This window comes from Arvicola amphibius, chromosome 6, assembly GCF_903992535.2.
Source record: "Arvicola amphibius chromosome 6, mArvAmp1.2, whole genome shotgun sequence".
Taxonomy (NCBI): Eukaryota; Metazoa; Chordata; class Mammalia; order Rodentia; family Cricetidae; genus Arvicola; species Arvicola amphibius.
The window spans coordinates 16,714,847-16,854,416 of record NC_052052.2 but is presented as its reverse complement, the minus strand read 5'-3'; the positions used below and the strand labels follow the sequence as shown (position 1 = coordinate 16,854,416).

At 47.4% G+C, this 139,570-nt stretch overlaps 7 protein-coding genes across 20 annotated transcripts; 5 read left to right on the top strand and 2 right to left on the bottom strand.

The window, feature by feature from the left end:
* Window positions 1–25,592: 25,592 nt before the first annotated feature.
* Srsf10 (serine and arginine rich splicing factor 10) lies at window positions 25,593–38,421 on the top strand. Of its 5 annotated transcripts, XM_038332800.1 has the most exons (7): window positions 25,593–25,762; window positions 28,264–28,368; window positions 31,725–31,828; window positions 32,781–32,943; window positions 33,238–33,291; window positions 33,423–33,524; window positions 36,793–38,421. In XM_038332800.1, exons 1-7 carry the CDS (start codon window positions 25,698–25,700, stop codon window positions 36,851–36,853), a joined length of 654 nt encoding a protein of 217 aa, XP_038188728.1. In that variant the 5' UTR covers window positions 25,593–25,697; the 3' UTR covers window positions 36,854–38,421. The 5 variants fall into 5 exon arrangements, with proteins under 5 accessions (XP_038188728.1, XP_038188727.1, XP_038188726.1 ...); XM_038332799.1 differs by lacking the exon at window positions 33,423–33,524 and having other exon boundaries at window positions 33,241–33,291; XM_038332798.1 differs by lacking the exon at window positions 33,423–33,524.
* A 1,721-nt stretch (window positions 38,422–40,142) lies between these two features.
* Window positions 40,143–43,288, bottom strand: Pnrc2 (proline rich nuclear receptor coactivator 2). 2 transcript variants are annotated; one of them, XM_038332802.1, is made up of 3 exons: window positions 43,100–43,288; window positions 42,282–42,482; window positions 40,143–41,870 (listed from the first exon to the last, which is right to left on the bottom strand). In XM_038332802.1, the coding sequence occupies exon 3, from the start codon at window positions 41,850–41,852 to the stop codon at window positions 41,433–41,435; it is 420 nt and encodes a 139-aa protein (XP_038188730.1). In that variant the 5' UTR covers window positions 41,853–41,870; window positions 42,282–42,482; window positions 43,100–43,288; the 3' UTR covers window positions 40,143–41,432. The 2 variants fall into 2 exon arrangements, with proteins under 2 accessions (XP_038188730.1, XP_038188729.1); XM_038332801.1 differs by having other exon boundaries at window positions 42,282–42,486; window positions 43,100–43,287.
* A 21,430-nt stretch (window positions 43,289–64,718) lies between these two features.
* Cnr2 (cannabinoid receptor 2) lies at window positions 64,719–85,168 on the top strand. 3 transcript variants are annotated; one of them, XM_038333732.2, is made up of 3 exons: window positions 77,185–77,417; window positions 77,503–77,627; window positions 82,743–85,168. In XM_038333732.2, exon 3 carries the CDS (start codon window positions 82,786–82,788, stop codon window positions 83,866–83,868), a length of 1,083 nt encoding a protein of 360 aa, XP_038189660.1. In that variant the 5' UTR covers window positions 77,185–77,417; window positions 77,503–77,627; window positions 82,743–82,785; the 3' UTR covers window positions 83,869–85,168. The 3 variants fall into 3 exon arrangements, with proteins under 3 accessions (XP_038189661.1, XP_038189660.1, XP_038189659.1); XM_038333733.2 differs by lacking the exons at window positions 77,185–77,417; window positions 77,503–77,627 and adding an exon at window positions 64,719–64,856; XM_038333731.2 differs by lacking the exon at window positions 77,503–77,627 and having other exon boundaries at window positions 77,186–77,417.
* A 3,495-nt stretch (window positions 85,169–88,663) lies between these two features.
* On the top strand, window positions 88,664–104,223 carry Fuca1 (alpha-L-fucosidase 1). Its single transcript, XM_038334474.2, has 8 exons — window positions 88,664–89,074; window positions 90,901–91,035; window positions 94,168–94,305; window positions 96,631–96,736; window positions 99,121–99,321; window positions 100,970–101,160; window positions 102,932–103,031; window positions 103,571–104,223. Exons 1-8 carry the CDS (start codon window positions 88,698–88,700, stop codon window positions 103,709–103,711), a joined length of 1,389 nt encoding a protein of 462 aa, XP_038190402.1. The 5' UTR covers window positions 88,664–88,697; the 3' UTR covers window positions 103,712–104,223.
* Window positions 104,224–111,439: 7,216 nt separating this feature from the next.
* Hmgcl (3-hydroxy-3-methylglutaryl-CoA lyase) lies at window positions 111,440–126,612 on the top strand. The gene is made up of 9 exons (XM_038334245.1): window positions 111,440–111,563; window positions 115,259–115,342; window positions 116,791–116,898; window positions 117,494–117,589; window positions 119,387–119,535; window positions 122,235–122,298; window positions 123,589–123,777; window positions 124,734–124,859; window positions 126,033–126,612. Exons 1-9 carry the CDS (start codon window positions 111,504–111,506, stop codon window positions 126,132–126,134), a joined length of 978 nt encoding a protein of 325 aa, XP_038190173.1. The 5' UTR covers window positions 111,440–111,503; the 3' UTR covers window positions 126,135–126,612.
* A 1,439-nt stretch (window positions 126,613–128,051) lies between these two features.
* Window positions 128,052–132,626, top strand: Gale (UDP-galactose-4-epimerase). Of its 7 annotated transcripts, none has more exons than XM_038334690.1 (12): window positions 128,052–128,178; window positions 128,894–129,071; window positions 129,911–130,033; window positions 130,127–130,242; window positions 130,480–130,593; window positions 130,842–131,018; window positions 131,272–131,385; window positions 131,467–131,533; window positions 131,606–131,691; window positions 131,783–131,860; window positions 132,013–132,127; window positions 132,228–132,626. In XM_038334690.1, exons 3-12 carry the CDS (start codon window positions 129,913–129,915, stop codon window positions 132,284–132,286), a joined length of 1,047 nt encoding a protein of 348 aa, XP_038190618.1. In that variant the 5' UTR covers window positions 128,052–128,178; window positions 128,894–129,071; window positions 129,911–129,912; the 3' UTR covers window positions 132,287–132,626. The 7 variants fall into 7 exon arrangements, with proteins under 7 accessions (XP_038190618.1, XP_038190620.1, XP_038190619.1 ...); XM_038334692.1 differs by having other exon boundaries at window positions 129,908–130,033; XM_038334691.1 differs by having other exon boundaries at window positions 128,894–129,128.
* A 44-nt stretch (window positions 132,627–132,670) lies between these two features.
* Window positions 132,671–136,973, bottom strand: Lypla2 (lysophospholipase 2). Its single transcript, XM_038334694.1, has 10 exons — window positions 136,852–136,973; window positions 135,284–135,389; window positions 135,035–135,066; window positions 134,869–134,934; window positions 134,377–134,424; window positions 134,218–134,288; window positions 134,015–134,088; window positions 133,839–133,940; window positions 133,560–133,733; window positions 132,671–133,483 (listed from the first exon to the last, which is right to left on the bottom strand). Exons 2-10 carry the CDS (start codon window positions 135,359–135,361, stop codon window positions 133,433–133,435), a joined length of 696 nt encoding a protein of 231 aa, XP_038190622.1. The 5' UTR covers window positions 135,362–135,389; window positions 136,852–136,973; the 3' UTR covers window positions 132,671–133,432.
* Between the last annotated feature and the right edge of the window lie 2,597 nt (window positions 136,974–139,570).

Sequence of the window (139,570 nt, the reverse complement as noted above, 5' to 3'; positions counted from 1 at the left end):
CTGCCAGTTTTCCGTGAAAGCCACCATGAGAGGCCGCGGCCTCAGCAAGGTGTCAGTAGAGAGATCTGGGTTTTCTCTGAGACTTGCAGATACACGCAGGCATGCGCACAAACGCCCTCATTGGGCTTGCCTTTGGGGCAGAGCTGCTTGAAAACGGCGGGACTCTCGTGTTTATAGCGCCCTTGTCTAGCGTGCACAAGGATCTGGGTGCGATCCGCGCGCACGCGCGCACACACACACACACACACACACACACACACGGATCCCCGATAAGAAGAAAGGGAAGAAAAAGAACCCCAGTGCCTGCCTGCCAGTCCTCCTTCCTCCAGGAAACATCCACAAGGCCCACTGCCCCACCCCCCAAGTCTGCTCCAAGGTCGTCTTTTTTCTGAGACCTTCTCCTTATGCTATATCGCAGCCTCCCCTTCACCCCAACTTCCGTATGCTGTTTTGTTACTTTTGATACATGCTAGCATCATTTGGGGAGAGGGAGTGAGAAAAATTCAATTGAGAAAAAAATGCCTTGTCAGATTAGTTTGTAGGTAAGTCGGCTGGATGGTTTCTTGACTGATGATTGACATGGGAGGACCCAGCCCACTGTGGGCGGTGCCAGCCCCTGAGCAGGCTGACAGGATTGTGTAAGAAAGGTAACTCAGAATGCCAGGAAGCAGCATTTACAGCCTCTGCTTCAATTCCTCCCTCCGGGCTCCTGCCCTGACTTTCCTCAATGATCGACTGTGACCTTGCTCTGTAAGTCAAATAGACCCTTTACTCTCCAAGCTGGGTAAAGGTCTGGGTGTTCAACATAGCAAAAGAAAGCAAACCGAGACACTTGGTCTCTGCTTCGTTCTTCTCCCTACACGCAGCAGCCTCTGGAGCCTCTGTGTTTGCTGCTTTCTGTGCACTACCAAGCTGCCCTCAGCTCCAGGCTGAGATTCTGGTCCCATTTCATCCAGGTTGCCTCTCTACCACTAGAACAGCATCCGACCCATAGTAGGTCCACAGGGAGCATCACTGAGTGAACACTCGGGCTTCTCTTGATGATCAGTTTCCTGAATAATTCTACCTACATGGTTAATGTGAATTAACCCAGCCTGGCTTCAGACCTAGCACCGTTTCTCAAAAGAGCCAGCCTATGGGGACAGCTGGCCTTAATCAGACCCCTTGTTGTCATTCTTTAACACTTTGGTCACATTCAAGAAGGATTTCCAAAGCCGGGCGGTGGTGGCGCACGCCTTTAATCCCAGCACTCGGGAGGCAGAGGCAGGCAGATCTCTGTGAGTTTGAGGCCAGCCTGGTCTACAAGAGCTAGTTCCAGGGCAAGCTCCAAAACTACAGAGGAACCCCATCACAAAAAAAAAAAAAAAAATACAAAGAACGATTTCCATAGGGACTGACAATGCAGATGATAGAGCACTACTTGCCCAGTATACACAAGGCCCTGGGTTCCATGCCCACAAATGAATGCCTTTTTTCTCTTTCTTTCTTTCTTTCTTTCTTTCTTTCTTTCTTTCTTTCTTTCTTTCTTTTTGTTTTTTGTTTGTTTGTTTTTTAGAGACAAGGTTTTTCCCTGACTGTCCTGGAACTAGCTCTTGTAGACCAAGCTGGCCTCGAACTCACAGACATCTGCCTGCCTCTGCCTCCCGAGTGCTGGGATTAAAGGCGTGCACTACCACTGCCTGGGGACGAATGACTTTTATGACATCCCACTGCTTCCTGGGTGCAGAATGGCAGTGAAATAAATAAGAGATTCCATGCACAGAGAGATTTCCTGTCTCTTGATATTTGTTAAGACACTGAGAATTTTTATTTTATTTTATTTTTTTTTGCCACAAATTGGCACAAGGTCTCCTGAAGAAGGAAGGAAAAACAAGGTATATACCTTGGGGCATCTCCCTGTAATCCCAGAGCAGGGAGGAGGTGGAGACACTCCTGATTCACAAGCCTGAGGGAAGCCTGAGTAGTATAGTGAGACCTCTCAAGAGCTGGGAGATTGCTCAGATGGCAAATGCTTACTGCAGAAGCCTGAGGACCTGAGTCTAATCCCAGAATCCACATTCAAAAAGTCACATGTTAGCTGGTTGTCATGGCGCCCCTTCAGTCATGCACTCCGGTGGCAGAGGCAAACAGATCCCTGAATCTGAGGCCAGCCTGCTCTACAGAATGAGTTCCAAGACAACAAGGACTACACAGAGAAATCCCGTCTCAAAAAACAAACAAACCGTGAGTTGAGGTTACACCTTGGTTTCCCTGCCACCCAGACCTGAATAATCACACAGAAACTATATTAGCTGCAACATTGTTTGGCCAATGGCTCAGGCATATTTCTGGCTAGTTTTTATAGCTTAAATTAACCCATTTCTACTAATCTGTGTATCATCACGGGACTGTGGTTCCAGCATCTTTCTCCTTTGGCAGCTATACGGCGTCTGCCTGACTCTGCCTTCTTTCTCCCTGCATTCAGTTTAGCTTTCCTGTCTACCTATATTCTGCCCTGCCATAGACCAAAACAGCTTCTTTATTAACCAATGGTAATAAACATATTCACAGCATACAGAGGGAAATCCTCTGTCATTTCCCTTTTTTGTCTAAATAAAATGGAAAGTTTTAACATTAACATAGTAACATTACATATAACAAAACAGTTATCAAGCAAGAATTAGTTACAATAATTAATCTATTTGTATTAGGCAAAGCTAAAGAAAATATTCTATCATCTATCTTAAATTTGTGAGTCTAAAGTTTATACCTAATTTATCTTTTATCATAACTAAGGAAAACTATAACTATCTAGTCTTCAACTCCCTCAGAGACCCAAGAAGGAAATAATATTAACTGAGTAAGTAGGAAGTGCAAGCAAGTGACTTCCAAATAATGTGAGAAATGACAGAAGCAGCTGGCTGCCTAGATAGTCACCCAAAGTTCCTCTGCAACAATGGGTCATCCATCCTCAGTCTACAGGCCTAGCATATCCAACAGACTTTACTGTGAAGCAGGGTATTTTGTGACTGCTTGTCTAATTAGGACAGCACACTGTCAACAGTCGAGGCAGGGGCATTTTCTTGCCCAGTGACTTACTTTTACCACAAAGAAAGTAAACTCCATGTGGAGTTTCTTCAATGCCCATTTTCTTCTCTGAAGTAGATTGATGCTGCCAGGAGCAGACATGTCTCATTGTCATAAAAAAGATGAACCTAGGTTATTAAAACATCTTAAATATCATATTCTGTAGATCTCTGAAATGTTTGATAATGACCTATCTAAAATATATTTGTTTGACCTTGAAAACATACCTAATGTGACTACAAGCTCAATTGTAATAGGTGACTAATTACTAACACTGTATTTCCTTATTACCCTAAACAATTGGTAATAATTTTCAAGGACCAGAAACCTGCATTACATTGTTAAATGAACTTTATAGGTACAATACCTTGAACAAGATTAGAGATGTATGTACAGCATGTTTTAACAAAATTTGTCTGAAATTTGTAATAATATACAAAATTTGTATCAACATACAAAATTTGTATACAATATACAAAAGTCCAATCCAATGTAAAACATTTAAAACCAAGAGTTGCTTTTTTAAAGTAGATTCAATAACCTACCTTTTTATCTTACCATGTTTACATCCTTTTCTTTTCAGAGTAGATTCAATATCTGTGCTTTTATACTAATATATCTGTATCCCCCGTTTTACTTTTCAAAACAGATCATATCTATATCCTCCCCTTTTCTTTTCAGAGTGAGTGTGGCAGCACACACTTGTAATCCCAGTGCAGGAGGTGAAGACAGGTGAATGCCTGGGGCTCAATAGCCAGGCAACCTTGCCTAATTTGTAAGCCCTGGATCCCAGTGAGAGAACCTGTCTCCAAAAACAAGATGGATTGCTACTGAGAAACAGCACCCAAGGTCGACCACATGCACAGGCACACACAGACATACATGTACATACACACCCTGTGGTTAGCTTTTATTGTTGACACAATTAGAACCACGTGGGAATGGATCTCAATGAGGGATTGTTTAGGTTGGCTTTGTGAGTACGTCTGGGGGGGGGGATTATCTTTGCTTTGTTAATTGAGCTGGGAGGATCCGCCCTCTGTGGGTGGCACATTCCCTAGGCAGGAGATTCTGAACTGGGTGAATGGAGAAAGCAAGCTGAGCCCTGGCAAGCATGCACTAATCCATTGTTTTCTGCTCTGACTGTGAATGCAATAATGACCAGTTCCTTCTTGTCCCTGCTACCTTCATTTCCCTACAATGATAGACTGTAACCGGATACTGTAACTGGATACTGTTACCAGATATTGTAACCAAAAACTGTAAGCCAAATAAACCCTTTTCCTTTCAATTGCTTCTTCTTCTTCTTCTTCTTCTTCTTCTTCTTCTTCTTCTTCTTCTTCTTCTTCTTCTTCTTCTTCTTCTTATCACAGCAACAGGAAACTAAAAGGACAAAAAGCATGGGGAAACTGAGGCAGAGAAGTTTGGAAACTGGCCTTCAATCTCACCACAATAAGTAGTCAGCAGAAGTGGAGCCCGAGGTGGACGAAGCCCCAGTGCTTGTCTTTTTCCTGCCATCCCACCTATGTTCTTTGAATACTCATTTGGTAAAAGGCTCGCACGCTCAGCTAGCAAGTCCAGAGTGTTCTACAAGTTACACTAAAAATAAAAACTCAACTGAGATAAGAATGGGGGCTCTCTCCCAAGGAAAGAGGAATTATTTTTGCTTGATACAAATGCAGAAATCTGTAGGCAGGAGGCAACTCTTCCCCGGGGCCTGGAGAAGGCTTTGAGAACTTATGTTTCCATTTCATTTGCTCGTCTCTGTAGACGTCTTCGCTGATTCCGAGTTGCACATATGATAATCAACAGCGCCTTCTCTCTAGATGAAGGTTCTGTCTTGTATTTTCAACAAGCCATTCCTTTGGGATGCTTTGGTTTTATTTATAACCTATTGCTTCATTGCCCTGCCAGAGGCTGACACATCCTGGCAGCGGCTATGAGATGCAGGAGCCTCCAACACCACCACCCTTCCAGAAAGAGAGCAGAGAACTTTCAGCCAGAACACGCTGACCTGCGGCTAGGACATTCCGTGCCAAATGGAGTGGTATGTTGGATTGGGCATGCGCATATGCTCTGCACAGTGATTGCACACAGGGGGCTTGAGATTAGCCCAAGGAGTATATGGAAAGAACAACACTGAAAACAGTTTTGCAACCCCCACCCCCGCCATGTCCGATGTTAAACACATGCAAGCAGGCACTCAACCAGATAGCTTGAAGCCTCGCCTATTACAAACATGAAAAAAGGATTTTGTATCCTCAATTCAAAATCAGAACAAAGCTATTTAAGGAAAAGTGATGTAGCTCACTAGTAGAGTGTTTGCTTTGTGTGCATGAGGCCCAGGGTCATCCCCAGTACCATATAAACCAGACAGAAGCTGGAGTAAGCCTGTGGTCACAGCATTTGGGAGGTGGAGTCAGAAGGGACTCCACCTCCACAGTGCAAGGTCATTCTCAGCTCTAAGAAGAATTTGAGGCCAGTGTGGGTTACATGAACCCCTACCTCAAGACTGAAAATTGAAGAAGAGGGGGAAAGGAGCTGGAGTCGACTCAGCATTTAAGAGCATTGGCTGCTCTTCCAGAGGACCTGGATTCAAGTCCCAGCACTTATATGTTGGATAACAATGATCTGTAACTCATTCCAGGAGATCTGATGCCCTCTTCTGGTCTCTGAAGGGCACTGCATGCACAGAGTGACCAGACGTTCATGCAGGCAAAAACACCCATACACATAAAATTAAAAAATAAAATAAATTTTATTTTTTTAAAAAATTAGGAAACCTGAATTTCTAGGCTGATTATTCCAGCTCTGGCCCTCCATCTTCTTGTCTGTTAATATCACAGGAGGCTAGACTCCAAAGCCAGGACCCCCAGTTTTTAGTTATCCCCTAAGAAAAGAACAGCTTGGACACTCTCCAAAGAGAAGATGCTCTGACTTCCGGAATCTTCCCCAAAGCAGGAGGAAAGTGAAATCCTCCCAAATACCCACTTTTGTTCAACCCAGGGTATAAGGACTCAGGCCTTGGCATTTCTTTGGGTCACCTTTTTCTAGGGTGCTTCCCCTGTGAAAATCTGTAGTCTCTCCTTAGATCATATTAATAGTTTAACCAACTCCTCTCATATCTTGTATTTTCCATTTGCTCCAAGAAGACTTGATATGTAGGGTATATGGGCCAAGAAGAGCCCTGCAAAGCAAGTTGGCATCATCATGATTAATTCGAGCCTGTTGAAAAGGCTGAAGGCAATGTCTACAGCCCATGAACCCACTAGCTCCTCAGCGAGGGGTGGGCCTTGAGAAGCCCCTCCCCATTCCGTGCTAGAATTTTTGACTAGCTTGATCTTGTCCAGGTCTTCTGTTCATAACCAGAGCTGCCTTGAGTTCATGTCTGCAACAGCCCCGTCAAGTCCAGAGGACAGCATTTCATGGCAACCAGAAGACACAACCCAGCAAAATGCCGAGGACCTGCAGGAAGACAAAGAACAGTAAGGCTTGTGCTCTGGGTGTTAAACCGAGATGGAAGCATTGTGAGGAGCAGCAGGTTCCGTTACCACAAGGTCTCCAAGGCACCTCCTCTAGCAGTGTGCCCATAGGCAGTAAACATTGAGACCATTTTGGAAGAAGTTCATCCTGTCCTAAGCCGGTTGTGGAAGATGCTCCCTTTGAGGCGAACTGACCAGTGAGAGTTGTTTGGTACCCAGAACTCCACTGGCTGCAGAACACAGCAGAGGGAGGGAGGAAAACAGATGGGAATGACTCGGGCCACCAGGAACAGCAATGGCCTAGGAAGATCAGTTTCTAACAGAAGTGTATCCTCCCTGGGTGATGGAGGATTCTCATTGGCTAATAAACAAACTGCCTTGGCCAGCCCTTAGGTGGGTGGAGTAGGCAGAACAGGAAGAAGGAAGTGAGGTAGATGGCTCAGTCAGATGCCATGCCTCTCCTAAGTTAGTCAGACTGCTTTGCCTCTCCTCAGGGAGAGAGATGCAATGAAGCCAGCCGCCAGGTCAGACGTGCTGAATCTTTTCCGGTAAGACACCACTCGTGGTGTTACACAGATTATTAGATATGGATTAGTCAAGATGTGAGTAAGAGGCTGAAACTAATGAGCCAGGCAGTGTTTAAAAGAATACAATTTGTGTGTTGTTATTTCGTGTGTAAAGCTAGCCGTGCGGAAGCCAGGGCAGGACGAAAAGCAGGCCTGCCCGCAGCTCCACACTACACCTGGGGGTCAGAATGGAAGTATCTAGACAAGAAAAGCCATGTTTGCCCTGCTCTGAAACTCCAGCATATTAACAGGTCCCTCACTAAATGCTTGTCAACTGGATGAATTAATAAATGCATGTACTGCCGGGCAGTGGTGGCACGCACCTTTAAACCGAGCACTCAGGAGGCAGAGTCAGGCAGATCTCTGTGAGTTCAGGGATAGCCTGGTCTACAGAGTAAGTTCTAGGACAGTCAGGTACTATACAGAGAAACCCTGTCGTCCCAGAAAAGCAAAAAAATAAATAAATAAGTAAATTCCTATACTGCTTCATAGTATCTGTGGTTATGGAATCCAGCACAGCCTCAGAGGAACATGGACCGCTACACGGCATTCATCTTCCAGGTTCAATTCGTCTTAAGTCTGCATCATGTCCCCCTCCTCACCCCACCCACATCATTAAACTATAGCTGTTTCCTGCACAGACCAATGCTGTCTGAGCCTGCACCTACATCAAATCCTGCTGACTGCTTGAACTTGGCCGAGCAGAACATCGCAGTGAGTGTGGAGAGATGGACCACAACTGTTAACAACCAAGTGATCTTGGGCTATCTTCAGGTTCTTTAAATAGCCGTTTACTCTCTAGCTCTGGTTGTGACCTAAGGCCTCCTTTTTTTTCTTTTTCTTCTTCTTTTTTTTTTTTTTTGGCATCATAGCCAACTTTGACACAACCAGCCTCCACCCACCCCAAAGCTAAGAATGTGAAAGGAAAAACCCCACGAGTTTCCCCACCTTGCTGTAGCCCCCAACCTGATGACCCCAGCTATATAGTCTGTAACTGTGTTGATTTGTGACTTTCTTTTCTGTGACATAAGAGGTCACACTGGTGGCCAGCACTCTAGTTACTGTCCAGTCCGCTGCCTTCTCTCAGCGTATATTCCTGAACCACTTTTCCTAAATTGGAATCCTAGCACGCAGGAGACTGAGACAGGAGGTTCAGGCATCAAGGCCAGCCTGGGCTACGTCAATGAGAGACCCTGTTTCAAAAAATAAAAAATTGCCGGGCGGCGGTGGCGCACGCCTTTAATCCCAGCACTTGGGAGGCAGAGGCAGGCGGATCTCTGTGAGTTCGAGGCCAGCCTGGTCTACAAGAGCTAGTTCCAGGACAGGCTCTAGAAACTACAGAGAAACCCTGTCTCGAAAAACCAAAATAAATAAATAAATACATAAATAAATAATTATCTTAACTGGGTAGGCGCACACCTTTAATCCCAGCACTCGGGAAGCAGAGGCAGGCAGATCTCTGTGAGGTCAAAGACAGCCTGGGATACGTGGAGAATCCGTCTGGGGTTGGGGGTTGGGTACTGAGTCTTCCCCATGGTGAAATGTGTTATTTAGAATAACTTCAATCCATGTTTTCCCTAGGACACACTCATTCATATTTGACTCGGGGAGAGAGACCTTTTTTTGAGGTAGGAGATGTTCGAGACAAGGTTTTTCTGTGTAACCTTAGTTGTCTTGGGACTCACTTTGTAGACCAGGCTGGCCTCGAACTCACAGAGATCCACCTGCTTCTGCCTCCCGAGTGCTGGGATTGAAGGTGTGCACCACCACCTCCCAGTTTCTATTTTATTCTCTTAATGAAGAGTTCAAGTCTTATGTGTTTTGGGGTTTTTTTCTGGGTTTATGTGGCTATTTTGTTTTGGTAAGAAATTCAAGTAACCCGTGAATTCCCTCTGTAGGCAAGCCTTTGAAGCTTGCAAGCCCCTGCCTCAGCTCCCCAAGTAGCTAGGTTGAGCCAGATGTGCTAATTCTGGGTCAAAGATTTGACACATTTTCAGAGGTTGCCTGGGTTGCTTGCAGGTACCTGCACCGGCCCTTCCTTGCCTCACAGGCAGATGCTGGTTAGTTCTTCCTAGTGCGCTGGCCTACCTTTGCATGCCAGTCCCAGGTCTACTCTGTGCTGCTTAATGTGGATATTTGTTTGTCTGTTTTCAAAAACTTTTTTCAAAGCGTCTGCTTCCTAACTGGTGTTTGCTGCCCCATCCAGGCTTGTTCCTGCTCATTGCCTCCATCACTTACTTTGAAAATGGAGGACAGAAGTTCACGGAAGGAGGAAGTGTTTGGAGAAGCGCCCCATCTGGCTCTTCAAAGAGATCTGTGCTGGAGAATTATGGTGTCTCAACTTGCAAGTGCTTAGGGAAAACAGGGCCTAAATTTGATCTCTTTCAGGCTAGAGTAGAAAGCTTGAGCATCAGAATTTATTTTTATTTTATTTTGAGATAATGCCTGGAATCAGTAGAAAATTTGGCTGAAAATGGGCCTGGGAGATAGAATTAGCAGAATTTAATTCAAAGCCTCCAGGGGCAGCTGTCCTGGAATTCCAGGATTCTCTGGAATGGGGGTGCCATTGAGCCCCTCCATACTTGTTTGGGAGGGCTTCTCCTGCACCGTGTAACACGCTCAAACCCACAGGAACATCAGTAGAACTTTCCTGGTGAATTCCCTTTTGGTTCTCAACACCTAGTTTAATATTTTATTTGATACACATGCCTAATATAAATGTTCTTAGACTAGCAAGATGGCTAAAATAGGATTTGTGTAGCACAGTGTGGCCTCGAACTTACCATGTAACCAGCAAGGACCTTGAATGTCTGATCTTCCTGCCTCCACCTCCCAAGTGCTGAGATCACAGGCATGTACAACCATGCAAACTTTATGAGGTGCAGAGAGTCAAACCCAGGGCTTCACAATGCTAGACAAGCACTAACTCCATCACGTGGGCTGCCTCTCCAGCCCTTTAATAGCGGTTTGCTATCAACTTCAGTGTCTCACCTAGCGCCCTCCTAACTTTTGGAATATATAGACAAATTTAGACAGCCAGCCTCCAGCTGGCTTAGCCCTGTAGCTACACTGTGTTAAGAACAGCAGCTAAGTCCTAGTGATTTCTCCATCTTTCTGCAGCCTCCTACCTGATGACCCCACCTATGTATTTTGCAACTGATGCCTGGCTTTCTTTCCTGCAGCTGCAGAAGTGTAATTCTCTCTATGGGAGAAGGTCTTTCAGGGCAACTTAAATCCATGTTTGCTCTTTGTTTTTCCTGAGCGTCAGTACAACCTTGACACTTGCTACAATGAAAGAACAAAGAAGTTACAAAAGAACACCCTTATTGTGGGGCAGAAAATGGACTGTTCCCACCATCAGGGGAAAACTCAAGGCAAACTGACATTTTCCCTTAAAAGCTTTCTTTCTTTGCAGCACTGGCTTTGGAAGGCAGCCCGCTGTTACTTTAGCCTGCATCCCCTAGGAGCGCAGCATAACACGTGTGCTTCTATTTGACACAAAGCCAAGGCTGTGGAAGAGTGTGGCCCTCCCTTGTCATTAAGGGGCAATGTTAAGCAAAACCAGGGGGGATCTGCTTGCCTCTGCCTTTAGTTCCAGCATGTGGGAGGCAGAGGCAGGCGGACCCCCGAGTTTGAGGCCAGAGATCTAGTCTGGTCTACATAGCAAGTTCCAGGACAGCCAGGCGTACACAGTGAGACCATGTCTCAAAAATAATAATATAAATAAAAGTACCACCTGACTGAAACAACTATTACTAATGTTGCTAAGACCCTTTAAAGATATTTCTAAATACTCTAGAAATAATGTGAAGTCAGACAGTAGTGGCACATGCCTTTAATCCTAGCGCTCAGGACGCAGAGGGAAGTGGGCAGATCTCTGAGGGAGAGGCCAGCCTAGTCTGCAGAGTGAGTTCCAGGATAGCCAGGGCTACACAAAGAAACCCTGCCTCAAAAAAAACCAATAGAGAGAGAGAGAGAGAGAGAGAGAGAGAGAGAGAGAGAATAATGAACTGTCTGTGTCAGAATATTAAGTGTTACAGGTTGAATAATGAAGTTGGGGGCTTAACTAAAAGAAATGAGATACTGAGAGGCAGGCCTTCAGGTTTATGTAAACAGAGGCAGAGTTTTTCTGTTGCTACTACCCAGTTCCAAATAATCACACAAAAATTACAGGGCTGGAGAAATGGTTCAGTGGTTAAGAGCATTGCCTGCTCTTCCAAAGGTCCTGAGTTCAATTCCCGGCAACCACATGGTGGCTCATAACCATCTGTAATGAGGTCTGGTGCCCTCTTCTGGCCTTCAGGCATACATGCAGACAGAATATCGTATACATAATAAATAAATAAATAAATAACTTAAATTACAAAATATTTGGCCTATAGCTCAGACTTATTACTTATTTAGCTCTTACAACTTAAATTAACCCATTTCTATCAATCTATATTTTACCACATGGTTAATGGCTTTTCTCGTCCTAGAGGACAAGAGTATCTTGCTTCCCTGGTGGCTGACTTGTCTCTCCCTCTGAGACTCTGTCCTTCTCATCCCTGTATTTTCAGTTTGGTTTTCCCACCTAGCCTTATTTTGCCTTGCTATTGGCCAAATCAACTTTATTATCAGCCAATGAGAGTAATGCATGTTCACAGTATACAGGATTATCCCACAGCATTTCCCCCTTTCTGTCTAATCAAAAAGGAAGGTTTTATTTTAACATAGTAAAGTTACATACAACAAAACAGTTATCAAGTAAGAATTAGAGTTACAATTTGTAGTCTATTTGTATTTGACAAAATTAGAGAAAATAATTACCTATCCTATCTTGGTGTGCTTAAAGTTTTTTACATCTTTTTTATCTTTTATCATAACTAAGCAAAACTATAACTATAATTATCTAGTCTTTAACTCCATTAAAGACCTGAGAGATAAATAATATTATCTGAGTAAGCAGGAAGTACAGGCAAGTGAGTTCCAAAAAAAATGTGAGAAATGACAGAAACAGCTGACTGCCTGGACAGTCACCCAAGTTTTCTCTGTAATGTTGGGACATCATTCTTTGACTTGCAAGCCTAACATATCTGACAGACTTTCCCGAGAAGCAGAGAATTTTGATGGTCTGCTCTACCTTGTCTTGGCAAAGCTCAGCAGTCACCTTTCTTGTGTTCTGCTGGTTCAGTTTGAACAGTAACTGTCAACAACTGAGGCAAGGGCAGTTTCTTTGCCCACATGGTTAGCTTTTTTTTTCTTTTTCTTTTTCTTTTTATTAAAAATTTCCACCTCCTCCCCGCCTCCCATTTACCCCCCCCCATGGTTAGCTTTTTCCATAAAAAACTAATACTATATGGAGTTTCTTTTTTTTGTTTGCTTGGTTTTTTATTTTTTATTTTTTTATTTAAATTTATTTATTTTTAATTAAAAATTTCCACCTCCTCCCCTCCTCCCATTTCCCTCCCCCTCCTCTTTGATGCTGACTACCTTTTCTGGAGTACATGGATGTTGTCAGGAGCAGACATGTCTCACTATCATGAAAAGTCTAAGTTATTAAAACATTTTAAATGTCATATTTTGTAGTTTTTTGAAGTGTTAGAAGATCACCCATCTATTTGAAACATGTCTTTTTATGCCTAGAAAAACCTAACTAACATGAATATAAGTTTGATAATTGTGGATGACTATTAACCTGTATTTCTTTATTATCCTATATAACTTTTAAGGACTAAAACTTCACATTGCAAAAATAAACAAGTTGTAATAGGTACAAGCTGTATAGATATAATACCTTAAGCAAAAATGGAAACAGATATACAATATAAAGACAATAGCCTCAAATTTATAACAATATACAAAAATATCTTTTTATATATTTGCTTGCAATACTGTTTGGCCAATAGCTTAATCATATTTCTAGCTAGCTCTTATACCCTAAACTAAAACATCTCCATTAATGTGTGCATCACCACAAGGTCGTGGCCTACCAGCCAAGTTTCAGCAGGCTCCAGCCAAGGTGTCTGTCTCTGGTGGTGGCTAAATGGCTTCTCATTTATTCTATTTTGTAGGTAGGACCCTACCTACAAAAATATCTTAAATGGAAGTAGAAACATTATACAATATAACAAAAACTAACCTTAAATTTGTGTCAATATACAAAAGTCCTTACCAATAATAAACTATTTAAAACTAATAGCTGCTTTTATAGTTAGAAAGTAGACTTAATAATCTACCTTTTTATCCTATCATATCTATCCCCCTTTTCTTTTCCAAACGAGATTCCTGAATCTAATCTCTTTCATTCAGTCCCATACCTTACAACAGGTTTATATACCAGTCAAGGCCAAGCTTCTAGGCTTCTCACTGCTTCCAGACTCATCTAGATGGAAGCAGGCTTCTGCCACCAGAGTGAAGAACTACTTCCTCTATGATTCCCTCTGCCACTGTGGTGCTTTGAATAAGAATGATTCCCATGTGCTCATCTATTTGAATGCTTAGTCATCCAGGAGTTGCACTACTTGAGAAGGATTAGGAAGTGTGGCCTTGTTGGAGGAAGTGTGTCATTGAGGGTGGGCTTTGAGGTTTCAAAAGCCCAAGTGAGGCCCAGTGTCATTCTCTCTGTACCTGTGGATCTGGATGTAGAACTCTCAGCTACTTCTCCAGCACCACATCTGTCGACGTGCCACCATGCTTCCTGACTTGATAACAGACTAAACCTCTGAGACTGTGAGCAAGCTCCAATCAAATGCTTTCTTTTTCAAAGAGTTGGCATGATAATGGTGTCTCCTCACAGCAATGGAACACTACTAAGACAACCATCCTGCCATGGTGGACTGTATCTCTTCAAACAGTGAGTCACGGTGATGCCTTCCTCCCTTCTGTTGCTTTCTTCTTTCAGGATCACTCAAAGTTTAGTACTTACCAAACCTCAATGGCCCTGGGTTGGAGAAGGAAGACAAACTCAAAGGTACATGGTCCCTAAGACTTGTGTTGGCAGGAGCTACCAATTTCTATGCATTCAAGCCACCACCCAGATCCATTGCTGCCATTTGTCACTAGAGACAACACTGCTACTGCCGTTCACCTCTGCAAAGATGCCACTAGGAATCCAGAAGCAGGAAGGGAAACAACTTCCTTTAAAACAAAAATCATACCTCTGCTTCTTGTCAGTAGAGCCTAAGTGGAAGGCAGCGAGACAAGAGCTAGGAAAATACAGTTTGTCTTTCACAGAAGCGCAGCAGAGTGAGGAGGGAGAAGGTAGGGCTGAGAGCAACAGATAAATGACCAGCGTCATCTGTCCCTGTGCTTGCCCCAGTGTCCACCTCATTTATCTACGGATACTCATTATTACAGCTGTAATAGCCCTATGCTTTCTCCATAAAATTAGGCAACAATCCCTCTCCCAAATACCCATTCTCTCCCTGCCCAAAATGAGAAATGAAATTTATCTTTGCAGCTAGGGTTGTAGCCCAGGGATCAAGCATATGCTTAACACAAAGAAAGTCCTGGGTCTAATCCAGCACTGAAAAAGGGTGTGGGTTTTGTTGTTGTTTAAATACTTATCTATTTTTATTTTATATGTTTGAGTGCTTTACCTGCATATATGTATGTACACCACATTTGTGCCTACAGAGATACAATAAAGGCATCAGATCTCTGGGAACTGGAGTTACAGATGGTTGTGAGCCGTCTTATGGGTGCTGGAATTGAGCCTGGGTCTTCCGCAGGAATAACAAGTGTTATTAATCACTGAGCCATCTTTACAGCTCCCCAATTTTTAAAAAATATTTTTATGGTTTATTTAACTTTATTTTATGTGCATTGGTGTGAAGGTGTCAGATCCCCTGCAACTGGATCTTCTGACATTTGTGAGCTGCCATGTAGGTGCTGGGAATTGAACCCGGGTTCTCTGGAAGAGCAGTCAGTGCTCTTAACCACTGAGCCATCTCTCCAGCCCCTCGCCAAACTTTTTTAAGGAAGAAAGTAGACTCTATCTCTTATTTATCATTGAGTGATAAGTCCTTATGGCGTTCATCTTTCTTGTCGGCTTAACTGAATATATAGAATCACCATGGAAACACACATCTGGGTGTGGCTGTGGAGGTACTTCCAGAAAGGTTCAACTGACAGCAAAACCCTACTCTAAACATGATGGCACCTTTCTATGGGCTGGGGTTGTGGACTGAATACCAGCAATTATCTCTCTCTGCTTCCTGACAGTGAATACAATGTCACCAAAAACCTCATGTTCCTGCTGACATGTCTTCCCCACCATGATGGACTATATCCCTTAGAACTATGAGCCAAATATGGGCTGGAAAGATGATTCAGTGAGCAAGAGCACTGACTGTTCTTCTAGAGGACTGAGTTCAATTCCCAGAACCCACATGGTGGCTCACAAATCACCTATAACTCCAGTCCCAGGGGATCAGACTTCCTTTTCTGGCCTCTGAGAGTACCAGGCATTCATATGGTGCACAGATATACATATAGACAAACTAACTGTACAGATTAAATAAATTTGAAAAAGAAAAATAGCTATTAGCTGCCAGGTGGTGGTGGTGCATGCCTTTAATCCCAGCACTCAGGGGGCAGAGGCAGGTGGATCTCTGTGAGTTCGAGGCCATCCTGGTCTACAAGAGCTAGTTCCAGGCCAGGCTCTAATACTACAACGAATACTACAGGTCTTGAAAAACCAAAAAAAAAAAAAAAAAAACTATTAGCCAAAATGAGCCCTTCCTTCTGTGACTTGCTTTTGTCGGAAAAGTAGCTCCAGTCCTCTCAGGTCAACTCCCCACTCCCATCTGGGTGGTCTGTAGTTCAAGGACTAACTGGAGTGGGTTCTCCACCGTCTTCACTTCATAGCATCCTTGTCTTTTCTCAAGCTACACTCAAAGGCCTTATTTGCCCGGGAGCAGGAATTTCATCAAATGCCTTGTCCTCTTCTGACTCCTCTTCCTCCTTGCCCTTCTTCACCTCTACTTGCAGCAAGGGCAGAGACAGCAGCAGACAGCCACGGCCCCCGCCAGCAGACACGCTGGCGAGCTTCCCAACCTCCTGGGCATGACCAGTGTTTCTTTCGTTCAGCTCACTGACGGCCTTGTTGAGTGGATCTATGCCCACGCTGTCTAGAATCTTCTTGATGTCCTGGGCACAGAGGGAGGAGGTGGCCCCAAGGGTGATTAGCAGGTAGGAGGCAATGTTCAAGCCTCATTGTGCGACCTCAGGCAAGTGTAAGAAGACGCTGATGCCAGGGGGATGAGGGTTTGAAGCCATGCTTCAACATTCTTTCTCAGAAGTCTTTCTTGAATCCCTTTTATCTTCAGAGACAAATGCCGCCAAGGTGAGTATCTGTCTCCCCCACCCCACAAAGGTCTGTTGAAGGCGTGGCTGAAGGCTTGGTCTTCAGCCTGTTAAGAAAGGGGTAGAACTATTTCTTTCTCTTTTCCTTTCTTTCTTTCTTTCTTTCTTTTGTTTATTTATTTTTTTATTTTTAAGACAGAGTCTCACTGTATAGCCATGGCTAAGTCTAGAACTCACTCTATAGACTGCCAGGCCTCAAATTCACAGAGATCCGCCCGCCTCTGCCTAGGGATTTACGTGCCACCATACCCAGTATGGTGGAATTCTTAAGAGGTAGAGTTTGACTGGAAATGAAGTCATGGAGGGCATGCCCTTGAAGGGACTAGTGGGACCAGGTACCCACCCCTTCTCTCTTTGCTCCGTGGCCCCCAGGAAGTGAGCAGCTTCCTCTGGCACATGCCACACACGACATACTGCCCACCACAGATCCAGAGCAGAAGAGCTAAGCAGCCCTGGATGGAAACCTGGGGCCAAAAGCAAGCATTTGCCAGGTGGAGGTGGCACACACTTGTTATCCCAGCACCTAGGGCAATGGTTCTCAACCCTCCTAACACTGCGGCCCTTCACTGCAGTTCCTTATGCTGTGGTGACCCCCGACCATAAAATTATTTCATTGCTACCCATCACTGCCGTTTTGCTACTGTTATGAATTGTAATGTAAATATCTGTGTCTTCCGATGGTCATAGGTGACATTCAGAAGATGAAGGCGGGAGATCAGAAGTTCAAAGTTATCCTTGGCCAGCAAGTGAGTTAGAGGCCAGCCTGAACTACGTGAGACCCTAATCTCAAAACAACAACAAAACATCAGGACTGGAGAGATGACTGTTCCATATGAACACGCACCACGAAACCGTACAGACCAGAACTCAGACTCCAGAACACCTGTGACAAATTGGGCACATTGCCCACTCATATTAATTCCAGCTGTAGGGGATCTGATAGCTTTGCCAGCCTCCATACATGCTCACACATGTGCACTGGTACACATATATGTGCATATGCTTGCGCCAATACAGACGTACATAAATAAATAGAATAAATATTTTTAATTCCTTTTCTTGATGGGTGTATTGGCGCATGCTTTTAATCCTAGCACTCAGGAGGCAGACACAGGCATGTCTGTGTGAGTTCGAGACCAGCCAGGGCTGCATAGTGAGAGCCCGTCTCAAAGTTTTTTTCTTTTCTCCTCATAAATTAGTTATCTCGGGCATTTTAACCATGATGGAAATCTGACTGATGTGGCTTGAAATTTAAGGTCTTACTAAAGTAGACCAAATGTCCTTCCACTATCTCTGTTAGCTTCAGCTGAAGCCAGAGTCGATCTGAGAGAGTATCAATTGAGGAACTGTGGGTATGGCGGGGGGGCATTTTCTTGATTGGTAATTGACTTACAAGGGCCAGGACCACTGTGGTAGGTGTCACCTCTGGAGTGAGGGAGGGTTCTGGGCTGTTTAGAAAGTTGGCTGAGCTCCAGCAGAGGAGATAAGCCAGTAGGCACTGTTCCTCCAAGGTCTTCGCTTCACTTCCTCCCTCCAGGGAGCCTTGGCTTTCCTCCATAATGGACTGTAACCTGTAAACTGAAATAAACCCTTTCCCCTTCAAGCCGTTCTTAGCCCTGATGCTTAGCACAGCAACAGGGAGGCCTGCTGGAAACCGCACTGATTTATAGTTCCTTTCCGACACACCTCGTCTGCCCCTCCCTAAGCCTTTCGCTTTCATGTTCTCCGCACCAAATCCCCCATCACTTCTGAGCCCCACAGCTACTCATTATCCAAGGCTTGGCTCCAGTTCAGTTCTTCCACACGGCCCTATCCTAAAGGCACAAGCCTTCCAGAACCATCCCGGCTGCCCTGGGTTTGCTTTCTCCTGGCTACCCCACAGCACCCTGGGGATAACATCGCCTACATCTCCATTTATTGATGACTCTCTGGCTGTGGAAGCTGGAGAAATGAATTGGCAGTACATAGCAGGCTATTCATTTGAAGTCCGAGATACTAACTGCCCGACCTCAGCTTCCGGTAGTCTCCCTTAGTGCCCATGCAGGCTGTCCGATTCTGAAGGATCTAATTCTGTATCTCGCTTCACCATCAGAACTTCAAAGGCATTCAGCTGGACCCAGAGACACTGTGCTCAGATTATGACCAAGCTAGCCGGCTGGCTGAGGTAGTTAGTGACCAGTGGGGCTTGCCAGCCGGTATCAAGACAGCAGCGAACAAAATGATTCCCAGGGGTGCTGCTGGACGACAGTTGTTCACCCTAAGAAAAAAACTAGCACAGTTGGCCAAAAACTCCAAAGACCCCAAACCATAATTTTCTGGTTAGATGTCCTGGGATTGTTCGTGGCAAAGGTTAGAGGAAGTGAAATAGCCATAAGCATTCCTTTTCTGTGGCAGTATCGGTTTGGATTTGGTTTGGTGTTCTAAGGTATAGTCTCATGTAGCCCAGGCTAGACACACATTCTCTTTGTAGCAGAGGATGGCCTTGAACTCCTGATCTTCCTATCTCTACCTCCCAAATGCTGGAATTACAGGTACGAGTCACTGTGCCTGGCTTTATGGAGTTTTTAAGAGATGATTTATATATCAGTCTTTCAGTTGGATCCCCAATTCTCCAAAGCCAGCTTTGGAGGTACACACCGGTAGTGTCAAAATTTGGGGGTCAGAGGCAGGACTGCCTAAAATTCAAGCCCAACCTAGTTTATATGGCAAAATCCTACCTTTTAAAAAGTAGAAATATGAGCTGAGCATGGTGGTGCATGCCTCTGATCTCAGTACTTGGGAGGCAGAGGAAGGCAGATCTCCTTGAGTTTGAGACCAGTCAGGTGGTCTACATAGCGAGTATATAATGAGTCTCTCTCTCTCTCTCTCTCTCTCTCTCTCTCTCTCTCTCTCTCTCTCTCTCACACACACACACACACACACACACACACACAGAGAGAGAGAGAGAGAGAGAGAGAGAGAGAGAGAGAGAGAGAGAGAAACAAAGTGGGGCACACTGATGCACACCTGTAAATCCCAGTACTCAGCAGCAGAGGCAGAGGATCAGAGTTCAAAGTTATCCTCATCTTCCCGGAGAGTTCCATGCCAGCCTTGGCTACACAAGACCCTATCTCATAAAAAGAAAGGCAGGGGACTAGGCATATGGCTCCAGTCAGCAAACTGCTTGCTGCTCAAGCATGAGGACCTGAGTCTGGATCCCCAGCACCCACATAAAAAGTCAAGCCCAGTGGAGCATCCCTGTAATCCCAGCCAGAGATCACAGGAGACCTTCTGGGGTCTGCTGATCTTGCAGAACCTTGCAGAATTTGTGTGCTACGGGTCCCATGAGAGACCTTGTCTTATAAGGCGGAAGTCTCATTCTTATTGAGTGAGAATGGCTTTGCCACCAAACCTAGGACCCACACAGAAGAGGGAACTGCCCCCTCACAGATGGTCTCTGACATGTATGTGTGTGTCTGCACAATCACACAGACACATAAACTTGTATGCACAGGAGGGAGGAAGTAGAGATGAAGTGAGGGCAGAAGGTGCTCATACACAAAAAGAGACTGTTGGCATGGCTCTTTTGCCAGAGTCTACCAAGACTGAACCGGGTTTCTCTCCCTGACTGGAACTCAGTTTTCCCCATCAGGAAAGTGAGGGAACTGAACTAGGTAACTTCTCAGGGCCCTTCTAATCATAAACTCCAAACTTATCACTCAGTGCTTTCTTGTCTCTTTGTTATAAAGTATCCAGTTACTCACTGAAGACCATGGGCTGTCTGCCCTGTCTGAGGCTCTGACTGTTAGAGTTGTGCCCCGGGCCAATCCAGCGAGCACAGTGCACACTGCAGCCTGTAAACTACACCCTGGTGCTGTCTCGCTCACTCTCCCATTGCTGGGATAAGACACCCTGGCAGAAGCAATCTGACGGAAAGAGGGTTTCTTCTGGCTCACGGTTTGAAGGTGCAGTCCATCATGGTGGGAAGTCATGGCGGCAGGAGCCTGAAGCAGCTGCTCCCGTCACATTCCCTGGAAAGAAGCAAAGAGCAATGAGTGCTTCTGCTTGGCTTGCTTTTTCCTTTTAATTCCATCCAGGATCCCAGACCAGGAGATGGTTCCACTCCCAGTGGGAGGTTCTTCCTACACAAGTACACCCAGTGGCCTGTCTCCTGGGTGATTCCAGATGCTGTGAAGTTGACAACCAGTATTGACACACGCAGGTGGTACACAACCCGATTATGCTCTTTGATTTTGTAAATAAGAGTACACACACACACACACACACACACACACACACTCCTTTTTTCATGTTTGTTGAGGGATACATGTGTATGTGTATTTACATGTATGTGGGTACAAGTGTGTATGTGCAGGTGCACATACATGTCCCGGAACTTGCTCTGTAGACCAGGTTGGCCTCAAATTTAGAGATTCATTTGCCTCTGGATTACTGGGATTAAAGGCATGACACACCACACCCAGCTCAATTCCTCACAAAGCTTTTTAAAGTGTCAAGGGGATTCTTCAGGTTTAGGTTGGGGCTTTGGTTGTTGTTGCTACTGTCTATTTGTTTTGGGGATGTTGTTCAGGACTTTTGTGGATTTTAAAAATTTTTTTATTTTATTTTTAACTACAGGTATGCATGCCTCTATGGGGTACAGGCACTTGAGTGCAGGTGCCTGTGGAGGACAGAAGGAACTGTCAGATCCACGGAGCTGTAGTTTCAGGCCCTTGTCAGCTCCTCAGTATGGGTGGTGGGAACTGAACTTGGGTCCTCTGCAAGAACAGCACGTGCTCCTACAGCTGAGCCATCTCTCTAAGGCCCTGTTTTGAGGTTTTGGAAATAAAGTCTCAAACTCCTGCTCCTCCTGCCTCCCTGACAGTTGAAGTAAATCTTGGGTTGAGGTGGCCAGGCTGGGAACAGCAGAGATAGGGCGTAAAAGGGCTTGCAGTGGGGGATGAGACAGCCACGCTGACTAGATAAGAGGACAGAGAGGACTCTGTGAGAAACAGCAAAGCCAGTCTTGGCAGGCTCCAGGTGGCTCCCAGGAAGCAGCCCTGTAGAACATTCCAGAGACACTGTTGTTCTTTCATAAGTTTTTGCACCCAGTATAGCTAATTGCAGCAAACAAAATGGCTTCTCAGAAACCGTCACTGTCCTGGGAAGGAGACCACCCTAGACCTTCCACAGACAAGGCGTCAGACACTCCGAGATAGAGGCATGGCCAAGAACTCTTTGAATAAAATAGTGCAGGAAACAGCACTGAGAATTGATGAGTGGGACTATATGAAGCTAATAAGCCTCTGAGAAGCAAAGAAACAGCAGACAGGATAGAGACACTACAGAAGAAAATGATTGTCAGCTATGCTTCAGATAGGGGCTTAATATCTAGACAATGTAAGGTTTTAAACACCTAAAAAAGCCCAAGCAGTGGGGGCACACACTTTAATCACAGTACTTGGGAGGCAGAGGAAGGTGGATCTCTGAGTTTGAGGCCAGCCTGGTCTACAGAGCAAGTTCCAGGACAGCCAGAGCTGTTACACAGAGAAACCTGTCTTAACAAACCAACAAAAAACCAGGTTGGCGATGTGGCTCCACCCATAAAGGTGCTTACCACAAGCCTGGCTTCCTCAGTTTGAGGCTCAGAACCTACATAAAGATGGAAGGACAGAATGGACTCCATGAAGCGGTCCTCTGACCTCCACACATGCACAGAGGCACACTCACCTCACCCTACCCGGCACACCATGCTCAGACTTACTAATCAAAAATGTATGTTTAAAAGCTTCAAATGGAAACACACACACAACACCTGACAATCAAGGAATGAACCAATGAGCTGAACAGAACGTTCTGGAGAAATATAAACAGTCAATAAGTATTTTAAACAGTGTTCGTCATCCTTGGCCACCAGGAAGATGTAAATTAAAACTACTTAGTAGCCGGGCATAGTGGTGCAAGCCTTTAATCCCAGCACTAAGGGAGCAGAGGCAGGCAGATCGCTGAGTAAGAACCAAGCCTGGCCTACAGAGTGAGATCCAGGACCGCTATGGGCTATACAGAGAAACCCTGTCTGAGGGCAGGTGGGAGATTACTTAGAGATTCATCTCCTGCTAGTCAGAATGGCTATCAATCATCAAGAATACAAATGAATCTGGGTGGTAGTGGTACACTTGGGAGTCGAGACAGGCAGGTCAGAGTGAGTTCAAAGTCATCCTGGTCTACAAAGGGAGTTCCAGGTCAGCCAGGAAAGTTACACAGAGAAACCCAGTCTTGAAAAACCAAAACAAACAAAGAAAAACCACCACCAACAACAAAAAGAATACAAATGAAGGACCAGGAGTGGTAGCACAAGCATTTGATTTCAGTACCTGTGAGACTGAGGCACAGATCTCTGTAAATTCTAAGCAAGCCTGTTCTACATAGAAAGTTCCAGATCATTCAGGACTAGGGTATTAAAAAAAAAAAGAAAAAGAATGGGGTGGGGTGTAGTTACTTTTAATCCCAGCATTCAGGAGGCAAAGGGAAACTGTGAGCTTGAGGCCAGTCTGCTCTACAGAAACCCTGTCCTTGAAAATCCCCCCAAAAAGTTCAAGGTCATCTTCAGAAACATCTGAGTTCAAGGCCAGCCTAGGTGTCATGGAAAACCGTGGAAAACCTTTTCAAAACAAACAAATGGACAAGGGCTGGGGTATAGCTCAGCTGAGGGCATGAACCAAGCCTTGGGTGTAATCTCCAGCACTGCAAATAAACAAATAAATGAAACTAAAATCATGTGAAAATAGGCTTTCCCACCGCCTTAAGAAAGCACTTTTAAAAAAAGAGGTTTTTTTTTTCTCATTGTGTGCATGTGTGGTGCTGGAGAATTGTCTGTATTCTGTCAATCATGTTTTAAATGAACGCTGATTGGCCAGGCAGGAGGTAAAGGTGGGAAAACCAGACAGGAAGTAGAAATGATGTAATGAGAACAGGAGAACTCTGGGAAGGAGGAAGTTGATTCCTCCCACTCCTGCCCAGATCACTGAAGCAGCAGGATGTGATCTGCCCCACTGAAAAAAGAGTAATATCTATGAGGACTCTGTGCCCTTTTCCCCAGAGAGCGATGAGTGATCAGACCAAGCAAGAGAATTGTTTTTATAATGATTCTTTACGAGCAACTTCAATATCCAATGCATCAATGGGGTTTACAATCTTAATAGGCATGGGGGATTGATCATGGGCAACACACAGGCAATTCAATATCACAATTATTAATCCTATTAATCCTAAAACATAAAACCAATTCATAACCTTAATCTAACTTATCACTTATCTATAAAATACTTTTTAACCTTAATAAAACTTATCCATTACTTATCTATAAAACACTCCTTAACCTTAACTTATCCATTAATATTTCCTAATCTTATCAATTATCCATAAGATATCTCTTAACATTTCACACACTAAACATATGTATTAACATGTCTATGCTCTTCTCTTAACACCTCATACACACATGAAATAGCATCATACGACCTGGTGTTCCCTGTCTTAAAAAGGGCTTTTTGAATTTCTTCAGGCTGGGCTCTTGTCTGCACTGGGGGCTGGGTAGCATAGATCGACTCTTAACCCCGTAGTCTGCGCTCGGGAGATAAGGTTCCGATGTCTCGTTCCAGGCTGGCATTGGGTACTGGATCAGTCCTTGACCACGTCGTCTATGGCGTGGAGCTAGTCTATCTCAGAATGTAGGGCCTTTGGACTCGGTTTTTCCGGTGACCGAGTCTCGGGAGACAAGGCTTTTAGTTCTCTACTCTGAAGACGAAGCTTTGCTCTCGGGATGGCAAAGCGTTCTGTCTGCTCGGAAGATGAAGCTTTGCTCTCGGGATGGCAAAGCGTTCTGTCTGCTCGGAAGATGAAGCTTTGCTCTCGGGATGGTAAAGCATCCTGAAAGGCAGAGTATCTTGTCTGTTCTTGGGAGACAGACCTTCAATGTCCACTCTCAGGGAATGAGGCTTTGCATTCGGGATGCAAGGCGTTAAATGTCTGTTTTCGGGAGATGAAGCTCTGTACTCGGGAGACAGAGCATTAAATGTTTAGGCAAGGTGTTTAATATTTCTGCTTTTCGGGAGGCAGGCTAGGAGGATCTCTCTTTCCACGGAGGCCTGATGCCAGAGCCATTGTGAGAAGTGAGGTGACTGTCCTGCTTCAGCCCTCTCTTTTATTCCAATTTGACACTGCCCCTCGATTGATCCTTCCGATAACCAGATGTCCTGGGTTATCAGGCCACAGAAGGGTGGGGGGTCCCTCTTGTGTGGCAAGATTACTTTGTTACCACAGTTGCTGGATGCAGACCCCCCATCTGGCAGGGCCAGCTGGGTATGGCAGCCTTCAGGTGGGCAAATGTTAATATTTCACCTTAGTAATTTTCCACACCACACACAAGAAGAAATGCTTTTATATTACACCAAGTTACATTCATTCTTATTCTATAAATTTCCTGCTCTATCTACACTACAAATTCCCCTTTACTTATTCATTCAGAGGAATCTGTTTCCATGCTCATTACAACTTGGCAGTCAGGGTGACTTGAGAACAAAGACAAGGACAGCAGGGATTTGGGCCGGCTCTCATAGGAAGGGAAATGCGTGCATGGGAGACCAGGTGTGGGGCAGGAGCAAAGAGTGCGTGCACTCCGTGCAGAAAGCTCTGGAACCACAGGCCCCGCTTTCTGCACATCTCCAGCCACCCCAAGCCGAGCCCTGCAAAGAAACTGTAAGTGCCTGTCAGGGATCTAACGAAACACCCAGGCACAACCCCGACCAGAAGATTCCAGAGTGGTCTCCCCGGGTTCTGAGGCTTAAAAGCCAAGCCATGGCAGTTGAAAACATTCGCTGGCCGAGGTTGGGGGGAGCCGGAGCTGCAAGGCAGAAAAGGGCGGGAAAATGAAGCGCTAAAGAAAGAAAGAACGGGTGGCGGGGAGGGCTGCGCCTGGAGCCAATGACTAGGGCAGTGGCTCCGGCGCGTGCGTCAGGCGGTGCGAGATCTCGCGGGAAGAAGCCGTTTGTCCGCGCCGGTGCTGCCGAGGCAGCCAGGCTGCTACCGCTGAGAGGTGGTAGGTGGGGCGGGGGAGGGGGAGTGGAGGCGGGAGCGAAGTCTCGCGAGAAGAAGCAGTTGCCGTAGCGGAGCCCTCTGGCTCTGGGCGAGAGTGTGAGTGGCTGGTAGCCGCTGGCGGAGCCGCGGACGGTTTGCTGAGCCCGTTAGTGCTGCCGCCATGTCCCGCTACCTGCGCCCCCCCAACACGTCTCTGTTCGTCAGGAATGTGGCGGACGACACCAGGTGAGAGCACCGGAGCAGCGACTGCACGGGGGAGGCCGCGGGCGCACGGCGAGCGAGCGAGCGGCGGCCGGCGCGGCGCGGGGGAGGGGCGGGGCGAAGATGGCGGGGCCCGCGCGGGGCCTAGGCCGCGCCACCGGCCTCTGCTGGCCTGCGGGAGCGAGGGCGGGCGCCTGGCCGGGCCGAACCGCAGCGCTCCCGGCGTGCGGGACCGTACGCTCGGGACCCTTCCTCCCCGCGTGCTCCTGGCTTGTCCAGTCTGGCGAGCCGGACGTCTGTTTCTCATTGATCCGACGTCCACGTTCCACGGGGTGCACGCCCCCTCGCCTTGGAAGGAATTTTTTGTTGTTGAAAGAGAAAAGGTTGCCAGGCGGGGCGGCCCTGGCCGGTGATCCCAAGGCTCGGGAAGACCGAGGCGGGAGCATCGGCGCGAGTTCGAGGTCAGCTCGGGCTACGGAGAGGGAGTCCCTGTCCACCAAGTCGGAAAACAGAAAAAGATGCTAGTGAGAAATAACGGGATGGCGGGGGGAGGGTGTTGGTAGCCTTTATCTTCCCCAGCTGGATGGAGGGTGGTTAATGGGTTAGAGATAATCGGGGAGAGACGGATTGTCGAGATTTGAGAAATTAACAATTTTCCGGTTAAATGGAGTATCCCTCATGTTTCGCGGAAATCGCTTTGAAAACGGAATGCTGAAGAAGTCTCTCCTACCAGAGCTTCATAGTTAACTTAGATAAACTGACGCGGTACTTAAGTAGACCTTGTCACTCAGAAGGTTCTAGGAGTTCAAGGCCAGCCTGGTTTTCAAAAAAAAAAAAAAGGCTTTGTTTTCAGCAATTCCCTTGCTTTGAATTTCCCCGGAACTTTTTGGGAGAGATTTTTATCACACGATCATACTTATGTATGTAAATATTTTCTTTAGGAAAACTGAGGGTTTTTTTGTTACTGTTGTTAGTTTTGTGGGGTTTTATTGACTCATAAAACAAACGTGGTTAATTAACGACTAGAAAAATCTCCCTTTTGTCTTTTTACATATTTGCCTTACCTTTTACATAAGGTTTTAGATATTTAAGTTTTTGTTGGCTGAACTGTTGAACAGTTTTAGGATAAGCTGGGGATGATGGCCCAAGCCTGTAATTTCAGGACTTTGGAGACTGAGTTCCAAGGTAACTTGGACTAGGATGAGATCCTGCCTTAAAATAGGGAAATTTAGCGGGGCGCACGCCTTTAATCCCAGCATTTAGGAGGCAGGGGCAGGCTGATCTCTGTAAATTGGTCTACAAGAGCCAGTTCCAGCGCAGGCTCCAAAAAAACCCTGTCTCGAAAAACCGAGAGAGAAAATTTTTATTTTTCGGGACAGAGTTTCTCTGTAGACCAGGCTTCCCCGGGATTCAGAGATCTGCCTGCTTCTGCCTCCTGAGTGCTGGGATTAAATGCGTGCGCCGCCACCACCCGTCATGGTGATTGTGTTTAAAAACATAGACCTGCCTTTTATGAACGGTGAAGACTGGATTTTTTTAAATTGTGATTATTTACTGTTAAGTAAAATAGTAATAGGCTTATAAGCACCTCCTCCCTTCTTCCTCAAGACAGGGTCTCAGATACAAGCTATGATCTGTCTTGGGCTGTTTTTTTCTTTTGTTGTTGTTGTTGTTGTTTTTGGTTTTTCGAGACAGGGTTTCCCTGTAGATTCTAGAGCCTGTCCTGGAGCTAGCTCTTGTAGACCAGGCTGGCCTCGAACTCAAGAGATCCGCCTGCCTCTGCCTCCCGAGTGCTGGGATTAAAGGTGTGCACCACCACCGCCGGGCTTGGGCTGGTTTTGAATCTACTCTTTATCCTGCCTTATCCATCTTCATCCTGGTTACCGGCACCAGAGTGCTTTCTCCCACACCCCCTTTTCCAGCTCAGACTGTAGCCCAGGCTGCAGTCCTCCTTCCTCAGCTTTTCCAGTGCTTGGGTTACAGGTGAGCTGCCACACTTGGGTTTTATTTTTTTGTCAGTTGTTTGGTATTTGTTGTTGTTATTGGGGGTTTGGGTTTTTTTTTTTTTTTTTTTTTTTTTTTTTGCGGGGTGGGTGGTTTGTTTGGTTTTGGTTTTTTTGTTTGGTTGGTTTTGTGACAGGGTCTCACTATGTAGCCCTGTTTTGCCTGGGACTCACAGATCTCCTTGCCTCCGCCTTCACAGTACTGGAGTTAAAGAAAGGTGGGCTACCTGTTGTATGGTGTGGGGTTGTTTGTCTTTAAATTTTTGAGACAGTTTCTTCATGTATCCTGGCATTCACTCTACAGACCAGATTGGCCTGTCAACTCAGATCCACCAACCTCTGCCTCCTGAGCCCCACCTTTGAGTTTCAGGAGGCTTGTTTGTTTCACTTTGGCCAGGACAGGGATATAGGTACCCATGAGTTATGCTATTATCAACCACAATCCATACTTTCCTTAAGACGATAGTGAAATGTAATTGCAGGAACATGAACATAAAAAATTTGAGTTTTTTCGTGTTTTAGGTCTGAAGATTTACGTCGGGAATTTGGTCGTTATGGTCCAATAGTAGATGTTTATGTTCCGCTTGATTTCTACACTCGACGGCCAAGAGGATTTGCATATGTTCAATATCCTTTCTTCAGATGGATGATTAGTGAGGGGTGTTGAAGTTTGAAATTCAAGTTTTTATGTAAGTGGTGACATCTAAAAAAATAATCTTTTTTTGTCCTCTAATGTCTTATGTCTTCAAATCTTTTAAAATTCTGATTCATTGCTCTATTTCTTAAAGTTAATCCAAAAATAAACGTTTAAATTCCCATCCATGCTGCTGAAACTCAAATCAGTGATTTTAATGTGATTAAAATTTGAATACGTTGGTTGCTACCACCTTTGATATAAGTCAAATTATTAAAAGTTAATGTATTCTTGTGCTTAGCAATTAAAGTTTAGTAATCTTGTTTATTATTTTGAATCACTTGATCAAAAACAAATTGTATAACAATGAGGTAAACTTCTTTAATATTGTCCCTAATTTGCTGTCCTCTGTTGTTACCTCAGAATGTAAAGCTGTACAGTTATGGCGACCCCAAAGAGAAAGCATGAAAGAACATTTAGAGTAGAATTCAACACTTAAGGCAAGTAGACAAGCCAAAGACCTCTTAAGGATCAGGCTTGAAGAGAAGGGAGAGTTTGGGAAAAGAAAAGATAAAGAAAAGCTGGAAGAAGGACAAGCCTAATGGGAGACAAAGCCTCGCTTTATCCACAGAGGGGGAAAAGGTTGTTTTTCAAAGTTAAAGATAAAGCCATCTGTCATATTTGACCAAGCATCTCATGACAAGTCCTTCTGACAAGCACTAAAAGAGTTAAAGGTCAAGATGAAGTTGAATGATGGCCAAGATTAAAGGAGTCATACCTGATGTATCCTACAGAATAACTACTTTCCTTTTTTTTTCTATGTTTTTGCAAGCAGTTAATTTGCATAATTATGCCGGTTTGGTCTAGTGACAAAACCTGTAACATGAATTTGTGTGGGCCTTTGATATTGTGATTGTGGTCTTGTGTGAGTGTATTTTCTCCTACCTTATCAAGCTAAAGTACAGCAAAATATAACATTGTTAAGTTTAAATCCAGAGTAATTGGGTTTTGGACCAGATCATCAGAGGCTCTTTGGAATAGCATGAGGTATTTAGACCCATTCACAGAGCCCTACCTAAAGGGGAGAGACAGGTGCATGCTCTGGGGACTACTTAGGAAAACAGCTGGGGTGTTCTAGGGTATGGCCCTAGAATTGTGGAGATAGTTTCCTTGTGGTTTGTTTTTGTTTTTCTAAGTAGCTGCTGGTTCTTAGAATCCTGCTGGTCCTGCATAACTTAGCACATGCAGAAGATCAGTTGGCCCTGAATGCATTGCAAAGGGCCTTCCTGGTATGGGTCACAATCAGGATGTATGTCCAATGATCCTTGACCCAGAGTTTCAGGTGATCTTATTTCTGACCTTCTGTAAGGTTATTTCCCTGCCCAAAAGGGAGAGCGAGTGGAGGGTGGGGTTGTGAATTTGGAGCCAGGAAACTTTCTTTTTGCTTAAATTCAGCTTCTCGAGACTCTGACCTTGTAAGTTTCTGGTGAAACTCAGGGAAAAGTCGAAGGCTGCTTATATGGAGCCATTGGTCAGGAGAACCTTGTGGATTCATTGTAAAACTTAAGAGGATCATGCCTGTATCTGGCTTTATTAATTGCATGGATCCAGTCTGGTTCATAATGTTGATCGGGGTTTATGTGGTTTGAGGTAGCCTGGGAACAATGCCAGCATTAGTTTACCTCAAGAGTATGTTGTACTTGACAGTAATGGGTAGTTAGTATTCCAGGGAATCCAGAGTAGGGAACATAAAGCTTTCTTGATGGCCAATATAGTGAGACCTGCCTGTCCCTACTGCTGCTGCTTTGACTTCCATGTACTTATTTACCCAGTTAGCCTTCTCTTCCTATCCTTGGTTTAAGAAAAGGGTAAATTTAAAAACCTTACCCTCTAGACCAATATTCTGTTTTTAAGGCTAGCACCCCAAGAATACTTTGCCCATATTCAATCTTTGTAGCTCTTGATGTAAGTCATTTTAAATTATACTCTCTCTTGGGGTAACAAAGTAGTATGCCTGTTAAGTGAACTAACTCACATCAGTTTAGCACCTAAGTACAGTTTAACCTTGAGGCATGTTTATTTAAAGCTTTCAAGGTTCTAAACTCAGCCTTTTTATAAAGTTGAAAGCACAGTTATTTGAGACTTTCAAAAACCTCTCCTTTTTAACCTACTTGTCATGGGCTCAGGAAGAGAGCTTGAGGCCTATGACCCTTAATTACTTTCAAACAAAAAGTGGAAATAGTGATAGGCTGAAGTAGACTGTATTTTATCTGTGGAGTAAATATGTCAGTCTTGAAATAAATGTGTCATTTTGAAGATATTTTCTTGATTGGTGCTCCAAACTTGCACTTCTAATGTTTCAAGAAATTGAACTGGATGTGTTTAGAGTGACATTTAGGGTATGGTGACAATCCATTCCAACCTTTTCTCTCTGATGGGGCCCTTTGTGTACTTACTTCCCATTAGAATGGTGCTTTTTTTTTTTTAGAAAGGATGTCAAAATAACCAAGAGGTTCTCAGAGTACTGTTGGCTGACATGAGAGAGGCAGTTTCATTTCCCAAATGAAAATTGGGTGTTTTTCTACTTAGTGCTGGTAATACTGCTATGACTCTCCAGTGGGAACCAGTCTGAAATGCTTTCTGCAGAAAGCTGTGGGTTTAGGATCATAGTTAGGATTTTTTCAGTCCAGGAGTCCTTGTGCCACTTGTTAAGTGTGCTTTTGCAGTCTGCATGGATGGAATATGCACTTGGCATAGTGATTGAGTGTATTGCTTGATGCTGACTTAATATGCCTATCAATAACTAGCATGCCTAACTTTCCTGTGTAGTTCAAGGAAGACAACTACATGAAATAATAGTATTTATTGCCTGTATCTGAAAAAGCTCTTTTTTTCTGGTAACGCATACTCTGCTTGCTTGCCTGAGAACTGAAATCTTTTTTATTTGAAATAAGTATGAAAACAGTATTTTGGTTTTATTGTAAGAAACTTTGGTATCCTCCAAAATTTACTGGTTTGTTTTTAATATCTTATTTTATAAAGTTAATTCTTAGAACATGGGGAATTTTTTTATAGTGTAATCTTGGTAGTTCAGTTATAGCAGATCTTATTGCAACATGTATCTACACATGTTTCTTGAGAAGTGTATACTTATTAGACATTTTCTTGTATTATAAGGTATAATTGCAACTGCTTTTATGCTGTATTAATGACTGAGTCGACCAAATAGTTAAATAGGGTCTGGATGAACCTATTATGTTATATTGGGCGATTGTGAATTGTTTCAGACTTTGCAAAGCATTCATTATCATAGTTTACAAAACTTCTCAAGCCCCTTAACATTTAGCACATTTGAGGATGTTCGTGATGCTGAAGATGCTTTACATAATTTGGACAGAAAATGGATTTGTGGGCGTCAGATTGAAATACAGTTCGCACAGGGGGATCGGAAGAGTAAGTATCCTAAGCCTAATATGTACAATGTGTTGCTTTTTAGACTTAAGGTTTTTTTTCTCAAGTCATTTCTCATAAAGAACTTAAAATTGAGCAGTTGTGTGGGTGCATGACTGGAAATGAATTCATAGACTTAGACTCAGAAAGGCTATCTAGATTAAATGAGTTTTAGTTCCTTTCAACTTTTGTATGTATTAATTCTTGGAACTGCATGATTGTATGTCACTGCATTTTGGTGCTACATGTTCTTTGTAGGCCAACTCTTGAATTTCAGATACTCTTATGTATCGGTTCCTCTGCTCAAGTAGTTAACGTATTGATTAGCAAACTAATTGTAAGAAAACATTGAAAAAAACAATAATTTTAACATTGAGCAGTCTTTTGATAAACATTTTGAAGATGAAAAATTGTTGCTATTTGCCTTCTAGTTATGCCCCTCACACCAAAACAAAGATGTACTTTGAGTAACAAAATAACATTGTTTACTTGTTTAGTGTAAGAGAAAGAATTCAGGAATGAGCCTGGTAGAGTGATGTACACCTTTAATCCCAGCACTCAAAAGACAGACAGGCAAAGGCAGACATCTCCTGTTTGAGACCAGCCTGTCTACAGAGTTCCAGGCCAGCCAGACCTATGTGAGACTTTGTCTCAAAAACAGAGGGCTAGAGAGATGGTTCTGTTAAGAGCGCTGATTGCTCTTCTAGAGGATTTGGGTTTGATTTACAGCATCCACATACATAGTGCTAGCAACCTTCTGTAACTCCAGTTCCAGAGGAATCAAACCCTCTTCTGGACTCTGGGCAGTTCATGTGCAGACATACATGCAGGTACATCACCTCTATATGTAAAACGTTTAAGAGAAAGGAAAGAATTCAGGACTGTTACCCTACAATATGAAGGTTTAGATGCTAAGATTTTAATGTTTCTAAGTATTTCTATTCTGTTGCCCTAGCACCAAATCAAATGAAAGCCAAGGAAGGGAGAAATGTATACAGCTCTTCACGATATGACGATTATGATCGATATAGACGTTCTCGGAGCCGAAGTTATGAAAGGAGGAGATCAAGGAGTCGCTCTTTTGATTACAACTATAGGAGATCTTACAGTCCTAGAAAGTAAGTGGGGGACACAATGATCTGTTACTGTTTTAATGTTTGTAGCCAACTACAGTGGCATTTGCCTATAATCCCGAGACTGAGATGAGAGGGCACATGAGCCCAGGAGTTCTAGGCTCACAATAAAATATTGTAAGGCCTGTCTTAAAAGTAAAGAGATGTTTATTAACATGTAAAAGTGTGTGTGTGTGTGTGTGTGTGTGTGTGTGTGTTGCCTTTTGTGTATGTTCAATGCTTCATTAAGACTCTAAGTAGACATTTGTCACTGTTTGCTTTTTCTCATATGCTTTTTAGCAGTAGACCGACTGGAAGACCACGGCGTAGCCGAAGCCATTCCGACAATGATAGGTAAATAATTTTGCTTTGAGAAAGACTCGTGTTTTTCTATTTCAGAGTGAACTTTTGCTCTAAAAGTAACAAATTTGATTAATATAGAATCTAATTTTTACTCTAATTGTATCTCTCCTCTGTTTTGAAAGATTCAAACACCGAAATCGATCTTTTTCAAGATCTAAATCCAATTCAAGATCACGGTCCAAGTCCCAGCCCAAGAAAGAAATGAAGGCTAAATCACGTTCTAGGTCTGCATCTCACACCAAAACTAGAGGCACCTCTAAAACAGATTCCAAAACACATTATAAGTCTGGCTCAAGATATGAAAAGGAATCAAGGAAAAAAGAACCACCTAGATCCAAATCTCAGTCAAGATCACAGTCTAGGTCTAGGTCAAAATCTAGGTCAAGGTCTTGGACTAGTCCCAAGTCCAGTGGCCACTGATAATATAAATCATGATACTTTCTAGGCATGTATCATTCATTTACTCATAGTTTGGTATACTTAAATTATCAGGAATACAATGTTGCAATGATGCGTTTTAAAAAAAAAATAAAATAAAAAACACTTGTTAGTTTTCCCTGTACCAGGCAATGGTTATAATTAAAATGATATGCTGTTGAGAAGCCACTCTTAAGAGTCCAGTTTGTTTAATGTTATGGGCAGCTACCAATTTGTGGTGTCTCTGTATATTTTTGTAAAGATCCTCATTTTTTTATGCTTGAAGTATTTGGTGAAAAGATGTTGGTTGACCATAATTTGCAACATTGTCTTATTAAAAATAAATTTTCATATCCATATTTGGTAGAAGTGTTAACCTAGCAATGTAGCTTGCTAAGAAGATAGAATGATACAAAACTAAAGTTGTAGCCACATTACAACACTGACTGCTCAGACACATTTAGGTTCAGGGTGGACCTTTATGTCTTGTCAAGATGTCTAAGCCCATGGTGATTATTTATGATGCAATGTGGAATAGGTTTTGTTTGTTTGGTTGGTTTGGTTTTGATTTTTGTTAACTCCACTGTCTGGGGAATGATGCCAACTGGGTTAAATAGTATTTTCAGGGAGATTGAATTTTTCAGTGAAACATGGAGCCTTCCCTGCTTTCCCCTTCCCCCCGCCCCGCTGGTTTCAAAGAATTGAAACGTAAAATTATTCATAAGAATTCCCCCGTAGGTTTTGAACATGTCAGTGATGGCGGGAATCATTTTAAGGGGAAAAGACTGTTTTTAGCATAGTTTCTCTAAAATTCAACTATTATTCTTTAGGGGTTTTATTTTGTTTGTTTGTTTTCTGTTAGGAGCAAGTAAACTGTTTGAAAGTACAATTTGTTTATATACATAGTGTAAAACAAAGTGAATTTTGATGCTTACAGCACTTGGTGTGTTTGTATCAGAGTCTGCCTGTCTTCTTCATGAGGAAGGCTTGCTCTTTACACCTCAATTTATTAATGTAGGCAAGTTGAAAAGATGACACTCCTAGGTGATTCTGTGGTGCCGTGAATTTTTGGGAAATGTTGAATTTTAAGCAAAGGCCACATCACTTAGTTTTTGGTAATGTAGGACATGACTAAAATAAGGAAGCGATACCCTTAAATATTTATGATTTCTAGTATTTCTCTTCAAGATCGTTAGGAGACAGTAAAGTGACTTGAAATGTCCAGTGTCATTTCAGAATTAAAAGTAAGCATCTTTAAAATCTCAGACTGCTTGCTTATGGAGGTGAGTTGAGATAGCGTGGGGGCGATCCTTCCAGAGGATTACCTGATTTTTTTTCTTTCAATTTTGATTTTAGAAATCTAGGCCTTGCTTGTAGAGAATAAAAGATGGTTTTTAAGAACTGTTTGTGGAATGTGTTTGGAGGATTAATTCTAGAATCTTTGTATATTTAATAGTATTTTTAACTTTCATTACTGTTTGCAGTTAATGTTCTTGTTCTGCTATGCAATCATTTATATGCACGTTTCTTTAATTTTTTTAGATTTTCCTGGATGTATAGCTTAAACAACAAAGTCTATTTAAAACTGTAGCAGTAGTTTGCAGTTCTAGCAAAGAGGAAAGTTGTGGGGTTAAACTTTGTATTTTCTTTCTTATAGAAGCTTCTAAAAAGGTATTTTTATATGTTCTTTTTAACAAATATTGTGTACAACCTTTAAAACATCAATGTTTGGATCAAAACAAGACCCAGCTTATTTTCTGCTTGCTGTAAATTAAGCAAACATGCTATAATAAAAACAAAATGAAGGAAATAATGATTAACTGGAATTATTATAGTACTGAATGAGTCTAAAATAATGGAAATAACCATTTTTTGTAGATTTAGGAATATTTTAATCAGTGTTGACATTAGGTACAACTAACCTGTTCTGGGGATGATAGGACTTGCCAGAAACCTACATATTTTACATAGTACTTAAGAGTTCCTTATGTCAAAGTCATTTCATGATTGCTCACTAAGCCTCTTCAGTTAAATCATATAAGAGGTTATTTAGTAGTGTTGATAGGCATGTGAAAATGAAAATTTGACAAGCTAACTATAAATTTATGTTTTCATTATTACAAAGTATCAATTCTCCTCTTTCCTTTTCCTAAAGAAGACATGTTGGGTTTTGTGTTTATGACATGATTTTAGAAGCTTTTTCATTGAATGTTCGTGAGCAATTTAAACAATGACCACTTTGGGGGAGGGAGGATTTTAGGTATTTTTGTGGATTGAATTCTCTTTTGCAGTAACAGTTATAACTGATTTAGTATTTATGCTATGCCAGACATGGTTAAAGAGACTTGGTTGATTCGTTCACTCTTCACAAAACCCTTTTAGGAAGATACTCCCCCCCATATCTGGAAACTAAAGGCACAGTAAATGCTACCAATGACAGAGCCAAGATTTGAGCCCAGATTTGATGCTTAAATGTTTAAAAAAAAAAAAAAAAGTAGGTAAAGAGGTACTCCCTTAACACTGTGCTCAGTCTGTTTTGTTAATTTCTTACACTCAAACTGTTTTAACTTGAGAAGCTTACACATCGTGTATGACATGGTATACCCAACAGAGCTTCACAAGGACTATATACAGTTGGACTCATAGTGGCATCCTACTGAGACCCGGTGAGGATTTTCAGTTTTAAGCTAAGTATGGGTCACACTAAGTTTCATAGTCAGTGAGACCCTCTTGTGTGTCTACACTGGGCTCTATTGAATAGGACATTTGTGTTGAGACTAAGATGAAGGCTGACGCTTCGCCTTTCTTTTTACTTAAGCTCTCTGCCTTTTTCCCCCCTCTAAATAAGCCAAGTAAGCAAGAAGAAAAGTGAGAGGTGATGATGCTTCAGTGAGAGAACGTAGAGTTTGAGCTGTTAAGTTACAACCTAGGGAACAGACCTGGGAACTACTGTACTATTCTCTTGAAAATTTGGCCCAGTAAGCTGCTACATCCAGTTCAACTAACAAAATCCTGTATACCACAGAGAAGAATAAAGAGAAAACCAAACTGACAAACATCCTTCTTTTATTTAAGACCAAACTGCAGCTGGAATACCCAGTACAGTTCTGCTTACTACACTTCAAGAAAGATCTGAAAGCGGAAAAAAGAACCAAAGAAGGGCAGTTCAAGCGACCAAAGGGTGGGTGGAAGGTGCTGCAGTATGAATACTGTACGAATATTTTGACTCTGGTCTGAAAAGATAAAAGAATTATCGAAAACTACATGGAATAATTGAAGTCCCTTCAAGTTTGAAAGTAAGCATTTTAGGACAAATAAAAGGAAATTCAACTTTGTACTTGTGGAAACTAATCCCTAAATATGAACAGGTATATATTGACTCATGGGTGGCAGATCCAGGATAACTTACTGGTAACTAGGATGTCTGAATATCAAGGAAGACAGCCATAGTCTCTTAACAGTGCCTCTCTTGGTCTGTCTCAAACTAAATTGAATGGTAAAGGTATGGTCCAATATAAAATTTTTCTTGGTTATCTTAAAAATCAGTTCCACTTAACGCCAGTGTTGGCAGGTCTTGCCTTTGTTTATTCCAGTGCCAGTATTTTCTGCTTAACTGTTTGTTTTGTTGGCATCTGAATTTATTTACTTGTATACCATGTATAGTTTACATCTAACCACTCCTTCCCAGGTTAATTCCACTTATACTTGACATCTAACCATGAGGGCCCATCTCTTTCTCACCTCTTGCCTAGACAGTATGTTCAACAGATATTTATTGAATCCTTACTGTGGGCAAAACATACTGGATAATTGGAGCATAGATAATTACTTTATTTAGTAAGTACCTACTGAGCACAATCTAGTGAGTCATTACAGTATGGCCACATTTTGAAGTGTATTATGGAGATTTTTCATGTCATATCCTAATGTAATTATAAAACTACACTATCAAAGATAAGTAATTTTATGGTTGTCTGCCATTTAAATTTATCTAGTATTTCTCTTCCTTGCCTACAAATAAGAAAGCCTGTGATAAGCAGATTTACTGTGCAATGATTAATATACTAGAGTAATAACTAAATTGTTCACTCCTGGCTCAGTCAAACAAATAGATAATCCCCAGAATAACAAGTATTTTAACTTTGCATTAAAGCAGATCCTGGGTGCTATAATTAGATTATTTTGAGGCAGACAGCTGTTACCCCAGTGACTTAGTATATTCTGTATCGGGAAAAAAAAATGTTTACCAGATTAGAATTTTTAGTGATATACTTGTACATTTTATAGGGGACATATTCTGTGTGTAGGTAATAACTTTGTAGTGTCACAAAATGTTTTTGATTCCTTGGTTCCTTGTTAGGATATGAACCTGTTTATCAACATTGATTCCATCACATTTGAATTTTTGTTGTATTTTTGCCACATTTAAAATTGTCAAAAATCTGAAATCTGGAAACAGTGTAAAGCCTTTTATAACAATTTTTAAAATGTAATAGGATTACACATAAATGAAGGGAGGTAAAATGAAGGTTATTTTGTGTTAAACAAACTTTTCGGCCTGCCCAAACTTAAAAAGGCAGCAGGTACCAGGTGAGAATTGCAAATTTTGGCTTCGTTTTTGTTGCTGTTTTTATTTTGAATCAAGTTGGAAATGCTTTTATAGTTTTATTTTCAAGGACACAATAAAAATTGATAAAAACTGAATTTAGCATTTATTTCAAGATTATAAATCACAAAATGTGTTTTATAGCATTACATAATCATTAGCATTAGATTGGTTTTAAAGATAGAAGTTCTGTGTATTTCAGTTATCTGTGCAATTCATAGGTGTTTTGTTCTCTACTTCCCCTCACCATTTCCTTTCAAGTTAAACTTAAGGCCTTCCAGAGGAGAGAATGAAGTGTGTTCACATGAGGGTTTGATTTGGTTTGGATTTTATTTGTACTATTTGGATCTCTTTGCTTTTAGGGGTTTCATTGGGTTTCATTTACCAGAATATAACCTTGTTTGTTTACAAGTACAATAACTGTACTTGACAGCTCTTAAGATTTTAAGTATGGTAAATTAGAAAGGGCCCCTGTGGTTTGGGTAGCTGTAGAGTTAGAGTAGATTGTTTTAGCCTGTCTATTGTGGTTTCTGTGTATATTAAAGGCTGTCGATATTACTAAGCACTTGCTGTGCCAAGTTGTGTGTTTTTCAGATATTCCCATTTAACTTTCCAAAGCATCACTTGTCTTCTGTGGGATGCCCAATGTGTGGACAGAGATTTGCATACATATTCCTTACACCTTCTTAAACTTTACTAGGTAAAATGTACATTAAGTGTATTGTAAAATTTATAGGCTGTCAAGCTTGGCTTTTCCAAACTTCAGTATCTTCGGGATATTTTTGTGCTACCCTTTTTTTTTAAGTTTGTTTTTATAAAACACTAAGATTAAAGAATGTAGATAGCCAGGAATCAGGGGATCATCAAAGTCCTTAGGAAATTTCCAGAGAGGAAATGTCCTCAATTTTTAAGGATCTGATAGATGAATTAAAGAACTTGTCTTCAACTAGTTTCACCAAGATATCCTATGAAAGACAGCTTTTTCTCTTAGTGTTTTCCTGTCTCTTCTTTCAGCAGTGTTGGTTATTAATGTTTATATATTTGTGAAGTTGGTTCACCTGTAGGCATGTAAATTTTCATTAGTAACAGTATGTGAAAGGTCTTTCTTTGTAATCTAGTTTTTTGCAGGTCATATTTCTTTGAATGCTGGAGAGAGTAAAATAAACTGGTCTAGGTGTTTTTTTAAAAAATTCTCGTTTTTTCTGTAGACTTCGTTATACCTTACAGGTATGACTACCTGAGTAGACAGTTTTGTTTCTGAGGTGTTAGAGCTTTATTATTTGATTTAGTCATTGCCCGAGCTGCAAAATTTAGAACCATCTGAAATCCTCATACATGCACTTTGTATTTAGATTTAAAATAAGGTTGTTGTCATGGAGACAACACTGCACGCTGACACCAAAATACAAGAAAGCTTCTCAGTATGTGGCTACCAGACTTCATGAGTGCTTTCTTATATTTTGGTGTTTGTGCCTCCTAAGTAATGGACTTACAGGTTTGTTTTTTGAGGCAAGGTCTTGCTATCTTGGAGCCTCAAACTCCTATCTAGCTGCCTCTGCCTACATACTCTCGATTTCTGTTAATTTTCTGTGAATAATCATTTTTATTAAACTGTTTTAAACTCAGCATTTGTAAGGTTGCACAAGTTATTTGGTTTTTTTGCTGTCAGCGCTGTAGGAAAGTGTAGAGGAGCTGGGTATTCCACACCTTTGATCTCAGAAGGTCCAATTTAACAACCAGCAAGCAAAGCAGTAGCCTCACTGACCAACAGTCATGTCCCGAAATTAGGCAGCCGCAAAACATTTCAATGAAAACAGTCTACTGGGGAGGAAAAGTTTTATTTTTGGATTTCATACTTCAAAATTAGATCATAATTTTATGAGCTTGTCCTTTAGTGTACTGAGTACTTTGATTTGGGCAATATCTGGTCTGAACTTAATTGAGGAAATACAAATTGGTTATTTTGCTTATATTCACTGAAAAGTAACTTGCAACTGTTTGGGCTAACGAGCTAGAGATTACTTTGCATAAATAATCCTGGGTCACACTTAAATCTTCACTTTTATGATTTGATAAAGACAAAATGAATCTTTGGGTTTAAAAAGATCAGGAAGAGAATCTTGCTTTATCTTACATCTCTTAAAAACAGGCAATGTCTTGGTGGCACACGCCTTTAATCCCAGCACTCGGGAGGCAGAGGCAGGCGGATCTCTGTGAGTTCGAGACCAGCCTGGTCTACAGAGCTAGTTCCAGGACAGGCTCCAAAGCCACAGAGAAACCCTGTCTCGAAAAACCAAAAACAGGAAATGTCTTGGCAGCTTAAAGCCTTTCAATATAAAAACAACAGATTCACTTTGTATGGGTTACAATCACACCAATTACATCGATACACTGGCACTTAAGCACAAGGGTAATCTTTTGAAAACTGCAGACCTTTAAAATTAGGCCATAGTATAAAAACAGTTCATAGTCTTATATTCACCAGCAAATTCACATTAAAAATAAGTTGTTTTTTGCAGAATAAAGGCCAGGAAAACTTTACATATGTTACAAGCTTATTACATGTATTTACATGGCTCTTTTCTTCCCTAGGTATTTAATTTTCAAAATACACAACTCCCTGCTATAAGCAAGCTTTGTAGGATGCTACTGAATAAAAATGTAAAAGATTTGGTATATGATGCCTATCCAGTGCATAAGAAATGACCACTATACTATCTAATTCACCTCATTCCGATAAGAGGCAGCTATTTGAAAAGATGCCTGTGGTGTTAGGGTTTGGGTGCTTCTAGAACATGTAATTGAACTGTGCGCCTTGTTTGCAGCCTTTATATCTTAGCTAAATGCTTACTGTCTGATTTCCCTTTTGTTTTCCTGCTAGACAATAAAAAGCTGGTTACTGTTCTCCAAATCTAAGCTTGAATTTGGTTAGCAAAACTACCAAGTGGAAATAGCTACTTAAATTATGACACTATTATAATATAGTGTACATAGGACATAAATCAGATGTCTGCTTATAGTTGTGAATTAGTTTTATAAAAATTACCTAAAGTCAAATCAACTGATGGCTACATATGAACATCACAAAATTTAAAATTAGTACTTAGATTTAAACCTGTACTTTAAGTAGGGTTTTAAGTTGAAATGTCATTATTTCCTTATCTGAAGGGTTCAATGAAACAGGAACCCAGTGGCTTGGTGGCTTGGGGAGAACACTTGGTGATGGTGGTTCACTAAATTTGGCTCCAGCGTAGTTCTGGTTAGCCTGAGACTTAAAAAGCAAGCTTGGACTTGTTAAGCTACCATTCCAATTTGGGTCATTAGAAAGACTCTTGTTCTTTCCCCCATTCTGCATGGCCTGCCATGCAGCTGCCGATGGACTGTACCCATGTCCTCTTTCTTTTTTCTTATGAACGATCTTCATCTGGGAATTCTGATCCTTGGTCTTCTGTCTGTTGTGCTGTTGTTGGCTCTTACTAACATTTCTAGATTGAGGGGCTGGAATGTTATACCTCTCTCCACCACCCATCTTGAGCTTCTTTGTCACCTGGAAGTAAATAAATGTAAACACGAGTAAATTTCCACATTTTTTAAGTTTTCAAAGTTTGTGTTCTAGAAATGTTGGTAAAGAAAATAGGAACTAGCTGCCATTAGACAGGCTTGCCCCACCAGACCATTTACCTCAAAAATATTAAAGCTAGTCCTGAGCCAAATACCAGTTTGTGAAAGCTAAATAAAAGAAAATTAGAAAAAGACCCACATGTAAATTCACCACCAGCCTCTTTTTGACAGGGTATCCTGTACCAGAATGACCTCCAATCAGTTTAAGCAGTTTTGCCCACCTCTTGAGTGCTGGGATATACAGTCCTTAATAGTTTAAAATTACTTATATCATTATGATGTGAATCTTCTATTTCCTTTTACCACTATAATAACAAGGAGATGTGAATCCTGATACCTTTCAGTCTGCTTCTCAGATTGCAGGATCTCCACTACTTGTCCTCTTCCTTGCTGCCAAGCCCAGGATAAGAGATGTTGCTTTCTGCTAGATCCTTTCCTTTGTCTCAATACATAAGTTTTCATGAGCCAATCTGCTGATTTCAGCCTAGGAGCTGAGGCCAACATCGAGTCTCCTCAGCACACAAGTTTGAGAGAAGTCCTAGCTAAAAAACAACCCAAAAAAGTGATCGCTTAAACACACACGTAAAATGGCTGTTGTTACTTCCTCAAGACTTCTAGAACATAAGACAGATGTATGAGGCCATGACTTTCCCTGACCTCATATATGTCAACCAATTCTCGGCGATGTCTTGTAAGGCCTACCTGGCCACCCATTTTAAAGGCAAACTAAGGAAGCGTTTGCTTCTGTGACCGCACAGCATAGTTCCTATGAAACTAGGGACCATGTTTTTCAAATTCTATCCGGATTTTCTCTTAACCCCACAGACATTTCCACATTTAAGCTGTTACCAACAACGTGCATGAATGGTGCTTTGGGTTATGAGTCCACACTCCCGGTTCCGTACGAAACCGTATCATTAACCAGGCACGCCGCCCAAAGGTGAACGGTCATCGAGGTTTCTCGCTGTTCAGTCAAACTAGCAAGGCTGAGAGAACCTCCAGTTTTTTTTGTCACAATGTCCGCACTCGCACCAAACCCGAAATGCCAGCCTGCAGGCTGATCGCCTGCGCCCGCGGTTCAGTTCCTGGGGAGACGCGCTGCCCAGCCCAACAATGGACCGTGGTGGCCAACATGGCGGTCCCCGCCACACTCACCGACTTCGAGTTCGGGCGGTGGCGGCGACTCCCTCTCGACCTCCAAACCTCCCTCCCTTAACAGGGAGAAACGATTCGCGGATCAAACACTGCCCACGAGCGACTCACAGAGCACAGTTCGCCTTCTACCAGCCTCCTGCTTTACCGACAAAATGGAGGCCCCTGCGAGCGCGGAAGAGGGCCGGCGACCCCGCAGCCAATGAGGGCGCGGCAGCTGCGTCACGGCCAATGAGACGCCGGCCACCGCCTGTTGCTGGGGCAGGCCGGAGCGAGTGCGGGGCGGCTGTTGTGGTGGTTTGAAATCCTGCGGGAGGAGCATGTCGGGAATAACTGCCCGGCGGCCGAGCTGCGCTGCGGGGCTCTCCCGCGGGCTGGCGGCGGGCCAGCTGCTGGCCGGGCTGCTTGGCCGCTTCGGTGACCAGGCACTGCCCAGCTGCCCTGGCTTTGTTTCTGGTTCTGTGCCCTGCCGTCACTTTTCGATCCCCGAAGCTGCTGTGTCCTTTCTCCCCACCTAGAGCCCGGCAAACATTGTGCCCACGACCGTTTCACGTCCTTTGCGAGTCCCCTCTGATGTAACTTTAGTTTTTCTCTGGACCTGAGACAGTCACCATGAAGACCTGCTTTTTCTAAACACAGCACAGAAAAAAGATACTGCTTAAGAATTACATCAAGGTTCGGAGAAGAACGAGTGACATCTTTTGGTTATTGGCTTTTGTTGTTTTTTTTTTTTTTTTTTGAAAAAGAAAAATAGTGTGTATCCCAAAAATCAAGGATTTTAAAAGTGAACACTAAATTCTATAAATAATTGGCGGGGAAGGGAAGGGGCGGGCGTGAATGATCCAGAAACAATCATGTTTGTGCTGTGTGTTTAGCTCATTCCTGTAATCCCAGTTTCTCAATTTCGAGGTGGGACTGAACTACATAGCAAAACTCTGTCTCAGCGAAACAAAAACATTTCATTGGCTCCAAATTGTAACGCAATTGCCCACCAGAATTTTGCAAGCCTGTGAGCGTACATCATGAGTGCTTCTTATTGCCGCACTTTGTGTATTTCTTTTCATCCTTACAGCAATTTTAACGGCAAGGTGGGATTTTGATTCCCTCTGTACTGGGGAAGTAACTGGGATTCAGAAAATCTCAGTGGTCTACACTTCCAAAACATGAAGCAGTGAGATCCCAGAGCCTACGCTCAGGGAGTGTGCCTAAAAGGAGATCGACCTAGAGGACACACATACTGTTGCTAACATTGCCAGGAGGCTGGGTAGCATGAAGCCTGCTTCTTGCCAATTGGCAGAATCCGCTCTCTCCACAAGATCAGAGTCAGACTGCCCTTGGGAGAGCAATGGCCTGGCTTTTGCTCATTCATTAGTAGCTACCAACAGCCACGAGAGCTCTGAACTGGGGACCATGTGTGAAAAATAGTGCCTCTTAGGACAGCTGATCCCTCTCCTTGCCTGGCTGATCCCCTCCCATCCTGAGTCCTGTTTATTTGTTCTGTGCATTGCATGATTGCAGTGCCCTGGGATGTCAGAAGAGGGCGTCCGATGCTCGGAAAGGCTTTAGAGATGACCACACTCTGCCATGTGCGGTGCTGGTCCTCATCCTCAGCTCTAAACTGAGCCGTCTCTTGGATCTCCATACTAACCTTCAAAAATCAGTTCCACAAACACAATCGAGTCACTATTTCTGAGTTAAAGCAGAAAAATGTTAACCAGGCCTGATGGCACATGCTTTTGATCCCAGCAAAGACAGGTGGATCTTGAGTTTGAGAATGGCCAGAACTACACAGAAACCCTGTCTTAAAAAAAACAAAACAAAACAAAAACATCAAAAAATGCTGATGCCCGGCAGTTGGTGGCACATGCCTTTAATCCCAGCACTCAGAGGCAGAGGCAGGCGGGTAGATCCTTGTGAGTTCAAGGCCAGCCTCGTCTATGAGAACTAGTTCCAGGGCATGCCCCAAAGCTAGAGAAACCCTGTCTCAAATAAATAATAGATAGGTAGATAAAGCTGGTGCAAACCTCTCTGTGGATGTAGATCTCCATACAAGAGGACAAATAGCTAACATGGCCAGGTGGTGGTGGCGCACACCTTTATCCCAGCACTTGGGAAGCAGAAGCAGGCGGATCTCTGTGAGTTTGAGACCAGCCTGATCTACAAGAGCTAGTTCCAGGCCAGGCTCTAAAAGCTACAGAAAAACCCTGTCTCTAAAAATAAACAAACAAAAAGAGGGCAAATAGCTAACAAAGACAGCAGTGTTTTTGTTTGCTTTTAAGACAGGGTCTTTCTTAATTACGTAGACTTGGCTGGTCCTGAACTCATTGAGATCTGTCTGCTTCTTTGCCCCAGTGCTGGAACTAAAGGCTATGTGCTTGATTTAAAATATTTAGCCAAAATTTATATAGCTGGGCTCTCTGCCACACCCTAGGGTTACAAAAGTAAATGAAGCCTCATCTATCCAAAATGAAGGCCAAAACCCTTTCCTATTGATCAGAGAGGGGAGCTGAGGTTTGGAAACATTCATCGTGTTTTTCTCCAGTGTCAAAAAACAGGCAGTGCCAACTACAGACATAAACAACCTGCTCATTGCTGGGGAATTCGAAGTTAACCTGTCACTGCTAAGGAGGTTCAGCCTGAAGGTTTTCCACAGCAGAATCTTCTAATTACAAATCAGTAAAAGCGTGTAGGGGGTGGTTTCTGGGCTCTGTGGTAAAGCATTGGCTGTGAAGTATGAGGAGCTGAGCTCAGAACTTCCGGACTCCTGCAGAAGTTTGTAACTGCCGTGGGAGGAAAAGAAACGATTCTGGGAACTCGTGTGACTGCTGTCTAGCTAGTGAGCCCCAAATTCAGTTAGAGAACCCATCTTAAAAAATAAAGTACAGGACTCCGACATGGTGGCAACACCTTGTACTCCAGCACTTGGGAGACAGAGGCAGGTGGATCTCTGAGTTCTGGGGCAGCCAGGCTTAGTGAGAGCCTGAGTCCATTAAAAAAAAAAAAAAAAAAAAGTGGGACTCACTCGTGAGGTAGCTCAGCAGGTAAAGCCCCTCCCCCCACCCCCGCCAAGCCTGATGACCTGAGTTCTGGGAGCCACATGGCAGAAGGAGAGATTAGACTCCCACAAACTGTCCTCTATATTGCCACACTGTACCTGGCATTCACTTGCACACACAATAAATGAAGAAATAAATAATGTAAGCAAATAATATAATACGCCATCCAGGAATGTCAACCTCTGACCTGAACAGGCACATGTGTGCCCCCCACAGCCATACCACACACACACGCACATACACACACAGTTTTGTAAATATTTCCCACCTAATCTAAATGGAAGTAGAAAGCCCAGTGTTTCTAAAAGAGGACAGACCAACCAAGTAGCAGCGGAGGTCTCATTATTTACACTCTGGAGGGCCAGGGGGATTGACCCCGTGGGCCACACCTTTACAACTCTGCTTGCCGATTGGTCGCTTAAGGATTGTTCTTTCTTCTTTAAGCTTGTTTTTAAGTTTGCGGTCAATTTGAATGTGCAGGCCTGCCAGCTGATGGCTTGATTTAATTTCTCAGGAAATCCATACCTGCCAAAATGGTACAGGGGAGCGCCACGCCTGTGGGTCTCAAGATTCAGGGCTCCCATGCTAAGTAGCTGGTATGAAAACGCACACCTCCTTCCGCAGCCTCTGTTTCCTGGGGAAGCATCTGGGACCGGTTACACAAGCTCGCACATTCCAGAGAACTCGCAAGTCTATTGTCAGCCCCATCAGTCACCTGACTCTAATTACCAGGAGCACAGGAAGTCCATGGGAAACTCCCACAGCTCTCAAGATGCTCAGGGAGGCGATCACCCTTGAAGACCTTAAAGAACTCAGCTGCCTGAGCTGCAGCAGGCCACCCCACATTCTTGGCCTTGGTGGGTGGGGCCATGAGTGTTTCAGTCCAGCTGAGTTCAGTCACTGTTCTGAGTGATTCTCAGGCAGTCCTTTGTCTTGGAGCTGTGTCGATGAAGTCCCTGTTCCCCATGGGGCCCTCAACAACACAGGAGAAGGCCCTTAACCCCCAGCTTAGGTTTGTTGTGTAAGTAGGTTGTTTGAACCGGACTCCCTGTACCCCAGGCTGACCTCAAACTTGCTTTGCAGCTGAGGAAGACCTCGAATGGTCTTGCTGCTCGCTCTTCCCAAGAGCTGGGTTTACAGATGTACACCATCTTGCCGGGACTAGTTTATTTATGCTTTTGAAGGCATCACTATATTGTGAACATGGCTCCGTGTATATACAAACACACATGCATGGTTATTAATAGTATTTTTTTGCTATGATATGTCTCTAATTTTACGGTCAGCCACTGTTTACAGTTTTCTGCTCTCATATTCTGACCTGGCTTTCCTCAGAAGTTTTCACGTCCTCAAATAAATTTCCCTTAAATTCCCAGCTACAAAAATACTAGGTCATGAAGCAAATATTTAGGATAAGTGCTGGCTGCTTTTTCATCAACTTGATGCAAGCCAGGGTCACCTGGGAAGAGGGAAGCACCACCAAAAAAATGCCTCCACAGACAGGTCTCTAAGCAAGTCTGTTGGGCCTTTTCTTGATCAATGATTGAATGGGAAGGCCCAGCCCACTGCGGGCAGTACCACCCCTGGGCAAGTGGTCCTAGGTTGTAAAGCAGAACAAGCTGAGCAAGCCAGAAAGCAGTGTTCCTCTTCCGCCTCGGCTTCGGTTCCTGCCTCCAGGTTTTTGCCTTGCGTGCCACTCTTTATCTCAGCCACAGAAAAGTAAAGAAAGCAGTAAGACTTTTGATACCATATTACCAAACACCTTCTAGAAACTGTGTATCCAGAGACCAGGAGGAAGGACCATTAAAGGCTTCAGACACAAGAAGACCTACATTCAGACCCCTAGAATTGACATATGGAACCCCAGGGCTAGAATAGAGGAGAGACAGTTCCTGGTTCTCATTGGCCAGTCAGCTCAGCCAATCAGGGAGCTCTGGGTTCCATAAGAGACCCTGTCTCAAAAGAGGAATGTGGAGAATGACTGGAGAAGATGCTCAGTGTCTACCTCTAGCTGTTGAAAGCGTCTAGACACACACATGTGCACCCACCTGAGCAGGTGTGCACACATACCCACAGAAAAAACAAAGATAAAGAAATTATATGTGGGACTGAAGAGATGGCTCAGAGGTTAAGTCCCCACCATCAGGGTACACCGAGTCCCAGCCCCGGCTGCAGTGCTCTTGTTAGTGAAGACTTTGGGTCTGTAAGAAGAGCTGCTGACTAATTGAAATAGTTTTTAAAGGTGTTTTTAAGGTCACGTGCTATATATGGCCTCTTATACAATATGCCCCATGGGACAACTCTTTGTTCCACAGATCATGGAGCTAATAAGGTCTCCTGATTCACTGACATCAACATCTTCCCTGGCTGCCAACTTGTCAGCTGATAAGCTGACAAACATCTGGAATTTTCCATGGACTAAGGCGGGCCAATGTTTGTTGTCTGGCTTATGACTTTAGTTCAGGAAGAGACTTGGCAAGTCAAGATCCTATGGACAAAGAGCCCATGTTTTGCTACAGAAAAAAAAAAAATTAAACAGATTTCCATTGTTTTAGTAGATGATTAAAACAGCTTGACCTAGGTACCAGACAGTGCAGCTTCCACTGATGGGAACAGCAGGCAGTGAGGAAGGCCACCCCTCAACTCTGAGGATGTGAACTGACTTGCCTTGGGGGAGGGTCTCCCCATGTGTTCCAGGCTGGCCTGGAACTCATGACTCTCCTGCTTCAGGGCCCAGCTGTGGTCTGTGGATGCCAGTGCACTGTGCTTGGACTTGTAAGTCATCTCTTTGTCCTTGTCTCCTTTGCTGTCTTTGTTTTGTTGTGGCATCACATGGCATCCGTGAGCACCATCTTTTGCATACCAAAAATATATGGTTCTTTTTAAAATAAATTTATTTATTATTTGTACAGTGTTCTGCCTACAGGTCAGAAGAAGACATTAAATCTCATTGCAGAGGGTTGTGAGCCACCACCATGTGGGTGCTGGGAATTGAACTCAGGACCTATGGTTAGTGCTGGTAACCTCTGAGTCATCTCTCCAGCCCCCAAACGTCCTGTTCTAAGCTGGGGGTATACAGCTCAGTGGTATATTGCTGGCCTAAGGTGCACAAGTCTCTAGGGTCAAACCCAGCACCACCCAAAAAACAAATATACTAATTGGACAATAATAATGAGTGCTGAGACCAAGACACTGGACTAAAGTACTCTCTCCCCTTTGTGTTCTCCCCCGCCCCCTCTCTGTCTTTCAAGACAGGATTTCTCTGGGCAGCCCTAGCTGGAACTCACTCTATAGACCAGGCTGACCTCGAACTCACAGAGATCTGTCTGCCTCTGCCTCCTGAGTGCTGGGATTATTAAGCCTGGCTACTGTCTCCATTTCTGTCCTCAGCCATGACACATGGATCTGAAAATCTCGGCGAGTGTCCCTCTGGAGTCTGAGCCACATGAATACAGTCTTACTATGTAGCTTAACTGGCCTCAAATCTGCAGGGGTCATCCTGTCTCAGTTCCCTAGAGGAATGAGTACCACATCAGGCTTTTTGAAGGGGGAGGGAGCAATTTTGAGACAGGGTTTCTTTGTGTAGCCTTGGCTATCCTGGAACTCGCTTTATAGACCAGGCTGGCCTTGAACTCAGATCCACCTGCCTCTGCCACCTCAGTGCTGGGATGAAAGCTGTGTGCCACCACCACCCCACTTCAGGCTTTTCTTTTTAAATGGGATTTTATTGGTGGTATTCAAGTCTGGGGAGGTCTCAAATATAAAAGAGCAAATAAAAGCAACCCCCTTGGGGTTTTCAGGCTCTCATTACAGTCCGAGGAAGAATCAGAACCCAGGGCTGGTGAGATGTCTCAGTGGGTGAGAACACTTGCTGCCAAGCCCATCAACCCGATGCCTGTGACCTGCGTGCTGTAGGTGAGTTGGCTCCTGAGAGCCGACCTCTGACCTCCACGCATGCGCCCTTTCCTATACCAAAGAAAAGGTAGCTACAACATTTTTTAACCACAAACTAAACAAAGGAACTGAGAGTGTCTGACAGGGTCACGGCCTTGACAAACATGATAGCCAACGTGAGAGGCACAAGGTTCTCTTCAGAACGTCATCATCCCTGCCAGGCAGGTCACAGGAGGACAGTCCTGAGCAAGCGCACACTCAGGGCTGGATACAACCTCCTCCAGAGAATTGCATGCCCGGAAGCTTGGGTAGCCCAGTTTATAAATATGTTGATGCAAAACCACGCTGTTCACCTCAAACAGGATAAAAGAGAGTTTATTCTGGAACCGAAGATGAGTGATCATGTCTGGGGTAGCCCTGAATTCCATCTTACAACATGGAAGCAGTGCTGTGGGATAATGCTCTTGTACACTATAAAGATCTGTCACACATATTAGCTTAACAAAATGCTGATTGGCCAGAAGCCAGACAGGAAGCATCGGTGGGGTGACCAAACTAAGAGAATTCTGGGAAGAGGAAAGGCAGAGAGTCAGTAACCAGCCAGACACAAAGGAAGCAAGATGAGAATGCCTTACTGAGAAAACATATCAAGCCACATGGCTAAACATAGATAAGAATTCTGGGTTAATTTAAGTTGTAAAGCTAGTTAGTAATAAGCCTAAGCCAAAAGGTCAAACAGCTTATAATTAATATAAGCCTCTGTGTGGGCTGGAGAGATGGCTCAGTGGTTAAGAGCGCTGGCTGCTCTTCCAGAGGTCCTGAGTTCAATTCCCAGCACCCACATAGTAGCTCACAACCATCTGTAATTAGATCTGTCACCCTCTTCTGGTGTGCAGTCATACATGGAGGCAGAATGTTGTATGCAAAATAAATGAATAAATCTTTAAATATATATAATATATATATGTTATATATATTATATATATATGCCTCTGCGTGTTTCATTGGGACTGAACAACTGCATGGGTAGGCGGGAAAGAAACTTTGGTCTACAAAGCAGTTTTCCTGCCATTTTTTACAGTAGTCGGGGCTCTTTTCAGAAACATCAGGGGAAACATTAGGCAGGTTTCCACAAAGGAGGGAAACTTCTGCTAGGGAACTCCGAAGCTATCCAATGACACTCTTAGCTTTCGGTCAGCTGGAAAGTAGGGCTCTGTTTATACATTCCAAAGGGTTTACCTCATGGTCGCAAAGTTGTGAGGTCAAGTGTAGACGCGGACAATAAGCGCCTCTTATGAGTGCTAAAGTTGTCCCAAGATAATTCGGCTCTGGACTTGCAGCATTCCAACCTCTCTACAATTTTGATTCATTTTGTTTATTGTCTTTTGAGACAGGATCTCGTGTGACTCTGAACTCTGGATGTAGCTAAGGAGGACCTTTAACTCTTGATCCTCTAGCCTTCACCTCACAGCTGGAGGGACTATCAGTATAGGCTGCCACACCCTGCTTTTTTATTTCTTGGTTTTTTTTTTTTTTTATTTTGTTTTGTTTTGTGACCAAGTCCCATTGTAACCCAGGCTGACCTGGAACTCACTATGTATCCCAAGTTTAGGCAATTTTCTACCTCAGCCTCAGGCATGACTCAGAACGTCCCCTTCCTTCTTCCCTTTCAAGTTGAACTCTGTAAGAATCCAGGGCTGGGTCTGATGTTGTACACCTGTGATCTTAACACTAGCGTCAAAGAGAGGAAGGTGGTGTGACCAAGTTCGACCTGGGATACATAGTCAGAGCCTGTCCCAAAAAGCAAAATCAAAGAACCTGGAGTGGAGATGCAAATCTATGATCCCAGTCGTGGGACACAGGGGCAGGAAGATGAGCCGTCCTCAGCTGTTGGGGAATCTTATTAGTTTAAGATGTGTTACATTCGTTTATGTTACATTTGCTTAACTCTGTAAAGCTGTGTTAGTATGCCTGTCTAAAACACCTGATTGGTCTAATAAAGAGCTGAATGGCCAATAGCCAGGCAGGAGAAAAGATAGGCGGGGCTGGCAGGCAGAGAGTATACATAGAAGAGGGCAGAGCGAGAAAAGGGGCCAGTCACCCAGCCACACCACCAGTCATGGAGTAAGAAGGAAAGAAAGGTATATAGAATAGAGAAAGATAAAAGCCCAGAGACAGAAGGTAGACAGGATAATTTAAGTTAGAAAAAGCTAGCTAGAAACAAGCCAAGCTAAGGCTGGGATTTCATAAATAAGAATAAGTCTCCGTGTATTTATTTGGGAGCTGGGTGACAGGCCTTCAGAGTAAAAAACAAACAAACAAAAAATAAATAAATAAATAAGTAAATAAAAGCAAAAACTGAACAAACCAACGATATTCAGCTACATATCAGTTTTGAGACCAGGCTGGAATATGTGAGACTCTGTCTCAAAAATAACGGGCGGAAGAAAAAGGACTGAGGAAGTGGCTAGCGTGCTTGTCTAGCGTGCGCAAAGCCTGGGTTCCATCCTCAGCACCTCATGGTGGCACATGCCTTTAATACTATTTGGGTTCAAGATCATGACCAGAAAAAATGGTTCAGTGGGTAAGGGCATGTGCTGCCAAGCTTCACAGCCTGAGTTTGACCCTGAGAACCCACGTGGTGGAGGGGGAACAGCGACTCTCATATGTTGTCCTATGACTTCCACACGGCTGCCTTGGGGTGCTCACGTTCATACGCATCTTTATCTGCTACCATATAGTGAGTAAGATCAGTCTAGACAACTGAGGTCCTGCCTCAACACAGGAAAGGAAAGAAAACAAGATAAATAAACCAACAACGTCAGTTAAAAAAAAAAAAAAAAAAAAAAAAAAAAAAAACAAGAAAGCAGCGCACTGTATTCTCCATGCAGGAATGGCTGCCTCAGCATCTGAGAATGGAAATGTTGTTCTCTTCTTATTTTAGGACTCAGCTCTGTGATATGCAAAGTCTCAGCTGACTGCTGGGAGCAGGAGAATGAGCTCTCTCGAGAATGAGCTCTCTCTCTCTCTCTCTCTCTCTGTCTCTCTCTCTCTGTCTCTCTGTCTCTCTCTCTCTGTCTCTCTCTGTCTCTCTCTCTCTGTCTCTCTCTCTCTCCTGCACTAGGCCAATAATAAATTTGAGAAATTGCTCCCCAATATCGGAAAAGAAGATCAGATGCACCAATGAGAGAACACAGCAAATAACCCCCCTCCTGTGGTCCCAGGCTCATGGGATTTTCCTGACAGACTCTCAGAGGCAGCTGCCCCAGAACATCCCGATCCCGCTCAAACTCCCCCAGAGTTTCTGGGTCAGGTCATACACAAAGACAAGTTTCTGCAGAGGCTCTGGTCCTGAGGGAGTTCAAATTTCAAGGGGCCCCCACCTCCGTGTCCTCCCCTGCAGACTGTGACCCTGAAGAATGGGATTGGGAGTGCCTTCCAGAGTCCAGAGAAATTTCCCCTTCTTTTCTCCATCCTTTGTGACCACCCTGGCAAACTCGCTGGAAAAAAAAAAAAAAATAGCTGGTTAGGTTTAAAGTCCAAAATAGGAAGCTTACATTAGAAGCGCTCTGGAATGCAGGGAGTTTTTAAATGTGTTTTTAAGGACGTTCTGTTTTTCTCTCGTTTCCATTAATGAGTGGGGATAATTGGCTCAATGCTTCAGCCTTGTGGGGAGGGATTCAGGCCATCTGAATGTTTTTACTGAGTCGCATTTCAATCCTTGACATTGAATTGGATGTTGTACAGGTTACAGAGAAGAATTAAGACATGGACTGGCCAGACATGTGAGGCGGCTCAGCATAAAAGTGCTTGCCATCAATCCCTGATGTTCATCCGTACGGTGGATGGAGAGAACTCACTCTCTCAAGTTGTTCTTTGACTCCCACAAGAGTGTCAATGGCATGGCATGGTCAGAGGTGGCACATGCTTTTAATCCCAGCATGCAAGAGGCAGAGGAAGGTGGATCTCTGTGAGTTCGAGGCCAGCCTGGTCTACAGAGATAGTTCCAGGACAGGCGCCAAAGCTACAGAGCTATTGGCTGAGCGTTTATTACTAATGTTAAGTCTCTGAGTGGTTATTTGGAAAGCGCCTGGTTCTAATGAAAATGTCTGCCTACAAATGGTACCCCCACATCGGGTGCCAGATGAAGTGTTTATCTAATTATTCTTTCTCAATAAAAAATTAGGCATCAGATATTGGGGTAAGAACCTGAATATTCAGAGAAGTGACAGAGAAGCTACCAGTGACCTATCTCTTCGGTTCCTCTATCCAAAAGGACCAAGATCCTCTCTAAACTCTGCCTTACTTCCTGTCTGTCTGTCCTCATTCCTCTCAAACCTTGATGGTTAATTTTGTTGGCTAATGGCTGGCTCCACCCTCTCATTTAGAGCAAACTTTATTGTCAAAATGCAATCAAAATATCACACACCATTTTGGGGGGTTTTTTTTTGTTTGTTTGTTTTCGAGACAGGGTTTCTCTGTAGCTTTGGACCCTGTCCTGGAACTAGCTCTCGTAGGCCAGTCAGGCCTCGAACTCGCAGAGATCCACCTGCCTTTGCTTCCCGAGTGCTGGGATTAAAGGCGTGCGCCACCACCGCCCGGCTATCACACACCATCTTACAGCTTAAATAACCCATATTTCTTATCTATGTTCTGAAGTGATGATGTGGCGATGCCTTTTTTCCACATGGCATGTTCATCTCACTTTTCTCCACATTTCCTGGTGACTCCTGAAACCCCTCCCTCCTTCTCCCACGTGCTCTTTTGTCTTCCAGTCCCGCCCAACCTCTACCTGTCCAGCTATTGGCTGCTCAGCTCTTTCATTAACCAATGAAGTAATATATATTTACAGTGTACAAAGATTGTTCCATAGCAGTTAAGAATACACGTTGTCCTTGCAGAAGACTCAGATTCAGTTCCCAGCATTCATATGGTGTCTCATGCCTGTTCAACTCCCGTTCTAAGGGATCAATGCCTTCTTTTGACCTCTGTGGACACCAGGCATGCATACGGTACATGTACATACATGCAGGCAGAGCACATACTCATACACAAAAATAAACAAATCTGAAAAATAAACTAACCCCTCCATCAAAAAAAACAACAACTGGGAGTTGAGCAGGGTGATACAAGCCTGTAATCCCAGTACTTAGAAAGAGACAGGGCTAGGAAGAAAAGAAGTGGTTGAGGAGATAGAGAAGGAAGAAGAGGAGGGAGGAGGAGGTTGAGAAGGAGAAGGAAGAAGAGGAGGAAGGAGGCCTGAGGCTCAGGACTGTATGGTTGTTAGAAACCAGGTGCTTTTGCAGCCTGTCCTCAAGGACTCAGCACCAGCCTTCTTGTGATCACAATCACCAAATGTGATACTCATACCCTTTAATACGATGGTTCCTGCCATCGTAGACTGCTCTCACTATCTCTCCCTCTTGTCCCCACTCTGAGAGATGTTCTTTTGCTTTCCCTGCCCCCACAATAAATATCTCAAGTGAGATCAGTTGCCGTGATGTAATCTTTGCAGCACACCTTGGCCCCAAGCTGCCAAGGTGTTCTGCCCTTAACTATAATATTGGTGTCATGTGTCATGTGTCTCAGGAGGGTATCCTGGTGCCTGCATGCTCCCTACTTGGGGGGTCTAAGCCAAACTGAGACCCTATACCCTATCTCCAGTCCACCTGCAACAGACTCACTGTCCAGTTCACCGATGGACGGGCATCCCATTCAACAGTGCCAACTGGGAAGTTTTCCCTTTGGTCAATGTAAATGCTTCCCTGAATCTGAGGAAGTGATTTTTGAGCATCCAGTATCCTCTGGTATTCTTGGAGGCAGAATTACTATGCCTAAGAGATCCACGAAACAAAACTGCCTCTGATCTGCAAGCCCCTTCCCCAAGGACAGATAGTTCCTGAAATGCGGAGGGCTATTGCTTGTGGGAGATAACGAGCCGCGTGTTTTTCACTGAAGAAGTTTGTTTGACCCATCTACATTGGATATGCTTGATCACACGTGGGCAGGAGATTCACAGGTAGGAAATATATCAGGATGTACACTTGTCCCTGAGTGGATGTGGGCTGGAGGCTTGCCTATGATTGGACCTGATGGAAAATGCAATGAATTATGGGTTTCCCTTCTTAAATGATTGCCAGCCGTGTCTCAGGGACAATTACCAGGAACCTGTGTACGGAGCTGGCCAGAGCCCATCCATCTGGTTAGTGTTTAATTAAAGCTTGCTTAAAATTTGGTTTAAACCCTGGTAGTGATCTTTATTCTTAATCAGTGGAGTTAACAGTACCCCCAACCATGCTCTTTAAGGCTATGGTTGACCCTCTTTGACAATCATTGTTGAGCTTGGTCTGGCCTCTTGGAGAACCTCCTTGGGCATTTAGCTCTAACCCCGTTCAGTTAGTTGACAGCCCACTGTTCAGCTTGTATCTTCCTTGTTTGGTTACCCCAGAGTTCTAAGGATGCCTAGGACTTCAGGCTTGGATCTCCCAATCTACATCACCTATGGAAACTGCGTCATCCATATCTCCTGGCTCCCCTTTGGGATACCTCTTGGAACCTCTGACCCCTTCACCTGCGCCCAACTTAAAGGCCTCTAAATGTATCCACATTTACAGTCAAATCTGGCTCCAAATTGCAGCTGACCAAAGCAATGCCGAGCGGGGGACAGGAGCACATGGAAAAGGATTTCCCATTCCTTCCCTCCAAGCCCTGTTTGTTTTTGTCTGCTCTCCCCGACACCCAGCACACACCTGATCTCCCCTGTAGCATCCACTCCAAGTCTCCTAAGGTATGTGAATCATTTGTTTGTGAATTTGATTCCAAACTCTAGAGTCTGATTCTTCAGCTGCGGGTTACCTCTGGCCTGCAGTGCCCTCCATGCGGGCACACCTATGCGCTTCTCACTCAGTTCCTGACTGTTTCTCCTTGTCCTATGCCATAAGGGTCTCTCTGGCTCCTGGAGCCACCTTTAGGGAGCCTACCACATGGGCAACTTCTTTCTTGGCTCTGGCCTTTTACATGCCTATGGGTCTCTCTGTTAAAGATACTTACTGTTCCCGTTCCCCTGTGCTCTCCTAGCTGTCTCTGGCTCCAGCCTGCATACTCAGATTTTATTAAAACAGCCTGGCCTCAGGACAGATCAATGGCCAAAACACTGGCAACCTTGCCTTCCAAATTCTCACAAGTCATAACCGCTGCTACTGTACAGACAAAGGATCCCCGGACACCTGATACCTTTAACTCACTCCGCTCTCTACTTCTCTACTTTCCACTCTCGGAAATCTTTCATCGCTATGACGTCTCTGTATTCTGCTCTCAGGAAAATCTCTTAAGACTATGCCGTAAATTCCATCCCAGAAATGTGGCTTTAAACTTATAACAAGAGGCTTAAAAAAAAAATCTATATATGGAAAATTTTTAAAAACGATACATGGATATGTATATGAGATTCAATTCTTCTGTAGGATGTGTGTGCATTTGTATGTGTATAATTTGGATGCAACTCTGTGTGCATGTTATATAACTTGAATTAAATTCTCATATATACATATATACATTGTATATACATATATATACAATATATACATGCATACATACATAAACTAGGAAAATGGATGTCTTAAAATAGCAACCATATGGCTCACCTCCATCTTGCTTGATGACCTTACCAGGATGTATCCAGCCACATGGCTGGCAAACATCTTTATTAAGCATAGAGTACGTGCCATGTGACTCCACCATTAAGATGGCATAAAGCAACAACTGTTAAGATTTCCTAGTCCTTGTGAGCTCTGTTTATCATTGTATCTCCTTTCAGAAAAGGAAGCAACAAGAAGCCTCAAATAGTTTAGATTGGTATGCACTTTTTTTGTTTTTTTTAAAGATTTATTTATTAATTACATATACAGCATTCTGTCTGAATGTTTCCCTGCAGGCCAGCAGAGGGCACCAGATCTCATTACAGGTGGTCATGAGCCACCATGTGGTTTCTAGGAATTGAACACAGGACCTCTGAAAGAGCAGTTAGTGTTCTTAACCTCTGAGCCATCTCTCCAGCCCCGGTCTGCACTTTTGTATGATGATAAAAATTTAAGTTATATTTGCTACAACATAATATATATGTGATTCAACTCTGGTTTACAATATACTGTATATGATGATAAAATTTTAAGGTTATAATGGTCCACTCAGATTAACAAAAACTGATTTAAAATATCTATCTATCTAAACCAGGCTGTGGTGGTTCACACCTTTAATCCTAGCACTCAGGAGGCAGAGGCAGGCGTAGCTCTGTGAGTTTGAGGCCAGCCTGGTCTACAAAGTGAGTTCCAGGGTTGTTACACAGAAGAATCCTGTCTTGAAAAACAAACAAACCAAAAAAGTCTATCTAACTACTTCTGTCTTCTCTAGCTGTTCAGCACCAAGCTGCTAGGAAATTTAGATGCATAACAATGTATGTTTGGAAAAGTATATTTGACAATCAAGATTTATAAATTCCTGCCAGGCAGTGGTGGCGCACACCTTTAATCCCAGCACTCAGGAGGCAGAGGCAGGCGGATCTCTGTGAGATCGAGGCCAGCCTGGTCTACAAGAGCAAGTTCCAGGACAGGCTCCAAGGCTACAGAGAAACCCTGTCTCGAAAAAGTATTTTTTAAGTAAATAAAATAAAATAAAATAAAACTGCTTGCCTCTGAGTTCAGTCTCCAGAATCCACATAAAAGAGAGGAGAGCGCTAACTCTACAGTGTGCTCCTGCTCTCCACACTCATTATAGGGCATGCACAGGCTTCCTCCGACGATTAATAATAACAGTGAGAATAAAATCTGAAAAGCAAAAAAAAAAAAAAAAAAGATAAAATTATTTGTGACCCATTATTTCTTTTGGTTTCGTTTTTCAAGACGACAGGGTTTCTTTATGTAGTCCTGGCTGTCCTAGAACTCACTCTGTAGACCAGGCAGGCTGGCCTCGAGCCCTTAGAAATCCTCTGCCTCTGCCTCCTGAGTGCTAGGATTAAATGTGTGTGCCACCACCACCTAGCTTAACACATTTTTTTTTTTTTTTTTTTTTTTTTGGTTTTTCGAGACAGGGTTTCTCTGCAGCTTTAGAGCCTGTCCTGGAGCTAGCTCTTGTAGACCAGGCTGGTCTCGAACTCACAGAGATCCGCCTGCCTCTGCCTCCCGAGTGCTGGGATTAAAGGCGTGCACCACCACCGCCCGGCTTAACACAATATTTGTAAAGTTCATATGAAGAATATTCAAGGGAGGCTATAGTCAAAAGTACAGGGCTACACAGACCAAGGAGGAGCTCTAGCAGCAAGGAAGAAAGGGAGGGAGAAAGAGGGATGGGGGCGGGGCCGACTGAAATGTATGGCATCTTCATGGAAAGCCAACAGCAGCCGCGTGATGGAGTGTATAGCTGAGGAGCAGTGGGTGGGAAACGACTGAAGAAACAGCAGAGTGAGCAGATTCTGACTGGATGACAAGACAGGAGGACAGGCCAGCCGAGGTCAGCTGAGGGGATGGAGGACGAAGAGCCCGAGCAGTATTCTCTGCCACCGTCATCGACCGGTGCTGACATGAGCCCGGTGCTGACGTGAGCCCGGCGCAGACGTGAGCCCGGCGCAGACATGAGCCCGGCGCAGACGTGAGCAGTGGAGTCCAAGGCAGAGGCTTGGCTGAGAGGCTCACCATGGTTTAGGAGGGTACAGTAACAGAGATCCGCATCAAGCCTCTAACACCTACAAGAGAAAACTACGTCATGGTTCCATCCACTTCCTTTTTCAGGAAGTCCATGATAAGCTTCTCCAGGGCTTCTCCAGCCAGCTCTTAGTCTGGTCTGTGTCTTAGACAGTCTGACATCTGCCCAGAGAGAAACTGCACCCTGGCCCCGAGGTTGCTTGGTTACCTCTGACCAGCAAGTCTGGTAGGAGGGATCACCTGCCCTTGGCCCAGTTCCCTTAACCACTGCATAGGGCCAGGGTTCTGCCTTCACTTCAGTCAGAAACCACCCAGGGTGGCTTCTTCCCCGGCCTCCTCTTTCTCTTCTTCTTTTGGCCTAGAAATTGCTCTGTAGCCCAGGCTGGTCCCAAACTCACAAAAATCCACCTGCCTCTGCCTCCTGATTGTTGGGATTAAATGTTCAGACCTCAAGATGATTTTCTCTCTGTCTCTCTGTCTGTTTGGCTCTCTCATTGGAAAAGACCCAGGCTGGTCTTGGCCTTGAACATATTTTATTATTTATTTATTTTTTGTATGAGGGGAAGGGACACATATCCCCCAGTGCACACATGTGGAGGTCAGAGGACAGTTCTGTGGAGGTGTTTCGAGGGATGAACCTCAGTGTCTTTCTCAGTGAACTATCTCTCTTGGGCCCTGGCTTTGTCCCCTGGATCCTTCTGCCTCGGCCTCCAAAAAGCTAGGAGTGTGGGCAGGTGCCACTGCTATGGTGACTTCCTTGAATACTATTGCAAGAGGGGAGAAATGGGGCTCAATCCCAGATACAGCAAGGACCAACGGAGACTGAAGCCCAGAAGCTCAGCGAGGGACCTGTGGATGTGAATCTAAGAGAAGACATCCTAGGTCAGGGGCTCTGGCATAGAGGCAGGCCAAGGGTTTTCACGTTGGAGGTGAAAGCTAAGGGATTTTAATCAAATATTTGGGAGACCATGACTCAGTAGAATTTATTTTTAGCAGAGTTAATCTAAACTTATTAAGAAAAAGTGAGAAAGGGAGAATTTCTGAAAGTGGAAGAAATTCCACGAGAGGGACGACCAGAGTTCGTTCTTTGTTTGAGACAGGTTCTCAATCCGTAGCCTTGACTGACTTCAAAGTCAAGGCTTTCATCCAGCCTCAGCTACCCTGGAACTGGGATTACAAGTGTGCGGTGCCATTTCTTCCTGGAGGATTCTTTCTTTGTTTGTTTGGAAGCAGGGTTTCCCTGTGAAACCGCCCTGGCTGTCCTGGAACTCTCTCTGTAGACCAGGCTGTCCTTGACCTCACAGAGATCTGCCTGCCTCTGCCTCCCTCCCGAATGCTGGGATCAAAGGTGTGTGCCACCGTGCCGGCTCCTGTAGGAGTCTTTGCTGACACTGGACAGGGAGGAATGGAGCCAGTCTTAGCTGAGAAGACAAGGAGACTTGCAGAAGTCTGACCATCTGTGCTCACTGTGCATTTGCACCTCTCTCTTCTGTTTACTTTCTGTTTTCTTTCTTTGTCTTTGTATTGAAAGATGTACCGTTGGTGTGTGAATGTTTGTGTAGCGATCAGAGGACAACTTGGGGGAGTCAGTCTCTCCTTCCATGCCTCTTGGGGTCCAGATACTGCCCAGACACAGTCAGTAGGTGGCAGCATCTCACAGTAGGAAGGCTGACAAGGCTGTGACTGAGCAATAGGAAGGAGAGCTGACCCAGTCAGCCTGGACCAGGTACAGAGGGGAGATTCTGAGATGCTCTTATTGACCACGTGGGCCTGAGATGGGCTCAAGGCCAGCAGCAGCATCTCACTTAGAAGCTGCCTACCTACCCCCAGCCAGAAGACTGCAAACAGGTCCTGAGGCGATTCAGATGTGTGTGGACATTTTAGAGGGGCCTTTTCTCTCCAACTTCCTCATTCTGGGAATGGGGAAATTTAGACCAGATGAAGGAAGTAACTTGCCACACAGAAGAGAACTCAGACATGGGGAGGGGAGGAGGCTGGGGAGATGACTCCGCAGTTAAGAGAGCTGACTGCTCTTCCAGAGGACCTGAGTTCAGTTCCCAGCACCCACATGGTGGCTCACCACCACCTGTACCTCCAGTCCCAGGAATTCAATGTCCTCTTCTGGCCTCCTCAAGTACACACACACACAGAGACAGACAGACAGACAGACAGACACACACACACACACACACACACACACAGAGAGAGAGAGAGAGAGAGAGAGAGAGAGAGAGAGAGAGGTATCAATATTAATATAAATCTTTTTAAGAAGGAAGAGAACTCAGCAACTCTTCTCTCTAGTTCTGACAACACTTCCTCGCTTTTTCACTTGTGCAAGTATTAGCCGCCATCATGCACCCCGATGCACTTAGCCTACATCACACACCCTGATGTATTTACCCCACCATCACGCACCATTAGCTGCTGTAGACAAACAAGGCGTGGGGGGACAGGAACGTCTTGACCACGGGGCTTCCTCAAGGCCAGCTGTCTAGGAGTCAGGGCTCCAGATCTTACTCAGTTCACCCCTGGAGTCTCTAGCTGCTTCTGCGGTTCTACAGACGTCAAACACAGGCTGCAGGAGGGCCACACCTCTGCTTTTCTCATTTTGGAGAACCTGAGCTCTCTCTCTCCCCGTTCCTCACAGTCAATTCCTTGTTCTTGAAAGAGCTGAAGCCACCACCCGGCCCTCTCCCAAAAAGGTCTCTTTGTCTCAGCCCCTCCCTACACGTCGAGCGCATGGTCCTCTGCCTTCTGCATTCCCGACCTCTACCACTAGATGTCAGTAGAATCCCCCTGCCAGGTGCGACAACCAAACATCGCATCCCACTCCCCAATAGAACTATCCCACAGGGCTGGAGAGATGGCTCAGCCGTTAAAGGCTAGGCTCACAACTAAAATATAAGAACTATCCCACAAGCCGGGCGGTGGTGGCGTACGCCTTTAATCCCAGCACTCGGGAGGCAGAGGCAGGCGGATCTCTGTGAATTCGAGACCAGCCTGGTCTACAAGAGCTAGTTCCAGGACAGGCTCCAAAGCCACAGAGAAACCCTGTCTCGAAAAACCAAAAAAAAAAAAAAAAAAAAAAGAACTATCCCACAGATCACCTAATTAACACCCGTTAACTGTCCATTTTAAATAAAAACAGTTTGTTCCAGACCTGGAGATGTAACCTAGGGCTTCTTGCCTGCTGGCCAAGTGCTCTACCATGAGCTACATCCGTGGATCTGAGGACATGCACATCTCAAACACTTCAGCTGCATCCTCGTACTCTGGATCTGGCGACTTTACCTACAGCACGAAAACCTCCCTCCTGAAGACGTCCTGGCCCAGACCATCCTTCCTCCTGCGAAGACCTCATACTTGGTGACCGTAGACCAGAAGGAGAATGTTATCACACTCAATTCCACAGCTGTAGGGCATAGCAGATTATAGTTCAACATTTTATCTGGTAGTGCCTGTAAAAATGTGTCAGGTACAAACCTGAGTATCTTCCAGAACTGGACATTAGAAACACACTTCTTAGGGTTGGGTTGAGCTCAGTCTGCGGAGGGCTTTCTCTGCAAGCATGAGGACTTTGGTCAACCCCTGAACCTACATTTAAGAGGGGGAAGGGTGATGGAAAGTCGACTCAGTGGTTAAAAGCAATGGCTACCGTTCCAGAGGACTCAGGTTCCGTTCTCAGCACCCACACGGCTGCTTGCAATTGACTGTAACTCCAGTCCCCGGAGATCCAAAGCTCTCTTCCGACCTTCGGGAACACCAGGCACATGTGTGTACAAAACACTCATACACTTTAAAAATAAATAAAATAGAATAAAATAAAGTCAGGCATGGTGATGAATACCTATAAACCCAGCACTGGGTAGGTGGAGACATTCTGCCTAACCTAGGTATTGAATCACAGTGACAGGTCTTGCAGAAAAAAAAATAAGGCAGAAATAGTAGGGTATAGCTGGCCTGCCTTCAAGCCAGTAACAAAGACAGAGCTAACAGGGTATAGCTGGCCTGCCTTCAAGCCAGTAACAAAGACAGAGCTAACAGGGTATAGCTGGCCTGCCTTCAAGCCAGTAACAAAGACAGAGCTAACAGGGTATAGCTGGCCTGCCTTCAAGCCAGTAACAAAGACAGAGCTAACAGGGTATAGCTGGCCTGCCTTCAAGCCAGTAACAAAGACAGAGCTAACAGGGTATAGCTGGCCTGCTGTTGAGCCAGCAACCAGCACCCTCCACGGTTTTCGCTATGCCTCCTTGACAAGTTCCTTGGTCAAAGGGAGCACTGTGTGGAATGGCATGCAGTCCTGGCTTCAGGTACCTGCTTGAGTTCCTGCCTTGAACTGTCACCTATAAGCTGAAATAAACCCTTTCTTTCTCTTGTTTGCTTTGGTTGTCACTGTTTCTCATTTTTTTTTTTTTTTTTTTTTTTCTGAGACAGGGTCTCTATTTGTAGCCCTGGCTGTCCTGGAACTCGCTCTGTAGACCAGGCTGGCCTCGAACTCACAGAGATCCACCTGCCTCTGCCTCTCCAGTGCTGGGATTAAAGGTGTGCACCACCATTGCCTGGCTCCATGCCCAGCTTCTTAATTTGCTTTTGATCATGGCATCTGTCACAGTCACTGAATGAAAGCAGAACAGCCGCCCATCATTCATTCATGTAACCTGCCAACAGCTGCAGACATTTGCATTTCGAAACCCTGGGCTAGTGACGGGGGCAGGGAGGCACAGGAGTCACGTGTAGCCCGGCATGTTGTCACATACAAGGAAACTAAACTTGACAGAGTTCAAGTGAATTTCTGAACATCATATGCCTAGGCTGGGTTAGAACCCAAGTCTCCGGAATTTTGGACTCAGGCCTATGCCCTATCCTGGCCTGAGAGAACTCAGCAGCAGGGCAAGAACACTGTGGCACTGGGGACCCAGAAGGGAAGTGGTAACAGGGACAGGAAAGCCAGACCTCCTCACATTCATTTACGAAAGGGTAAAACCAAGAGAAACCAGCTGAAGCTGTGGCTCTCAGGACCTAGTGCGGAACCTGGGCTGAGCCTGCGGATCTGAACACAAAGTAGCCAGGAAGGCTCTCCAAGCACCGGCAGGCCGCCGACAAGCAAAAACAACCGTGAGTAGCTTCCTTTTTCCCCCCAGACTCCTCATTCCATAAAGCCTCTGTTCTAACCTCAGCCCTTCTCTCTGGAGCTAGGGAGAGGGCTGTCTGAGGCAGAGGGAGGGTTCAGACCAAGAACATGGGTCACCGTGATGCTCAAGGCTGGGCCTCCTAAGATAGGATTTCCCCTGCCATTCACCATAGTAATAAACCCCAAAACTGAGCTGATTTTCCTTGGGGAGTGCTCTTCCAGAAACAGAAAGTCACACGAGACCAAAGAAATTTCCCCTCCAGTTCAGTTTAGTGAACTGATAAGTTTATTGGGGTTGTCTGCAGGAACATGGGCGGCTCAGGCAACTGTATCATCTAAAAGCCCACCCCAACATGGTGACAAGTGCCCAAAGCTGATGACATCACTGGTGTCCCCATCCCTAGCTGACTTTCCACCTCCCCTTACTCTGGTACCCCGCAAGACCACAAGCAGCTGGGCAGGAGGACTTGCAGGGGTGGAGCAGGGGCAAGGGTGTGGCTGGAATGTCAGGTGAGGGCCTAATGATTGCCCTGGTCACAGGACTGATCCTTTGAAGGCCTTTTGTAGATAATAATCACAGCTATAGAGGAAGAGCCGCGCGTGCCCAGAGAACAGAATTCCGCAACACAAGCGGACTTCTCTGAGGGCTGGGCTCTGTTCTAAGGGCTTTCCAATGTTTCCTTTATTAGACGCTCACTGCTCAAACGCTCAGTGTCTATGATAAATTATACTATCATGTCGCCTGTTTGGCAGAGGGAGGCTGTGCGCCACTTCCCTCAAGTCCCAGGGGCATCACTGGAGAACAGTGGCCTGAGGGCAGACATTTTGGCTTCCTAGCCTACCCGTTAACTACCAAAGCAGAAGGAGGAATTGGAAAGGGGCCCCAGGAGACTAAGGTTTTAGGGCTCACCTGGGCAATCCGGATCTGTTTTATAGAAGGGGGAAAAATGAATGAGGTGATCGGCTGTCAGACACAGAGAAAGGCACTGGGGCCCAGGAGGCCAGGGCCCTGTTTCTATGGAGGTCACACTCACTGAGGGAAAGAGATGTTGAGTGGGATCCCTGAGGTGTCGACTCCTGTAGAACCCGAACTCAGCACTACATAACTCTACTTCTCTGCCCCTTGGCTTCTTCTGCACAGTACGGTTCCTCGCGCTTGTGGTAAAGGCTCAGACAGGTGACGTTGCTTGGGGATAGACAACGGCGCTGGGCTCAGCAAATGAGAGCTTGCTTGCCCCTTGCCCGCTCTGTCCATGCTGTGGGTTAGAAATGAGTAGAGGAGGCCACCAACTCCTTCCCCAGAATAGGACTTTGCCTCGAGGGAGATGCGTCTTGGTCGTGAAAGACAAGACTGGGCAGAAGAAGGCTGGAGAAAGATTTAGGAAGTCTGAGGATGCCCCAGTTCTGCGGCTGCCGTGGCTCAAGGGAGCTTGCTCCCTTAGCTGAGTGAGCCCCGTGTGTGGCTCTCCACCAGTGAGATCATCCTTCCCCTGTCCTCCGTTAAGCTGGCAAAATGACGGCCTCCCGTCTTACTTCCCCCTTACGTGCGTGCCTGTGTGGGCATGCTTGCGAAAGCGAGTGAGGTTAGCGTTGTGTGTCTTCTTCATTTGATCTCCACACTACTTTTTGGGACCATTTCTCACTGAGTCTGGGACTCACTGATTCAGCTAGTCTGGCTGGCTGGTGTGTCTTAGGAATCCTCCTGTATCCCCCAGCGTCATGCTGGGATTACAGACACACATCACTGTGCCAGGTTTTCACGTGGGCTCTGGGGCCTCCAAGGATGGTTCTCATGCTTATACAGCACACCTTTGAAAGGCTGAGCCGTGTCCTCAACGTTTCTGCTCCCATCACTCTTCCTGCATGTTCTCAGGGTGCCTGAACCTTGCATTTATTCTGATGGAATTACATGCAATAGCCTCTGAGCCTCGTCCTGCTAAGCCAGTGGGTACTGGCCCTCAGGTCACATATAGAGCTTTATTGATACAACACTCTGGCTCCAGCCAAAGATGCCTGTTGCCCTAATGTCCACACTTCCCAGCTAGGTCCAGCCTCACCGCGTCCCTGGAATAGCTGGAGTCCCAGTTTCTTTGTCAAGACTTAAAACACTGTCCTGAATGTTTGGCTTTCAGAATGAACCACCCCACACTCTCCCCTGGAGCCCCTTCCCCCAAACTCTCCAGGGATCAGAGCCCAGCTCCCAGATACTTGAGGGGCTCAGGGCCTATGATCCCTTTCTAGTCTGAGAACTAAGTACGCAGTCTCTCTCTCCATGGCTTCAGTTAGCGGATGCTCTTTGCTCCTGCCCACCTCGGCTCTGGCTCTCCATACCTGAGCAGGATTCTTGCAAGGGACTAGACTGTCTTCCAGGAACTTCTGCCTCTGCCCCAAATGATTGTGAAAAGTGTCTCAGGCAGGATCCTCAGAAGGATGTCTGCAGAGAGACGGCCAGCCATATCTTACAGATAAGGAGAGCAAGGCTCAGCAGCAGTACCATTGCACAATGTCACATGGTCAAGGCAGTGGGGAGCAGGCAGGAGTGGAAGGTGCTGAATCTTGTGACAGACCCAAGCCACCCCGCTAACTAGGTGACGCTGAGTGATTAGCAACACTTCCTGGATCTCTGTGTGTTCAGCTCCACCGACGCAGCCCATGGCTTCCTAGCCTGCCTCTTACACGTGTCTGTTTGTGCCCTAAATCCAGAAGATGCCATTTGGTGACCTCCCTTTGTGTGGTCTTCACACTGACTCATGGTCACTCACACGTGTAAGGTGTGAAACTGAAGCCCACCCAGATTTAAAAGCCATCCAAGATGGTGGGCAAAGCTGTTGCTCAACCCAAGACCTCTTAGGGTCTAGCCCCAGAGACATGTGGAGCAGGAATGGTGGCACAGGCCTGTGATCCCAGCCCTCAGGAGAGGAGGGCAGGAAGACCAGAAGTTCAAGATCATCTCAATTCAAGCTACCAGGCCAGTCTTCGCCGAGCCCTACTCTGTTGTGAGAAAAAACAGGTAGGCAGGGTAGAGAACCCCTCATTGTTGTGAAGGTGCAGCTCTGGTCACAATTCCCACAAAACTGTCACTTGGAGAGCCTTTTTCAGACGCCACCATAGTGCAGCCGGAGAGCCTGACTCCAGGGAGAAAGGAGCATATTCTGTGGTTCCAACCACAAACCCCGGGGATTCCTCATTCCCCAGTGCTCTCTCCACAGGACTTCCCTCCCGTGCTTGCGGTTGTCGCTGGCATTGTCTTATGTCATAACACCCAGATCCTATGGAGGCCAGTTTTTTTCCCTGTCCCAAGATAGAAATGGGGTCCAGAGAGTAACTGCTTTCCCAAAGGCCAAAGCAGGATCCCCAGTAAAATCAGGGCACTTGGCCATGACTTTTGGGTCTGGAAGGTGCTTCTCTCAGCACAGCCCAGAAGAGAAGGAAATTCCTTCCTTCCATTTCCTAGGGAGAGGAAAAGCCCAGAAAGCATGCTTCCCCTAAGGGATGAAGACCCCAAATGCTAAAGAGGACAAACTAGATTGGTGGTGCAGGTGGAGGAGGGTGGGGCCACAGCGGAGTTAGCCCCGCCCCCAGGGGGGAGTCTGCTGGAGTACCTTGAGGAGAGTCACTCAAAAGCGACTTTATAGGTTGGGTGTCCTCTAAGTTTTGTGGCCTCTTGCCGGGTGATGGTGGTGCACCCCTTTAATCCCAGCACTTGGGAGGCAGAGGCAGGTGGATCTCTGTGAGTTCGAGGTCAGCCTGGTCTACAAGAGCTAGTTCCAGGACAAGCTCCAAAGCTACAGAGAAACTCTGTCTCAAAAAAAACAAAAAACAAAAAACAAACAAAACAAAAAAACCCAAAGCAAAACAAGTTTTGTGGCTTCTCCTCTCCCCTCCTTTCCTACAACTTTCTCCCACTGCCTGTGGCGCCCAGCGCCTCCCACTCAAACTGCTGCAGCCCTGTCAAGGGTGATTCCCATGATTCCCTAGGGGCTGTGCCCCACCTCAGTTCCTCTTTGAGAACCACAGGTGTGGTCACGGTGATGCTTCTGTCCGAATTCAGTGGGTCCTTCCTGTGTATGTGTTTGGGTACTAGTTGGTCCAACGGTACCACGGGCAGGAGTTTGGGGGTCTATGGAGAACAATGAGTGTTTCTGAAGAACAGGTCAGCGGATCTGGAAGGTGCTTCGAGATGTAGGATGGCGATTTACGAGGGGCTGATGACAGAGGTGTGGCTTGGACAGAAGTTAGTCAGGAGCATCCCACACCCCAAAACAAGAAGAAGGGGTTCACAGACTAAGCTAGACAAAGGTGGAAAACAACTAACCAAAATAGATCTGGCCTTTCTCAAAAACGAAGAACGTGTCAAAGATCAGTTAAGGGACAGCCTGGGTGTCGGTAAGCAGAGTGACAGAACAGATGCTTGCCATACTATACAGCCCAGGCCAACCTAGAATTCAATATGCCCTCGCTTCCATCGCCCAAGTGGTGGGGTTTCAGGTGTGTGCCACAACTCTTAGCTTTGGCAAACATTTTTTTTTTAAAGATTTATTATGAGGGCTGAAGTGATGTCTCAGTGGTCAAGAGCAATAGCTGCTCTTCCAGAGGACTGCGTTCAGTCCCCAGCATGGCATTTCAAACAGTCTATAACTCCAGTCCGAGGGGATCTAATGCTCTCTCTGGCTTCTGTGTGCACTAGGCATGAACATGATGCACAGACATGCATGCAGGCAAAACAGCCATACAAAATTAATTACTATTTTCTTCTTAATTAAGTGTGGATATGTGCACAGCAGTACAGGCGCCTCCAGAGGAGAGAAACTTCAGACAGCTCCCCAGGAGCTAGAGTCTCAGGCAGTTGTGAGCCACCCAACATGGGTGTAGGGAACTTGGGCCCTCTGCGAGAGCAGCAAACACTCCTAACAGAGGAGCCGCCTCTCTAGCTCCAGGTTCCATGAAAGATCCTGACTCAGAAAATAAGATGGTGAACAATAGGGAAAGACCCCTGACGTCAACCTCAGGCCTACATACATGTACGCATATGTACATACACAGCACACACAGAAAATAAAAAAAAAATAAAAGTATAAATTCACTTGTAGGGGCTTGTTTAGGAAGATGAGATTTCCTATATAGTCTAGCCTGAACTCACTGCATAACCCAGGCTAGCCCTAAATTCAGGGCCCTACTGCCTCAGTCTCCTAAGTGCTGGAATTATAGGCATACCCCACCACATCTGGTTATATATTGACTTTTTAAGCACCAAATCATGAGACACATGGGTCCTCACTTCATAATAATAACATTGGAGGCCAGGTGGTGGCAACACATGCCTTTAATCCCATCATATGGGAGGCAGAGACAGGTGGATCTCTGTGAGTTCGAGGCCAGCCTGGTCTACAGAGTAAGTTCCAGGACAGTCAGGGTTATACAGAGAAAAAAAAAAACAAAAAACAAAACAACAACAACAAGCCAGGCTATCTGCCCACGCTGTTATGCTGTTATGGTTAGTATCTATTTATACATTTCCTCCATCTGGCTGCTTAATGGTTACACAGTGAAATAAGAGAGAAAGTGGAGTTGAACTTGACCATCTCAGGTCCGAACTCAATGATCTGATTCACAGTGGCATAAAAATTCACAAGCCGCAGTGGGAATTATTGAGCCATTTCATCATTTCCTGCGGTCCGTGAGAAAGGAAGTGATTTGTAAATAAGTCTACTATTCTCTCTCTTGGCTTTTCAAGACAGGGTTTCTTTTTGTAGCCTTTGCTGTCCTGGAACTCACTCTGAAGACCAGGCTGGCCTTGAACTCATAGAGATCCACCTGCCTGCCTTCTGAGTACTAGAATTGTAGGTGTGCACCACCACTGTCTGGTTGGCTTTTTTTTTTTATTTTTGAGACAGGATCTCACTTATTATGTAGGCTTAGCTCAGCTAGAACTTGCTCTGTAGACCAGGCTGCCTCACAGGGATCTGCCTGCCTCTGCCTCCTGAGCGCTAAAGGTTAAAAGTTACAGGAGTCCCCCAACACTTCAAGCAAATTTACTATTTTCAGTAAGAATGCCACTTACGCTTTCTTCCCCTCCTTAATATCTGCTTTAAACACTTTAAATAAATATGTGATTGGGATGAAGCTCAGTGATAAAACACTTACCTAACGTACTTGTTTCAATCCTCAGCACTGCCAAAAAAAATGTGTGTGCAAGCTGGACAGCAGAAGTAATAAAAATTTCAAATTATATGCATTGTTTACAAAGTTAAACTTTGGCTTCTCCCAGCCTTACAAGTGATATAATGTGCTAGGTTTAGTTTAAATTCTTCTTATGGGGCTGAAGAGATGGCTCACTGTTCAGAGTGTGTGCTGTTCTCGCAAAGGACCTGAGTTCAAATCCCAGCACCCACATGGGGTGGCTCATAACTGTAGTAATCCTGGCTCCAGGGACTCTGAAACCCTCTTCTGGTTTCCACAGGCACCTGCACTCACACGCACATATAGCACACAGACACACACATACACACACACAAACAAACAATAAACTAAATATTAAAACCAAAACAATAAGCATGGCATGGAGGCACACACTTTTAATCCCAACACTTAAATGGCAGAGGCAGGGATATCGCTGAGTTAGAGACCAGCCTGATCTACAAATTGAGTTCCAGGACAGCCAGGACTACACAGAGAAATCCTGTCTCAAAAATCCAAAAAATAAATAAATAAATAAATAAATAAATAAATAAATAAACTGCAATAAATAAATCCTTATCATCTAGCTCAAGCTGACCTCAAATTCGCAGCAATCCTCCTGGTTCAGTCTTCAGGGGTAGGAGGAGCATGCAGGAAGATTCCTCTCCAGATGTTCAGCCCATCTCTCCGAGACAGGACTGTCCCCGCCAGGTTTAATTCATTATCAGCCTCTTCCAGCTGTTCCTGGGTCCCTGCCATCTGCTTTGTCACCACTACCAAATCCTAGCAACCCAGAGCCCACGAGTGAGTTTTCCCAGCAAGATATTGTGTGGTTTGACAGCAGCAGCACCACCAACACCAACACCACCACCACCAACACCACCAACACAAACGCCACCAACACCACCAACACCACCGCCACCAACACAAACGCCACCAACATCACCAACACAAACTCCACCAACACCACCAACACCACCGCCACCATCACCAACACCACCAACACAAACGCCACCAACACCACTGCCACCATCAGCTTGTTGTTAGGCTCATTTTGCAACTTGCAGTCTTCGTTAAGTCTGACTCAGCACTAATGGTAGTGTTAATATTGTCACAGCTAACAGAGTGTTTGAAGTTACTTCACATTCCTTTCCCACACCCCCTCTTCTGTTGGGGGCACCTGTCTGAATTGTACCTCCCACCTCCTGATGCTGCAACCATTTAAACAAATCAAAACCAGGCCTGGGTAGGGACTCCACTCTGTGAAATCTGACCAAGCCAAGAAGAGGTTCAGAGCCAGCAGGGAAAAACACAGAGGATGAAGAAAGCCAAGACAAGGCCAACCATGTCGTATCCCTGATGTACAGGGAAACCACGGTGCAAAGACCTTGTCATTACTAAGGCTTCTCTGTCCCATGTCCTTCCATGGCCGCACTACCTGATTTGGCATGAAAGTTCCTTTTCTACAGAAGGCACATTACGAACAGAGGGTGGCCACCCTAGCAGGGATTTTCACAATGACACTCTCCCACCTAAGTCTCCCCACACTTCCTGATCAAAAATGAAGATCTATTTCCCCGGTACAAAGCGATGCCCAGTGAGAGGGAGAACCACATTGGCCCATCACCAAGTCTCTTTGCCTCTCTCTCTTTCTCTCTCTCTCTCTCTCTCTCTCTCTCTCTGAGACAGGATCTCCCCATGTCGCTCTAGCTGCCCTGCTACTATGTTGTTATAAATACACAATTACCACCTGTCTGTTACAAACAAATGATTTGATTTTAAAGAAAAGATAACAGGACCAGCTACTCCAAAAGCTGAAGAAGAAGAAGAAGAAGAAGAAGAAGAAGAAGAAGAAGAAGAAGAAGAAGAAGAAGAAGAAGAAGAAGAAGAAGAAGAAGAAGAAAGATCATGAGCTCAAGGCTGTCCTGGGCAAGTTAACAAGAACCTGTCTCAAAACTTAAAAAAAAAATAAAGACTGGATTGGCCAGGTGTTATAGCCCATGCCTTTAATCCCAGGACTCAGAGACAGAGGCAGGAGGATCACTGTGAGTTACAGCTCAGCCTGGTCTACATAAGGAGTTCTAGGCCAACCATGGCTACATCGTGAGAGCATCTCAAAAAGGAAAAGAGTCTGAGGATGTGTAAATTCAGTGGTCCAGTGCTTGCCTGGTATGCAGGAAGCTGTAGGTGCAACTTCCAGGACCACAAGAAGGAAAAGAATAGATGCTACAGATCTGAGTAACAGCAACAGCGAATGAGAGGGCAGCACACACAAAGTCCCTCGTGCCTGTGACAGAGGAAACTCGCTCTTCATAGACTCCAACCACAGCGGCCAGTTCAGCAGGCTTTGGCTGCGCAGGTCTTTAGCCCCATCGCTCAGGAGGTAGAGGCAGGCAGATCTCTGAGTTCCAGGGCAGCCAGGGCTAAACAGAGAAAGCCTGTACTGAAAAACCGGAAAGAACAAAAACAAAAACAAAGCTATGTTATTTCTGGGTGAAGAGATGGCTCAACAGTTGTGGTGGTTAGAAAGAAAACGCCCCCCAAAGGGAGCGACACTTTTAGGAGGTGTGCCCTTGATGGAGAAAGTGTGTCACTGGAGGGCCGGCTTTGAGGTCTCTATTCTCTTTTTGTTGTTGCAGCTGTTTATGGGTTTTTTGTTTTGGTTTGGTTTTGGTTTTTGAGACAGGATTTCTCTGGAGCTTCGGAGCCTGTTTTAGAACTTGCTCTGTAGACCAGGCTGGCTTCGAACTCACAGAGATCCACCTGTCTCTGCCTTCTGAGTGCTGGGATTAAAGGTGTGCGCCACTGCCGCCAAGCTAACCACTGGGGTTTTTATTGGAGTGGTCATGAACACTTCGTTCTGCCCAGGATAATGGAAACCTTGGGCACGAAGCCTGCCCTTCGTGTTCCTGGAAGAAATAATGGACTGTGGGTTCAGCTTTGGAGCAGGTTAAAAGATGTTCTCTGTGGCTCCAAACTCAGGATGTGTGTCCGAGATAGGAGAGTGCTGACACATCCATCATTGAAGCTTATCTTTGTAGCATTTGTCGCTTCCCACAGAACTGACTGGGCCAAGCCACGGCTGAGACCCTGAACGTCTCGCAACCCTTCCCTTTGCGTCATATCAGTTCCATCTCCAGCTCCGTCTGGCAGCCATGCTCCTGCTTAGGTTTTTGTTGTTGTTGTTGCTATTGCTTCTTTCTATGCATGTGTGTCAGAGGTCAGCCTTGGGTGTTGTTCCTCAGATGCTGACCACTTTATCTTGAGACAGGGTCTCTTACTGAACCTGGAGTTCACTGCTTCGGCTAGACTGGCTGAGCAGTAAATTGTCTATCTCCATCTCCCCATTGCTGAGATTATAAATCCACAGCACCACACCTGGCTTTCGCATCTATCTATCTATCTATCTATCTATCTATCTATCTATCTATCTATCTATCTATCGATTGCGATAGGCTCTCACCATGTAACTCTGGCTGTCCTGGAACCCACTGTGTAGACCAGGTCAATCACCAACTCAGAGATCCACCTGCCTCTGCCTCCCGAGTGCTGGCATTAAGGGTGTGTTCCACTAGGCTTGGCGCATACCTGGCTTTATTATGTGGGTTCTGAGGGATCAAACTTCAGCTGATGTGGCAGGCACTATACCAGCTGAACATCTCCCTAAACCTTACTACTGAGTTTTAAATAATCTAATAATCTGTGTGTCGGAACGTGGGTGACTGCATTCCCAACTCATAAAAGACATGGACGCTCAGAGAGTTAGACTGGCCCTGACTTGCTCCAGGTCACACAGCCTGTGTCTGTGACGGAACTCAGTGACATGACTCAGTGACGTGTCATTCCAAAACTTTGGCACTCCAGGTCAAACCTGGAACAGTAAAACCTAGAGGGCCTGCCATCCTTCCAATGGACTCCATCAGAGGGGTGGCGGTTAAGCTTGATACAGATACAGTCCAGGCACAAAGAAAGAGTCCGACCTGTCGGTGGAGACTCCAGGGAAGGCAGAGTGATGGTCGGCCAACATCAACAAGGCTTGAGATGAATTTAGCTCCACTAGGCAGACTCCAGTGACTTCTTCGACAACTGCAAGACACTGGAGAGTGCCAGATGGTGGTGGTGCATGCCTTTAAACCCAGCATTTGGGAAACAGAGGCAGGTGAATATCTGTGAGTTCAAAGCCAGCCTGGTCTACAAAGCGAATTCCAGGACAACCAGGGCTACACAGAGAAACCCTGTCTCAGAGAGAGAGAGAGAGAGAGAGAGAGAGAGAGAGAGAGAGAGAGAGAGAGAGAGAGAGAGAGAGAAAGAGAAAGGGAGTCACAGCGTGGAGGTTCCATACATTACAAACTCCTTCCTATTATAGATGGGAGAGGGGGCGGCATTAAGTATTAGTTGAGTGAGGGCCCAGGTTGTAGCTCAGTGGTAGAGCTCTTGTCTAACACACTGTGAGGCCCTGGTTCTAATGTATAGAGCACACATACACACATATGCACACACACACACTCAGTGCATTGAGATCCGGAGACCTTATGAATTACCACCATCAACCCTACCGTCTTCAAAGATAAGAAAAAGAAAAACCCAGAGGGCCAGCCCTAAGACTCAGTGGCGGGACGGGAAGGAAGTAGAACACAGACCTCATCGTTCCCAGTCCCAGACAAGAACAGCGAGACTGCTGGGGTGTGACTCAGTGGGAGAGCATGTCCTGCACCAGTGGGAGAGCTTCCATCCCCACACCAGAAAAAAATCTCAGCATTTCCGGGGCATCAAATCTCAGCCTCCCACTGTGGGCACTTGTGAGCTTCCGGTCCCCTCCAGCGTCGTGGCACGGAGGGGACAGCTTGTCTGTGACCCTCTTTCACTTCACACTTTCACTTCAGGTGGAAACAAAAGCCTGACACACCTTTTTCTGAGAATTCCCCAACCCCCAGCTTATGCCCCAGAAAGTCAGATGGAGTTAGGGTCCCAGCTATAGCCCCAGATACCAGCCCAGCAGGGACACACTGCCAGGAACCAGGGTTTCGGAGCTAGGCATTTCCAGAAGTATGGACGCTGGGCTATCGGTTCTCTTTAGTTCTGACATCTAACCAGCATCAGATTACAGCTTGCTCTTCATGGCGTTCTTGCACACGCCTGTGGCTCGGAAGGTGTGGAATTGACAACGACGTGTTGATAAGACAGATGAATCACCAGGCGGTGGTGGCGCGCGCTTTTTTTTTTTTTTTTTTTTTTTTTTTCGAGACAGGGTTTCCCTGTAGTTTCTAGAGCCTGTCCTGGAGCTAGCTCTTGTAGACCAGGCTGGCCTCGAACTCAGAGATCCGCCTGCCTCTTCCTCCCGAGTGCTGCGATTAAAGGCGTGCGCCGCCACCGCCCGGCGTGGCGCGTGCTTTTCATCCCAGCACTCGGGCACATCTTTGTGAGTTCGCAGCCAGCCTGGTCTACAGAGCAAGTTCCAGGGCAGCTAGGGCTACACAGAGAAATCCTGTCTCTGTCTCAAACAAACAAACAAAAAAAAGAATTTTATTTATGGGCTGGAGAGTTGGCTCAGCAGTTAAGAGCACTGGCTATTCATCCAGAGGACCGGGGTTCGGTTCTTAATACTCACATGGCAGCTCGCAACTGTCTATAGCTACTGTTCCAGGGGACCTGACACTCTCACACCAATGCACATAAAATAAAATTAAATAAGTTTTTAAAAAATGAGCACGTGTGTGTGTGTGTGTGTGTGTGTGTGTGTGTGTGTGTGTGCTATTAACTGTTTTTGAGATCATGCCTTACTATGTAGCTGGCCATATAGACCAGGCTGTCCTCAGACTCGTAGAGATCCACCTGTCTCTGCCTCCCAAGTGCTATGATTAAAGGAGTGCACTACCATACCAAGCTGGATGGGTCTTATATACATTCTGAAAGGATCAAAAAGATCTTGCCAGCTCTCAGGTTCAAAAACTACAATGGATGTCCTCGGTCCGCTTGGCCTCCCTAACAACGGGCGGGTAATGTATTGTCACTTCGCAGATGAGGAGAGGGACTTGCCCAAAGTCACATGATGAGAGTGACGGAGATGGAACCAGAGCGGCTGCCTGTGTGACAAACTCAAGTCTCTGTGCAGCAAGCACAGCCTTAGGCCTTCTAGAAGATCAGTGTGGCCTCAAAAGAGTGTTTCTATCTACGTGTGGACCGGGAGCTGGGTTTCCTGTTGCTCTGTGCTTCCTGTTGTTGTCTTGTTAGGATGTCCATCAAATGCATGCATTTCCTGCCCTTCCTCTGGATGGTAACAGTGGTCTGCCACCACACTGTGCCGGGTGAGGCACAGCCACCAGCCACAGCCACCCCTGCCACCATCATCTATGCTCGCTCTGAATGGGGTAAGGCCTTCCCTAAAGATTTTATTTATTTTTACTTTTTATTGATTTATTTATTTTTAGACAAGGTTTTTCTGTGTTGCCTAAGCTGGCCTTGAACTCATTAGGCTACCCAACATCAAACTGCCAGCAGTTCCAGCTTTAGAACGCACTATGTCCTGGCCTCAAACACACAGCAGTCTGGCCTCAGCCTCTTGAGTGCTGGGATTACAGGTATGTGCTACCATGACTCATACTCCCAACCAGTACTTTTAGTTTATTTTTTTATTTTGTTATTAATTTGTGTATCTGTGTGTTTGTGTATGTGGCGTATATTTGGGTGGTGCATCTGCACACATGTGTGTGGGTGCACATACCGGATGTTGTGTGTCCTGCTCTGTGAATCTCTAACTTATTCCCTTGCAACAAGGTCTCTGGCTGAGCCCATAGCTGGGCTGGTGGTCGGCAAATTCCAGTGACCCCTCTGTCAGCCCCACCCAGCTCTGAAGTTACAGGTGAGGCAGGTGTTTGGCCACTCCCAGCTTTTTATGAGAGTGCTGGGAGCTGAACTCAGGTCCTCAGGGGTATCTGGTCCACTGAGCCATCTCTCCAGTCAGCACCTTGCAGCCTGAAGTTTTAGATTATTGTGTTGTGTAGATGAAATCATTTTTTGGCTGGAAACAATATTTTTAAATTTTCATTAAGTTTTTATTTATTTATTTTATGTGCATGTGTGTATATGTGTGAGCATGCCATAGCCTGCTTCTGGGAGTCTGATGCATGGCTGCAGGCTCGGGAAGGCTCCACTGGACAGAGGAACCAAAGGAAAGTCCAGGAAGGATATGGGGCAGAAAAACCCAGGGCAAAGGCCCAGAGGTCAGAAGGCAAAGTTTCTCCCCAGAGGCAGCAGATGGCCAGCTGGGTATGGGTTGGAAGGTAGAGCATCCTCCTCCTGGATGCTGCTGAAATTTTTCCTGTGACCACATGGAAAAAGAAAGAAGGGTGGGGGAAATCTATACAATGTATATTTGGCTAAAACTGGTAGGGCACTTGTGAATGTGTACGGCCTGAGATTTGATCCCCCAGGACCACAAAAATAGAGAGAGAGAGAGAGAGAGAGAGAAAGAGAGAGAGAGAGAGAGAGAGAGAGAGAGAGAGAGAGAGAGAGAGAGAAACAGAGCCAGGTGTAGTAGCACACTCCTTTAATACTAGTATTTGTGAGGCAGAGGCGGGTGGATCTCTGAGTTCAAGACCAGCCTGGTCTACAGAGCGAGTTCCAAGACAGTCAGGGCTACACAGAGAAACCCTGTCTCAAAAAACTAAAAAAAGAAAAAAAGAAAAAGAAAAACAGATGAAGGGGCTGGTGAGATGGCCCAAATGGTAAAGTGCTTGCTCTTTTCGACTCAAGCATTAACAAAAGAAAAATGAATAAATAAACAAAACAACTAGCCATGATGTCTTCCCGTCATTATTAACACTTTGGAGCCAGAGACAGAAAGATCCCTAGGACTCGGCGTCTATCCAGTCTAGCTGAATTGGTGAACTCCGGGAGAGAAACCCAGCCTCAGAAAAATAAGGTGGAGATGGGTTGAAGAACGCATTGGCTATGGACCCCTGACCTCCACACACACAAACATAGGCACACTCAGAGAAGCAGGAAACGTGAGCACGGCACAGAGAGCCAGGCCCTTCACTGCAGCACTTGAGAGGCAGAGGCAAGCAGATCCCTGTGAGTTGGAAGTGATCCTGGTCTACACAGAGCCTGTCTCAAAGAAATTTAAAAATGGAATGTATTCGTGAGTTTATCACCTCATCGCAGCGGCTGACTTCCTCTGCTCCTTCCTAGGCTGGATTTCCTCCTGCTGAAAAGATAAGGGACGTTTCAGCAACAAAGGTCTCTTAGCGGACAGTCTTATTTTGGGGGTTGTTTGTTTGGTTTGTCGGCTACAGATATAATTAGCCCTGGCTGGCTTCAACTCCATATGTACTGTGAGTTATTTATTTATTTGTTTGTTTTTGAGATGAGGTCTTCAAGGCGTCAGGGCTGAGCCTGAACTCAATGTCATCCAGTCAGGCCTTTAGGTCGCTGAAGTCACACACCTAATCACCAGGGGTCCTAAACCTCTTATGCTGCTTAATTTTAAAATCATATTTGTTGCCCTTATTAATCCCAGCACTCGGGAGCCAGAGGCATGAGTTCCAGGCTGGCCTGTCTACAGAGCAAGTTTCAGGCCAGCCAAGGGTACACGGAGAAACCTGTCTCAAGAAAACAAAAACAAAATCACATTTATTTATTTATCTATTCATTCATTCATTTGTGTGTGTGACATATTGTGTGTGCACGTGTGTGTATGCATCCACTCGTGTGTGTGTGCATGTGTTCATGTGTGTACATGTGTGTGTACGTTCATGTGTGTATGTACATGTGTGTGCATACGTTCGTGTGTGTGTGTGTGTATGTGCCAGGGTTGGGGAGATGCAGTGATTTAGCGCCTTTCTCTACCAGCTGATCCATCTCATCCACCTCCGGTCTCCTTTTTGGTTTGTTTGTTTGTTTTGTAAGTTTTTGGTTTGTCTTATTTCTTTTCTTCTTCTTTTATGAGACAAGGTCCTGAACATGTTTTGTGCTATGTAAGTCAGCTGATTTTGAATTCACAGACCTGCTTCTACCTTGAGAGTGCTTGTTTCAAGGCATGAACCATCATGCCCAACTAAAGATTCACTTATTTTATTTTATGCGTATAAGTGTATTGCCTGCATGTGTATAAGTGCACTGTGGAGGCCAGAAGAGGATATCAGAGCCCTTAGAACTGGTGGCATGTGGTTGTGAGCCTCCGTGTACCCTCAGCTCCTCTGTATGGGCAGCTCTTAGCCTCTGAGCCATCTCTCCAACCCCTTCTTTTATTTTTATTTATTTATCTTTTTCTTTCACGCTTTTTGGTTTCTGTCTTTGTTGTTTCATCGAGACAGGGTTTCTCCATATAGTCCTGATTGTCCTGGAACAAGCTGTAATGGCATTTCAATTGTATTTTAATAAATAAAGCTTGCCTGGGGTTTGGGAAAGTAAAACAGCCACACTGGCCAGCCTTACAGACCAGGCACCTTTAATCCCAGGATCCACACTAGTTTTCCATAGAAACCAGGTGGTAATGGTATAGGCCTTTAATCCCAGAACTAGAGAGGATTATAAAACAGGAGGAGACAGCTCTCAGGCACAGATGCATTCTGAGTGAGATTCCTGGAGGCAGGATCGCCATTTCAAACTGAGGTCGAGGTAAGAGCCAGTGACTGACTGTTCTCCTTTTCAGACCTTCAAGTTGAACCCCAATTTCTCTCTCTGAGTTTTTATTAATCATGCTTCAACTAGTTCTGTAGACCAGGCTGGCCTCGAACTCACAGAGATCTGCCTGTTTCTGCCTCCTGAGTGCTGGGATTAAAGGCGTGCACCACCACCACCTTTCCCTTCTTTTAATTCTTTATAAAGTATATTCAAGAGTTATATAAAACTCTTGCAAATGTAACCCTACCAGCTGACACACTTGCTAACCCTTGCTTGCTCATTGCTCATTCCTGCGCTTATGAGTTCAAATTCCATGGGCCTCTAGATGGAAAAAAATCCCACATTATCTGTTTAGGAAATTAGTCTTTCTAGAGGAGTATTTAGTTTGCTTTCTTATTATGTTTACAATGTTTAGTTGTCCTAAGCGTTTTCTTCAATATTCAAGAAATACTTATATTAAAAATTATTATCAGCCGGGCGGTGGTGGCGCACGCCTTTAATCCCAGCACTCGGGAGGCAGAGGCAGGCGGATCTCTGTGAGTTCGAGGCCAGCCTGGTCTACAAGAGCTAGTTCCAGGACAGGCTCTAAAAAAAAAGCTTCAGAGAAACCCTGTCTCGAAAAACCAAAAAAAAAAAAATTATTTTCTGATATTCAAATTAACAGGACTTCTATATCTTATATATAGTACAGTTGGTTTTTTTAACTTTATTTATATTTATTTATTTAGTACACAGCGTACTACATGTGTGCCTGCAGGCCAGAAGAGGGCACCAGATCTCATTACAGATGGCTGTAAATCATGTGGTTGCTGGGAACTGAACCCCGGTCCTCTGGAAGAGCAGTCAGTGCTCTTAACTCCTGAGCCGTCTCTCCAGCCCCATACAGTTGTTTTTCTAAGACAGGGCTTCTCATAGCCACAGATAACTTTGACCTGATCCTCCTGCTGTCACCCCCGAGAGCCAGGATTGCAGGTGTTCGCCACGACACCCAGTTTATGCAGTGCTGGGGACTGTACCCAGGGCTTTGTTCGTGCTAGGCAAGCTACAATCCCTACATGAGTATAAAAAAAAATTGTTTTTGAGACAGAATTTCACTATGTAGCCCAAATTGGTCTCCATTTCTTAGAGAGCTGCCTACATCAGCCTCCTGAGTGCTGGGATTAAAAGCAGATACCATTACAGTCCACAAAACATTACATCTTTTAGAGTTTATATTCCCAACACTTGAGAAGTCCTACGCTATTGTTCCCCATCCCCAAATAGTTGTTAGCCTTCAGTATCTTACCAAAACTGGGACGACAACAGCAACACACACACACACTCACACACTTACACTCTCACACACACACACACACACGCACCCTCACACACTCACACACACACACACACACACACACACACACGAAACTGAAGACAGGTTTGGTGGCACGTGCCTGTCTGTAATCCCAGCTGCTCTGGAACATGAAACAGGAAGATCTTGACTTCAAGGCTACCTTGTGAGGCCACGTCTCAAAAATGGAAAGAGAAAGTAGACTAGAAAGATGGCTTAGTGAGTTAAAGTGCTTGGTGTGCAAGCCCGATGTCCTGAGTTCAATTCCCAGAAGCCACGGTAGAAGGCGAGAACCCACTCTTGAACTACACACTCACTCTGTGGCACACTCATGCCTACAGATACACATCACTTATGAGCGTATACATGCATGTGCACGCACATGCACACACGTGCGCGCACACACACATACCAAAAATAAGTAAAAGAAAAAATATCCCTACCTCTTCACTTCCTCTTGTTCCTGATTTTGTTGTTTTGGTTGCTGGTCTCCGGGAATTCCCCTTAGTTTTAAAAGGAAGTTTTAGGATCTGTCTCTTTAGAAAACAAAAGACCAAAAATCTGGCAGGTCACTTCTGCTACTTGGAAACTGAAAGTCCTGGCTTGGGCAAAAGGCTAAATGCTTGACAACAAAATATAAATTGATATTTGTAGCACGTGGGTAAATGTTTGATTAGTGTTGACTTCCCGGGGAGGCATTACTATTAACATCCCAAGACTCTTCTCTCCCCATCTACAGCCAAGTCTTCTGGGCCAGACCTGGTAGAAGCCAAAGCCTGTCCATGGAGGGATGCTGGGTGACAGAGGTGACCAACGGCTCAAAGAGCAGCTCGGACTTCAACCCGATGAAGGATTACATGATCCTGAGTGATGCCCAGAAGATAGCTGTGGCGGTGCTGTGTACCCTGCTGGGCCTGCTGAGTGCCCTGGAGAACATGGCGGTGCTCTACCTTATCCTGTCCTCCCAGCGGCTCCGCAGGAAGCCCTCGTACCTCTTCATTGGCAGCCTGGCCGGGGCTGACTTCCTGGCCAGCATCATCTTTGCCTGCAACTTTGTCATTTTCCACGTCTTCCATGGTGTTGATACCAAGGCCGTCTTCCTGCTGAAGATCGGCAGTGTGACCATGACCTTCACAGCCTCTGTAGGCAGCCTGCTGCTGACCGCTGTTGATCGGTACCTATGTCTGTGCTACCCACCTACCTACAAGGCTCTAGTCACCCGTGGGAGGGCACTGGTGGCCCTTTGTGTCATGTGGGTCCTCTCGGCATTGATTGCCTACCTGCCACTCATGGGATGGACCTGTTGCCCTAGTCCCTGCTCTGAGCTTTTCCCGCTCATCCCCAATGACTACCTGCTGGGCTGGCTCCTCTTCATTACCATTCTCTTCATTGGCATCATCTACACCTATGGGTATGTTCTCTGGAAAGCCCACCAACATGTAGCCAGCTTGGCAGAGCACCAGGATAGGCAGGTTCCTGGGATAGCTCGGATGCGGCTAGATGTGAGGTTGGCCAAGACCTTGGGACTGGTACTGGCTGTTCTGCTCATATGCTGGTTCCCTGCCTTGGCTCTCATGGGCCATAGCCTGGTCAGCACGCTGAGTGATCAGGTCAAGGAGGCCTTCGCCTTCTGTTCCATGCTGTGCCTGCTTAACTCTATGGTCAATCCTATCATTTATGCCCTGCGAAGTGGAGAGATCCGCTCCGCTGCCCAGCACTGCCTGGTAAGCTGGAAGAAGCGTCTACGAGGGCTCAGGTCTGAGGGAAAAGAAGAAGCCCCAAGGTCCTCCATTACAGAGACAGAGGCTGATGTGAAAACCACCATGGAGCCTGCTTCCAGAAGTCCAGGCTGCTCCAATTGCTGACGGTACCTAGTTTCCTATTAGAAACAGCTTGTGTGAGGAATCAGTTTTCTCGCTCGAGGAGAGAGGAGTCCCAGACCCTGCGTCCTTCTGGAACCAGCTCTAGGGGACTAAACGCAGACCCCCTTTTTGCCAAAGAGTACTGGGCTTCACGGTTGGAGGGTGACCTGGTCATGCCTACCTGCACAGTCTATGGAAAGTGGCCCGTGACGAGACAGGTTCTGTTTACATCAAGTCAGGAAACCCTCCTGACTCCAGAGACCAAGAAGCAAGAGGGACCTCCAGGGACTGTAATAGAGCACTCAGAGGTGGTGAGAGAAGATGAAGGACCTGTTCTCCTGGGCTCACAGAGTACCCTGGCCAGTGTGGCCACTGCCTACAAGTTCATCAGTGCCCACGGCTGCCATGGTGCAGATTCCAGGCTGTCTTGCTGATGATTGGCAGCGAGACCAGCTAGCTCCGGTTCCCTCTTCGTGGTTTTGGATTCCTATGGCTATAAAGCTCAGTGAGGCCCCACCTTCAGATGACCCTTGCCTCTTGAGGATCAAGAATTGTGGTGTGCTCAGGCTCAAGGGTGTCGGCTCAGACAGTCACAAGCCATCAGCTCAGAGCATCTTGTTGGGCAAGGGCCCTCTTGACACCCTGATAAGCCCCGGAGTCATGTGACTTTAGGTCCTTGGGGAACCACTGAAGGTACCATCTGGAGGACCTGTATTGCCCTTGTCACAGCTGCTGTGTAGAGTGTAGCAGTATTCCCGGCTAGCCTAGCTCCAGGGCGAAGCAAGATATTCACAAAGATTCTCTGGGTCGCCGGGCGGTGGTGGCGCACGCCTTTAATCCCAACACTCGGGAGGCAGAGGCAGGCAGATCTCTGTGAGTTCGAGACCAGCCTGGTCTACAAGAGCTAGTTCCAGGACAGGCTCTAGAAACTACAGGGAAACCCTGTCTCAAAAAACCAAAAAAAAAAAAAAAAAAAAGATTCTCTGGGTCCTAGATTGTTTCCAGCGATGCTCACCTCAGCCTGCTTGTCTCTTCCATACTCTGGTCCTGGGGGACAAACAGAAGGAGCCGAGGAGAAGAGACCACACTGCTGTGGTCCAGACACAGACTGACATTCTCTGTCCACAGCCCCATGCTACGTCCCTGGGTACCTGAATTTTACCTTCACTAAGGGACATCTCCAACAGAGGGAGGTTCAAGACACTGCTGGTGACAGGATGGATAACACTGGGGACCACAGGCACAGTGAAAGAAAAGCTATCCATTAATGTCATTTAGTACATTAAAAACCACGTGCTCCCTGTCCGTGTGCTCTTTAATCTGCATCATAAATATGTGCACACCAAGTTTTGTGCCGGTCCTAGATGTCCAGCTACGAAGGAGACAAACCCCATCGTCGTTGACCAGCCTCGACAAAAATACCTCTTGCCAGGGTAGAAGCGCAGGGATTTAGAAACATAGCAAAGATTATAAAGATGCGAATGAAAATAATAAAATGCAGAAACATACAGGATAGTATCAGGAGGGAATTCCAGTGAGTACTGAAATTCACCCGTGTTTAATTTCCAACTGCTTAAAATACCCCTGACCCCAAAAGGTAGGAGTAAAACAAAAGCATTAACATGATAGGCGGGCGGTGGTGGCGCACGCCTTTAATCCCAGCTCTTGGGAGGCAGAAGCAGGTGGATCTTTGTGAGTTCAAGACCAGCGTGGTCTACAAGAGCTAGTTCCAGGACGGACTCCAAAGCTACAGAAAAACTCTGTCTCTAAAAACCAAAAAAACACCAAAACCATGATACAAGGAAATGAACAGAGCAGATGAAGGTCATGGGCTACAGTGCTACAGTTAAACATTCTGTTGGTAGAATAAAATAAGTCACCCGCACACCCTAGATCAAAATATTCTGTTGTGGGCAAACCACTCCCTATGTGGAATCCAAAGTTATCTCCTAAAGGAATCCAAAGTTATCCCTTGGCTGGATCCTTAGATTCTTGTTTGAGGTGGGAACGTCTCTATTCCTGGAGCACGAGGTCTGGCTATTAGCCACACCTGTTGACAATAACCTTAAGAGAGCAGAACTCTCTGAGCTACCTCTAGGTGGGACCTTTGAAGTAGAAGAGCCACAGCCTTGAAGGAACAAGAGACAAGTCTCAACTCTCAGACCTTTGGTCAAGGTGGAAATAGGCTCACATTTTCGGGCCTCCACACTGGCCGTTGACATTCTGATAGGAAGTCAGGGACGCTGAGCCTGGTGGCACAGGACTGCTCATTCCAGCTCCTTTAGGGACTGAGGAAGAAGAGTCTAAGTTCAAAGCCTGCCTGAGCTGTACACCGAGTTCAAGTTCAGTTTAGGCAAATTGGTGGGACCCGCGTCCAAATAAAAAATAAACAAAGCCGGAGCTGGGCATAGTGGTGCACAGATACCATCCTGGTGTTTAAGTGGAATTGCTGAAAGTTTAAGGCCAGCCTCACCTAAGTGAGACACTGTTTTTTCTTTTCTCTTCTTTATTTTATTTTATTTTATTTTACTGTGCACCACACATATGCCTGGGGTTCACAGAGATCAGCAAAGGGCATCAGATCCCTTAGAACAGGTGTTCCAGGTGTAGTAAGCTGCCATGTGGGTACTGCCATGTGGGTACGGAGGGTTCCTGGGTCCTCCGGAAGAGCAGCCAGTGCTCTTAACCTCTGGTCAGGCCCTGAATCCAGTTTTTAAACACTTTCTACTTTAAGTAGAGAGGCAGAGTTTATGAAGAGGAAGGACAAGGCAAGGGGAGAAATGAGAGACAGCCTTGGTTTTTTTTTTTTTAAATATTTATTTATTTATTATGTATACAATACTCTGTCTGTGTGTATGTCTGCAGGCCAGAAGAGGGCACCAGACCTCATTACAGATGGTTGTGAGCCACCATGTGGTTGCCAGGAATTGAACTCAGGACCTCTGGAAGAGCAGGCAATGCTCTTAACCACTGAGCCATCTCTCCAGCCCCAACAGCCTTGTTTTTAAATAATGACCCAACCAGCAGACAAGACTTGCCCATTACCCAGAGAAACCAACAAGGGTGTGTCCAGGGCAAAAACTCAGGTTCCCTAATAGTGCAGGTCTGTCCACTCTGCCAATAGTGCAGGTCTGTCCACTCTGCCACAGACCCTCCCACAGGCCTCTGCAAGACAACCTGTTTTTCTGTTAGGTCAAATGAAGGTCATGGGGTCCCATTTTGTTCTCCCCAAGACACGTTCTGTGCACCAAAAGTTACTGCAAATTCTTATCACTATTTGGGAGGATGAGGGGAGAAGTTGATTTTTTAAAGTCCTCTGTGCTTAGTGTTTTAGGCCATATTTCAACATTACCTTGGGAAGGAAGAAACAGAAAATACCCTATGCTTCCTTATTACTTCCCAAAGGAGGAAGTGTTTGGTCTGTCAACACAAACCCTGATTTTCTCCAAGGTGCCAGACAGAGTAGGTGGAGGGAAGGTTTCCACTGCTGTGAATTCTGGGACTACCTTTGGCCTACACTTTCGTCATCTTGGGCACCCCCTGCCCATCGCCTCGCCTTCATTTTCTCCTCAGTACGTTGGGAAAGATAGGAAGAGGGTGCCATCAAGAAGCAGTAAAACCTCTTATTGCTCTGACATGTGGTGGTTGTCTCAGCAACCATGGAGACGGTTGTGCCACATGAACCACCTGACTTCTGGCTTGCATACTTCCTGCAGCTATGGACACACACACACGCACACGCACACACACATACATGCACATACCCCACTGGGCATGTGCTGACTGTAGAGGAACCAGGTGGCTTGGCAAACCTTGCAGATGTTCCTGAGGCAAGAGGGTCTCTTGGCTCTCAATTTTCTGGCCCTGCTATTCTAAAAATTGTGTTCAGTGGCCCTCTGTGGGCTTGTTTGGTGGCACTGAACTGAACCGCACTGCAGGCCTTCCAACATGCTAAATACTCCTAAAGTACACCCCAGCTCCTGCAGGTAGACTCTCTCTGAGCGTCCCCAGGAATTTGGGGGTGCAGCTCAGTCCTTTGCATGGGCAAATCTCTGGGGTTCAAAAAGCCAGTACTGCATAAAACCAGGAGTGGTGGTGCCTCCCCAACCAGTAATCCTGGCACTCAAGTGGTAGAAGCAGGAGAATCAGTAACTCAGGGTCATCTAGCTGTAAGTTCAAGGCCAGCCTGAGCTTCATGAGACCCCCCCATCTCAAAATAAATTTAAGTTACAATTTAAAATTAAATTAAAATGCTTAAATGCCTCAGAGTTTTAAAAGTAAGTTCAATAAATAAAAGGCAGGCCAGAATAACCGCATCTGCCCTTCCTCTTTCAACACCCTTTTCTCCTCATAAAGTTCCTTCTTTATGTTTCTACCTCGTTATTTCTAAATCTCTTATGCAAGTCTGCAATCGGCTAAGCGCCACCTGCCGGCTGGATGTAAAGCGCAAAGATACCATGGATCTTAATAGCCACTAAATAAAACAAATTAGTTTCATTCTTCTCCTGAAGATCGGTGCAGTAACGTGGGCTACTCCCTATTCTCCACACACCCTGGGTCTTTCCCGCTTAAGGGAACCCGGCAATTAAGTCCTTAAGGGGAGACTGTGGGGTTTAAATTCAATAGATCAGAGTTGTCAACGCCTCTTTGCGCCCTTCTCTCTCTCTCAACGCCAGAGGGCGCTCCAGAGATGGCGCCTCAGATGGCACGCTGATCCGCAAGGTTGATCCCGCCCCTTTTCCCATTTGAGCCAATCGTTACTCAGAGAGGAGGAGCTACTGGCGGGCGCCTGCGCGTTAAGAGGGACGGGGGAGACAAACAAGGAAGCAGAGATGTGGGAGCTGAGAAGTGAATGGCGGGCGGTGGGTTTCACGGTTCTGCTGTGGCTGGCTGCTGCGGCCCAGGCAGTGGCCCGGGCTCCGCGCCGCTACACCCCAGACTGGAAGAGCCTGGACTCTCGGCCACTGCCGACATGGTTTGACGAGGCCAAGTTCGGGGTGTTTGTGCACTGGGGGGTCTTCTCGGTGCCCGCCTGGGGCAGCGAGTGGTTCTGGTGGCACTGGCAGGGCGAGCGGCTGCCAGCCTTTGAGCTCTTCATGAAAGAAAACTACCCTCCCGGCTTCAGCTACGCCGACTTTGGACCGCAGTTCACGGCGCGTTTCTTCCAACCGGACCAGTGGGCCGAACTCTTCCAGGCTGCCGGGGCCAAGTGAGTGCGGGCCGGGCGCGAGGCGGGACGGGGGCAAGCCCACGGCCGGGGCTGCCTGACCTTGGAAGGCCCCGCACCCCGCGTTCTGCATCCTGGAGGATGGAGCATTGATGCTCAAGAAGAGAATCCAGCCGGGGATTAGTTTTAAAAATAAAGGCGGGACAGCACTGAGTACATCACCTGTGTGGAGAGAGGCTCGAGCCAGGCTACACCCGGTGTCTCTTCTACAAGGGCCAGAACACAGCCTGGATTCTTGTCAGTGGCCTGGAGTTGTGGACCTGGACCCTAGGCTACCTGTGGCGTCCGTGGAAGCTTATAAAAAGGAGCTGCCTGCGTTCCTTGTAGCCCAAGTGGAAAAGGAAGGATAGGAGTTTCTGGGTGCTCTGTTTGGGTTCCCCTTCTACTTCCTTGTAGTAGAGCTCCAAGGAGGGATGGGTTTGGGCAGAGCCCTGTAGAGGAAGTACATTTCGAGAGCCCTAAGCTAGAGGATTTTGGCTGACCCGTGGGTGTTTGGCCACTGTGGGCAGCCGGTAAGATAGTAAGGAGGCTTCACTAAGCCTCCTGCTTGTGACTTGGAGCGATCCTTCACTCATTGATTTCCTCTGCCATCCTCCAGGTTTCAGTTTGCTCTGGGCCCTGGCTTTTCTTGTACTGAAGGGAAACGCTGTGTATAACTGGGCGCTTAGTATTTGCCGTTGTAAGCCTGGTGACACACGCCATTAGTCCCAGTGCTCAGGAGGCAGAGGCAGGCAGATCTCTGTGAGTTTTGAGGCCAGCCTGGTCTACAGAGCGAGTTCCAGGACACCCAGAGCTGTTATACAGAGAAACCCTATCTCAAAACCCTCCCACCCAAACAGGAAGCTGTCTTCTCACCATCTTGGAGGTCCAGAACTTAAAATGTTGGTTTCCAGACTCCCTGTTTTATGGATGAGGTGGCTAACGCAGAGAGGAAGGAGCATGGTGTCCTGGACTGCAGATCTTGTGATCTGGAAACGAAGGCTCTTGATCACTGCACCCAGGGTCTGCAAGCCATACCCAGAAGGAGTAGTTATCTGTTTATAAGGTCGATGAGTGAGAAGGACTTTTTTTGTTTGTTTGTTTTTCGAGACAGGGTTACTGTGTAACAGTCCTGACTGTCCTGGAACTAACTCTTGTAGACCAGGCTGGCCTTGAACTCACAGAGATCCACCTGCCTCTGCTTCCTGAGTGCTGGGATTAAACGCATGTGCCACCACCACCCGGCTTTTATATTTCAGAAGGACTTTTTAAAGAGGAAAGAGACATGTTGCAGAGAGGAATGTTTGTGTGAGCTTGAGATAACTGTATGACCCTGATTTCCAGGGTCTCCACACCTGCCCGTGATGAAATCACATGTACATGTTAATTTTTTTCTTTTCTTTTTCTTTTTATTGGCCATAAAAAGCAGACATTGAATGACTTGGTTATCTCAGCAGTTGCCTTTTCAGTCCCAGACATTTGAGTCTCAGTCGCCCCCTTGAATGAAGGGCGATTCCACAGCACTGGTGAAACAAGCAGCTTCCCTCTGTCACCTGCTCTTGCCAGTAGAGCAGGGCAGAGGGTTGAGAAAAAGTTCATGCCCAGAAGGGTTGAGTCTGTGCGCTAAGGTGCAGGGTTTTTCTCTTGCCACCCTTCCCTCTCTGGGCATCTTGAGTCATACCTACAAGGGGACATTGTCACCCTAAAAGCATCTCCCAGTCCCCATACATTTCCTGTAATGGAGATCTTCCTGCTGTGCCGGGCAAGGCTGTGGTTGTGGCCACTGCCCAATTCCTTTGTTCTTACTTGGTTTTCACGTCTGTTTCCAGGTATGTGGTTCTGACCACAAAGCATCACGAAGGCTTCACAAACTGGCCAAGTCCCGTGTCCTGGAACTGGAACTCTAAGGACGTGGGGCCCCATCGTGATTTGGTTGGCGAGTTGGGAGCTGCTGTTCGGAAGAGGTGTGTGTCTGCGGACAGCCAGCCATTCTCCCCTCTTTCTCATCCGTCCCTCCAGTCCGCCGTCCTTGTCTCCTCCTGTTTGTCACCTGGGTCATATTTAGCCAGTGAGAAGATGAGCTCCCAGACTTGGGGTTTGAGATTGGCAGTTTTTTTTTTTTTTTTTTTTTTTTTTAGAAGTGGACATTTATTACTTAGAGGAGAGAAAGAGAGAGAGAGAGAAGAGAAAGAAGGAGAGAGAGAGGGAGGGACAGAGAGACACGCATGCACACACCAAGAAAAGACAGAAAGAGAGAGCGAGACTGGCAGTTTTCACAGGACCAAAGGTAATGCAAGAGCCGGGTGGTGGTGGCACATGCCTTTAATCCCAGCACTTGGGAGACAGAGCAGGTGGATCTCTTGAGTTCAAGGCTAGCCTGGTCTACAAGAGCTAGTTCCAGGACAAGCTCCAAAGCTACAGAGAAATGCAAGAAAAGCAGGACGCCCAGCATAGACTGTGGTCCATCTGCAGCCTGCAGGGGACGTCCATAAAAACTGGCGGGACACTGGCTTTTCTTTCTCTTTGTTTTTTGTTTTGTTTCATCTACCTATTTATTTATTTAGTGTCCTTTTTTTTTTTCCAAGACAGTGTTTTTTTGTGTTACCTTGGTTGTCCTGAAACTATCTCTGTAGACCAGGCTAGCCTCAAACTCACAGAGATCCTCCTGCCTCCACCTCCTGAGTGCTGGCATGAGATGGCCCAGGAGGTGGATCTCACCTTTCGCCACCAGCACCCACCCAGCACAGAGCTGTTGAGGCCTGAGGGCAAGCTCTGGTAACGGCGGGTCAAAACTAAAGAGGGAGGCACTGTTCTTCCCAACCTGCGCTCTGCTTGTCACTCGCTAGGAAGACCTCTCAGACCTGGTGCTACGTGCAGGCCGGTGGCTCTAGCACTTGGGAGGCAAAGGCAGGAGAGTCAGGAGTTCAAGGCTGGCCTTAGGTATGTACTGAGTTTGAGGCTAACCTGACTACATCTCTAAAAGATGACTAATGGTAGACTAACTTCTCAATAGAAAAGCAGTAGGGTGTAGCAGAGCAGCGTGGCTTTGGGGTCTGGTGCCGAGGCGTAAGCGCTTGCTCTCCAGCCGAACATGTAGTTACTTCTGTGTCAGTGACCACCATGCTTGTTAGATAGAAACAACTTCAGGAAGGGAAAGTTGATTTTTAGAGGGTTTCAGTCCACCGTGGTGGGGCAGCTGCAGTCAGGACAGCCGTACATGTAGGAGAGATTATTTATTCATCTCACATGACTATAGGGACAGACAGGAATGGAGGCAATATGTCCTTCATAGCCCTTGTGACCCACTTCTGCAAGCACCTTCCCAAAAATAGCACCCGCCAGGGAACAAGCCATCAAGACATGAGCCCAGAGGGCAAGGGAAGCCATAACAGAGTCCTGTCCCCAGCCACCAACAGGGAGTGGGATTTGGACTCAGGTACTCAGGTTTGGAACCCCTGCCAGTGATGCTTTGTGTTGTGACATTTGTAAGTAGGTTGTCCCATTATGGGCTAGGCTGGCTGCATGCCTGCCTGCTTGTGTAAATGTAAATCGTCAAGTCTGTTGGAACCCAGCTGAGCCTGTGTCACACACTGCCCAGGACCGTCTCCTGGATGGAGCACGTTGAGAGCTGAGACAGAGCCACAGCTTCCAAAGTCCAGTGGACTACCTGGACCTTTAAGAATGCATTTGCTGACTCTTGTTAGTTGCTCAGTGTTCTGTGCCCTGTGCTTCACGTGGTCAAAAATCCTGCAGTAAATGTCTGTCTGATTGTAGGCATAGACCAGACATGGACTTTGGAAGCTGCAGTTTTCTTCTGGTTTGGTTTGGTCTTTTGAGATGAGACCTTGCTCTGTATCCCCCAAGAGCTTGGAACATGCTATGCAGACCAGGCTGCTTTCTCTCTTGAAGCAATCTTCCTGCCTCTGCCTTCCAGGTACTGGGGCTCCAGGCCTGTGGCGCCATGGCCCAGCCTCAGCAGACTGGACTGGCAGCTTCTCTGTGAGTGGTTAGTTCCTGAATCACATGCTAAAATGCCCCTTTCAGTTCTTCCTTATCTGTGCCTTGCTATGTTATTTTCTTCGTTGCCTGCATTATGTTTGTGTGGCACTGTGTCTTAATTGAACTGTAGTAATTATACATCTTTGTGAGGCACAGTGTGACGTGCTTGCAGGATATAATGAGCAAATCGGGCTAATTAACATTTCTACCTCCTTAATCATTTGTCATTTCTTTGTGTTAGGAACCTTCAAACTCCTAGTTCTTTAAAAAAACATTTAATAGGGGTGAGGGTATAGTTTATGACAGAATGCTTGCCTAGCCTAGGTGAAGCCCTAGGTTCGATTCCCAGCACCCCCCCCAAAAAAATGAAGTAAGATTTTTTTTTTTTTTTTTTTTTTTTTTTTTTTTTTTTGAGACAGGGTTTCTCTAGCTTTGGAGCCTGTCCTGGAACTAGCTCTTGTAGACCAGGCTGGCCTCGAACTCAGAGATCCGCCTGCCTCTGCCTCCCGAGTGCTGGGATTAAGGGCAAGAACCACCACTGCCCGGCTTTTTTTTTTTTTTTTTTAATTTATTATGTATACAATATTCTGTCTGCATGTTTGCCTGCAGGCCAGAAGAGGGCACCAGACCTCATTACAGATGTGGTTGGTGAGACTTGAACTCAGGACCTTTGGAAGAGCAGGCAATGCTCTCCAGCCCAAAAGTAAGATTTTAATATGAAATATACCAAGTGTGGTGGCACATACCTTTAATCCCAGCACTTGGTAGGTAGAGGCAGGTGGAATCTTTGTGAGTTTAGGGCTAGCTTGGTCTACATAGGCAGTTCTAGACTAGCCAGGACTACATGGTGAGACTCTATCTCAGATAGAGGGAGAGAGAGAGAGAGAGAGAGAGAGAGAGAGAGAGAGAGAGAGAGAGAGAGAGAGAGAGAGAGAGGAGGATCTCAAGCAGCTTAGGCTGACCTTGGTAGGCAAGGATGCACCTTGAACTCCTGACCCTCCTACTGCCCCCTCCGAAGTGCTGTCATACCACACCCAGCCTGATTTTTCTCTGCCTAATACCAGCCGCTGCTGTTTTTTTTTTTTTTTCTGTTTAAGGAACATACGCTATGGCCTGTACCACTCGCTCTTGGAGTGGTTCCATCCACTCTATCTACTCGACAAGAAAAATGGTTTCAAAACTCAGCATTTTGTCAGCGCGAAAACAATGCCAGAGCTGTACGACCTCGTTAACAGGTGAGACGGGCCTGGGCCTGAGGCTTGTGCTGGAAGTCAGCTCCTCTCTGGGGTGCTGTTAATGGGCCCCAGCTACAGGCTGCTGCCTGAGAAACTCTCAGAGGCATCAAAAGAATAAGGGTGGCGTTTGCATTCATGCAAAGCATGTTTCCCCTCCCACCGCTCAGAACTTCTGAACTGTGGTCACTTACTAAGCTGCTGCTGTCACTGGGGACCCAGGTGGCAGTGAGGCAAAGCTTGCGCTTCAGCACCCTCCTCCCTTGCCAGTGTCCCAGGTCAGGACCTGGGAAAGGGACACTGGCGTCTTCACCATCAGAAGCTCTAACTGGAGCAGCGTCCTGAGCACAGACCCTGCTCACTTAGAACTGTCATGTCTTGTCTGGGCTCAGATCAGCACGCAGAATCCCTGTCAGTGCTGGGACCAGGAAGAGCCACTGTTAACTAGTGTCACCCATCTCAAATTGGCTTTTGTTGCGAACGTTCATTATTTAGTGGGGATGAGGTGGCATTGGCACGCCACAGCACACAAAACAGATGTTTGTTTCCTCATTTACCACGTGGAGTCCAAGGATCAAACTAAGGTCATCAGCTGATGAGGTCATGGGCCTAAGCTGCCTTGTGTACTTGACTGCACACAGTGAAGAGACCACTGTCTGGGCTTTCTTCCCCGAGATTGTTACTGGCCCCACTGTGAAGTGCAGTGGTCTGTCGTCAGGCAGGCTCACATTCGCGCCCCAGCTCCTTCAAACTCCATGGCAGGCACTAAAATGTGGGAGGGGCACTAGGCCCTGTAGGCTTCTCCAGCCACGCTGGGTAGCCGCCAAGAACAGAACAGCGCCATGGTTCAAATGTTTACACCACCCTTAAAGCAAACATCTTCATTTTGTACTTCTGGAATACCAGGGACTTGCTGTGTAGCCCAGGCTAGCCTCTGATTTGTAAGCTCCTGACTCAGGTTCCCAAGTGCTAGGATTACAGGCATGAGCCACCACATCTGCCTGGTTTTTATTTTTATTTTTTGATCCTGGGGACAGGACCCAGGTCTTAGAACACGCTGGGCAGTACTCTGCCACTGAGCTACACATCCCGGGCCATGAGCACTGCTACTGTCTTTTTAGTCATGTTTTATTATTTTGTGTCCCTGAGTGTGTATTGTATGGGCACACATGTGCCGCAGCACACATGGAGGTCAGAGAACAACTGGAAGTCAGTTAGTTCTCCTTCCTTGTGGATTGTGAGACTCAAACTCGGGTCATCGGGCTTGAGAGCGGGAGCTTTTCCAGCCCAGCTGAGCCATCTGACCTGCCCAAGCACCAGTCTCTTCTAGAATGTACTTATTATTTATGTGTAGTCTCCACACCATGAGCAACAGGTGCCCAAGGAGACCAGAGGGCATCGGTTCCCTCAGTGAGAGTTACAGGTGGCTGTGAGCCACCATGTGGGTGCTGGGAACCAAGCCCAGGTCCTCTGCAAGCAGTAAGCACCCTCACCCCCTGAGCTGTCTCTCCAGCCCTGCGAGCGCCACCCCAACCGGATTTAGTTGCTTGAAGGAAAGCAAACTCTAGATTCTGATTACAGTGTCCTTTCTGAAAGGGAGAACAGAGGCACTTAGGAGAAGTATGTGGAACCAATGCGTTCTTTATTATTGTTGTTGCTGTTATTGTTGCTTTTACATTTTAATTTATGGGGGGGAGTACATGCATGTGCTGTGCCGTGCCGTGCATGCAGAGGTCAGAGGACCACTTGCAGGATCAGCTCTCTCTCCGCCACGCGGGACCCAGGATTGAACTCAGGTTGTCAGACTTGGCAAGCGGGCACCTTTACACGTGGAGCCCTTTCACCAGCCCCTGCAATTTTTTTAAATTAAGATTATTATTTTATACATATAGCTGTTTTACCTGCATGTTTGTCTATGCTCTGTGCAAGCCTGTGCCAACAGAGACCAGGAGAGGGCATTAGATCCCAAGGCTTGGAGTCACAATTGATTGTGAGCCTCCTGGGTGCAGGAATCAAACCTGTGTCCTCTGGAAGAGCAGCCAGTGCTTTTAGCTGCTCAGCCCTTTGTCCACATGCCCTCCCTGAGGCTCTGTTAGGTGTCCTGTCTCTTTAGTTTCTGCATTGTCATCTTTATGGTACTTTCCCATCAAGAGACATCTTTTCTTTTTGCTGGGCTGGGAATGGAACCTACAGCCTCACATGTGGTTGGCGAGAGCCCTACCACAAAGCCTCCCCGCTCTAAGTTTTAAATACTTGTTGCAAAAGTCTGTCCATAAGACTAGATAGATTCATTCAGATAGCAAGCTGTTCCGATCCTGTGTCTTCCAGCTACAAGCCCGACCTGATCTGGTCTGATGGGGAGTGGGAGTGTCCTGACACGTACTGGAACTCCACAGCTTTCCTTGCTTGGCTCTATAATGATAGCCCTGTCAAGGTAGGTGATGTCTAACTTATGTAATGGGCATGGTGATGCTTACCTGTTGTCTCAGCTCTCAGTAGGCTATGACAGGTGGAATTTGCAGCCATCCTTCTGCCTCAGCTTCTCAAGAGCTGGGATTACAGGTGTATGGCACCACTCCTAGCTTTCTATCCAAATTTGAAAGGGTACTTAGCTAGCTAAACCCTCCCCACAGTCAGTACACCTAGCTTGCATCTTGTGCTATGGGACTTTTACTGTGTGGCAGAAGTCTTTATCTGTTGACAGACATGTCAAAGATTTTACATGCTCTAGATTTGTGTAAAGGCATTTGGTGGCTGGAGATAAAGCTCAGCGGTAGAGCACATGCTCAGCATGCAGGGGCCTGGGTTTAACCACAAGCACCAAAGCTAACCATAAAGGTGCCCTGGCGGATGCCTATCTGTGGGGGTTCTATTGAGTAGTTATTACTAAACTCAGGAAATGAAGGACAGGAGAGAGAGGAGAGACACCATTCCTAAGTGATGGATGCTGGTTGAGGGTGGCTCTCAGGGACTGGAGTGTACGTCACTGGGAGAGCATGTTAATGGCGCATGCAAGGCTTGCTTTCAGGGACTTGCCAAGGCTCCGGGGACTCCCAGATGTGCAGTTTATCCACAGAATGCCATGGTGTAAATTGTCCACATCTGTCTCTTCTACATGTCTCTGCTTAAAGTTTAAAGGACAAGTACTGTGTTATCACTATGGCACCCATCTCTGTCACAGTTATGAGTGAGCAGTTGACTACCCTTCAAGATTTGAGATGGGCCAGATATGCCTTTAATCCTAGCACTCAACAGTGGACCTCTGTGAGTTCAAGGTCAGCCTGGTCTACACAGTGAGTTCTGAGGCCAGCCAGGACTACGTAGTAAGACTCAAGAAACAGATAAACTTAGGGCGGTTGATACCTCATATGCTTCTATGGTGCCTTTTTGGTGCCTCTGGTCTGTGCCTTCATGGAGCCAGGTCATTTGCTAAGTGGGATGACAGTTACATGTGCTGATTAAGGAGAATCACAGAAAGGGAAAAAGATAAACAAGATGCAGCATTAGTGAAGGGAGCAATGTCAGTATTTAAACACCACAGTAAAGCTGGGCAGTGATGGCGCACAGCACACCTTTAATCCCGGATCTCTGAGTTCCAGACCAGTCTGGTCTACAGAGTGAGTTCCAGGACAGACAGGCTACACAGAGAAACTCTGTCTCAAAAAACAACAACAATAACAAAAAATCCCTCAGCAAGGGCTTGGGAGAGGGCTCAGTAGTTAGAGCGTGTATTGTTCTGAGTGCCCTTCCCAGCAGGCACATACATGGTGGGTCACAACCACTTGAAACTCCAGGAAAAGGGCAGCTGGCACCCTCTTTTGGCCTTTTTGGGTACTGCACACATGTGCACAGACATCCCATACCCGTTTTTTTTTTTTAAAGTTAATTTATTATGTATACAATGTTCTGTCTGCATGTATACCTGCCTGCCAGAAGAGGGCACCAGATCTCATTACAGATGGTTGTGAGCCTCTTTGTGGTTGCTGGGAATTGAACTCAGGACCTCTGGAAGAGCAGCCAGTGCTCTTAACCTCTGAGCCATCTCTCCAACACCCACATACCCGTTTTTATGATTTGTTTATTTATTACATGTGTGTAAATGTATGTATGCCTGTGTAAGTTTATGTATACTGTGTGCATGCAAAAGCCCGTGAGGCCAGAAAAGGACACCAGCTCTCCTGTAACTGGAGTCAGGGTGGTTCTGCGTTACCACGTGTGTGCTGGAAAACAAACCAGGTCCATTTCGAGAGCAGTGACTGCTCTTAACCACTGAGCCATCTCACCAGGCCCCCAAACACATTTATAAAAGGTTATGTTATTATGTGCATGGGTGTTTTGCCCGCATGAATTATATGTGTGCAAGAGCCAGTGAAGGCCAGGAGAAAGGTGTTGGATCCCTTGGGACTGGAGTTACACGCATGGTTGTGAGTGACCATGTGGGTGCTGGGAACCAAATCCACATCCTTTGTAAGAGCATCAGGCACTTTGTTGAGCCATCTTTCCAGTCCCACAAGTGCTAGAGAGTTCTCATGCTTTCACTGCAAGCACGTCACCCCGAGTCATCTCCTGAGCCCCCCTGCATACGCACTTCCTCTGTGCGTCTGTCAGCCTGCTTCCCGGGCTGGGGCATTGCTGACATTAGACGCTGTGTGCAGCTGTCTAGTTTCCCACTGTGCCCCTTAGAGCAAAATAGCCCGGGGAAAAGACTCTAGTGTAGTCCGCTGTTCTTCTTCCGAGCAGACTGTCACCAGACACATCTGCACTGCACAGAGGAGCCAGGAGGTGCTGCCCCGTGACCCCACTCTCTTCTTCCCTTAGGACCAGGTGGTAGTGAATGACCGGTGGGGACAGAACTGCTCCTGCCATCATGGAGGCTACTACAACTGTCAGGATAAATACACACCGCAGAGCTTGCCAAACCACAAGTGGGAGATGTGCACCAGCATCGACAGGGCGTCCTGGGGCTATCGCCGTGACATGACCATGACCACCATTGCCAGTGAGAATGAAATCATTGAGGTAAGAGCACTCGCCTTGGTTATTTAGCTGCTAATCCAGAGTCGGGTGGCTAGAGCCCGCTAGGGCCGCAGTCACAGAGACCAGCCTCTCCAAGTACATTGTTGCTGTTGCAGAGAAAGGGGTCAGGCCTTTAAAACCTGGTTTTGGTTTTGTTTAGTTTTTGTTTCTGGGTTTTTTTTTTTTGTTTGTTTGTTTGCTTGTTTCTTCCTTCCTTCCTTCCTTCCTTCCTTCCTTCCTTCCTTCCTTCCTTTCTTTCTTTTTTTCTGAGACAGGGTTTCTCTCTGTACCCCTGGCTGGCCTCAAACTCACAGACATCTGCTTGCCTCTACCTCCTGGAATTAACGGTATGTGCCACCATGCCCAGCTAAAATTAACAGTCACTTCTCCCCTTCCATCCTGTGATGGAAATCCCGAGGATCAAATTTAGGTCATTCATCTTGATGGCAAGGGACTTCACCCACTGAAGTCCCTTGTCTTTACCATCTTCTCAGCCTCAAAAGAAAGCTGTATCTTTCTAGAACTTTCCTTCCTTTTTCTTTGTTGGGAGGGTGCATGCGTGTGTGTGTGTGTGTGTGTGTGTGTGTGTGTGTACATTGTGCATGTGTGAGTGTTGTGATGTGTATGCAGGCATGTTTTTGACCTCCAGAGCACAACCTGAGATGTCATTCTTACCTTCCATCTATGGGGGAGGGGCAAGATCGCTTAATAGCCTGGAACTGGCCAGGAAGCCACAGTGAGCCTTTGTTTCTGCGCACCGGGATGATGATCACCAGCACACACCACACCACGACCTCCAGGTTTTTGGTTGTTAATGATTGGGGTGTGTTTTGTTTGAACGTGAATTCTGGGGATGAACTCAGGTCTTCTAAGGCAAGTATTCACCCTCTGGGTCATTGTCTGAGCACCTCCCAGGATCATTTTCAGTGGACACATGAGCTTTCAGTGGCTTGCAGCTATACGATGGGTAACTCGGTAGGCAGGAGGACTCTTGTGAGCACCGTGACGCTGCCGTGCTCAGCTGGCTGCTGCTCGGGTGTGCTCAATGGGATGCAGTGCCGCATGCAGCTCCAGCTATGTGAAAGCAACAGTGGGAAGACCGAAAGACATGGAAAGGGTGGAGAGAGCCCTTGCGTGGTCCCTAATGGGCTCACGTCTGTACATTTTTCCAAGTCTTAACCTGGTCCTGGGTTGCCTTGAGTGACGCTTGCTTGGGGTCACAGTGAACCCCACAGTCCTCTCCAGGATGCCTTCAGAATGCATCTCTTTCTGACAGCTCCTGTCTGAGACTGGATCTCCATGTAGTCCATGCTAGCCTCAAACTTGGTATTGTAACCAAGGCTGACTTTGAACTCCTGGCCTTCTTGCCTTTTCCCTACCCCAAGTGCTGGAATTCCAGGCCTTGGCCAGCATGCCTAGCTCTCTCTGCTTCAGTTTTTTCCACAGGTACATATATTTTGTCCTTAAAGAGCTCAGGGAGACTGGTGCCGTCTCGCCCGGATCTAAAAGCTCACCTTCCCTTTTTCCCTTTGCAGTACTGAGGATTGAACCCAGGGCTTTTCTTCTCTCATATCTCTTACTGTCTGCATTCTAGATGCCGTGCCAGCCTTGGTAGTCATGCCTCACCTCTCATTGTCTCTGTTCTCTTTAGGAATTGGTTCAGACAGTCAGTTTGGGAGGCAACTATCTTCTCAACATTGGACCAACTAAAGATGGACTGATAGTTCCCATCTTCCAAGAAAGGCTTCTTGCTGTTGGCAAGTGGCTGCAGATCAACGGGGAGGCCATCTATGGCTCTCAACCCTGGAGAGTGCAGTCCGAAAAGAACACAACAGTTGTGTGGTGAGCCTTGCCTTGTATGGTCAGGAGGATGATTGATGATAGCCACATCTTCAGTTCCGTGTGAGAGTACAGCCTAAGTAAGAGAATAACTAGCGAGAGATGAAGATAGATAGATGATGGATGGATGGATGGATGGATGTAAAATACTATCAAACTTGGTACTTAAGGCACCCAACAGAAATCAGTCGTTTGTGGAAGTTGCCCTAAGGCTGGAGCTCCTGACAGAGTCTCAGAGACCCAGACCAGAGAAAATGTCATTAAATCAGGGGCCTACAATATCCACTAGAAACATACTGGGGAAGTTGGAGCAGTCAGCTGGAGTTCCAAATGCACTTTCTCTTTCTCTCCATGGATAAACCACGCATGGCTGAACCTCTGGCTTCCCATTTTCCTTGCAAATACTTTTATATCGGAATAAATATGGGACCCCTGCTAGAGATGCCTGACCTAGCTGTTCTCAGAGAGATTCAAGGGTTTTGCTCTTGGACTGTTCTGCAGTTTTGCTGATACAGGGTTAGGGGGCAGCCCAACCCTGACAAGGGGCCTTAGGACACTCTGAGACAAACATGCTTATGTCCTAAATGTGTCTGGGGTATCCCACTTCCAAAGCCAGCTTCTAAGTGAGGTCAAACATTTGACAGTTTATCAGTATGTTGGACATCACACTTGCTGACCTGCACATCTCAGGTCCCTCCATCCTCGTTACAAGGCTGGAGGTTATGTTGTGTTGCCTCTGCTGTAAAATCTGTGTCCCAGCTGGGTTCTGTCTCTGGTCCCCTCTGCAGAGCTCATCCTAAATTCTTCCCATTCGTACCAGGGCCTCTAGATCTAGTTATTTGATCTTGGACCTCAGTTTCATCAACTATGAAGTGAGTGGTGGTACTTAGCTTCACAGACTTGCTTTGAAGACTAGGAGGCATGATGCGTGAGGACCCAGCAGAGCTCCAGGCCCATCACACCACAATGCCTTGCTCTCCCACTGGAGACACAGTAACCCCTACGGATGAATTCCTATGAGGCGCTTTTCATGCTATTTCCCAAATAGGGTGAACTCTCAGTGAGTGTGCTCCCTTGTCACACCCTCTGTCTTCTCATGGATCTGGAGTTGGAAAGATTTCAGTAGCAAATTTTATGGCTTCGGCTCCTAGGAAGTAGGGAAGTAGATGCATGTTTTGTTGTTGTTGCTGTATGGGTCATGGTCTCACCGTGTTGTGTAGGCTGTCGCCCAGCTCCTGAGCTCAAGGCATCCTCCTGCCTCAGCCTCCTTAGTAGCTGGGATTATATGTCCCAACACCATACCTTTCCTTTGTTTTTTTGTTTTTTTTTGTTTGTTTTGGGTTTTTTGTTGTTGTTGTTGTTGTTTTAGAAGTAGGGTTTCTCTGTGTAACAGCCCTAACTGTCCTGGAACTCTCTTTGTAGACCAGGTTGGCCTCGAACTCACTGAGATCCACCTGCCTCTGCCTCCCAAATGTGTGGATTAAAGGCATGTGCCACCACCACCTGGCAACAAAGGATATTGAGGCAGCAGGGAAAGGTCTGGAAAATGTGTTGCCCAAGGGTTAATTTTAATTTTTACAGAAACCTTAACCCAGTGAAGGGGGAGAATAGAGGATTTCAGAGTTTCGTAGGCCTCTTTCTTCCTTACCTTCCTCTCACTTCCTAGTAGTCGTGATGGACACAAGATCTTTATTGGTGAGTTAGCTAGAGAGGACTGAGGATCTGTCTGGGAACACCACCAACTCCCTAGGACAACGGTGTTTCTTGTTCCCAGGTACACCACTAAAGACTCAGCTGTTTATGCCACCTTTCTGTACTGGCCAGAAAATGGAATCATAAACCTCAAATCTCCCAAAACAACCTCTGCCACAAAGGTAAGGAAGCTCCTCATCCCTCCTAAGCTACAACTTGGTTTTGTTTTGTTTTGTTTTTATTTTTCTAGTGCTAGACCCCAGGGCCTGGGCATGCTTAGGCAAACCACCCTGAACTACATTCCCAGCTATTGTTTTCTTTTTTTTTTTCTTTTTTTCTCTCTTTTTTTTCTCAAGACAGGGTTTCTCTTGTGTAACAGCCCTGGCTGTCCTGGAACTTGCTCTGTAGACCAGGCTGACCTTGAACTCACAGAGATCCACCTGCTTCTGCCTCCCCAGTACAGGGATTAAAGGCTTTCTTTATGTCATTCAGGCTAGCCTCAACCTGTGGTCCTCCTGCCTCTACCTTCCCAGTGCTGAAATTCCAGGCTTGTGTCACCATGCCTGGATAGATAGAATTTTTATTAAAATACATTGGCAGGCTTTGGCTCCTTCCTTACTAGTGTCCACAGTGCTCTGGGCCAGCACACTTATTCCCATCATGTTGGGGGCAAAGACTGCTTTAATAACGGGGTCTTCCCATCCCCCTTTGCTTTCCGCAGATAATAATGCTAGGAATGGAAGAATATTTGACCTGGACCCAGGATCCCCAGGAGGGGGTCCTCATCACTCTGCCCCCATTGCCACCTATGGCTCTCCCAGTGGAGTTCGCCTGGACTCTTAAGCTGACGAGTGTGAAGTGATCCTTGGAGTTCAAGGGCAGATGACCCTGTGTGGGGCTGCTTGCCTTTCTCTTACCAGCGGTGCAATAAAGTAGCTTCCCTCCCCCACCCAGTGATGGCTTCTCCAGCCCATTTTAATCAGTGGGAACCCAGACCACTGAGCTGCTGAATGAGTGCATTGGAGCCTCAGATCCATTGCTGGTGTCTCTGGTGAGCAGAAAGCCCTGGACAGCTCAACTGAGCTCACCCATTCCTTTAGTGGGGTGAAATCTCCCTTTCTGATGACGAGCCAAGTCACCTGTTGCCTGTGGGACCGGGTAAAAGAGGTCTGGCAAAGCCAGCCCCTGTGCCTTGTATTGGTTGTCACTAATCCTGAAGGGACTAAGCTGGTCCTGAGGGGTTTGCCAGGCTGCCAAGGTCAACTCTGTGGAAGTTTGTGAAGAAAGCCAAAACTCTATCGATGAAGGAGTGTGATTCTGCCTTGCCTTTTAAAAAAGATGGAAGTAAATTTGTATGTTAGTTATTTCTACCAAGAGCATGTGATAGTTTTCTTTCCCTAGCTTCTGTTTGGGCTGTTTACAGCTTTTTACTCATTTTCTGGTTTTCTTGGCTTTTTTGTTGTTTTTTTGTTTTGGTTTGATTTTTTTGAGACAGGGTTTCTCTGTAGCTCTGGCTGTAGAACTTGCTCTATAGTCCAGGCCTGCCTCTGCCTCCTGAGTGCTGGGATTAAAGATGTGCTCCGCCACCGCCTGGTTTACACCCAGATTTTTAAAACATAAAATAGCAAGAAGACTGGAGAAATGTCTAGGCCTTGGTTCCTGGCACTCAGTTCACAGGCCTGTTGCCCTTTTCTGGCTTCTGTGGGTACTGCATACATGGTGCAGGTACATAAACACACATACAGGCAAAACACCCATAAGCAAAAATTAATCATTAAGAACAATAATGTGGATATCTTTATATCAAAATTTTAAACATGGCCAGATGTTAATATCTGTTGTAATTGTAGTACTCAGAAGCTGGGGGATAAAGAATTCAAAACCAGGCTCTGCTATATACCAAGTTTGAGGCCAGTCTGAGCTTCATGAAACTCTTAAACAATGGGGCTGGAGAGACAGCACAGCAGTTAGAGTTCATACTGCCATTGCAGGGGACAGGATTTGGCTTCCAGGACCCACAGATGCTCAAAAACTGCCTGCGACACCAGCTCTAGGGGATCCAATGTCATCTCTACCCTCCAAGGGCGTTAGTTTAATGCCCATACCCACACGAAGGCACACGGAAATATTTAAATCATTTTATTGACATAGAATCACATTGTATGGGGTTGGAGAGATGGCTCGGTGGTTAAGAGCACTGGCTGCTCTTCAATTGACTTAAAAACGTTGTCTTAGTCCCTTGCTACTGTGATAAAAATCCCCAGCCAAAGGTGACTTGAAGTAGAAACATACCGAGTGACATTAACACGAAGACAGTGGTCCTGTTTGGGGACATAGTTAGCTAAGGTCGCAGAGACAGCACCTGTTTAAGGGTGAACAGACACTAATGTATAAGGGCATGCCCAGCTCGCTGGCTAGCTCTGGGTCCACCTGACATAGATACAGTCCTTTGGAAAGAGGGAACTTCAGCTGAGACAATGCCCCCACCAGTTGGCCGGTAGGCTAGCCTGTGAAGCATTTTCTTAAGTAGTGATTGATGTGGGCGGGCCTAGCCCCTTGAGGGTGTTGTCACCCCAGGGCAAGTGGTTCTGGATGTGTAAGAAAGCCAGCTGAGCAGCCCACAGGGAACAAGCCAGTAAGCAGCACCCCTCCATGGCCTCTGCCTTGAGTTCCTGCCCTGACTCCCCTTCACAAGAGGCTCCAGCTTACAGCTGGAAGCTGGAGTAAACACTGTTCTCTCTGAGTTGCCTTGGTCAAGGTCTTGTCTTATTTTTTTGTCTTGTTTGTTGTTGTTAGGTTGGGTTTGCTTATTTTTAGACCTAAGAAAGGGGGAAGGAAGAGAAAAAAAATTACTAGTTTTTAATTGCCTTTTTGAGCCAGGATCTTATGCTATAGCTTAGTTTTTCACGGAACTCAGATGCGTAGCCCAGGCTGGCCCCGAACTCTTGGCGCATCTTCCTGCCTCAGCTTCTCAAGTGGTAGTGATGTTGTCTAGAGGTGCAAGAACAGTTTCATTTTCTCTGCTAATTAAAGAATTAAAGGCAGGCCAAAAGGGCCACCAGGATTCTTGGGAGCCCCAGCAGATCCTAAACCTCACAGCTTCCTGGAAGGGAGGAGCAGAATGGAGAAGAACAGAAACAAATACCACCGTGCTAGAGGTCAGCTGCCTGCAGGCAGCCATGGGTGGGGATGGGAGATAAACTTCTTAGGGCGCTTCAGAGCAGCTTAGGCTCTGGACCCAAGAGGAAAAGAAGAGAAGAGAGTGATTATGCCAAAAAAGAAAAGGAGGAAGTGGGGGCTCGGGGTTACACCTTCCGAGTCAGGCCTCAGACTAGGCCCAAGTGGAACCTCATGGTGGCTCAGCCAGTAGAGACTGCATGGGGGGGGGGGGAGGGATTCCAAGAAGGAACACTACATCTTAGATGAGCTGGCCTTCCTAGGAGTGCCCCTAACCAAAGGAGGAGACAAATGCCCATCTCCAGCCAGAGGTGTATGTTTTCTTTACAGTGAGTGGGTCCACAGGTACTGGCCTCCGCCCCAGGTCTTGGCTTCCTTTCCTATGTAGCTGTTAGTTTTGTTACGGTACCTTTTCATTATCTTTCAGTCCTAAGAATACTGTGCATTGTAGTGTGTGCGTGTGTGCCTGCAGGCAGAGGCATGCCAGGGATCGCGTGGAAGTCCAGGACAGGCCTCAGGTGCTAAATTCCTCAGGCTTGCACTCAGTGCTTTTACCCACTGAGCCATCTCGCTGGCCCCATTCCTTTATTTTTGAGCCTTTTTGTTTTTATTTTTTGAGAAAGGGTTTCTCTGTAACTCAGTCTGGCCTGGCCTGGAACTCATTGAGGTCCTCTTATTTTTGTCTTTTAGAGCATTGAGATTAAAGTTGTTTTTTTTTTTTTTTTCCTTTTTGGTTTTTCAAAACAGGGTTTCTCTGTGTTGCTTTGGTTCCTGTCCTGGAACTAGCTCTTGTAGACCAGGTTGGCCTCGAACTCACAGAGATCCACCTACCTCTGCCTCCTGAGTGTCCAGCTCTATGATTAAAGATATTAAAGTTATGTGCCAGCTCAAATTAAAAAACAAAATGAAACAGGATCTCATGTAGCTCAGCCTGTCCTCAAACTCACTATGTAGCAAAGTGTTTTGAATATTACTTTAACCATGTAAATGTGTATTACATTTGTTTATGCTGCATTTGTTTAACTATGTAAAGGTGTGTTGCTGTTGCACCTTGCTTGCCTAAGGCTCCTGATTGGTCTAATAGAAAGCTGAATCACGCCGGGTGGTGGTGGCGCACGCCTTTAATCCCAGCACTCGGGAGGCAGAGGCAGGCGGATCTCTGTGAGTTCGAGACCAGCCTGGTCTACAAGAGCTAGTTCCAGGACAGGCTCCAAAGCCACAGAGAAACCCTGTCTCGAAAAACCAAAAAAAAAAAAAAAAAAAAAAAGAAAGAAAGCTGAATCACCAATAGCTAGGAAACAGAGGGATAGGTAGGGCTGGTGGGCAGAGAGAATAAACAGGCAGAGGGAGAAGGAGAGGGATGTATTCAGCTCCATTCTGCAGCCATGCCAAGGACACCAAGATAACAAGGGAGTAAGCCACCGCATGCCCAGGGGCATCATGGTTCCTTGATGGCCAGCTGCAGGGTGTTACCACACCAGGAGCAGCACTGAGAAGTCTCTGGTTGTCAGTCCTTTCCTAACCTAGGCCTCCTTGCCTTCCCTGCTGCCTCAGGATGAAAGGAGCAGGAAAATGGCTGAGCTGAGGTCTTTGTTGGCAAAAGCCTGCCACCAGTTTCTCTGTCATCTGCAGTCCTAGCAACATGGCCTGGAAACACTAGGTCTTTCAGAAAAGGGAAACAAATGGACTTGGGAGGGGAACTCTGTGGGATCTGAGAAATGGGGGAAGCAAGTGAAGATGAAGTTAATTGGGATCTGCACGCATGTTGTCAAACATCCTGGCTCTTCATGGGATACATGTTCAGAAAATCATGGTACGGGCATGATCTGAAGTAGTCTTTCAGCCTCTGCACACGAAAGACCGATCACTCATGAAACACTGGTGGAGAACTTGCAAGGTCTCAGGAGAAGACACAGTGTCCTGGAAGCAGGTCACTGGAAGGTAACCCAGGCAACCATTGTGTCCACGACCTACATCAGCCGAGTCATCTGCAGCAAAGCCAGTGGGACATTAGCAAAGCACTGCTCAGCTGTGGTCCTGCCTCGTTTCCACACCCTCGCCTGCCTCCCTCCCTCCGCCCCTCCTTCCTTTCTCCCCTTCCTCCCTTTCTTCCTACCTTCCTTCCTTTTTTTTGTACAGTCTCACTGGGTAGCCCAGGCTGCCTGAGAACTCTCATTTCTCCTACTTCTGCTTCAGGAGGAGTTGGGTTAGACCTGTGCACTGGCTTCTCTGCAGCTAATACAGTCCTAGTAAGAAGTCAGTGTAATTTTTTTTTAAAGATAAGTGTTAAGTTGGGAGCATAGCCCTGAGCTTTCGCATCCATCCCAGCCCACAGGCCTGAAAGTTGTATTGGTCTGGACTCCAAATCCCAGCACGCCCACAGGGTATTTAAGTGAGCTCCCAAAGGAGAACCACGTAGTCTCCCCCCACACCTGAGAGCGCAGGAATCCCATAAAACCTGGATATTTTTAATTTGGCTTGTGTTTGGCTTGATTGGCATTTTTGTGTCGGCAGAGAGCTCACATTAGGAAAAATTCCTAACAATAAGGTCTTATGTGGCCCAGGTTACATGTATCACCATGGCTGACTCTAATTTTGCAGTGGAGTCTCATGTTATCCAGGCTGTTCTGGAATGGGTAGGCCTGTCATCACTATTCAGTCTTATTTTTTCAAGATTTTTTATAAATGGGGCGGGGGGGGGGTGAGCACTGGAGAGATGGCTCAGAGGTTAAGGGCACTGGCTGCTCTTCCAAAAATCCTGAGTTCATTTCCCAGCCCGGAACTCTGTATAGACTAGACTGACCTCAAACTCACAGAGATCTACCTGCCTCTGCCTCTGCCTCTGCCTCCTAAATGCTGAGGTAAAAGATTTGGCATCACACCCAACAGATTTTTATGTTATTATCAATGTATGTATGTCCATGTACCACGTGTGCCTGATGCCTACGGATGACCATAAGAGAGAAGCGAGAAAAATATGGCAGTTCATAACCATCTATAACGAGATCTGGTACCCTCTTCGGGTGTGCAGGCACACGTTCAGGGAGAATACTGTATTCACAATAAGCAATCTTTAAAAATTTTAAAAATGGCTGGGTGGTGGTCACACACGTCTTTAATCCCAGCATTCGGGAAAGGCAGGTGGATCTTTGTAAATTAGAGGCCAGCCTGGTCTACAAGAGCTAATTCCAGCTACAGAGCAACCCTGTCTCAAAAAAAAAAAAAAAAAAACAACAACAAAATATGTATGCATGTGTGCCCACATACGTGTGCCAGGGTGCTCTTGCCCACGTGTGCACACTTGGAAGCCAGAGGTCAGTATCGGGTGTCTGTATCTGTTGCCCTCCACCTTACTTTACGAGAAACGGTCTTCCACCGAACCCAGAGCTCATCATTCTAGCTAGACTGACTGGCCAGCAAGCTCTGGGGCTCCCCATTCCCCAACACTGGGGTTATGTATGTGCTGCCATGCCTTGATCTTTTGTGGGTACTGGGAGTCCAAACCTAGGTCTTCAGGTTTGTGCAGCTAACACTTTATCCTTAAAGCCATCTCCTCAACCTCAAAGAGCTGACTCTGTTGTTGTGAGAGTTTCTGCTCATCCTGGTTGACAAGGAACTGCCTGAGGCTGAAGATGACCTTGAACTCCTCGCCCCCCACCTCTGGGATTAAAAGCTTGTGTGGCAACATTCCAGCTCATACTTCCTGCAAGCTAGTCGGGCACTCTACCAATGGAGCTCCATCTGCAGTCAGCCTTGTGAGCATCTCAGACTGCAGGGATTAACCACAACACCCAGGATGCTTATTTTACTGGGTTGGAGAGATGGCTCAGTGGTTAAGAACAGTTGCTGTTCTTCCAGAGGATCCTAGTTCGGTTTCCCAACACCCATAGTAGGCAGCTCGCCACCATCTGTAATTACAGCTCCGGAAGATCCAGCAACACTTACACACACATTCCAATATGCAGGCACACACCTACATGTAATGAAAAATAATAACTTCGACCGGGCAGTGGTTTGCCTGCAAGTTTGCGCATCACATGTATGCAGTGTTTGCAGGGGCCAGCAGGGGGCACCGGATCCTCTGGAACTGGAGTTACCAATGGTTGTGAGCCGTCATGTGGGTGCAGGAACTGAACTCAGGACCTCTGCAGGAACACGTGTTCCTAATTGCTGAGCCACCCCTCCAGACTGTTCTACTACTCTAATGTTCTCTGATACTTCCTGTTTCATTATTTTCAGTAATAATTGGTACCCCCCAAGAAGCTACTGCAAACAGTTAATGGGGTGCAGCATGCAAGACTGAAAAACACTGCACCAAGCATCCGTTTCCTTACCTCAGGGTCACTGCATTTGTATTCGATTTGTTTTAAAATTTGAAGTTTTAAAATTTTCTTTTGTTTCTTTGAGAGAGCATCTCTCTGTTCAGTCCTGGCTGTCCTGGAACTCACTGTGTAGACCAGGCAGATCTCCTGCCTGTCTCCCAAGTGCTAGGATTCAAGGCTTGCACTCCTATGCCCGCTGGTACCAGGCACCGGGGAATCTCAGTTCACGACCTTGTGCTGTGCACCAAGTCATCTCCCCAGCCCAGGATTCTGCTAATTCCTGAGGAGGGGAGGACTTTCAATCTTCTACTGTCTCGTACTTGACAAACTCTTCCCTTGGATAGCTCTTACTCCTTCATGAATCCATCACAGAATGTTTTCTCTGAAGCTGCTGCCTCCTGAAGATGGTGGCAGATATTTAACACATGCAGGCAGCTCAGAACACAACAGAAAACAGGTGTACTTCGGCTTATCTTCAAAGTTAGACATTTTACAGCAACATGTTTCTCTCCGTACCTCTCAGACTCTAAACCCAGGAAGAGAGACTTTCACTACATTTCCTTATTTTCCCCCCTTTAGTTGGATTTGGTTTTTAGAGGCAAGGTCTCTCTCTATGAAGCCTTGACTGGTCTGAACCTTGTTATATAGACCAGACTGGTCTCAAACTTGGGACAGTCCTGCCTCTGCCTCTGGAGTGCTGGGACGGCAGGCATGCGTCGCCATACCCGGCTGAAGTTTTAACCATCTCTGTATTCCTTGCTCCTTGCTTTGTGTTTTATAACAGAAGCCTGGAAAATACTGAATGGGCAAGATGTAGTTAATGGCTTACTCCTGTCAACATCCAGGAGGCAGAGGCAGAGGCAGGAGGATTTCCATGAGTAGGAGGACAACCTGGGTAATATGTAAATTCCAGGCTAGCGTGGGTTACGTAGAATCAGAAAGCCAAAATCAAAACAAAACCAAAAACAGTTCCGTGGAGCAGAGAATAACCAGAATAACCAGCCAGGAAGAAAAACAAAGGCGGAGTGGGGGTGGAGCCAACTCTGGGAGTCTCACGTCACGCACAAGGCTCCGCCCTATGCCTGGTCCCGCCCACAGAGCGATCGGCGGTCACGTGGGACCCAGAGGGTGTGGCCACGGGGACTCTGGGCAAAGATGGCAACAGTGAGGAGAGCTTTCCCGCGAAGGCTGGTGGGCTTGGCGTCCCTCCGGGCTGTAAGTGCCCCAAGTGGGTGACAGTCGGGGACGGGTGGGCCTCGTCGGCTGCTCTGACAGACGAAGCGGGGCAGCTCTAGGGGCCAAAGCCGGGAGGGTTTGAGAGTTAGGGACCCAGCCGGTCTGGTTCAGATCCCTTGCAAGAAACGGGGAAACTGAGGCCTGTGAAGCCAAGCAATCCGCTGTCAATGTAGAGACCTGGGACATCATTCTGGGTGTCCTAACTCCCTTACGGTGGCTCTGGCTCCTTTCCCTAACTGAGCTTCGGATCTCCCCAGCCCTTCATTAGTGAAAAACACGTCCCACCTGGAAAAAGCATCCCTGCTCGCCGCTTTCCCCTGGTCTTGTTGCTTTTCTGAACTCCCGCGGAGAACGTGGGTCGCACAGGGATTTCCCCGGAACTGTACTTTGGGCCTGTGCGGTCCTGGTGTTCCGTCTTCTCCCACGCACAGTGAGGGGAGGGAAAAGGCCAAGGAGCTGTGCTGGTTAAGCCGCAAACTGGTGTCTGGATGAGCTTCCCACTTTCAAGGCTGAGTGACGGATTTCACTCAGCTTGCTTGTACATGAAATGGATAGCTTGTCTCAGGGTGATTTGGTGAGTGATCAGTCATGGGTGGTGTTTTGGTGGAGTTGTGTTTTGGGGGGAATAGCTCCCCACTTCACTGCTCTACCACGAAGCTACATCGTCAGCTCAGTGATGGGCTTATTATACATTGGAGAGTTTAGGCAGTACAGCAGTACTTGGGAAAACTACTTCTTTTGCATCTTGTGGGTCTCTCTCAGAAAACCACTTCTGTCTCTTTAGTCTACCCAGCTCCACTGATTGCTCAGGGATGGAATGAAAATGCCAACTCCAACTTAAAAAGTTAGGAAATGAGATGGTGGATAATAATGTTTTGTTTATTTGAGATAGAGTATCTTTCTATGTAACTCTGGCTGTCCTAGAACTCATGATGTAGACCAGACAGGTTTCAAACTCACAGAGATAGGTCAGCCTGCCTCTGCCTCTAGGATTACAGGCGTGCACCACCAAGCCCTGCTAGATCATAATCATTTTTAAAAACCTGGGGTAATGGAATATAACGAAAAGCTGTCACTTTCTCTTTTATTTGGCTTTTAATTATATTTATTCGTTTGTTTGTTTATATGTGACTGTGCCCTAGTGAAAGTCCAAAGGCCGACCGACTTTCAGGAGCCGGTTTTGTCCGACTGTGTAGGTTCCAGGGGTGAACTTAGGCCATCAGGCTTAGCAGCAAGTTTCTTAATTCTTGCCAACCCTGGTTTCTGGTTTTGCCTTTATTTAATTTTATTCCATGCATGTTGGTGTTTTGTCTGTGTCAGGGTGTAGGATCTCCCGGAATGTTGTCACAGACAGTTGTGAGCTGTGTTGTGGGTCCTGGGAATTGAACCCAGGTCCTCTGGAAGAGCAACTGGTGCTCTTGAACAGTGAACCATCTCTCCAGCCTCTTGTTTTGTTTTTTATTATTGGTATGTGTACATGTCTGTGTAAATGTGTACCATGTGTGTTCTGGTGCCTTTGGAGGCCAGCTGGAATTATAAGCAGTTGGTACTGGCGCTGGGACCAGAACTCAGGAAGAGCATCAAGGGCTCTTAACTGCTGAGCCATCCCTCCAGCACCGTTTATGTGTGCGTGAAGGTGCCCGTGGATGCCAGAAGAGAGTATCAGGTTCCTTGAGCTAAACGTAGGCAGTTGTGAGCTATCTGACATGTGTTTGGAAGCCCAACGCGGGTCTTTTGTAAGAGCAGTATGCACTCTTAGTGACTGAGCCATCTCTTCAGTCTCTGGGTATATTTTAAAAATAAGATCTTTCCTGTCTCAGGCTGGCCTCACATTTGCTAGGTAGCCAAAGACACCCTTGATCTCCTGACCCTCCTGCCTCCATCCCCAAGTGCTGGGATTAGGGTGTGAGCCACCACACCCGGCCCTTGTTGTATGAAGAGCAGTTCTAGGGAGAGAAGCAGAACTAAGGTCAACTTGTTCCTAAGAAAATAGGAGGCGCGTTTTGCCTCAGCCTTTACTCACTGAGTCTGCTGTGTTCCAGGGCCGTGGGAAGAGCAGTGGGGAGAACCAAGTTCCTGGCCATTAGCACTTAAGCTCCACTGGCGTCATTTTGGGGTGATAAACCAGCAGAGGCTGACCATCTCAGTTAGGGGGAGACTCCAGGAGCAGGGACCTTCATCAGCTCCCCGACTTCTTGTAATCCAGGGCCTTGTCCCCTTGGTCTGTCAGAAACCATTGCCGGCTAAAACCAAAGCCACTTCAGGGGCGCTGAGGTGTTCCCGCTGACTCGTGGCAGGGGCTGTGTACTTCCTTAAGGGTTGCATGGGCTTGGGGTCCTTGGTGTATTGTGCAGTGCATCTTTCCTTTGCCCATTGCAGGATGTTTATTTGGGGGTGGGGGAAGGCCTGGAGAGGTGGTGGCTCCACGGTTTAGAGTGATCGCTGCTCTTTCCAGAGGACTCCGTCTTGGTCTTGGTTTCTAGAACCTACCTGATGGCTCACAACCATTTGTAGCTGTAGTCCAGGGGATCTGACGCCTTCTGGCTTATGAGAGCACTGCACACATGTGGCGAACAGACATACATGCAGACAGAATACCCAAACACGTAAAATAAATAAATAATTAACAATCTGTAGGTGGATAGGGGAAGATTTGCAGCAGACCTGATGTACAGTGAACTAAAGGCTTTAAACTTTTGGAAAAAATGTTTTCTTCAGCTGCTGGGGATGTCATCTCCTCAGACCTAATGTCCCAATGTCACTGGGCTTTAGACAAGCCTTACCGGAGCTAGCAAAGCCTTCATACCCTCGTCACCGCTGTGGGATCTGAGACTAACTCCTCTTGGTGCTCAGTGATCTGGACACTATACCCTTTGTGTGTTTTTTGTTGTTCCCGTAATGTGACTGAATGCATTGCCAGAACAGTGCCAGCCAGGATGAGATGGGGGCAGAGAGACAAGGTCTCCCGGCTTATAGGGAAGGCATTCATTGTAGTCTTGTGAAATACAAAGTACCAAAGGCGATGGATAGTAGATCAGAGGAAGGCGCTCTGACTCACTAAGTGATTGACGGGTGTAAGAATCAGTGCACATTCCAGGCTGAGGGCAGCCCTGCCGGACTGGAGCATAGCAACTTGTTGGGCAGAGGGTAAAAGGGAATGGAGCAGAAAGGAGGGGTGAGTAATGAGGTCAGAGCCTCCAAGGCAGGGTGACTAGAGGAAGGGGTGAGTCAGAGCCCAGCTGAGCAGCAGGGTGCAGGTGATGCCTTTTGCAGAGACAGACAGGATAGAGTCAAGCGAATGTTTGTGCAGTGTGGGCTTTGGGGACTGCCAAATGAGAAGTGTGGAAATGGGTCTATCAAATGGGCAGGTGTGTGTGTGTGTGTGTGTGTGTGTGCGCGCGCGCACGCGCGCGCTGAACCAGAAGAGGAGGGTAGGGGGTGCTGAACCAGAGGAGGGTAGGGGGTGCCGAACCAGAGGAGGATCTGTCTGGAAGCACGGCTTCTTGCTCATTCCTGCCCAAAGCACATTTTGCTTTTTTGTCTTAATCCTGAAAGAGACCAGGTGGAGTTAAATAGGGAGAAACTGGCTGCTCGCAGTAGCGAAGGAAGAGCCTTGTGTTCTACACGGTCCTGTGCTAAATCCTAACACTTGGGTTTCCTCTTTTAAACCGAAGGCTGGCACGTCATCCATGGGTACCTTCCCGAAGCGGGTGAAGATCGTGGAAGTCGGTCCCCGCGATGGTCTGCAGAATGAAAAGGTAAAGACGGAAGCGGGCTCAGGAACGATGGTTCACGTGTATGTTTGGAGCATTCCAGGGAAGTTGGGTCAGGTACATTGTGGGCTTTTGAGAAACTGGAATGTTATGCAGCTATTAATACAAGAATATTAAATGATGCCAGGCTGAAAAACAGAATATGTATTCAACTTTACTCCTATGTAGAAGAAATAGGCCTAGGTATGTGTGGAAGTATTTACTTAGAAAGAAACATAAAACTCCCTTAAAAGTGGGAGTGTTGTACACCTGAGTATGAGTCACGTGTCCAGTCTGTACACACAGGGCTCATGTGCCAAGGATAACTTTGAATGTGGCTCATACACCATTTATGGTCACAACATGTGTGGCTTGGGAGCACTTGATGTGTGGCTTGTGAGGGGACTGGAGACATTGACCCCCTGGTTAAGAGTGCTTCCTGCTCAGAGGACCCAGTTTCAATTCCCAGCACCCATATGATGGCTTACAACCCGGGGAAGATGTCGGGCAGGCTGGGAATTGTCAGAACCTGTACCATAATCCTACTGACTGGCACCAAGGAGCCATGAGAGGCTTTTTAAAAAAATAATATTTATTTATTTACTTACTTACTTACTTACTTACTTATTTATTATGTATACAATATTCTGTCTGTGTGTATGCCTGCAGGCCAGAAGAGGGCACCGGACCCCATTACAAATGGTTGTGAGCCACCATGTGGTTGCTGGGAATTGAACTCAGGACCTTTGGAAGAGCAGGCAATGCTCTTAACCTCTGAGCCATCTCTCCAGCCCGAGAGGCTTTTTTTAAAAAGTTTTTTATATTTATTTATTTGCACCATTGCCACCACCCAGCTTAAGGATTATTTTTATTTTTGTGTATGTGTGTGTGTGTCCCTGTGCGTGTATACCTGCCACATGCAAGCAGTGCCCATAGAGGCCAGAAGGGGGCATCAGATCCCCTGGAGCTGAAGTTAATGGGCATTTGTGAATTGCCCAGCTAGAGTACTGGGAACTGAGCATGGGTCCTCTGAGGAGTCTTTACTGATGAGCTGTCTCTGCAGCCCCTCGTGGATGACTTTTGGGCAGGAAAGTGAAGCATTGGAGACTGCAGTTCAGGAAGTTTCTAGTTTAGACTGAGTTGACAGAGGGAGGCCATGCTATACTACACCTGGGATCTTGGGGGTAAATTAGAAAGGAATCCATAGGCTCTGCTGAGTGATTCAATGTGGGGAAGGGAGAAAAAGAGAGAAAACATGGTATTTAGGGTCCACCCATCCACAGCACTCAGAGCAGAGGATTCATTTCTGTTCGCTCTGGCCAAGGCACCTTGCTCTCAGTTTATGATGGGGTCATAAACCAATACATTGAGTTAAGAGTCTACATCGGAGGAAAATGGTCGTTTTCTGTACCAGTGTTGCTGACTTGCCTTTTCTGGGTTTCCGTCTGTTACAGAACATTGTACCTACCCCAGTGAAAATCAAGCTGATAGACATGCTTTCTGAAGCAGGGCTCCCCGTTATTGAAGCCACCAGCTTTGTCTCTCCAAAGTGGGTTCCCCAGGTGAGCCCAGCCTCCAGAAGAAGCCTGTCCCGGATGGGATGGTGGGAAGCCCCCCATTTGCTCTTGCAGCCACTGGGTGTCGGAAGCATAGGCTTCCAGATCCCTGGCTTCAGGGGTCTCAAGTGAGTCTCAGCACTGTGTGGCACAGGAAGGACGTGACCTGGGAGCCAGGGGCTCTGACTCAGTCTGGGGTCTGCCCTGGTTTAGTGGAGCCCTTGCTAAGTGAGACCTTTGCCCTCTCAAGATAGAGGCGGCCTCTGCGGTCTCTCCTAGCACGTACAACCCATGCCCTTCTGCAGCAAGGACCCCTTCACAGGGGTGGGCAAACCATCCCAGGACAGTGAGTGCCAGGCAATGCAGAGGGAGTGGTGTCCAGGGCCCACCAAAGGTGGTTCTGGGTAAGTGGCTGCTGCTGCTGACTGTGACTGAGGGTACCACAGAGTTGTCAGTACTGACCATAGGAGCTGCCAAGGTCACACTGCGCAGGATGTCTCCTGAGCCCTCAGTGGTCAGACAGATAAAGTATTGGAAACAGAAAATTCAGTGGTGAGAGGGGTCTCTCTAGCACTGAGCTCTTGACTTCTTTGGCTCCCAGATGGCTGACCACTCTGAAGTCTTGAAGGGCATTCAGAAGTTTCCTGGTGTCAACTATCCAGTCCTGACTCCAAATGTGAAAGGCTTCGAGGAAGCGGTAAGAGGTTGACCTGCCTCGTCTTCCCGGTCCTGTCCTGCGATGGCCCTCTGAGCAGCTGGTCTCCAGTGGCTATGAGCAGCATCAGATTGGGGACTGGGGGGAGGTAGTCCAGCCCTGTCACTCACTGCTCTGTTGTCTTGACAAACTGCTTAACCTCTGAGCTTCAGGTCTGCCCGTGAACGAGGACCAGTCATGGTGCTTACAGCTGAACCCATTTGTTTCCGTTAGGCAATGCTCGATAAGAGCCCGAGAGACACGTGCTTGCTATAACTATTAGGGCCTGCAATCACTTCTCTTTTCTTTCTTTCTTTCTTTTTTTTGTTTGTTTTTCGAGACAGGGTTTCCCTGTAGTTTCTAGAGCCTGTCCTGGAACTAGCTCTTGTAGACCAGGCTGGCCTCGAACTCAGAGATCCGCCTGCCTCTGCCTCCCGAGTGCTGGGATTAAAGGCGTGCGCCACCACCGCCCAGCTACCCACTTCTCTTTTCATTTTTTAGATTTTTTTTTTATTTTATATGTTCTGGTGTTTTGCCTGAATATCTGTGCACCATGCACATGCAATGCCTGCAGAGACCAGAAGAGGACATAAGGTCCTTTGGAACTGGAGTTACAAACAGTTATGGATGCTGGGAATCCGACCCAGATCCCGTGCAAGAGCAGCAAGCGCTCTTAAGTGCTGCGCTCTCTGCAGCATGCATCACTCAGTGCTTAGGGAAGGGTACCAGCGCTGTGCAGGGGCGCTTCTGCAGTGGCTGCTCAACCACCCCCCCCCCCCCCCGCTGCACATGGGTGCTTCTGCTGTGGTTGTTCAGCCCCCTCCGCGCATGGGCGCTTCTGCAGTGGCTGCTCAACCCACACCACCCATGGGCATTTCTGTAGTGTGGTTGTTCAACCCCCACCGCGCATGGGCGCTTCTGCAGTGGTTGCTCAACCTTCACTGCGCATGGGCGCTTCTGCAGTGGTTGCTCAACCTTCACTGCGCATGGGCGCTTCTGCAGTGGCTGCTCAACCTTCACCGCGCATGGGCGCTTCTGCAGTGGCTGTAACCCCCGCCACTTGCAATGTCCACATTCCCCAGCTTTGTTTTTGTTTTGCTTTCTAATTGAAATATAAGTTTCCCAGGGCTGCTATGAGAAAACACTGCAAACTGTAACAGAAATCACTTTACTGTCTGACATTCTGGAGGCCAGGGGCTCACATACGTCTTCTAGAGACTGGGATGAGCACTTAGCCTTGGTGTTGCTTGGTTTGTGCGTGCCTGCCTGCACCCTCAGGTCCCCTCCACATTTCTTCACACAACCATCCTTTAAGGACACCAGTCATTCTGGATTAGGGGCCCATCCTGCTCCACTGTGACCTCATTTCACCTAGTTACATTTGTGGTGACTCTGTTTCCAAGTACGGTCATGTTCTGGGAACTAGGTATTGGGATGTCCACGTAATTTATTTATTATTATTAAGTTTGTTTATTTACTTGTGTGTGTGTGTGTGTGTGCGCGCGCACACGTGTGTACGGTGGCACTCGTGTGGAGGTCAGTCGACACCTTGAGTGATTGATTCTCTCCTTCTCCCATGTGGGTCCTGGGGAATTGAACTCAGGTCATCAGGATTGACAGCACATGCATTTTACCTCCCGAGCCATCTCTCCTGCCCCAGCCTATTCCCTAAAGGATGTTTATATGAATGTGCAACCTGTAACAGTCACATACCATCCAACTTGCCACAAGAAAGGTTTTGCCACGGGACCAGTTCTTCCAGGAGCAGAGTGCTAAAGGTATTCACCTGGATGTTGGCAGGTAGCTGCAGGTGCCAAGGAAGTTAGCATCTTTGGGGCGGCCTCTGAGCTCTTCACTCGGAAGAATGTGAACTGCTCCATAGACGAGAGTTTCCAGCGCTTCGATGGAGTCATGAAGGCCGCACAGGCCGCCAGCATCCCTGTGAGAGGGTGAGTCAGGCCTCGCAGGGCTCCTTCCTCAGTGTCCTGGTGGAATGGAGCCAGATTCTCCCACCCACTGGTCTCTCTACCTCAGACTCTTGCAAACTCCACAACTGAACCTTTCTCCGAGGGAGTGGAGGCAGAAGATTAGCTGGGGTTTCTCTCAGACCTAAATTTGGTGACTGATCAGGTATAGACTAGGCCAGTCTGGAACTCACAGACATCCATCTATCTCTGCTTCAGTGCTGGGATGGCATGTGCCACCATGCCCAGCCCCAGGTTTTGATTCTTACTGGGGAGCCAGGCCTGGTGGCTTGGGGCCTGGTAGTGCATGCCTTTAAACGTGTCTCAAAACACAAAAACCAAACAACAGCAACAACAAAATAAGGTGACTGGGGCCAGGCAGTGGTGGTGCACGCCTTTAATCCCAGCACTCAGGAGGCAGAGGCAGGCGGATCTCTATGAATTTGAAGCCAGCCTGGTCTACAGATTGAGTTCTAGGACAGCTAAGGCTACACAGAGAAACCCTGTCTCAAGAAAATAAAATGCAGTGCTGGGGACGAGACCCAGCACTGATGAAGCCTTGTAGCCTGCTAGGCAGGTACTCTACCATTGCTGTATGCACAGCAAGTGAAGCTTTTACTGTGTTTCAGGACCCTGTGCGCATCACCCTGGCATTCTGCAGCATGAACTCGTTCATGGCTCGTTCCAGCCCTGGTGGAGCCTCTAACCCTCTGCCATATGCATTCTGTCTCTTGCCTGTGCACGCCCCCTCCATGGGCAGAATGCTGCTCCTTCATTCTGCTCCTCAGCTCCTGCCTGGTCCTCCATGGATGTCAGCTCCACTTGGTTTTCTTTGTCCCTCAACAGGAGACAGTGCCCCTCCTTTGGGGTTCCAAAGTCTTCTGACATCCTGAAACATGGCACTTAGCTGTCTAGCTCTGCAGCTGCCTTCACCACACTGGGCTGTGCTCTCTCTTAGGGCAGGCCACTTCCTACAGTTCCTGGGTGCTGTGCTTACCCATCGCAGGGCCTGACAAACCCGATAAACAGGTAGAAGCGGGGGAAGCTGGGTCTCCAGCCATGTCCCCCCAGGCCTGTGCTCTGTCCTGATAAATCTTTTAACTTTTTCTTTCCTCTTCTTTTTCCTTTCTTTCTTCTTTCCTTCCTTCCTTCCTTCCTTCCTTCCTTCCTTCCTTCCTTCCTTCCTTCCTGTTGTTGTTTTGTTTTGTTTTTGTTTGTTTGTTTTGAGACAGAGTCTCACTCTGTAGTCCTGGCTGTCCTGGAACTCACTTTGTTACCAGGCTGATCTTGAACTCACAGAGATGCCTGCCTCTGCCTCCCGAGTGCTGGGGTCAGATGTTTGTGCCACCAACCACATTGTTTAGCAATGTCAGAGTAAATAGAAAAATTAAGGTGGAAAGCATACCAAGATTTTTGAATGTTGATCCAACAAACATTATTTTTTATTTTGATTGATATACTTTGTCTATTTATTGAGAAAAGGTCTTTCTGTGTAACCCTGGCTTGTCTGGAACACACAGAGATCTCCCTACCTCTGCCTCTGGAGTGCTGGAATTAAAGACATGCGCTACCATTCCTGGCTCCATCTCTTAATAGATAGAATATTTTACTTGACCATGAAGGGTTTGGGTTTTTGGTTCAGTTTGGTTTTTTCTGACAGCATCTCATTCTTTAGGTTCATATTGGTGTAGAACTCACTATGTCACCAAGGCTGGCAATCCTCCTGCCTCAGCCTCCCAGGTGCCAGGATTACAGGTTTGAGCCACCACCTCAGTCTAACTCAATAGAGACGCTCCAAAGCCAGCAGGGGCGCTGAGAGCGACCACACAACTATCGCGGGCCAGGCCTGGGCTCCCCTCCTGTCTCATGTCTTCCTTTTTTGCCCCTATCTCTCCCCACACCTTAGATGTTCTGTCCCTTGTTCCATCCTGGATATGTCAGATTCTGACCTTGACAGAAACATGTTTCCTGAAGGACCCTCCCCTCTCTAACTTTGGCGCCATGACCTCAGGGAGCTCTGCCTAGCAACCCTTGCTGCATTGCCTACCCGTGTTTCCTTCTGTTGCTCCGTCCTTCACGATGCATCTCTTTCTGGAATTATCTCCCCCTCCTAATGTGACTGCAGCCTTGTTTGCCATGTTCCTGATTTGAACATGCTTCTGGAGGCGAGGGCCCATTCATGGTTCCGCTCACGGCTCTGCCCAGAGCCTGGCACATCCTCCTCATCTCAGTAAACAGCAACTGAGTGGTAGATGAGCTGTCTGGCCCGAGCCTGGTACTGACTCACCTGTTCTTGTCTTCTTGTGCTAACCTGTGTGTTCATCCTGGCACTGGTGACCTCAATACTGGCCCACTCCCCCAGCGTGTGGGGCTGCCCCTTCAGACGGCTCAGGTGCACTCTGGTTCCTTGTACCTATTGTGAGTTCTCAACCACCTGCAACCTGCTTCTGGAACTGTGGCCTCTTAGCCCCGCCTTCCCTGCAGGCTTCTCTAGCTCTCCCGCCCAGAAACTAGGCCAAAGAGCCTTTCTCCCACTCAGAGTTAACCTTTCACCCAGTACTGGGCCTCCTGCCCAGCTTCATGTTTACTGTGGCCTCACCAGGGATGTGTGTCAAATGGTCACCAGGCATTTCTGATGGCTGACGAGCTGGGTCACTGACACTGTTCCTCCTGTTTCTCCACAGGTATGTCTCCTGTGCCCTCGGATGCCCCTACGAGGGGAAGGTCTCCCCGGCTAAAGTAGCTGAGGTGTGTGCAGTGGGCAAGGTCTTGTGAGGGTTGGCTTCCTTGCCAACCTGCATGCACAGGTGCCCTCGCCTCCCTTCCCCAGTAGGACACTGTTTTTACCCTTCACACACACACACACACACACACACACACGCATGCACGCACACTCATACTGAGTGCACAGCCTGCACCTGCCCCTCAGGCCACCTCCTTGCCAGTTCTCTATCCCACCTGAAAGCCCTGCATTCAGATTCCAGTCTCATCAACTGAGGCACAATTGCCAGTGTGGTATCCCCAGGAGTCCCCAGATTCCTTGTAGTAGGTGAGAGACCACACACATCCTCTTGACTAGTAACCATGGCTACACTGAGGAGGACCCAGCATAGGACCAGGGTGTGAGTTACCCAGGAACTTCAGCCTTTTCATCCAGAAAACCTCACTGCCTATTTGATGCTGTTCTTCCATGAGCAGTTGAGGAGGCAAGTCACTGGCCACCTAGGGTGCTGATGGCAGCTAGGGTCTTATCCATTGTGTCCTACAGAGTCCTTTTGTTCTTCCCCAATACCGTGTGGCATCCAGTCAGAGGGGTGACCCCAGGGCTACTGCGGGCTCCAGTGGCTGCTGTTCCCTGGTCTGTGCACCCCACTCCTGAAGCAGAAATTGAAGCTCAGAGAAGTCACACCCCAAAGCAGGTAGACAATGAACTAACTGCAGAGTGGGAACTTTTGAACTCAGCATCACATGACCCCAGAGGCCTGCCACTACTGTCACCTGGTAGGCACATGGCAGGGGTGAAGGGTGGGATGTCACTGTCATTTATAAGGACAGTCATCTGTGTAAACAGTAAACATCTGTGTCTCCTGCCCCTGCTTCCTCTCTGCTCAGAGCCAGGCATGTGCAACCTCCTTCAGGGGCGACTTTGGCTGCTGAGGCTCTGTGGTGACTGACCAGTTGCAAATGAGTTTCTATAAAGTTACATAGTTCCCCGTTGCTCCTTAAAGTACACAGCTAGTATCTTAGACCCACAGTCCACAGATCCTATTGCCAAAGGAAGGCCTTTTCCTGATCCCTGTCAGCCACTGTGGAGGAAACAGAGGGGAGTCACAGGCCGCTGCCATGGTTGCCTCTCTTCCAGGCTCAGTCTCCCAGCCTGTGAGCAATGGTTGTGATTTCCATTGGAGTTGTCAGGACCTAGGACTCAGGAACACAGCACCTCAGAGAGGTGAACTGCCTGGGCAGAGTCCATGCCTCTAAGCCCTAGAGCCATGCTGGTGCCTCTGGGATCCTCTAAGTATCCATTCACTTTTCCAGGTTGCCAAGAAGTTGTACTCAATGGGCTGCTATGAGATCTCCCTTGGGGACACCATTGGTGTGGGCACCCCGGGACTCATGAAAGACATGCTGACTGCTGTCCTGCGTGAGGTGCCTGTGGCCGCACTTGCTGTCCACTGCCATGATACCTATGGTCAAGCCCTGGCCAACACCTTGGTAGCCCTGCAGGTAATGAAAGCCATGTGCCCATTCCCCAAGAGGGCACGGGACAGAGCAGCCCAGCTTCATTTTATTTATTAATAAAAGTATTGATAAGCCGGGTGGTAGTGGCATACACTTTTAATTCCAGCGCTTGGGAGGCAGAACCAGGCAGGTCTCTGTAAGTTCGAGGCCAGCCTGGTCTACATAGAAAAACCCTGTCTTGGAAAAAATACTGAAGCAAAAGTATATGAGGCCACAGATGGAGACACACCCGGTTAAGGGAATGGCTCCCCACAGAAGGTCACTGAGACTTGATGGACACGAGAGGATGCTGTGCAGGTGCAGGGGTCTGAAGGGCATGCTTGCCATGTTCAGGGAATAGGGAGGCGTCATTGGAGGCAGCAGGGTGACTGAGAGAGTAAGCAGGTGGAACCTGCTGCAATGGCGCCCTCTGGTGTTAGTTTCCACGCTAGCATCAGGCTATAGCTGGTGTTCCTCCTGAGACCTGACAGGATGTGCGGGCACATGTGGAGGTCAGAGGGCAACTAAGGAGCTGGTTCTTTCCTTCAGCCTGAGGACCAAATTCAGGTTGCCACATTTTCTGGCAAGCACCTTTACCCCCTGAGCCACACCTGACTAGCCAATTATAGATCCTTCTGAGACCCCCAACCTCCCATTTCTCTGACTCTATTCAAGACAAAACACCTCCAGAGAAGCTGAGTCCACTATCAGTGCCATTGTCCTGGAACTAAGGGGCTAGACTGCTGGCCCAGGGGGGCCGCTCTAGGGAGAACCCCAAAGGGAGAAATGGAGCCAGGAGTCAGCTGAAGAGATGAGGGAAGTTCCTCTAGCAAAGGAGGCTCACTGATCCAGGGAGAGAAGCTCTGCCCCTCAGTGGATTCCCCCTGGCAGGATCGCAGGCAGGAGAGGCTCAATGGCCTCCAGGCTTCGGCAGCTACATCTCACCATCCTTGTGTTTCCAGATGGGAGTGAGCGTTGTGGACTCCTCTGTGGCAGGACTTGGAGGCTGTCCCTATGCACAAGGGGCCTCAGGGAATTTAGCTACAGAGGACCTGGTCTACATGCTGACTGGCTTAGGGATTCACACGGTAAGCCTGGCTGCCCCCTGGTGGTGACATCCCTGAATTAAGCAGTGCTGGGCTGGAGCCAGAGGATAGGCATATGGGCACCCATCCTTAGGGCGGGAAGCATTTGGAAGGGGGGCAGGGATTGTGGGAGCTTTATATTTCTGAGAGAGCAGAGGAGAGACTAAACAATCCTCCAGGAGAGTGGAAAATGGCTTTTACAGCGATCGGGCCCGTGTGAGGTTAGAGACCCTGGCAGAGCAGCCTGGGGTGTGTATGTGAAGAACCAGTAGACAGGGTCTCAGCAGTAGGAGAGGTTTGGTTGGTGACCTAGAAGGAATAGACCAAGACTCCAAGGATGAGAAGGAGCCAGCCAAAGATGGGATGAGGAGAGGGGTCTCTGGCAGAGGGAGCAGCATGGCAGAAGGGACTTTGGTCTGTTGGACATGCTCATGAGCACAGGAGACCAAGACCTCAGAGTGATGTCCACAGTTCAGTCCCTGGAGGCCCAGAAAGGGTCGAAAGGGCAGCCGTGAGAGGTGGCTTCGTGGCCTGCAGTAAGTCACTGCCCCGAGCCTGTTTTCTTTGCGAAATGAGGACAGTGAAATTAGCGCATGGGGCCCCACCAGACTCTGTAGGGACATCAGTGGTGGCACAGAAGTCACACAGAGTCTCTGCTTTAAGATCTGATGGTTTAAAACCCAAATCTGTTCCTCACAGGCTGTGCAACCTCAAATTATTTCATCTCTCCAAACTCTAGTCATGGCAACAAATGTAGCACTCATAGGTGGTTACAGGAACCATGTAGAGCGCTCAGCCCTGGGCACTCAGCAGTTGCTCTTCAGTTGTGTAGGGTGAGGATGCAGGTCAGTAGTAGAACTGCTGGCTAGCATGAGCAGAGGAAAAAAGACACAAAAGCAAATAAATGAACAATACATTTCCATGGCCCAGCCCTGTACTAGACCCCGAACATGGAGATGAGACAAGATTAATGAGGCCCCTCTTCTGGTGGAGGTCCACAGCCACTCTGAAGAAAGAACCCTGGGGCCTGCTGGACACAGCATCCCAGACAGTGGTTGCAGCAGGGGCCTGAGTGCCGTCACCTTCCCGCTTTCTGTGCCACAGCTATCCAGTCTCTTTCCCTCGGTGTTGAGGGCAGCCCCTGATTGACTTCATCCTCTAACTTACTTCTTCCAGGGTGTGAACCTCCAGAAACTCCTCGAAGCTGGGGACTTCATCTGTCAAGCCCTGAGCAGAAAAACCAGCTCCAAAGTGGCGCAGGCCACCTGCAAACTCTGAGCCCTTGTTCACCTGAGGCCTGGGACCAGGGGAGGTGGGCTTGCTCAGATGATTCCCTGATGGGGGAATGGAATGCGGACAAATGAGCGTGTATCACAAAGGTTCTAGACAGAAAGGGCAGGAGCTGCCAGGCCTTGGGGCGCCTGAGTGGTCTTGGAGCCTGGAAGTTCCCCTTCCCTGCAGGCCAGCTCCCCAGAGCTGAGTGCCTGAGCACTGGTTTGGGATGGCCCTGGGTCTCCTGGGCAAATCTGCTAGCAAACAGAGCTGCTGTCCACCCTGCCATGACTGTGGGTCCTGTGCATCTCTTCGGAAAACAGAACAGTTTTCCCCTAAAGTAGCAGAGCATCTGCTGAGATGGTGGGGGTTGATCTGCTGTGCTGGCCATCTGCCAAGCCCAGCATCTCTGGGAAATCTTCACTCTGTACATGATTTTTGAAAACAGCTTATGTAATTAAAGGTTTAATTTTCTAATATCCAATCATGCAAATGTGTATTTGTTTATGAGTGGGGGAATAAGATCATTCTGAGGAAGAGTGAAGGTTTTAACTGGTTCATCTCTGGATTTCTTCCATCTCCACACTGAGCCCCAGGTCCAGTGACTGGAAATCATGACTCTGGGTTAATTCCTGAGACCAATATGGTGGCTGGCCAGGACACCCAAGGAGTTGCTTCTGAGGCTGTGCCTCTGTTCCCAGAGCAGTAAGACAGGTCTCTTATTGGCCTGAAAGTAGCCAGGTAGACTGGCTAACTGGCCAGTGAGCCTCCCTCCGGGAGTCCACCTGTCCCTGCTTCTCCAGGGCTCAAATAGAGACAACGGTCAAGTGTGTGTGTGTGTGTGTGTGAGAGAGAGAGAGAGAGAGAGAGAGACAGAGACACAGAGACACACACACACACACACACACAGAGAGAGAGAGAGAGAGAGAGACTGCGACTGCAGGAGCTCCTAGACAGAATGGTTGTAGATCCCCTGGAACTGCACTTATGGGAGTTTGTGAAGGGTAACAAGTGCCCTTGACTGATTCGCTATCTTCCAGCTCCGCCTCTCTCTCTCTCTCTCTCTCTCTCTCTCTCTCTCTCTCTCTCTCTCTCTCTCTCTCTCTCTCTCTCTCTCTCTCTCTCTCTCTCTCTCTCTCTCTCTTTTAATTTTTGGGTTTGAGACAGCTTGTCACTGTTCATTCATGGCCGGACTGGAACCCTCTATCTAGACCACGCTGTCCTCTAACTCACAGAAATCCGTCTGTCTCTGCCTCCCAAGTGCTAGGATTGAAAGTCTGTGCCACCAGGAAAGATTTATTTTTGCTTATATGTGCGACAACGTCAGGAATGTGCAGGCGACCACGGAGGCCAGAGCGGGCATGGGAATGATAGGCAGTATGTGGGTGCTGGGAAAAGGACTCAGGTCCAACGCAGAAAGTGCTCGGAGCCGTCTTCCAGCCCCGCCTCTTTAACCGAGACAAAACTGTGTCTTGAATCGCTATATGGTGGAGGGGCAGACACACTTTTGGGGGAGGAAGGGAGGCAGTGGCTCAATGATGGGCAAGCAATTGCTACTGAGGATTTAAAGGTTCTTTTCGCTCCAGGGTTTTATTTTCTTTCCCAAAGTGGGCTTGAATCCAGGTCGCAGCCCGGGCCAGCCATGCCCTCCAAATAGCACAGCCCGACGAAGGGCTTGGCAGATGAGCGGAAACTCGGAAGCCAGCGGCTCAGAGTGGAACAGATTGCAATCATCCGGAGTACAGCTGCCACGGATGAGGACTAGGAAGGCCACCGTGCAGGCTGTTTCTCCTCCGCAGTCTGCGACTACAGGATGACGTTCCACGCCCCTCACTTCCGCCTTCGATGGAAACGCACTGTAGTGCGGAGCTGGCTGAAGTCTGTGCAGGTCTTTTGTCCCTCCAGAGCCGCGGTAGAGCAGGTAACCCAGTAGACACGTTTCCTGGAGGGCGTGAAGGGGGCGTGGCCACACTGGGCTGTCAGCTCTTAAAGGGGCCGCCGCGCAGGTTGCGGGAGGCGGCACCTGGAGCCAGCGCGGGATCCTCAGCAGGTTTGGGTAGCAGAATAACGGGCTTAGGGGGCTCGGAAGGGTCTGTGGTCGGCGGGGAGCGAGGGAGTTCCAAGAGGGTCGTGTTCGAGAGAGAGCCAGGCCCGCCCCTTCTGCTCGCGTTTCCCGCGGCTGTAGTGGGGGCCACCCGAGCCCATTCATTCCAGGCCGGGCTCCCCGCTCGCGCTCCCAGCCCAGGACCAAAAGCCGCATCCGGGCTCCTGCTGCCCAGCGTCCTCTCTTCTCCATTGTACAGACTGGGAAAACTGAGGAGGGGACTACTGACCAAGGTCAGCCCCCCGACTGGAGTGGAGCGGCCTCAGAGCAACCTTTCTGCCTTCAGGGCCCCTCTGTGACCGCTACACCGAGTCCGTGCGCAGAGCGGGAGCAGCGGGGAGTAGCGGGGAGAAGGCTAGGACTCCCATCCAGCCCGGTTCTCACTGCTCTGTGACCTCGGGCAGACTGCCTCCGGATCCTGACCTTAGTACCCAAGTGCTTTGGAAACACCTGCCCCATCCAGATGTGGGGGAAACTCGGGGAGAGGGAGGAACGCACGAGCGCGGGGTAGTAAGTCTGGCATGCAGTGGGCGCCCAGTCCAATGGGTTGCCGCAGAATGACCCCAGCAGCCACTTGAGGCAGCCTGGAGAGAGATGGGCAGGCCAGATCGCAAGAATGAAAGGCCTCAGTGTGTGGATTTCCTTTCTGTCCGCCCAACAGTTTGCTCAGGGCGGGGATGCACACCTGGCAGTGGAGTGCGGGCCAAATCCACGTCGACACCGGCTGCCCGAAGTTGGGCGGGATATGTTGCTTCTAGCCGGGAAATGACCCGGCTGGGCCAAAGCTGAGCTATTGGCTGCCCCAGGGTGGAGAAGCCCCATCTACTCCGGAGCTGCTGGTACTGCAACCTCGGAGCTAGGCTTGGCTGCCCTGGCTCAGGACCCCACCCTTGAAGGCATTTACTGCATTTTCTGCTTCCTGCCAGCTGACCTTCAAGGGGAAGGGTTGTTGGAGGACTGGGCTTTAGTCACCAAGCCCAGTAAGCTTCTGCTCCTGGGAGAGAGCCTGAGTTTATAGGGACAGATCCGTTTTTCAAATTCTTTTTTTTTTTTTTTTTATTTATTTATTTATTATGTATACAACATTCTGCCTCCATGTATGCCCGCATGCCACAGAAGGGCACCAGATCTCATTAGGGATGGTTGTGAGCCATCATGTGGTTGCTGGGAATTGAACTCAGGACCTCTGGAAGAGCAGCCAGTGCTCTTAACCACTAAGCCATCTCTCCAGCCCCGTTTTTCAAATTCTTGCATTCTAATCCTGAAGCCATGATCTCTTCTGCCCAGGACTGCCCATTCTCCAGACAAGGAGGCAGGAAGGGTGGGTCCTCAAAAGGCCCCTTCCCACCCCCACATCAATGGGAACTAGACAGTGTGACATGTCTGACTCCTTCGTGTAAGGTGGCAGACCTCTAAATCCCCTCACTGGGCCCTCCTAACACATGTGCAGTAATTAGCCATAGAGTAGAAGCTATGGCCTAGAGAGTAGGGATGCCTCAGCCAGAAAAAGCCAGAAAGCGATAGTTATCCAGTCAGACCTGGGACTGACTCTGGAGCCCCTCCTTACACTAGGGCCCACAAGAGCATCCTCTGAGGTGAGGTTAGGGGACCAGCATCCCTGGGGGAGGCCCTGAGCAGCACCCTCAGCCACCTCTGAAATTCTATGTCCTCTAAGCAGACATGGCGGAGAAGGTGCTGGTCACAGGTGGGGCTGGCTACATTGGCAGCCATACAGTCCTGGAGCTGCTGGAGGCAGGCTACTCACCTGTGGTCATCGACAACTTCCATAATGCCATTCGTGGTGAGCGCTGGCTGGGAAGCAGTGAGTGGTTTCTGGAGGGGCTGTGTCCAGGGCTGCATCTTCTAATGCTGACAGCCTCTACCTGCCCACCAGGAGGGGACTCCATGCCTGAGAGCCTGCGGCGGGTCCAAGAACTGACAGGCCGCTCTGTGGAGTTTGAGGAGATAGACATCTTGGACCAGGCAGCCCTACAGCACCTCTTTAAGAAGGTGGGTGCTAGCTGGGTGTGGGGGTGCACGCCTTTAAACCCAGCACTTGGGAGGCAGAGGCAGGCGGCTCATTTGTGAATTTGGGGTCAGTCTGGTCTACATAACAAGTTCCAGGACAGCCAGAGATATGTAGAGCAACCATGTCTCAAAACAAACAAAAGTGGTTGCTGCTTGGCAGGTGGGAGGAGCGTTGCCAAGGCTACAGAGCCTCCTCTGACCCCTGCTCTACCCATGCAGCACAGCTTTAAGGCCGTCATCCACTTTGCTGGGCTCAAGGCTGTGGGCGAGTCGGTGCAGAAACCTCTGGATTATTATAGAGTTAACCTAACAGGGACCATCCAGCTTTTGGAGGTAAGAGGAAGCGGACACAGACCCCAGCTGGGTCCCAGGCGGCCTGGCATGCTGGCCACAGTAGGGCCTTGTGTGGAAGAATGACCCAAGCTATATCATCTTGGACACGTGCCTTTCTTTACCTCCCAGCCTGTTTCCCTCTCTGTAACTGAGCGTGCCCATCGCCTTAGCCCCACCCTGCTGGGGTGGAGTAACAGATGGGACTAGTTGCTGAGGCGTAGGCCACTGACCTTCCCCCCCACGGCCAGATCATGAGGGCCCACGGAGTGAAGAACCTGGTGTTTAGCAGCTCAGCCACAGTCTACGGGAACCCCCAGTACCTGCCTCTGGACGAGGCCCACCCCACCGGGGGCTGTACCAACCCCTACGGAAAGTCTAAGTTCTTCATTGAGGAGATGATCCGGGACCTGTGCAGGGCAGACTCGGTGAGGACCTCTTGCCCCAGCTTTCATCCCATTCACCTTGAGGCCAGGATTGGGACCCTGGGTACTCCCACCACAAGGAGACAGAGGCTCAGACGTGGCAATACCCTGCCTAAGGTCACAGCAGCTGGTCCGCAGGTGCCACCCCTCGCTCATTCATAGAGAACTCAGAATGGACACGCTGGGGTAGCCGGCTGTGGACTGAGCTGGGACTCAATGCGTGTGCCCCAGCCCCACTGTCTGACCTGCACCACAGGCCTGGAACGCAGTGCTGCTTCGATACTTCAACCCCACGGGCGCCCATGCCTCAGGCCGCATCGGCGAGGATCCCCAGGGCATCCCCAACAACCTCATGCCCTATGTCTCCCAGGTAATGGGGGATACTCCTAGGGTACCTTGGAGTACCGCTGGTACAGGGCCCTTGAGGAAGCTGACCTGACCTCTGTCCTAGGTGGCAATCGGGCGAAGAGAGGCTCTGAATGTCTTTGGTGATGACTATGCCACGGAGGATGGGACAGGTGAGCTTAGGAGTCGGAGGAAGGGGGGATGACTGAGGGGGACAAACTTCCCATCGACCGCTTCCTCCACAGGTGTAAGGGACTACATTCATGTGGTGGATCTGGCAAAGGGCCACATAGCAGCCTTGAAGAAGCTGAAGGAGCAATGTGGTTGCCGGGTAGGAAGCCAGTGAGGGCAAGGGTTGGAATCCAGGGCGAATGTGGAGTGGATGAGACACCCCATCCAACATCCCCTGTTCTCCTGGGCAGATCTACAACCTGGGCACAGGCACAGGCTACTCTGTCCTGCAGATGGTCCAAGCCATGGAGAAGGCTTCGGGGAAGAAGGTAGGTCTCACCCACGCAGCAGGCACCCTGCACACCCTCCGCCTCTGGCCACCTTGAACTTGAGTGCTAGGTGCTACTCTAGACACAGCTCTCGCTAGCAGTTCCTCAGGCCCAGGACCTGTTCAGCTAAGCATCCATTACCTTCCTTACAGATCCCGTACAAGGTGGTGGCACGGCGGGAAGGTGACGTGGCAGCCTGTTATGCCAACCCCAGCCTGGCCCACGAGGAGCTGGGCTGGACAGCAGCCTTGGGGCTGGACAGGATGTGTGAGTGTCTGCCTCTCCTGGAAGAGTGGCCAACAGGCTAGAAAGGGCAACTCTGGTGTGGGCCGGCTTCGGCAAGCTCTGACCACCTCTGTCTGCGCAGGTGAGGATCTGTGGCGCTGGCAGAAGCAGAACCCGGCAGGCTTTGGGGCACAGGCCTGAGGACCTCCTTACCAGGGACCAGAAAGGAAGAGGAGCAGCTGCCTGCTTCCCAACCTCCGCAGGACCCTGTACCCTTCTGCTCTGGGGCTAAGCTGAGGCCACCTTACCTCAAATGCCAGCTGCCTGCTCGGCCCTCCAGGCCAACCTCTGCCTGGCTGCACTACCAGGAAGAAGCCTGGGTCTTTCCAGCCCATCTCCTCCAGGGTCCAGGAGCTCGTGGGACCCCTAAAGCCTGCGAGGGCCAGGGGTCTGGGACCATAGCCTCTCCCAGGCACTAACTTATACTGCTATGATTGAGCTTTCCAAAGTATTTAAAATAAAAACGTTTTCTTATCCTGGGGCAGAGTCTCACAGATGGTCACCCCACACCACATCAGGCAGGCCTGAGAGTTGAAGCAATTTCTTTAATTTTATCGGAATCCAGGACAAAACAAGTAAAACACCCAAAACCACATGGAGACAGAAGACAAGACACAACTCCCCCCACACCTCCCTGGCCCTAGAGTGGGGACATAGTGGGGGTGAGACAGCAGGGGGCAGGGGGCCCTTGAACCTCGATCCAGCCCTGCAGGCTCCAGGCCTGCAAGGAAGGGCCATGGGGAGGCAGGGCCCAGCCCCCCTGGGGGAGGGGCTGAGGGGAGGCCCTGAGGGACTCTACCTCCTCACTGACTGGCCTGCCCAGGGCAGGCAGCCCACAGTAGCAAGGGCCCCGGGCCATGGACACATTCGTGAGGAGAAGCAGCTGCAGTGAGCAGGAGACGATTATCCTGGGGTGGGGGCCATAAGGGCCCCACGGGCCAAACCCTGAGGTCACAGGAGGGGGCCCAAAGCGGGGCTAGTGAGTGAGGTCCTGAGTGAATGGGTCAGCAGCTGGGCCCCTTTCTCCTGCTGCCTACAGCCCCTCCAATACTGCTGCTGGGGCCCACCTCTGGGGAAGTGGGGAAGAAAGCAGCCCACCCCTGCTGCTGACTTCCAGATGGCCAAGGCCAGCAGGAAGGCCGGCCACCTGCCCCAGAGGCCTGTGGGAAGAGGACAGGGTGGGAAGAGAAAGGACAGGGGCTCGACCGGCTCAGATCCAAGATGGTGCGCTGCTTGTTTGCGGGGTCCCTGGTGAGCTGGGGGACCGCAATGGGAGCCAGCAACTCGTTAGACTGGAGGCAGAAGCTTCTCCAGAAATTCCTTTACAGCTGCCATCTCCTGGGATGAAGGGAGATTGTGAGGCTCCTTGCCGGAAGGAGGAGGGAGAGCATGGGAGTAGGCCATCCCCACTGACCTGGGGACAGGAGCTGTGCATGACACCTGGGTATGTCTTGAACTGGACCCTGGCAGGTGTGACAACAGACCGGAGCTTCTCAGCTGTCAGGGCCCCAAACCGAACAGGTACCATGGGATCCTGCTCCCCATGGCACTGGAGGATGGCCAGGTCCTTGGCACTGCCATTGGCTGCCTGTGGGCCAGAAAGAATTTCCAAGTCAAGGTCAGTGCTCTGTGCAGCACAGCGCCCAGGCCACAGGGACCCTCAGGAGGGGGAGGGGCTGACATGGATACTCACTTGGGGAAAGTTCCGATGCAGAGGCAGCCAACAGCTCAATGCCACAATGCCAGCCAGAGGGTGGGGGCAGGTAAGGGCTGTGTAGAGGGACAGGGCCCCGCCCTGGGGAGAAGAGAATGAAGGGTCAGGAGGGAACAGCTTACACACCCAGCCCCTCCCCCTTACAACTGCCTCACCTGCGAAAAGCCACCCAGGACGATTCGATTGGCAGGGATCCCATTCTTCATCTCATGTTCAATCAAAGCTTTGACTAGTGGGTGGGAAGGGCAAGACTGGGTGGAGGAAGCTGCTGGGGGCTTAAAGGGAGCAAGCAGGCACTGCCCAGTGCTTCGGGAAGGGAGAGTGGGGAGGGGATGTGAAGGGGGGTCTGGGGCCTTACTGTTCTCTGCTGCCTTCTTGATACCAACTTCGTCCTCTGGGGCATCTGGACTCAGCCCCATCAGGTCAAACCTGGGCAAGCAGAGGCGGCAGTTTTTGGAAGAGCTGGCCAGCCCCTGCAGCAACCTCAGCTGCCATCTCTTTCCTGCTCCACACTCACCAGGACGGCATCACCATCTTCATGTTGAGTGTCACAGGGATCCTGGGCCTGTGGAGGGGTGGCCAGGAGGTCTCAGGAGGGACAAAGCATCAGTAGAGAGCCTGGGCATGGGCACAACTGCCCTTGGGGGCCCCTCCCAGCAGGCAGGGCCTGTGTTTCAAGTGTTGCCCGGCAACCTGCCACGTGGGGCTGGAGCCTGTGGTTGGGGCATCAGCAATAAGGATGGAGAAGCAGAGACTAATGCCCGGTGATGGGTCCAGCTCAGAGGGTGAGTACTTGGGAAAGGCTCGGTTTAGGAGGTCTTGGGTCTAGGAAGCCTTGGGGGTGAGGGCAGAAACTGGAGCCCATTCCTAAGGCTCTACAGAGATAAAACTGAACAAGGCCTGACTGCTTTAAGCCCAAGCCCCAGGAGGCAGCTGATGAAAAGAGCCAGGCCTAGGGCTAGAGGACACCCCCACCCCTCAGCCCCTCTCTGGTTGGGGTAACACTCACGCATGGGGACAGATGTACTTGACATGAGGAAGCCGGATGGTGGAGAGGGCGTCGGCCCAGCTGTGCCTGTGGGAGGGAAGAGGCACCGGTAAAGGAAGGATCAGAAGGGACAATGGCCCTCCAGCCCCACCTGATGAAGGAGTACCCCACCCCTCAGCCCACTCACCCTGTGTCTCCAAGTCCATGTAAAAAAATAACCTGGAAAAAAAGTAAAAAATGGGATTGAAAGGTCCCCGTTTAGACCCTCCAACTCCAGTGCCCCCCGTCCCCCAGACCTGGGGAGACCAAGGTGAGAGCCAACAGATTATTAACTCCATCCTAGCTTCAGGCTAGTCCCTTCTCATACCGCCACCTCCATGTTTCCCACACTGCCTACAGCCAGTTGCCACCCACAAGTCTGGCCCAGGGTCCTTACCGCAGCCGTTTCCCGCTCAGCTCCAGACACGGTGGCAGCGTCGGTGAGCAGGGGCACAGACATGGTGTTACCACACATACACTGCAGGGCTCCCTGCAGGCTGGGCCTGCGTAAGGGAAGGTGGTAGATTAAGAGCAAAGTCAAGCCAAAGAACCACCCCCCCCCCCCCCCCGCCAGGCCACACATCACCAGGGTTGGATTCTGAGCTGAGAGAAAATACCAGCAAAGAGAAGTCTGGGGCAGAGGGATAGAAAGTTGGCCCTTGCCATGTGTCGGTGGCACAGGCCTTTAATCCCATCACTCAGGAGGCAGAGGCAGGCGGATCTCTGAGTTGGACGCCAGCCTGCTCTATAGAGTGAGTTCCAGGACAGCCAAGGCTACACAGAGAAACCCTGTCTTGAAAAACCCAGAAAGAAAGTTGGCCTCATCCCAAAGTTCAGAAGCTTGGGCAGTCATCCTCATGGTCTAGAACTCACATTCCTGGTTCTGACCCAACCCCAGAGCTCAAGCATGGCACAGATGGACAGGCACAGGGGTTGGAAGTGGGGGACAAGGAAAGACAGGGCATTTCCTGCAGCTTTTCCCCATAAGCCTCTGAGTGCCATTGGCATCCTTCCAAAGTCCCAGGTATCCCTTCCTGGAACCCTGGAGCCCCTCTTTCCCTGAATTCTGGCCCTAGAAGAGACGAAGGAAAGAAAATGCCAGGGAAACAGACTCAGTCCCACCCACCTCCCTCTTCTTCCCCTCCAGCCCCTATCCAGTCTTCACAGCAGTTGCTGGCTCAGTAAGAAATTCCTAGGGCCTCTGGAAGCCACCCAGGACCCATGAGAGCCTAACAACTCCCTTCTGCCATCTTCCACGACAAACTGTGCTCCAGACCTTCCCATCTCCATGGGGCTACCTGCTGTTGCTGCTGCCACTGACTCCAAATGGGTCTCCAAATGAACAGGTGTTGGGACTCCCAACACAAAAGAATATCAAGCTGGCTGGCCCCTCCCCATCCTTAGCATCCTCCAAACTCCGGAAGCCTCCGCTACCTGCCCCTTAAGTGTCTTCTTAAGGGCGCCCCGCCCTCCTGCAGGCTCCCACCTTCCAGCTCTGACCCCGACTGCCCCTCTTCAAGGTAGGAAGATCACACAGAATCTGACCCTGAGGATCCTCTTCCCACACAGGAAGAATGCACCTGCCGCCTTAAGCTAGGATCCCCTTCCTCCTCCGCTCTGGGAACTCCCACCTACACCCGGCTCCCACTCTCCAAAAGGTGAGATGGGATGACCCGGCGTCTCCCATTCCCCACAGTGGGAACTTGGGTTCTGACCCGGGGTCATCACATCCCAACAGTGGCATTTGCTACCCTGCCCCCAGGGCTCGCACCCGCCCACAAAGGGGCACTGACCCGGGGGAGCCTCCGCCCCACAATGGGGTCTCCCACTGCCCAGCGCGCAGCCGCTCTCCCGCCACGCGCGCAGCCCCTGGCCCCGCCGTCCCAGGACTGGACAGCGCCCTCCGGCCGCTCCCCGCCGCCGCCCCAGGACCCTCGCAGCCTCGCCGCACGCTGAGCTGGGTACCTCACTCCCAGGGGCTTCCGAGACCGGTCGGGCGAGTCTCCCCTTTCTCCCGCACAGACACACACTCGTCCCCCTCGGCCGCCCCCGCCGGAACTTCCGTTCGAGTCCCGGGAACCCAGCCATCGCGCTGCCGGAAGTAGCCTGGCCAGTGGTACGGAACCCGGAAGTGGGTCCGGGTTTCCTGGCTAGAAGCTGCCATGTTGCCCACAGTGGGACCACTCCCTGTGATGCGACGCTGCCGCCTGCAGCGTCTGGACACGACAGGGGAATTCCCAGATGCTGTGCCAGTCCAGCGCTCCTGGTCGATCTGCGTCCTCACAGTATTCTTTATCATAAAGTTGGGCGTTTTCCCATCCCTATAGGGCAGGGCACACTTCCAGGTGTGTGCGGTCTTGGGTATTAACCAATATTTGGTTTTATTTTTTTCTTTTTGTTTTCGAGACAGGGTTTTGCTGTAGTTTTTTTAGAGCCTGCCCTGGAACTAGCTCTTGTAGACCAGACCAGGCTGGCCTCAAACTCACAAAGATCCACCTGCTTCTGCCTCCTTAGTGCTGGGATTAAAGGCGTGCACCACCACCGCCCCGCATATTTAGTTTTATTGATACACTTTACTGCTTACATCTCCAGCACACAGCATTGTATACATATATAAGTAAAATGGTCACTGTAGTGGAACACTTTTACATCTCAGAGTTTGGCTTCCCTCACAAAACTTGTGAATGCTTTTTTGTTTGTTTTTGATTTTTGGAGACAGGGTTTCTCTGTGTTACAGTCATGCCTGTCCTGGAACTCACTCTGTAGACCAGGCTGGCCCTGAACTCACTAAGATCTGCCTGCCTCTGCCTCCTGAGCGCTGGGATTGAATGGCTTTAACTACACACCTTGTGTACTTTAGATCTTTCTTCTTGTTCATCCTCCATACTGGTTCTCAGGCCCTATTCCAGTTTCACAGGATCATGGATGCAGTCCTACACCGTGACCTGGAAAGACCCGAGATCACCAACCCTTCGCGCTTATCTTTAAAGGTGAGGAAACTCAGGCTTGAGGAAAGGAAGTAAATGAATAGCAACGTCAAGATTACACTGTAATCTGCCTTTCCTGGCCGGCTTCCTCGGCTATAAAATGATAATAACCACTTGCTGTTTCATCACTTGCTCTTACGCTCCAATGAGGCCATGTGAACTTGCTTTGAACACTGGCAGATCACAGTCGGAGACCTTAATCATTTGAAGAAGGACCCTGGGAAAGTTTGCAGGCCATATCAGGATACGGAACAGCCCCCGGTAGTGTTGACTTGACACTGCCCTTGCCACCGAACAGCCCAAGCGGGGTTGACTTGACACTGCCCTTGCAGACTGATGCCTTGCAGGTTGCGCCAAGTGCCACCAGCTGCGAGCTGAGAACAAAAAGGACTTCATTTGGTCACCACTGAGTCACACTGCTGAAGTGGAAATTGGGCTGGGAGTTCAGGCTGAGACCAGCAGAACTGAAGGACTGAATCCCTGAGAGAGCCAGTAGGGATCTGCAAACAGGAAATGAGTCATAGGGGTCCCTCAGCAACTGAGGCCTCATTTTCCCAGTTTAACCAACTCTAGTCTTTTTCTATGAACCCAAAGCAATTCAAGCTTGGAAGCTCAAAAACACTTCCCTCGAGGCCAAGAAGCAATTTGTTCTTGTATTTAAGTCAAAAGGTCATGGAAATAGAACTTGGAATACTAGGATCAAGAGACCACAGCAAGCCAAAGACCTGGAAGTGGATGTCACAAAAGAAAGGGGATAAAAGAAGAAAACAGCTGGGCGGTGGTGGCACACCTGCAATCCCAGCACTCAGGAGGCAGAGGCAGGTGGATCTCTGTGAGTTCAAAGCCAGCCTGGTGTACAGAGCGAGTTCCAGGACAGCCAGAGCTTATACAGAGAAACCCTGTGTCGAAAAACAAACAAACATAAAGGTAGAATGGGACAGGAGTGGTCCCCTGACTGCAGAGTCCTAGAATCCTGCCGGGCTGGTCTGTGGGTGGAACGCAGCTCCTCCTGCAGGCTCCTCACATGGGCCACATGGTACCTTGGCAAGGGACACTTCAAACCTACAGGCCCATGCCCAGGAGCTCCACGTGAGCCCATGTTAGGTGAACTGACGGGATGGTGTTTGAGGCGTTGGGTGTTTTGTGTGTATGATGTGTATACTTGTTTGTTCACATCAGAGAACAAGTTCAGCCACCAGTTCTCAGACTGGCTCTGTAAAGCAGACTGTGCCTGCCTCTCTTCCCAAGGACTGGGATGAAAGGCATGGAGCATCATACCCAGCAAACCTCCTGTTTGAGGCAGTCTGCTCGGTTGCAGATTTGGATACCGCACTCAAGCTGGCCTGAGCACTTCCTGGGAATCTCCAGTTTCTGCCCGTCTCATTGGGATTATAGACATGTGCCATGGCCTCGGGCTTCTCAATTGGGTTCTGGTGATCCCAATTAAGGTTATCAGACTTAAGTAGCAAATACTCTTACCTCTGCATGGTCCTGTTTTGAGGTTTTTAACTTTCTATTTCCTCTTAATCCAAAATTTTAAGTAGCCTTTATCTTGGTGCTAGGAGCCAAACCCAGGGTCCTGCACATGCTAGGCAAGGGTTCTGCTGAACTAAACCCGTACCCGCTAGCCCTCTACTTGTCTTCAGAATGCCCCACACAAAGCAGACTGTGGCTGAAGATAACCTTCATGCTCTGGA

What these genes read in the sequence shown, in the direction of transcription:
- Gale (XM_038334690.1), top strand. Translation starts at nt 129,913, where the DNA reads ATGGCGGAGAAGGTGCTGGTCACAGGTGGGGCTGGCTACATTGGCAGC. An exon ending in GGACCATCCAGCTTTTGGAG is followed by an intron (nt 130,594 to 130,841) that starts GTAAGAGGAAGC and finishes CCCCACGGCCAG; the next exon opens with ATCATGAGGGCCCACGGAGT. An exon ending in AGAAGGCTTCGGGGAAGAAG is followed by an intron (nt 131,861 to 132,012) that starts GTAGGTCTCACC and finishes CCTTCCTTACAG; the next exon opens with ATCCCGTACAAGGTGGTGGC.
- Fuca1 (XM_038334474.2), top strand. Translation starts at nt 88,698, where the DNA reads ATGTGGGAGCTGAGAAGTGAATGGCGGGCGGTGGGTTTCACGGTTCTG. An exon ending in CTGTACGACCTCGTTAACAG is followed by an intron (nt 94,306 to 96,630) that starts GTGAGACGGGCC and finishes TGTGTCTTCCAG; the next exon opens with CTACAAGCCCGACCTGATCT. An exon ending in AAACAACCTCTGCCACAAAG is followed by an intron (nt 103,032 to 103,570) that starts GTAAGGAAGCTC and finishes TGCTTTCCGCAG; the next exon opens with ATAATAATGCTAGGAATGGA.
- Lypla2 (XM_038334694.1), bottom strand. Translation starts at nt 135,361, where the DNA reads ATGTGTGGTAACACCATGTCTGTGCCCCTGCTCACCGACGCTGCCACC. An exon ending in TGCATCGGAACTTTCCCCAA is followed by an intron (nt 133,734 to 133,838) that starts GTGAGTATCCAT and finishes TCTGGCCCACAG; the next exon opens with GCAGCCAATGGCAGTGCCAA. An exon ending in TGCACAGCTCCTGTCCCCAG is followed by an intron (nt 133,484 to 133,559) that starts GTCAGTGGGGAT and finishes CCTTCATCCCAG; the next exon opens with GAGATGGCAGCTGTAAAGGA.
- Pnrc2 (XM_038332802.1), bottom strand. Translation starts at nt 41,852, where the DNA reads ATGGGTGGTGGAGAGAGGTATAACATTCCAGCCCCTCAATCTAGAAAT.
- Hmgcl (XM_038334245.1), top strand. Translation starts at nt 111,504, where the DNA reads ATGGCAACAGTGAGGAGAGCTTTCCCGCGAAGGCTGGTGGGCTTGGCG. An exon ending in TGAAAGGCTTCGAGGAAGCG is followed by an intron (nt 117,590 to 119,386) that starts GTAAGAGGTTGA and finishes GGATGTTGGCAG; the next exon opens with GTAGCTGCAGGTGCCAAGGA. An exon ending in CTGGCTTAGGGATTCACACG is followed by an intron (nt 124,860 to 126,032) that starts GTAAGCCTGGCT and finishes TACTTCTTCCAG; the next exon opens with GGTGTGAACCTCCAGAAACT.
- Srsf10 (XM_038332795.2), top strand. Translation starts at nt 25,698, where the DNA reads ATGTCCCGCTACCTGCGCCCCCCCAACACGTCTCTGTTCGTCAGGAAT. An exon ending in CGCACAGGGGGATCGGAAGA is followed by an intron (nt 31,829 to 32,780) that starts GTAAGTATCCTA and finishes CTGTTGCCCTAG; the next exon opens with CACCAAATCAAATGAAAGCC. An exon ending in AGATCTTACAGTCCTAGAAA is followed by an intron (nt 32,944 to 33,237) that starts GTAAGTGGGGGA and finishes TATGCTTTTTAG; the next exon opens with CAGTAGACCGACTGGAAGAC.